The 144,179-nt window shown below is 40.1% G+C and overlaps 1 protein-coding gene and 1 long non-coding RNA gene across 3 annotated transcripts; one reads left to right on the top strand and one right to left on the bottom strand.

Moving 5' to 3' along the window:
* Positions 1 to 80,735: 80,735 nt before the first annotated feature.
* On the bottom strand, positions 80,736 to 88,965 carry LOC111098821. Of its 2 annotated transcripts, none has more exons than XR_005369227.1 (3): positions 88,626 to 88,965; positions 81,934 to 82,032; positions 80,736 to 80,834 (listed from the first exon to the last, which is right to left on the bottom strand). It is a non-coding gene; the product is annotated as an uncharacterized LOC111098821 (long non-coding RNA). The 2 variants fall into 2 exon arrangements; XR_005369226.1 differs by lacking the exon at positions 80,736 to 80,834 and adding an exon at positions 81,257 to 81,425.
* Positions 88,966 to 92,699: 3,734 nt separating this feature from the next.
* On the top strand, positions 92,700 to 143,414 carry TBX20 (T-box transcription factor 20). Its single transcript, XM_038557325.1, is given in 9 exon segments — positions 92,700 to 92,904; positions 96,276 to 96,531; positions 97,542 to 97,706; positions 101,933 to 102,041; positions 104,282 to 104,440; positions 113,411 to 113,487; positions 140,769 to 140,881; positions 143,073 to 143,353; positions 143,355 to 143,414. Coding segments are annotated over 9 exon segments (1,347 nt in total). The 5' UTR covers positions 92,700 to 92,777.
* The last annotated feature ends 765 nt before the right edge of the window (positions 143,415 to 144,179 follow it).

Below are 144,179 nucleotides of genomic sequence, written 5' to 3'. Positions count from 1 at the left end.
ACTCATCAGAGACAAATGTTTTCCCTGAAAATTAACTAATTGAGTTAATGATCACCAACCTAGGCCAAACTGGGTCTGGACTTCCCTGCAGTCAATTATTCCAATAGCACTTACTGCTTATAAATAGGCAACTTGGCTGGTGGGATCCCCTTCCCTGCCCCCCATCTCTCTCTATTCTTGGATCAATAATCTACTTTACTTGGTTCAGGTGGGAGTGGCTGGCTGCCACAGCTCGTCTCTGTTAACCTGGGGGTTGGGGATGGTGAGACACAGGATATAAATTGTCCCGTCAGACGTGTGAGGTCCCAGGCCCCAGAGCAGTCCCCGTGGGAGCAGAGGCAACACAGGAAGCTGGTGCTGAGCCTGTCAATCACCAGGGGACTGAGAATCTGGAGCAACAGGTCCCAGATGCTCCAGCCCCCCGTACCCTTCCCTCAGGACTGCAGGCTGAGATCAGTCTCTTGGGGGACCAGGCCTCCCACCATGTTTTCCGTGCAAAGCCATGTACAAGTTAAAGAGCCTGGCTTGAGTCATCAGCTGTGGTTTTGTATTCCTGCTTATTTGCTCTGTGACCCTTAACAAATGACCCGGGCCTCAGTTTCTCCATCTGTATAATGGGAATACTGATGCCTGTCTCCTAGGTGTGTTGTAGAAATTCAGTGAGATCACATACAGGCTAGGCCTTGGTCCCATTGCATGGTGCTTCACATTGTATGGAAGGCTACGAGGTGGAGAACAGCAGTCATCTAATGAGACAGATGTCTATGCTCCCACCCATGTTCCTCTTGGTCAAGCATACCTGCCCCCCTCAAACTGCCACCCATTTTCTCACCGGTCGCTTGGTTTCTTTTAGCTGAGCCCTTTCTTTTTTCTGTTTCCCAATATTAGTGCCCTGACAATGCCAGTGCTCTCTGTCACCTGAGCAGATTGATGAATGATTATTTACCAGATCAATCTGTGCTGCATCTCTTCAAGCTATTCTAAGTACGCACAAGCACTTCTGGCTTTATCTAGCCATATTCTGTGGTGCATGTCTCAAAATATTCTGGTCTGGGGGCTCAGGTCTATGTTCTGGGACCAAAGGGTCACTTTATTCTAGGGGTGCCCCAGCAGGTTCCCCTAAGCCTCAGGTTTTTCTTAATCTCACTGGTGCCTGATTGCCCCCAAACTGGCCTTGTCTCTTGTCAGTCCACTTCAAACATGGGTAAAGCCATAAATGCCGTGCTTGACGCTGTCAATCCCCAGCGGTTACTCCTCCAGCCCATGTCACTCTATATTCAGAATGTTCCTGTTTCAGTAGGTGTGGGAGCCCTAACCTCCCATCTAAGGAACTGGTGCTAACCTGTCCTCAATCTCCAGATCAGGAGTTTCGTTGTCATCACTGACCGACCTTCTCCCTTGCTAACTCACCCCTGGCCAGGCCACGTTCAGTGGCACCAAGTTTTGAGAGGATGGATGTCCACTAGGCTAACGTTCCTCACAGTCCCCTGTCCCGGAACCACAGAAGGGGACCCGGGGTACACGGACCTCCAACACTTCCCTCCATAACTGACTGGCTCAGCCAGGCCAGAGTCCCTTCCATGGGGATTTAGAAGAAGGAAAAGAGAGGGCCAGGTAAACACAGAAGGCTTCAACGGTCTTGTTTTCCTCCCTGGCACATGAGAATGCAGAGGAAGCCAGTCTGTAGATACGAAAGGAGGATGAAGAAGAGGAGGGGAAGACGAGAAGAGGAGGGACAAAGAGGACTGGCTCTAATCTCTTTGGAGTCCTAGCTCCCCTGCCCTGGATCCTGTCAGACACCACCGTACCCTGATAATAAAGCCCTCATTTTGCTTAAATCAATACCTCAGTATTTCTAATATAATTATAAGAATCCTAAGAATTAAACACATTCTAACCACAGGGTCCTACCAATCCCAATCAAGTAACATGTCTCGAATCTGAGGGTTTATTTCCACCTTAATTAGCTACCCATTCGGGTGAGCGCCTCTCCACACAGGTGTTTGCAATAATCGATGAACTGGGCTTCGTCTAGATCATCACTTTTATAAGATTATTGTTTTTGCAAAATAAATATAAAGGCAACAACATAAGACATTACTATTCTCCTACTTAAAGAGAGTCCTAATTCCTCATAGTTAAGGTCTGAGCTCCTTTGTCCAATATTGAAGGCTAAGGTTTCCCAAAAAAATGATCAACATTCCCTACTCGATGCCTAAGTTTCAAGTAACAGGAAACCCAATACAAACTGGCTTAAATGATATAGCAGAGGTTGCAAACTGGCTCACTCCATCCTTCTAATCCTCTTCTTGGGTCTTCCAATATCGAAGAGGCTGGAAAGTCAAAGACCACACTTTCCAGTCCTTCCAAGGAAGGAAATGCCTGGCCTTTCTGAAAGCACCTCAGGCCTCAGTCCTTCCTACCTCGAGACTCCCATCCTCGGCCCGGCCTCCCCCCTCGCACAACTCCACCTTGGGCATCATTGCTAAGGCCGCATGGCCAAAGCCATAAATCTGTGCCCTTGTTTCGCGTGGCATGTCCTCTCCCTCTAATCCAATCTCCCTTCCGTGTGTTCTCGGCGCTTGCTCATTCGGCTTGACAGCTATTTAATAAACCTATTTGCTTTCCTTTGACATGAGGCAGAAGTGGTGGGTGTTGAAGAGCCGTGAGGCCCTCGTGGACAATGAAACCCTTTCCCACTCAACACTCTTCCAGCTCAGCACAGATAAATTGTGGAGAACTTGAAATTAACCCAAGCTATCTTCTTTTCTTGAGGAAAAAAAAAATCACTGGAGACCCAAGAAGCAGAGCAAATGCAGTGAGTGAAAGGGATGGCAGGAGAAATCACATTTCCTGGCTCCAGGGGCAGGGGTGAGCCCAGATCAGGGGCCTGTGCGCCTTCCCTCAATCTAGCTTTTATCACTTCAAAGCAGAAGGTCTTCAAGGAATGCCCTTTATGACTGATTCTGTCTTCAAAAGCATGAAAGAAGCAGCATATTTTCTTAAGCCCACTTGCTGGAAGCCAAGCGATTTATCCAGGGTGCTTGAAACACAAACCTCTGCAACCGGGATGCAATTTGGTGTGACAGGAACCAGACTGGAGTCACCATCAGCTGCCCGGACTGGGATTCTCACTCCACTGCCTCGGAGATTTATGACTTTGGGCCATTTATCTCCATTCTCTGAGCCTCAGTTTCCTTCTTTATAAAATGGGCATGCTATTCCCCTCACAGGGTTGTCATTAGGGTCAAATAAAAGAGCAAATGTGAACATTCTTGGTACGTGGTAGTCGCTAAATGAATTGTAGCTAGTATTACTTATTGCTGTTTGTAATAATGAGTGAATATGCTTTCCATCTCTTCTCCAAATTACTGTGTATCTGTGCTTTTTATTGGTATTATCTAGAATGTGTTTATTTGGTTTTCACTTGCATTGGTGGGGCCCAGAAACTGTTTCCTCTATATTGTCAGCCTTGATCTCAGGTGCCATATCATCTCTTACATTCCAAGATCTCTTTAAGCAAAGCTAGAAGATGTCCATGCCAGGTCTGGGTTGTTTTTGCATAGGAATGTTGGACTCTTGACTGAAAGGCGTGGAGTCTCTCCTGGAGCAAGTGAGGCCAGTTGGGTGGGCCAGAGTCAGGGTAGGGTCTCAGCTCCACAGCCAGATAGATTGAGCATTACTTAAAACAGCTAAGACTGGGAAGACGCTATGGGCTTGAGTCCAAGCTGGTCTTCATGGAACAGCAAAGATCCAGGCTCAGAAGTTGAAGTTTGCATGGTAACACCCAGGAACAGGGGTTATGTCAACTACCAAGAATGATAGTTCCAACTATACATTTGGGTTCTTGGGCATCAGTGTCAACTCCCTAGGCCGAGACCCTAGAAAGTTCAACAATTTCTGAAAAATTTATATATATTCCCCTTTCCTCAATGTCTGAATAAACAGCCATAGGGAAGGACTGGGAAAATAACTACTAAGTATGCATGCTGTAGACTTGCAAAATTGTTCCTCCTGGGGACTTGACCCATACTTGAGTGAATGGGTTCCAGGTCTGAGAACAGCAGGAATCTTGAATTTTTCTGGAGCTCCTGTCCACAGGCTCTGATCATTCACCCTGGATTTCTTTCGATGTACGTATTAACAGTGCTTTTGTTGGTTGCCCCAGCTATCTCTGCCTGAGGAACAATGTGTTCTATCAACCATCTCCATCTCTCTGTTGGCCCATCTGCTTGATCAAGTCTCTGCTCTGACCTTGCTGCTTACTGCAATAATTGTGCCACCAGGCTTCTATTATTTGGGATCCTATTATCCCCATTGCTCTCAGAAGCCCAATTCTGTTGCTCGAAGCCCTGGTCTATGAAGACAGCCACCACCGAGCCAATTAACAACTCTAGTGCACCCTCATCAACCAGTGCATTCTCCAGGCCCTCCTGCAAAACTTGTCAGTTGATGGATTTTCTGGCCTTATGAAATATCCACTCTAGCATGCCCATTTCTCAGTCTTTGGATGCTTTTCTCACTGTCTGTTATGGTGGTTCCACCATTTCTATTTCATTTAGTTGTGGCCATAATTTTTCTCAAGCATCCAATAGCTATGCCAGGAGCGTATTAGCCTCATCCCCAAGATTCTTGCCATGAGGTTAATTCCCAATCACTGGAGAGTTGCTCATATTAATAGACTCTACTTTATCCAACTTTTTGTTCCTCTCTCTTGATTCTGCATGCTCAGGGCCCAGACCCAGGCAGATGTTTCAAGATCTTCTAGTACTTATTAGCTAGATCCTGCAGCTCCTTGATGTAGTAGATAATTGGCAAATAGCCCCTCTCAGACATTAGTGGGCCTAGCATCTCTGTGATCAGCCTGCTATGGGCTTTGACCCTTGTTATTGGTCTTGTTGACAGTAAGGGGGATGATAAGGGAGACTTGGGTGCGGACAAACATTGTCTTGTAAGATATTTATTTCACTTATTATTTCTGTATAAGTTTCAAGCAAGTTGGGAGAGTGCTATTATTTAATAAACAGGAGTGGGCCCCTTACAGCCCATTAGGTTGAGGGTTATTTAGGAGTTAAATTCTCAGTAGTGTCTATTCTCAGAGTTCCCTTCCTTCTAAACTAGATTTCTGGACTCTGTGAAGTCAGCCCTTGTTGAATCTCCACTACTCTTACAATTAAGCTCTGTTTCACATTGCTCTCTTTCCTTTGGCTACAGGTTAGAGTTTCCTTCAGTGCTGCCTAGGAGGTCCTTGGACCTTCATATTTTGCCTTGAATTGGTGGTTAATCACCATAAGCCAATCATTACCTTTCTCTAATGAATTCATGTGTATGGCAACAGCCACTCAATGACACAATCTTTGTGGTTACTGCTTCCTGCATTCCACTCAAGCTTCCCACCTAACACATCCTCTTCCATTGATCCCAACCATGCCCACCACCAGGACAGTTTTAACAATCCCACCACGCAGCGTGCTCTTTACACTCCACCTACCACTAGTAGGTTGTCATTGCAGTCAAGCTCCACCCCTCCGCCTTGCTCCTACCTCCACCAAGAGAAAAACATTGTTCTGTTTCTCTCACCACAGATTACTTTCAGCAATCTGACGAGTTTTACCAGTTCACATAAACGGAATCACGAAGAAGATAGTCTGCAGTGTCTGGCATCCATAATGGTTTTTGGATACAAAAATCACAATTTTGTATACATCAGAATTTTAGTGATTGTTAGTAGTATTCCATCGTATGACTGCAAAGGGCACTGGGAACTTTCTAGGGTGACGGAAATGTTTTATATCTTAAGTGGGATGTTAGTTGCCTGATGTAGTAAAGACTACGGTGCTTCTGCCCAGATGCCCTGTTTGGAACAGGCATGTCCCAACTGCTGGGAACATCAGCCAGAATAACCTGCATTTGCATTTCTTACTGGGCGCTGCCCTCAGGGAGCTGCCTTGCCCAGTTATCTCCCTTGCAGGAGGTTGCTGTAACTAATATTGATACATTAACCAACTGATAGACATTTTTTTTTCAGTTTCTTGCTACTAAGAATAAAACTGTTATGAACATTCTTGAGCAAGTCTGTGTGGACATAGGCTTTCGTTTTCCAGATAAATACTTAGAGATGAAATGACGGATCACGGGGTAGATATATTAACAATTAAAGAATAAGTGCTAAACAGTTGCCCAAAGTGCTGTAAGATTTTGATCTTCTACCAACAATATATGAGGATTCCATTGTTCCATCTCCACCTGATATTCTTTTGGTATCGTCAGTTTTTTAAAATTATAGCCATTCAAGTGGCTGCGAAGTGGTAAGTACCTTTTAGTTTCTAATTTGCATTTTCCTAATAAATAGTGATACTAAGCACACTATATGTTTATAGACCATTTTTTTATATTTGTAAAGTGTCTGTTCAAGTCTTTATTTCTGATTGGGTTATCTTTTCATTACTGATTTGGAAGTGGGCTTTATATATTCTAGATGCAAGTTAGATATACACATTGTGAATATTTCTCTCGGTCCTTGGCTTTTTATTTTCTTGGTGGTATCTTTTGATGAGCAGACATTTTTAATTTTGATGAAGTCCAATTTGCTTTTTAACTTTTTTATGGTTAGTGCTTTTTGTATCTTGTCTAAGAAATCTTTTACCTATCCCCAGGTATGAAGGTATGAAGATAGTCTTTATTCTCTTCCAGGAACTTTATTGCATTATTTTAAAAGTAAGGTCACTTTTGATGCCATCTTGTGCCATTAAGACATAAGAAATCATTAGCGAACGTGAATAGTACAGAAAATGGGAAGGAGGTGGCAATGGAGTGGGAGCTGAGGCCAGCAGAAGCAAAGTGGATGCCCAACCCAGACAAAGTCTCCAGAGTGCTGGGGGCACCTCCTCCTCTCTAGCTGTAATCTTGGAGCTGTTCCCCTCCATTAGAGCCAGGGAGGCCAGCTCTGCCTTTTAAAAAGGGGACCTGCAAATGGAATTCACACAGTGCCATGACCCTTGATGTGCAGTGTGGTGGGCTGCAACCTGATTCACATCCAAGTGCACACGACACATTCACAGCTGAGAGCTTGCTTCTCCTGCCCTGTCACACCTACCACTTCCCCACAGTTTGCAGCTGGCTCCCCCCAACAATGTTTTGCTACATTGGGCTGCCTCTATGAGGGCACTAGCTAACTTTTGGTTCCTGCCCATACTTATTTGGTGTTTTCAAGGAGATCGGTTTCAGTTCTCTCTGACTTTGGCTTCACCCCTTCTCACCTTTGAGAACTGAAGACAGGAGGGGGTTGGTACCTATTGTACAGTTCCTCTGACCCCCCCAGCCCCTCAAATCTTCACCCTGGCCTTTTATCTAAAACCCTTTCAAAATAAGATGAGGGAAGTATGTGTTTTGGAAAGCCCTGTCCAAACCCTCCTCACAGTGAACCTACCCAACCCCTAGCCCTTTGCTGCCTGGGCCATGGTTTGTGTCCTGTGATAACTAAACCACAGCTGATTGGATCAAGGCAAGTCCTATGACCCAGGGTCACATGATCCAGGAGCACCAGGGCTGGCCAGGAATCTTCTAGTGAGTGATCCTCTGAAAAGATAAGATCCTCCCGTGATCTGATTCTTTCTCTTGAGACTTTGAACTGAAACACATGCAAGAATTTGCAAATGTGCAGTCAGAGAGTAAAGCACCATATAGCAAGAAAAAGATCAGGGGGTTTGAAAAGAGCCATGTACAAGCCTAAATGACGGAGAAGCCAAAACCTTGAGTCAAGGAAGCTGCTGGGAGAGAACTGAGCACACAGCAGTTGTTCAGACAGAACCAGAAACACCAGGAGGGAACGCCAGCCCTAGATGTGTCTCTGTTCCGGATTCCACAAACAGATGCCTGCTCAGGAATCTATCAGCCTACTATCATCCCCCATAGCTATGAGGGATCTTGTGAGAGTCTCTATTCTCATCTCTAAACAAGTGAGAGGAAGGGGGGAAAGCTGAGTGAGTGAGTTAAGAAAATGAATCCAAGTAAGGAATCTGGTCACATTCCACTCTCCAGTATAAATATTTCCTACATTTGTTGTTTAAGGACATGTTAACGTTCCCTCACTCCATTTCCTGTGACACTTTCTCATCCCATTTGCCTGTAAAATTCAGTGAGGGGATATAAAGTAGATCTGTGAGGAAGATAAATGCATTTTTGATGAGCTGGAGAATCTGTGCCATTGAACAGCAACTTCCACATTATCAATTGTGTGTGTGTGTGTGTGTGTGTGTGTGTGTGTGTGTTTTAAGCCTAATCTTTAAAGTGCTTATTTGTAGAAGTATGGTTGGGCAATGGGAACTCAGAGGAATTGAAACGTGAGTCTAGAAAATGGCTGTCCTGCTGGGATTATGGACCGTCCTATAGCATCTTTGCAAAATTCTACAGGGTCAATCCTGGCAGTAAAGTGCTTTTTGTAAATACCTACTTATTAAGGGAGTAACATTCTGATAAAGGTAGTGGTTATTTTTGCCCTCAGAGCAACAACTGCAGAGGATGGGTATTAAGGGAACACATGCATGCTCTGGATAGTCAGACTTCACACTCAGTTTTGTATATAAGATAGGTCGGTAGGGTTTACACACACATAGATACACACACACCTGAAAGTGGAGGACATCAGAGAGGCTCACTAAAAATTGGTTCATGGGAATTAGATCTTCGGAAGAAAGCTCACAATTTACAGGGAAGAGGGCGGGTATCTCAGGTGATCAGTGGAAAACCTACAACAGCAATAAGCAGAGGAGTATTTTATCACTTTCCTTTATGTTGCACGGAGTCAGACCATTTTTCTGCCCTTGGTTTAGGGCAAAATGAGGAGAAAGGCCTCAAGCTGAGAGCAAAAGTGGATACTAAGACTCCATAGTCTTATGTCTGTGTCTGGGGAAAGCATCCCATTCTCCAAGAAAGTTCAAGCTGGAGGAAATTTGAGCAACCCTAGCCTAAGTCCCTGGTTTAACAGGTGAGAAAGATATAGCACAGAGATCTTTATGCAAAACAGATTATTGGTTCTAAGTTTATGGGGCAGAGATCATGGATAATGGCATTCTATCTACAGCATCAAACAGATCAGGTCAAATATTGTGATGAAAATCACAAATGTGGGTAAAAATCATGAAGAGACCCAGATAAAGACTGGGTGCTGCCCAGTGGCCCCCTAGCAGAACACAGTTAACATGTCTATTTATTATGCTTCTGTTTGGAAGTCTGTATCTCAAACTAGTTTTTGTGGGTTCAAAGTGTTATACACCGGCAGCAACATCTGCATCACAGGAAGCATCTCAAAAAAAAAAAAGCAGTCTTGGACCCCAGCCTGGCAGCCCTCTCACAGACTGACCTGCAACAGGGTCCCTGGGTGGCACCTGTGAACAGGACGGTGCAAGAACACTGCTCCTACATGCCACCAGCATGGCTCATTTTCAAGAAAAAAAGAAGTGTGAGTTCTAGCAGCTATAATTCAGCAGCAAAGGGGACTCTCATGCTGGTTTTAAGTATTGGCATGTATTTGTAGGGCTGCTGTAACAAATTACCATAAGTTTAATGGCTTAAACCAACAGGAATTTATTCTCTCATGGTCCTGGAGACCAAAAGCTTGGAACCAAGGAGCCAGGAGGCCTGCATTCCCTCTAAAGACTGAGAGAGAGAGAGAGAGAGAGAGAGACCTTCCTTGCCTCTTCCAGATCCTGGTGGCTTAGGAGTTCCTTGTGTCTGCATCCCTCCAATCTCTGTCTCTGCCTTCACAAAGCCTATTCCTCTGTGTCCAAATCTCCCTCTGCCTTTCTTTATTTTTTAAAAGATTTATTTATTTATTTATGATAGACACAGAGAGAGAAAGAGAGAGAGAGAGAGAGAGAGAGAGGCAGAGACACAGGAGGAGGGAGAAGGAGGCTCCATGCTGGGAGCCCGACGTGGGACTCGATCCCAGGACTCCAGGATCGCGCCCTGGGCCAAAGGCAGGTGCTAAACTGCTGAGCCACCCGGGGATCCCCTCCCTCTGCCTTTCTTTAATGTGGACACTGTCATTGGATTTGGGACCCATTTGTATAATACAGGATGGCCTTATCTCAAGATCCTTAATTACATCTGCAAAGACCTTTTTTCCAAATAAAGTGGCATTCACAGGTTCTGGGTGGACAAATATTTTGGAGGGCCACCATTCAACATAGTACTGTATTTTGGGGAGTCAATGAGGGGGATGATCCCCAGGTCTTGAGAGCCTATTACAGGGTGAGAGGGAGGGCTGGGTGCCACACTGTTGGAGATGGCCTTCTGCTGCTGGGGTCCCAATTTGTGTTAAATCATTCAGCAAGGGTCCTCATAGGCTTTGATTAGGAGAGAGAAGCAGAAATAGAGGAGAGAGAAAGGCATTCTTTTGTAGCCCCCTGGGTCCTCACTGGAAGAAGAACACCGAGGACACTAAATTAATTCAGGTTATCCTGAGAGCAGTGTAGGTTGGGAATGAGATTTAGACATTACTTGCATCAGAAGTTGGTCTAAAATATATCTCCTTTGTCTCAGCAAAACATTCCCCTCTTGCCCTTTCTATCTAGAGCCTCCCTTCCAGCCTCTGCCTCTAACTGCGGGGTGCCCAGCCACTCTCCTGGTCCTGCAGACAGCCCTCCTCCGGCTCCCTCCCCATCTGAGCCTCTGGAGCTATAGGAGTGGGGCCTCAGTGCTAATTAGGAGCATTATCACTTTGCCAAGGAAGAAAAAAAAGCCTCAGTTAAATGTCCTGGACATCTGGGATCCTGACCGTAGGCGGCTGAACTCTGGCATCTGCTTACCAGAACTCATAGCTATAGGAGCTGCCCCCAGTGTTGTGGAGAGAAAGCTTGTCTCTGTTCTCTCTTCAGAATCCCCCAACACCATGGTCAAGGGATGGCACACACCCATAGGACAAAGTTTTTTTTTTTTTTTTTTCCAAATTGTTTTTAATTTTTAAAACTTTTTTAAAAAATTAAAAATGTTTAGCATATGCATAATGTAAAATATACCATTTTTAACCATTTTCTGAAATGTCCGTTTCTGCAGCATGAATACGAGCACACCGCTGTGCAGTCGTCACCAACATCCACCTCTGCTGAAACTCAAGTTCTGTGTCCACTAACAACTCCCTGTCCCCTTCCTTCCACGCCTGATCACCACCTACTTCCTGTCTCCATGGATCTGACCACCCTGGGGACCTTGGCTAAATGGAATCATGCAGTACCTGTCTTTTTCTATCCAGCATGTTTCACGGAGCATAATATTCTCAAGATTCATTCATGTTGTGGCATGTATCGGAATCTCTTTTTTTTTAAAGGCCAAAGATTATTCCATTGTGCGTAAACACCATATTTTACTTATCCATTCATCGATCGATGGACGTTCGTGTTGCTCAGGACCCAGATTTTTTTTTTAAGTACATATTTACTTTAAATTCTGAAACAATGTCAGCAAGAGGAAGGAAAATTCTGAATGGCCTAAAACTGAGTAGTGAACAACATTAAGGCCATCTTTGACACCCACTGACAGTCACTCAGCAAATTTACTAAAGGAAAGAAATCACCTTCCTTTCTTGATACATGCAAAAAGCCCCCAGCTTTTCCAGAATGGGGCAAGTAGGAGTGTTCAGGGAACTTACTGGTAATGCTAACAGTTGGCTGACTTATACCATTTGCACCAAAGAGCTAATTAATTCTCAGAGCTGCAGGGCAATAAAACTATAGTTGCCATTTGAATGAGAGTGAAGGATTTGGAAGGAACTTTGAGAATTAAGAATTATGCCTCAAGGTTATGGTATAGGCCTGTGGATATGAGAGGGGCAGGCTTTTTTCAGAATTTCAGAGTTTCTGGGATTTCAGGGAAGTAGAGTCCTTTCTGCAGAGGCCTCCGATATCTGATTGTCCCAGGGCACATACTTTTAACACTGATTTGGGTATTGGGTGGAAGGCTTACCCTTCTTACTATTGCATTCTCTGAAAATTGCTTTAAAAAATATCCTCATGGAGGCACTTTTATTATTTGTCTTACTTTTACTAAGACAACAAATATTCTTTGAAAACCTTGGGTTACTGAATTTCTAGTTGAGTAGAAGATGGGTAAATAGAAGGATAAAAGAGATGTCTTTCATTTCCACAAAAATAAAATTATACGTTGTATTTCATTTTCCAATGGATACTTTCTATTTTTCAATTTTACCAGTAAAAAATATGTGAAAAGGAAGACTCATAAATGCTGGGACGTGTAATAACTCAAGTAATGAGGATTCCCCAAGGGGCAATTTGCTACATTCCATCTTGGTGAGAGAGAGACCACTGGGGTAATGTTGCACTGTAAGCAAGGGAGGTGTGACATTCACGTGGCCAGTGTTAGTGGTCAAGAGAGGGTATTGAGTCACAGACTGCTGGGCCCTGGGAATGCTAAAACAGCTCCTTAGTGTCCCCATGAGGCATACTACCCCGACTAGTGCACAATGCTGGGAAATACAGCCCCTCCTGCTAGTCTATCATGCTGCGTTAAATGCACAACCAGACAAACCCAGGCAGTGGACTCTCCAGGATGCAGCATTTTCCAAGATTTAGATTCCCAGAGCTCAGTGTAAGCTTCTTCCTTCTATTTCCTCACCTAAAAAAAGAAAACATACATCTGCCACCCTATCCTGGCCTTGTTATCAATCTAAATACATCCAGACTTGCCAAGGTCCTGGCACCAAAGTTCCTAATAATAATTCTCCCAGCACTATATTGAAAAGAAAAATAATTTATGCTGTGAAATGGTTCTTTAGGCATCTTTAGAGGCAGAGTGTTTCCCCAGGGTTCAAAGGGTAGAGAGCCACATGGGGTCCCTAAGCAACATTGTAACCCTTTGGGCTGGGCCTAAACTGTCCCCGAAGAAGACAGCTGCCCTATCCAGTCGCCAACAGCACTAAGACCATAAGCCATGGCTGTTGTTACCCCTTTTGCTCCTTGAAGTAAACCCCCAAATCCGAGTTCCCATGTGGAATTCTATCTAGAGGGTGAATAGTTGGTGGTCTTTGCTGGTCATTGCCTTGAGTTATCAAGTTCCAAAATAAAGGAAGCTGGGCAGGAAAGTCAGTGTTAGGTTTGGGGGTCTCCTCTGCAGATCACTATTTAGATCCTTCTTCCAGGGGAGACGAGAAAGGCCATTTCCATCTATGTCTGTCTCCCTAAGGCTCAAGTTTCTTAGGACATGCAGAAACCAGAAAGAAGAGTGTCCAAGCTTTTGCCAGAGAGGAATGGGACAGCTGCCCTGCCACCATAACTACAAAGGGGTCCCACAGGCTATGAGCACTTTCTCTCTGTGACTGGTTGGGAGCCTGAAATGAAGTCCCATCATCTTGTACTTTCCATTTGTACTTTGCTGACACTTTTCTCTTTGTAGCAAAGGACTCGGTCCGTTCTTACACCACTGCTGGACCCGGAAACAGTGGCAGTTATGGCTACCACTTATTGGCCGCTCCTACGTGCCCATCACCGTTCTGTGGACAGTAGAGGCATCACCTCTCCCAAGAGCAGAGGCTAGACCCAAACTGCCTGCTGTGCACCATGGTACCTGAGACACGATAGTGAGATTAGGATGTGAGTTGACGGTGGGAGTAAAACAGTGTGTTTAAAAGTGTTAAAAAATAAAAATAAAAAAATAAAAATAAAAGTGTTGCTAGTAGTCTGGGTGTTATCACGAGGAAAACCTGAACTGAGGAAGGAAGGAATCTTTCTGATGGCAAACCGTAAAAGAGCCGTCCTCCCCATCACCCAAGCTTACATTACTGCCACTGTCCCTCACCCCCACCCACCAACACACACACTGTCATGTTATTACCAAACCTCACGTTTTACTCCTAAATTGACCCTACATTCTCTCTGGGTCTGCTCTTTGGGAGCACAACCCAAACAAAACTAACAGTTAAAAAAACTAAAGCAGCATGAAATGCAGGAGAGATAACTCGCTCCAACTCCACTCCGTCCCTCCTAGCCAGTGACATGGGCATTGGCTTCCCTCCCTGCATCTCAGCTCTGCTTTGGAAAAGGATGATAAGAACGATCCTACCAGACAAGGCAATGGATAGGCACTTAACAAATAAAACACTGCATTTGAAAAATGGATGGTACTTCGGCTTTCTGTAAAGCCTGGACCAGTTATTTCCTTGCCCAAACAAGAAACCAAGGTAACGCGTTTTCTAAGCACCATTTGAAGCCCTCATTTAACTTTTTATGAATGCCGTAAATCCTTAGTATGCTCTCTGTATCATGCATTTCCCTGCTCTTAGAAAGTGTCCAAAGAGAAGGTGGATTTTCTGGGTCCCAGGAATATGGACCTGCCTTTTGCTTTCCAGTCAAGCATTGGCCAGTCCCATTGTGCTTCTTTCTGGCCTTGTCTGAACACTTGGCAAGGAGACTCTGTCAAGGGGTTGGTCTCTGAGAGATTCTATAAACATATTTCCTGTAACCTGACTAGTCTGAGACACCGGGCTTCACCCTGGGCTTTTCTGTGGCCGCCCCGCAGCCCCTATCACCACAGCCTTCCTGCCTGGCAGCTGCAGGCAGAACAGTCCCCATAGTTAAGGCCCAGTCAAACTCCGCTCTTTCACCAGGAGGCTCTGGGCCTACCCCATTTGATTGCTTTGGAGCCAGCCACAGAGGGTTTGCTTGGCCGGCTGGCGAGGGATTTTTACAATTGAGAAGAAAAAAAAAAAAACTCAAGTTGTCAAAGACGAAGCCTGTAGAGTCCTGGGGGATTCCCAAGGGTAGTTAATTGGAAAAACCATTTGCCCCCTTTAACGGCCCTCCACCCGCGGCCGCCCCCAGCCTTATCCGGGAGCAGTCACCCTATCTGTAGATGGCGACCATGGAAAATGTACCCTGGCGACTTGGTGTGAAAGATAGGCAAGGCTCCTAAAAAATCTTCTCGGAGGCTTATCACCTTCTTCTGGCTCCACAGCGGGCTCGGGCTCCGGGGCTGGAGGAAACTGCCTGTCTGTGAGCCTAGACAGGGTCTCATCAACAACTGATAAGGCCTCTGTGAACAAGCAGGCGCTGTGGGGCTTACTCGCCTCTCAGATGCCAGAGACATTTGTAGCAAAATACACAGGGTCCAATGACCTCCGTGAAGGAGGCTGGGCAAGCCCACAGCGTCAGCCATGAAGCAGGGTGGCCCTCCCCCAGCCCGGGAAAGGAGGAAACCTGGGGGTCCCTTCACAGGTGTAGGGACAAGTATCTGATGGTCAGCTGGGACATCCACGTCCCAGCAATGCTGCTATGCTGGATGCATTCATCCCAAATACATCCAGCCTCTTCATCTTCTAAACAACCAAAAAGCTCCTGTAATCCCCAATTCTGTAACCCCCTATCAAGGCAACAGACCTTAAAATGATGCCCTCTCTTATTGTAAGATCTTGAGGTTCCCTCCACATTGAACCATTTGGTTCTACAAAAGGCACAGCATTAGGAAAGAAGAAATCAGATTTTACGTCCCAACGCTGCCATCTATCCAGGTGACATTAGATAAATCACTTTCCCCAGGAAGATGCAAGTATTTGCTCAGACCGGCTCCCATCGTGTGAAAAGAGATGTACACAGAAATGACAGGATGCTATATAAATAAAGTATTATTAATCAAAGATGCAATACTTAAACTACCTCCAGGGGTGAGCGTACTGACACACTTAATCCTTTGAAAGTTGCTAACTCGCACCTAGCCTGCTGAATGTAGTGGAGCAAATGCATACAGAGTTCCCACCACTGAGGGAGATCACCAAGAGAAGACGCAGCTCATTTAAAGAACTGTCATGGCAGGCCCGGGCTGGGGTACGCAAACAGACCCTCTGCAATGGGGAAATCTGGTAGAAAGATCATGAAGTCTCATGGAGAAAGTATCATCTGAGCCCTGAGGTTTGGATGATGGAATGGCTTTGGCCCAGCAGACGGTGAGGGAGAAAGCAACGGTGGGAGCCAGACCCCAGGAGGACCGACCAGGGAGGAAGCAGTCTGCAGGGGCTGCAGCAAAGGGTGAGGAAGGTGATTAGGAGCACGGGGACCAGATAAGAGACCTCGAAGGCCAGGCTGAGGTGCTCATGCATGCATGCTCATGCAGCATGCAGGCTTCGAAAGCTGCTGAAGGTGTGTGAGGGGGAGAGCTGTGCTGAGGCAGCTCCCCCAGTAGCAAAAGGCACAGAAGAACCACAGGGAGCTGGGTTCCTCCGGGTGGAAAGGGAGTGGCTGCTCAAAGGGGTTCGCTGTGTGTCTGTGTGTCCAGTCTCTGAGAATGCAGATAGGCACCATTCCATTCTCCTTCCTTTCTGGATAAATGGTGGGTGGTGGGTTGAGGCGGGGGGTGTCACTCTACTCAGTAGACGTTTTTTGCCTGTGCACTTCCTCAGCCACAGGGTATGGTCCCTCAGCTATTCCAGGGGAAACTGATTTCCTGTCCTCTGATGCTTCGCCAGAGCTTCACACTGGACAGAGCGGGGAAACAGGTCAAAGACCATAAAAGGAAAGGAAGAATGAAACGAGGGAATGACCAACAGCTTGTTATCAAGCAAAAGGAAACGATTTACTCACTGTGCAAAATTTAGAAAACAAAACCCAGCCAAGTAGAAAAATGAAAATCACAGGTATCTACCAAAGTGGATATCCTTCTGGTATTTTCTATGTGTGTATATGGCTGTGCATGTTATGTAATATGTTTCTACGTGTATGTTAAAGTAGGACAGGCACGGTTAAAGCACTACTTATGTCCCATTTAGTTCTATTACTAATACTAATACGATTATACTGTACTGTCTAGTGCATGGCACATACTGAGACTTAATAAATATTTATTAAACTAATAAATGACCATATGTGACGGATGACATTGTTTCATAAACTGATTTTCCATTAATTACACTGTATATTGTGGGCAACTTCCCATGTATTAAAGGAATCTTTTAATGATTACATAGCATGATCAATATATGTATCATGCGTCACCAAACCTCCTGTGATTGGTCGTTATTTTAAACAAAGCTGTGATGCACATTCTTGTAGTTAAAGATGCACATTCATGATAATGTCCTTAGGAAAAAAAAAATACCAGAAGGAGGTGTGCTGAGTCAGGAGGGTGTGCTCATTTTTAAGACTTTTGATACCTACCACTGGCTTTTCATATCCCCTGCTGACACATCCTCCAAACACCTGACAACTCACGCTCCTCCTGTGTGCAGTAGATGAAGGACTCATCTGCCCAATAGGACAGTCTGGCATTGGATGCTGTCTTTCCCTTTGCTCATTTGATGGGGGAAAAGTTATACCATTTTAATTCTCATTTCCTTGACTACTTTATGACTATGAATTTATCTTTTTTTTTTTTTTTTTTGCTTTTAGTTTGTGGGGAGGGGATTTCTTGGCATAGCTTTTAATTGTTTTTCTATATTCTTATTTGTTAAAAAATGATATACATTAGGAATATTAACCAGTTGTCAAGAATATCATAAATGCAATTTGTAGTTTGTCACTTTGTGGGTTTTATTTTGGGAGGAGGGCTCATGCTGTTTAGAATTTTTATACGGTGAATCCAGTGTTCTTTCCTTTATGATTTCTGCCTATGGCATCACTCTTTAAAAGGCCTTTACTACCTCCAAGATTAAACATAATTGTATGCATGGTAGCTATATATATTTTTCTGGTGTTTTACATCTGAGAGTTATCTGAAAATTGTTTTGGTTCAATTTTTTTCCAACTAGCTAGCCATTTGCCCTAACATCACTTACTGAATATTCTTTATCTAGTGATTTGAAATGCCATCTTTATCAAATCTCAGTAATTCATTCTGGTGATTGGCAGGTCTGTCTCTTTAGGTGCCAGTGTTATGTTGCTGTGCTTATTGTAACTTTACAACGTGTCTTAACATCTGGTAAGCAAGTCCTCCTTCATTATTCTTCCTTTTCTAAACGTTCTTTGTTATCCTCCCCATATCTATTCTTCCAAATAAATTTTATATAATTTTATATGTTCCAAACATAGTGCTATTGGAATTTTTATTGGAATTATATCACATTTGTAATTTTTAAATAATCAATAGTTCTGCAATACTGAGTTTCTTTTTTTTTAATAAATTTTTATTTATTTATGATAGTCACAGAGAGAGAGAGAGAGAGAGAGAGGCAGAGGGAGAAGCAGGCTCCATGCACCGGGAGCCCGACGTGGGATTCGATCCTGGGTCTTCAGGATCGCGCCCTGGGCCAAAGGCAGGCGCCAAACTGCTGCGCCACCCAGGGATCCCCAATACTGAGTTTCTATGCAAGAATATGGCTTATATTTCCATTTATACAAATTTGCTTTTATGTTCCTGAGTAATGTTATGAAGTTTATTACACATAGGTACCACTCAGTTCTCATTCTTGTTATTCCTGAGTGTTTTAAATTTGGGGGTTGCCAAATGAGATTTTTCCTACTGTATTTTCTAACTCATTATCACTGCTATATCAGACAGTTATTATCTCCTTTCCCTGTTACCTACTAAATTTTGTTATTCATTCAAATAACTTTTCAATAGATCCCTCCAGATTTTCTGAGTGTGGTGGTTTATACTGTGTCAAGTTGATGAAGTGGGAACTATGTTTTCCAGAATTCTCTTCCCTGTATTGTTCTGAGTTAGGGTTAACCAAAGGGGCATAGACACAATATTTGAAATTAGAAGTGAAGCAGCAGCCGTTCTTCTCTGAAGGTTTTCATGGTGAGGTGTGGTGCCAGATGCAGGGTCACCATGAGCCCCCAAATCCCACAGCAGGAGATGCTGAGAAGTGGTAGCTATGTGGAGACCCAGCTTTCCACAGACTTCCCTGTGTTCGCTTTGGTGCCTGGATGTGCTCAGCCTCTAAGACTGACAGGCTAGTTGGTGGCTCTTTCTTGGATTCTTCAACTTCCCTCTTGAATTTTCTTTTCCACAATTGTGTAGGGCCTAATGACTGTAATAAATCTCTTCTATAACTCAGTGGATCTGCTTTCCCGAATTGGGTCCTGACTGATTCATCAAAATAATCTTGGAGTTTTGGTGCTAATGGGGATCTTATAGCCAAACTATAGGCCAGACTACAGGACAACCAATTACATGTGAATTTCAGAGAGAAGCCTGTTTCTCTGTGCCTCACTCGGTGCTTGAGCCATGCTCTGTGGGCTCTTCCTACAACAAAATGGCCCATCAAGGCATTTCACAAAACAAAGGCAGATTTCCCTGACAAGTTCTTCTTTCAATTCTGAACTTAACCTTTCTTTCCAATCACATACATGCGCCTGTACATTTCCTGATACTTAACTCGATGAGACAGTTGTAAGCACAATAGCACCTTGGGTTTAGTCTGGAAATAAATTTTCAAGAAACATATTTGGCCAACTTTGTACTCTTGCCAGTGAGCAGGGTAAGGGCAGTGCTGGCGGTAAGGACTAGAGAGTTCTAATTTTCACATCAACACCTATTCGTAAAGGCGGCCGACAGATGTGACTTAGACAAGCCTCAACTCCACTTCTTCCCTGGGAAAGCCAGGGGAGGAGCTGCGTGGATACTTTTTTTGTTTTTCTGAACTAGTCTTGTCACCTAAGAAAAAGTTAACAGTCCCCTGTTAGGGCCCCTTTATGTCATCACCAAATCACTCCTGCCTCCATAAGAAAAACTTAAGCAGGACTCCAATCTGCTATACAGACATGACCTCACACGGTCTCAGATACAGGGCCTCATTTAATGTTAAATGATTTTTCCCCCTTTTTTTGTCTTGCCACACGAGAAATCTGCTTTTAGAATGCATGGAGAGGCCTGTCTGCTACTTCTTATTAGTGTAACTTCTGAAAGACCTGAGAAAACATGATTACAGCCATTGTTCAAACAAAGACAAACATCAGATCTAAAAACAGTAGATGCAATGGTTGAAACCATGTTAGCTGCTTTAAAAATTTTCAAAAGATGGTGAAGAGAATTCATTAGTAAGATGGCTGCTAAAATATTTTAAATAAAAAATGAATCAATACATATAGCCTATGGCTTCCTACTTGTCTAATTCAGCATTTCCCTGCCTTTAGTTCTGTAGCTGATAGAGTTTCCCCAACTATGTGTTCTCTGTTCTGAAGGGAAGAGGTTCAGGAGTGGTGGAGGTCAATGTATAAAACAGGATTACTGTAGATGGTAAATCAGAAGTCGATGAGTTTTTCTAACATTTTGCAGTAATCTTTCTTGGGAGGAAAATACACATTTTCCTACAAGTTGTTTATCAGTTTTTATTTTGAAAATAAATTCTTTGACATTAAAAAATTGCAAAAGATTCCTGTGAGAAGAGCCACAGGCTGGAAATAGCTTGTGCTAGACTTGGAACTAAGTAATGCACTGCGAAAGATAGTGTAATAGGATACATAAGGGTTTGCTAATTGGACTGGAAATTCATGAGGGAGAGGAGCTGATAACTCTGAAGTGATCTGGGAGAGAGGAACATGTCAGCATCAGAATAAAATGAAAATATGAGTCAGCATAAAATGATTTTGGAAATCATTAGTTGTGAATATACTTGGATAGGATGCTATTTTTGGCAACAGAGCTATTATTTTACTTTAATAAATACTTAGAAATTGTTTTAAAAATCCTTTGTCAATTGTCTGGGGTGAGAATACACTGTGGATATTTAGTTTGGGCATATTTATGTATAAGAATGCATAGGAGGAGGTATATATATGTGATAAGAAAAACCAGCCATGTGTCTTCATTCAAAATAAATGCCCTAGATTTTGGCTGGGTTTTAATGTAAATTCTAATACTTTAAAATATACTGGAAATGGAGTTCTAGCTTAAAAGGGTATTAACTAGTAGCTCTGTGTATAATATCATCTAACTTCTCAATACACTAAACAGGAATTTCATTTAAATTAAAATTTATATCAAGGGGCACCTGGGTGGCTCAGTGGTTGAGCATCTGCTTTTGGCTCAGGTTGTGATCCTGGAGTTCCAGGGTCAAGTCCCGCATCGGGCTCCCAAAGAGGAGATTGACTCTCTCTCTGCCTCTCTCTCTGTCTCTTGTGAATAAATAAATAAAATCTTTAAAATATTTATGTCAAAATTAAAATTTTAGTTTTAATTTAAATTTAAAAAGATATGAACTATAGAATGAGACTGCATTTTCTACCACCAGTGATTCAGAGACTCTACCTATACCACCCAGAGAATGAAGCATAAGTCTTTCCTTCAATGACTGAACACAGCTGGACTACTGTTTCCATCTGCTTATAAACCTCTCTGCTCTGTCTGACATCTTTCTACATCAAAGAATAAATGTCAGATGATATTTGGGTAGAAAGTATAGGTACGAAACTTTCATTTTGTTGTCTATGAGATAGGTAGCCACCACAAGAAATCAATATAGGTATGGACAGACATAGGAAAAGAGTTGATAGCCATGGGAATTATGCTGGTTCATGCATTTCATCATCGACAGGTGGACATCAGACACAGAGATATCAACTTAACTGAAGAGAGAAATATTATTTGAAAGCCTGGGAATTAGACTGGAAGCTGTGTACATCAATTAGCCTGAAGCTGTAGATATGAAATTAGACCATTTCATAAGCAGGGTAAAAGCAGAGCCAAGGGGAATTCACACACTCAGTGTCTAAAAGGATTTCACTGTACTTTGTTCATGAAACAAATGTCCATCGAACCTCTATTATATGCCAGGCCCTGTTCTAGGCAATGACTGAGTAAAGAGAAAAAACAAAACAAAACAAAACAAAAAACACAATACTTTTTTTTAAAGTACTGCAATGCAAATGAAGTACTTTAAATACTTAAGTATTTCCATGTAATGAAGACTCAGAAGAAAAGTTTATAAACCTATGAAATATCTACTACAAGATTCAAAATAAAATTTTGGAAAAGTAATTCAGAGGAGTGCAAGGGGGAATAATCACAATAAATAGGAGCAAAAAAACACCCTGGAATCAGGAGAATAAGATGAGATTAAAAAGTACCAAAATAAGAAGGTATTATAGACTGCAGGAGAAAAAGGAAAAAAAGGATGAAAACCATTGAAAGTCAGTAGATATATAGAATAGGTAATTGCAAATCACCATTTGGATAATAGTATTTATAAGAAAGATGCTAGAACACTTAGATAACTAGAAATATTACATAAAGCAATAATCTAATACATTATCTACTATAACTTTTATGAGCTGAAGAAAGACCTGAAGATTAAATGTACGTGCTGAGTTCCAGGGAAGCATAATTGAAAATATGCCTATACTTCTTGGCAAAAGCTTTGAATCACAAAAATAAATTACAAAACTTCTATTAGCAATTGGAAAAATCAGTTTCCTATGATAGAACACAAACCAGGGTAGCTTCAAATATCTCTTTATATAAATTCTAGATAATAATGAAGACACATCTATAGATTTTTGAAGGAAAGAAAATATGTTATAACCTAAGAATTTTATACCTAGCTAAGTTGGCTTTCATGTATGACCAACAGAAAGAAGTTTTCAGGGAAGCAAAAGCTTCAAAAACTATATCATATGTATGATTTTTCTTGAAAATAACTGATTGAAGACTTATTTTTAAAAAGATTTTATTTATTCATGAGAGACACACACACAGAGAGGCAGAGATACAGGCAGAGGGAGAAGTAGGTTCCATGCAGAAAGCCTGATGTGGGATTTGATCCCGGGACTCCAGGATCACACCCTGGGCTGAAGGCAGACTCCAAACTGCTGAGCCACCTGGGCATCCCCTGATTGAAGACTTATTGCATCATTTAAGAATTGCAAAAAAATTAAGTGATTAAGTTTTGAGATGTGATAGTTAGCAATTAAAATAGAGATGCCAAGTAGAGAAAACAATAAAGACAAGAGCAGAAATAAATGAAATTGAGAAGAGAAAAATAAAAGAGAACATCAATAAAACTAAAAGCTGATCCTCTGAAACATTATATTGGCAAACCTACACACAGATGGACAAGGGGAAAAAATAGAGAAGTCACTAATAACCAATGTTAGAAATAAAAAGGGGGATATCAATATAGACACCCATTGACATTAAAAGGACAATATGGTAATACTATAACAAGCCTATTAATAAAAATTCAACAACTTAGATGAAATGGATCAACTCCTTGAAAGCCATGAAGACTCACGCACAGGAAATAATCTAACTTGTCTGATATCTCTTAAAGAAATTAAAAATTTAGTTTAATCTCTCCTCAAGAAGAAAGCTCCAGACCTACATCATTTCATTGCTAAATTCTAACCAACAGTTAAAGAAGCAAAAGCAGAAACTTTACAACATGTCTTCCAGAAGATAGAAAGGAAGAAAACACTTCCCAAGTCTCTTCCCAAGCATTAACCTGGTACCAAACCAGACAAAGATAGTATAAGGAAAAAAAACGCTAAGAACATCCTTTGTGAATACAGACATGAAAATTCTTAAGGCATTATCAAATCAATTCTAGCTATCTGTAAAAGGACTTACACATCACAAGAAGTGGGCTCTATTGAAGAAACATAAGGCTGGTTCAATGTTCAAAAGTCAATCAATGAAATCTATCATATTAACTGATTAAGGAACAAAAACTACATGACTATATATTAACCGCTACAGAAAAAACATTTGACAAAATTCAACCAGAACAAAGATCCTAGAACTAATACATGATTTATCAAGATCACAGGATATAAGGTCAACATACAAAAATCAATTGTGTTTCTACACATTAGCAATCAACAACTGGAAAATGAAAAAAGTTTTAAATACCATTTAAATAGTTCAAAAAGAGAGAGAAATATAAAACTAACAAAACATATATACAATCCACACATAAAGAACTACAAAATCCTGATGAAATATCAAGGAAGACCTAAATAATTGAAAAAACTTATTGTGTTTATGAATTGGAATGCTCAACAGAGTTAAGGTATAAGTCCTCCCCAAATTGATCAGCAAGTTTAACTCAACTGGATTCAAAATCTTCACTGGATTTTTGTAAATTTAGAGATTCAGGCTGACTCTAAAATTTACACGGGAAGGTAAATAAACTAGAATAGCCAAAACAATTTTTAAAAGAAAAAAAATTAAAGGACTCAAACAGAAGTAGATCCACATAAATGTAGTCAATTTTTGATAACAATTTTTTCATAACTAATTTGATAACTAATTTTGATAACTAATGTCTTTCCAACAAATGTTGTTGGAACAATGGAACATCTATATGCAAAAAATGAACCTCAAATTTTACCTCATACCTTACACAAACACTAATGCAATCAATCACAGACCTAATTGCAAAATACAAAACCATAAAACTTTTAGAAGAAAACACGGGAAAAAAGTCTTTGTGACCTGGAATTAATCTAAGAGTACTTGGATATAACGCCAACATGATATGGACTTTTCTTTTTTTTAAGATTTTATTTATTTATTCATGAGAGACACAGAGAGAAAGAGAGAAAGAGAGGCAGAGACACAGGCAGAGGGAGAAGCAGGCTCCACGCAGGGAGCCTGATGTGGGACTAGATCCCGGGCCTCCAGGATCACGCCCTGGGCTGAAGGTGGCGCTAAACTGCTGAGCCACCAGGGCTGCCCAATATGGACATTTTTTAAAATGATAAACTTCATTAAAATTAAAAGCTTTTCCTCTGAATAAAACACCATTAGTGGTATTAAAATATTTCCAAATTATATTTCTGATAAGGCAATTACCCAGAATATATAAAGAACTCTCAAAACTACACAATAAGAAAACAATTCATTTTTTTAAGATGATCAAAGATTTGAAGAAGTCACACCGAGGGCAAATAAACACTTTAAAATGCTTAATTAATATAACTATCCATTAATAAAATGAAAATTAAAGCCACAATGGGATACTTATACACACTTATCAGAATGGCTAAATTAAAAAAAAAATCAGACAATAACAAATGCTGACAGGCATGTGAAGTAACAGAAACTCTCATTCATTGCTGGGGAGAATGAAAATGGTACAGCCTCTTTAGAAGTCAGATTAGCCATTTTTTAAATAGAGTTAAACATACAGTAACTATATGAGTCAGCAACTGTATTCTTAACTATTTACCCAAGAGAAATGAAAACTCTGCTCACACAAAAATCCAATTATAAACATTGATAACAGCTTTATTTATAACAGATAAAAACTGGAAAAAAAATCCAAATGTCCTGAGAGAATAAATGAATAAACAAGCTGGAATACTCATAAATTTGAACCCTACTCAGCAATGGAAAGGAATGAGGTATGGATGCATGCAACAGCTTGGAAAAATCTCAAAGGAATAACACTAAGTTAAAGAAACCAGTCTCTAGAGGTTATATACTGAATGATTCCATTTATATGACAGCTGGAAAAGGCAAAGTTATAGGAATGGAGAAAAGTCAGTGATTGCCAAGGTATTAGGAATATGGATAGAGTTGAACTACAAAGGAAAACATGAAGTCATTTATTTAGATGATATAAATATTTTGTATCCTGATAGTGATGATGGTTACACAAATCTATACGTATATTAAAATCTAGAGCACTGTACTCCAAAAAATAGTTTTATAATATTATTAAGTTTTTTAAAGGTTAATTAAAAGTCCAGCAAGTATTATGCGAATAAATAAAATTTACATATTATTACCGAAGTTTAGTCTAGAATGCAAAAATGTTTTAGTGTTAAAATATCTCTAAATGTAGTCCGTTATATTAATAGGAAAAGCTGGGTGGAAAATACCCAAAACATGATAAAATTGAAAACTTATTCCTAATAAAATTCATAATAGATACAATTCTTAAAACTAGTAATAGACTTCCTTAAAGCGATAATTGCTGAAACCTATACCACCCATTTTATATAATAAACAAGAGACGTGTCTCTCAAAGTTAGACATCAGACAGCAGTGCTCACTATTGCCAGCATCACTAATGTTGTATGCAAAAAGTATCGTCCGTCATAGGTTGAGTCCTCTGGAGGCAAATGCTCAAGGAGCACAGGTCCAAGGTATTTACAGGGATCAATCCTGTGAAGGGAGGGGGAGGAAGCAGGATTGTGCAGAGGAAGAAGTATAAGGCCACACAGTCCAACAAAGTCAGGCTGGCCTGGAGGTAGCTCCCGAGCAAGTAGTGCCCACAGTGTTCCTCGAGGGCTGAAATGGACCCTTATACCCCATCTCACCTGGGTACCTATCGTGAGCTATCCCAGAAGGGTTTATCTCCTTGGAAGCTGGTTCCCTGCAGCTGAGACCGGCCTTGGAAGAAGCTGCCAGCCGGAGGCCGTTTGCTGCCCACCCTGTGTAGCTGGGCAGGTTCTCCTTCCTTGCACTGGGGTCTGTCTGAAAGGTGCATTTCAGAGTCTACAGCAGGGGTCATCAAACTGTTTCAGGAGAGGGCCAAATAGTAAATATTTGTGGTTACAATTGTGAATGGTGGGGGGTGGTTTTTGGAGAAAGGTGGAAAAAGCTGCCTCCTGAGGACCCAAAAGGGTCTACACAAAAGACTTTACCACAAAATTTCTCCTAATTATCTTCAAAATTTCTCCTAATTGTCTTTCAGCTGTAAACAAATGTAACCCAGTATTTTAGCTCAAGTCTCCTAGTGAAGCCCTACTAAACCCATTCTTTAAAGATTCCATTGCAGTGAGAGGCTTTTCACTCCCTTTGTATGCATGTGGATTGGGTAAGGGAGTGCCCACAATTTCATGTAATTCTCACAGGTATTTAAAACACCCCCAAAGATAAAGAAACATTACATTAGAAGAGATTAATATGAAAGATTAAAACAGAATTTCTTAAATTACGGTCTGCAGACCACTTATGTTTGGATCAACAGGGGGCTTGTTTTTGACACAGATTCTTGGATCACAACCCAGAGCTGCAATTATCTCCCCAAGCTTTATGTTCCTAGAGGTACATTTAGCATGTCAGCAGAAAGCCCAGGAGGAGGAGGAAGTGACAAATACAAAGGAAATCTTAGTTGGGGGACAGAAAGTCAGGGGGAAAACTTAGAACTTTATCCTAATAATAATGGGCCACATGTAAATGATGGGGGAGTTTGGGGAGAGTAAAATGACAAAAGGAGTTTTCATGTCACTATAATGTTTTTTTAAATGAGTGAAGGGACATTTGCATGTTTTTATGATTATTGCTTGGGACTTCCTTCACATAATCTCACAGTTGACTGAACACTCCCCTCTGACCTCTCCCTCCTTGGGGACCAACTCAGGTTTAATTTAAGCTTTTGTTTCTATCTCTGCCTTTGACAGCTGAGAGATTAGCAGGGACTTGGCTAATTAGTATTTAACTGTTCGCTAATGTTCCAGTGGGTTTGTCAATCACAATCTAGTTTAAAATGGATTCAAAGTTTTCAAAATCTTGAGAAAGGATGCTGTGTCCGAACTGATTCAATTTAAGGATTAAAGGATTAAAGCAAGAATCAGATCTACCTTTACCATCTTTTCAGTCACATTCCCGCACAAAATGATATTTTGAGTTGGAAATATGCCCCAGTCCTCCTTAAATTCAGGGCTATGGAATGGGAATAAAGAATGACTTGAAGGGTCTTCATGGAGATATGCCTCTGAGGGGTCTCTGTTTATAGTTAGGCTCCTGTGACGTGCTCCCTTAGGCTTCCCAGGTAGCTTCAGAGACACACCAGCAGATAAGCCTCATTATGTGATGTTTAGCCCCTGAAGTTCACTAAGAGATACCATTAAATTGGATTGCCTTTTATTCATTCAGGCAGTTAGTCATTCAATAAATACTTCCTTTTCTTGTGCCTGGCAGTGAACTGGTGCTGAGAATAGAGATGGAAGGATTTGGCCCCTAAAGAAGCTGACATTCTAGAAGGGAGTCAGGCACATAAACAATTACCATGCTAAGCACCATACACAAAAATAAACTCAAAATGGATTAAAGACCTCAGTGTGAGACCTGAAACAAGAAAAATCCTAGAAGAGAACATAGGTGGTAATTTCTCTGACCTTAGCCATAGCAACATTTTTCTAGATTTATCTCCTCAGGCAAGGGAAACAAAGCAAACATAAACTATGAGGACTACATCAAAACGGAAGGCTTTTTTGCACAACAAGGGAAATCATCAACAAAACAAAAAGGCAACCTATTGAATAGGAGAAGATATATGCAAATGATACATCTGACAAGGGATTAAGATCTAAAATAGATAATGAACAGATAGAACTCAACACACACACATACACAAATCCAATTAAAGAATGGGTGGAGAATCTGAATAGACATTTTTCCGCAGAAGACATACAAGCAGCCAACAGATGCATGAAAAGATGTTCAACATCACTGATCTTCAGGGAAATGCAAATCAAAACCACAATGAGATATCACCTTACACTTGTCAGAATGGCTAAAATCAAAAAGACAAAAAACAGTAAGTGTTGGTGAGGTATAGAAAAAGGACACTCATGCATGTTGGTGGGAACATAAATGCTACAGCCACTCTGGAAAACAGTGTGGAGGGTCCTCAAAAAATTAAAAATAGAAATACCATCTGATCCAGTGATTTCACCAGTGACTATCCAAAGAAAACAAAAACACTAACTCAAAGAAACATACGCACCCCTATGTATACTGCAGCATTATTTATAATAGCCAAGATACGGAAGCAACCTAAGAGTCCACTGATAGATGAATGAATAAGGAAAGATGTGATACATGCACTCACATGCACACATACACGTGTGTACATACACACACACACACAGGAATATTATGAAGTCATTAAAAAGGTTGACATAATGCCATTTGTGACCACATGGACAAATCTAGAGTATATTAGGCTAAGCGAAGGCTGAGAAAGACAAATACCATATAATCCACAAATAGCATATGTGGAATCTAAAAAAAAAAATTAACAAACACACAAAAAGCAGAATGAAGCCTATAAATACAAGGAACAAACTGATGGTTGCCAGAGGGCAGTGGGGGTGGGGGTTGGGCAATAAAAGTCACTGGAAAGGGAATATAGTCAATAGTATTGTAGAGTAGTGTCATATGATGACAGATGATAGCTACCCTTGTGGTGAGCAGAGCCTAAGTACAGAGAAGTTAAAACACTGTGTTGTTAACCTGAAACTAATGTAACATTGTAACATTGTGTGTCAGCTTTACTCAAAAAAGTTTTTTTAAACCAATTACCATGTTATATGTGACACAATGTCTTAATAAGACACAGCCTAGAGAAATAGGAGCAGGGAAGGAAGACCTATTTTTTTTTAAGATTTTATTTATTTATTCATGAGAGACACACACAGAGAGAGAGGGGAGGGGGCACAGAGACCCAGGCAGAGGGAGAAGCAGGCTCCATGCAGGGAGCCCGACTTGGGACTTGATCCTGGGTCTCCAGGATCCCACCCTGGGCTGAAGGCAGGCTCTAAACCGCTGAGCCACCGGGACTGCCCTGGAAGACCTATTTCATGAGACAGCTGTTTAGCAAAACTTCAGAGAAGAAAATACTTCCACTGGGTCTTAAAAGATAAGTGGGAATTTTCCAGAGGAAAAGTAGGGGCAGAGAATTTCAGGCAGAGGGAATAAATGGTTTCAAAAGTGTAAAACAAAATATAAGACTCAAGAGATAAGCAATAGATAGATCGTGGGTGTTTTGTATGCCATACTAAGGAATTTAGATTTTTATTCTGATAAGGCAATATGCTCTAAAGTCAAGCCATGCTACTTAAGGGGCTGTGTGATCTTAATTAACTAAGTTTTCTGAAACTTAAGGCTTCCAAATATCCAAGTTCCACACATATGGAAGGTGCTTGAATCCTATTACATATAGAAGTAGCTCAAATAAAATAGATGTTTATAGCGCTTCCACATAAAAGTCCAGAGGCAGGCACCTGAGAACTGATACTGCAGATTTTGGGGGTGCAGGCTCCACTACCCTAGGATATGGATTCTGTCTTCAGGACGTCCTTATGTCCAAGGTCACTATCAGAGCTCGATTCATGTCTGAGCAGCAAGTGGAAGGAAGAGCAAAAGGAAGAACCTCCCAGTGAGGTCAACTTTAGGTAGTCTTTCTAGAAGCCCCATATGACCCTTCCACCTTCAGCATACAGCTTTCACGTGGCCATACCTTGCTTCAGGAAGCTTGCAATATGGAGACTTTAGGGGGAGGGGGACACATTTTCATACCAAAAAAACCTAGGGTTTGCTATTTAGAAGGGGAGGATGGATGTTGGGTGGCCCCTAAAGTTCACTGCCATGATGTGAAACACGTCTTCATTTGAGCAAAAGATTAGCACAATTTAAAAGGAAAAAGTAAGTTTTGAAGTCAAACACACTTGGTTCATTCTCTAGATCTGTCACTCATTCACTGTATAGGCTTGGGTAGTGATACTCTGGGCTTTAGGTTTATCACCTACGGAATGAAGGCAGTAATGCTGACCTTCCAGGTCGTCGAATACTGGACACACGCAGGGCACTCTGCAGATCAAGATTCTTTTCCTCCATTCCTCTCTTATAACCCCAGCAGAAACATGGGGCATCAGGCCTAAGTACAGCGTGTCAGTCGGCTGTGCGCTTTCCTCCTTGGGAGAGGGACACGGGAGCCAGGATCTTATGAGTGAGCCAAAACCAATGCCAAATTGCAGACTCCAGATTCAGGGTCTGAAAAGGAAGGCAGAGGAGGAGGCTCAAGGTGAAAGGCAAGAGAATGCAAACCAGAGAAACAAGAGCATAGTGAGAAAGTGTGGCAGACAGACTCTAGAGACATTCCCGCCAATGGAGAAGCAGGATGTGATATCCCACAGGGTGAAGAAACTCTAATTTGAAAAGATTAAGGGGCACTATTAAGGACTAGGTTATATTAACTAAGGCCTGGACCCCTTGTGAAATGGACCCGATATTAAATGTAATTCTTACGTTCACGATCTGTCCCTGGTAAGCTTCTGGGAGAGGGCTGAGTGGCCCCAACACGAAAGCATCTGGTAGTGGCATCCAGCGCCCAGTGACCTTGAAGAAGTCTGTAAACTTGTGTAAACACGGAAAATAAGCAATACACTTCATGAATCTCTTAGTCTCTGTTATTTGGTTGTAAGAAACAGAAGCCCACACAAAGTAATTCCAATGAAAGGAAAGTTTGTGGAACCAGCAATTTCATGGTCACCTAAGATCAGGATGGACTCGGATGGTCTCTTTGGGAATCCCCGAGGCCTGGGCCTTATCAGCTAGGAAGGAGGCCGCTGCTCTGTCTCTCATTTCCTGCCTTTCTCGGCAGATTGCTCTTTTCTGCTTATTCATAACCTGTGAACTCTTTCTTAACCCTAACCGTGTGCAGCATTTCATCGCCATGGTGATGCCTCAGGCTCTGGCTCCACAAGTCTTTTCAGTTCAAGTATCCACATCTCACAGCTACAATTGCCAAGTCTGTTAAATTCTAGAGGTTGCAGGTCTTCTTAGCCCAAGGATTGTGCTCCTAAGGCTGACATCCACTTTGAGCATAATCAACTGTGCCACAGAGTAGGGCAGGGTTGCATAGCTCTGTGGACAGCCAAACCTTCTTCTGTTCTCCTAAATTCATGATATGTGTAAAGAAGAGTAAGCTCAAGACTTAAAGTCATAGTTGCATAGGTAAGATGTGCCTCCCACTAGCACACCCTACCACAACCCCCAGTATTGCCATCACACCATTGCTGCTAATCTCACCACCATGACTCCCTCCAACAGTACAATCATCCACCATGATCATCACCATAGCCACTGCTACCATCACCAACACCTCCATTCTCATCCTCACCATTATCAGTACCACCCTTGCCACCATAGTCCCCACCACAATCATTTGCCACAGTTACCATCAGAACCACCACTACAACCCCCCACTACTATTTCCTCCATAGCTAAAACTATCTGTAGCTTCACCACCCTCATCACACAACTGCTACCACCACCACCAGCCCCCTCCATAATTACTACCACCACTATTCCATTACCACCATGACAACTGCCACTAACACCACCTCTGTCACTACCACCGGTATTACCACCACCACAAGCACCTCCACTATTTTACCCCAACCCCTACCACAATTATCATTACTATCACCATTAGTACCACTACTACCACCACCTTCAATATTACCATCACCACCATCACTACCACCACCATCATTATTATCCCTGCCACTACCTCCACCACTACCACCACCACCATCACTATCTCTATCGTTATCACTATGCTACCACCACTGCTACCAATATCTGTAAAAAACCTAGGCTGGGAAACAAGGATTCTACTGTGAGTAACATACTCTCAGCAGAGTGAAGAAGTAGAAGCGTGATGGGTGCATATGAATTTTCCAATTATATCAATGCCAATAATTCTCTATAATTATCTAGTCCTGAAAACTTATTGATCTTCTACATCAAATGATCCAAAACTTATCTGATCCTCTATATTCAATCAGTCACTAAGTATTATAGGTTCTTATTCCTAATTCGCCTACATCTCTTCCTACTTTTACATTCCTGCTGCCATCATCCTTCATTTCAAAAATGGGTGATTACTGCTATTTCTTAACTGGCCCTTTGCCTTCCATATATCTCCCTTCCAGAGCATATTTCATGTCCTGCCAAATGAATCTTTCTAAAATATTGATTTCATTGCTTTTTTTACTCTTTCAAAAGAGCCAAACTTTTCCATATAGAACCGAAAGCTCTCAATCCAGATTGTTCTTCACATCTTATATTCTGTGACTCTCCCCCTAAAACTCTGGGATTGTTAGGCTGAGTAACTCATTATTCTTTATTTTTTTTCTCATTATTCCTTAAACCTAACATAGTCATACCCATCTCCACTCTGCCACTCAAATGTGTTCTCTACATGGTCTGCTACAATCTTCTGTGTCTATACAAATTCTACTTTATATAATTCTTTATACAAATTTTCAAAACGGGCCTTAAATCAAATATCTTCCATGGAGTTTAAGAGATTCTTCTAACATTACGGGACTTGGCTTCAAGATGATAGACTAAATCCCCATGTTAGAAAGTAGTTTGGGAAATTGGAAATATGATTGGCGAAATACAAATTCAATAGGATCAATGAGGCAGAAGTCTAGAAAACCTGTCAGAGAATAAAAAGGGATGAAAAATATGAGCAGGATTGCTTTGACTATTCAAGATCTTTTGTGGTTCCATACATATTTTAGGATTGCTTGTTCTAGCTCTGTGAAAAATGCTGGTGGTATTTTAATAGGGATTGCATTATATGTGTAGATTGCTTTGGGTAGTATAGACATTTTAACAATATTTGTTTTTCCAATCCATGGCATGGAATTTTTTCTCATTCCTTTGTTTCCTCTTCAATTTCTTTCATAAGTGTCCTATAGTTTTCAGAGTACAAATCTTTTTTTTTTTTTTCTCAGAGTACAAATCTTTTACTTCTTTGGTTAGGTTTATTCCTTGGTATTTTGTTTTTGGTACAATTGCAAATGGGCCCAATTCCTTGACTTCTTTTTCTGCTGCTTCATTATTGGTGTATAGAAATGCAACAGAATTCTGTATGTTGAATTTGTATCTTGCGACTTTGCTGAATCCATGTATTAGTTCTGGCAAATTTTTGGGAGAGTCTTTTGGGTTTCCTACATAGAGTATCACGTCATCTGCAAATAGTGAAAGTTTGACTTCTTCCTTGCTGATTTGATGCCTTTTATTTCTTTTTGTTGTCTGATTGCTGAGGCTAAGACTTCGAGGACTATGTTAAATAGTAATGGTGAGAGTGGACATCCCTGTTTTGTTCCTGAACATAGAGGAACTTTGAGGGGAAAAAGGTGTGGATCTTTGGTATATGGCTTTTATGATGTTGAGGTATGTTCTATCCCTACTTTGTTGAGGGTTTTTTGTGAGGAATGGATTCTATATTTTGTCAAATGCTTTTTCTGCATCTATTGAGAATCATATGGCTCTTATTCTTTTTTATGTTAATGTGGTATATCACATTGATTGATTTGTGAACATTGACCCACCCCTGCAGCCCAGGAATAAATCTCACTTGATTGTGGGGAAAAATTCTTTTAATGTACTGTTGGAATCAATTTGATAGGTATCTGGTTGAGAATTTTTACATCTATGTTCTTCAGAGATATTCTGTAATCCTCCTTTTCAGTAGGATATTTGTCTGGTTTTGGAATCAAGGCAATGCTGGCCTCATGGAATGAGTTTGGAAGTTTTTCCTTCCATTTATTTTTTAGAAAAGTTTGACAAGAATAGCTATTAACTCTTCTTTAAATGTTTGGTAGAGTTCCCCTGGGAAGCCATTGGGCCCTGGACTTTTGTTGGGAAATCTTTTTTTAAAAAAGATTTATTTATTTATTCATGAGAGACACACACACACACAGAGAGGCAGAGACATAGGCAGAGGGAGAAGCAGGCTCCTTGCAGGAACCCAATGCGGGACTCGATCCTGGAACCCAGGACCACTACTTAAGCTGAAGGCAGTCACCCAACTGCTGAGCCACCCAAGCATCCCTGTTGGGAGATTTTTGATTACTGATTCAATTTCTTTGCTGGTTATGGGTCTGTTCACATTTTCTATTTCTTCCTGTTTCAGTTGTAGTAGTTCGTATGTTTCTAGGAATTTGTCCATTTCTTCCAGATTGCCCAATTTACTGGCATATAATTTTTCATAATATTCTCTTACAATTGTTTGTATTTCTGTGGTATTGTTTGTGATCTCTCCTCTTTCATTCATGATTTTATTTATTTGGGTACTTTCTCTTTTCTTTGTGGTAAGTCTAGCTAGGGGCTTATCAATTTTGTTAATTTTTTCACAGAACCAGCACTTAGTTTTGTTGATCTACTGTTTTTGTTTGCTTGTTTGTTTCTATATTATTTCTCCTCTAATCTTTATTATTTCCTTTCTTCTACTGGCTTTAGGCTTTACTTGTTGTTCCTTTTCTAGGTCCTTAAGGCATAAGGTTAGGTTGTGTATTGAGGTTTTTCTTGCTTCTTGAGGTAAGCCTGTAATGCAATATACTTCCCCCTTAAGACTGATTTTTGCTGCATCCTAAGGGTGTTGGACTGTTGTCTTTTCATTTTCATTTGCTTCCATGTATTTTTTTTAATTTCTTCTTTAATTTCCTGATTAACCCATTCATTCTTTAATAGGATGTTTTTTAACTTCCATGTATTTGTGGTCTTTCCAAATTTTTTCTTGTGGTTGACTTCAAGTTTCAGAGTATTGTGGTCTAAAAATATGCATGGTTGGATCTCAGTCTTTATACTTATTGAGGGCTGATTTGTGACCCAGTATGTGATCTATTCCAGAGAATGTTCCATGTACGCTTGAAAAGAATGTGTATTCTGCTGCTTTAGGATGATGAAATGTTCTGAATATATGTGTTAAGTGCACCTGGTCAGTGTGTCATTCAAAGCCACTGCTTCCTTGTTGATTTTCTGCTTAGATTATCTGTCTGTTGCTGTAAGTGGGGTGTTGAAGTCCTCTACTATTATTGTGTTATTATCAATGAGTTTCTTTATGTTTATTATTAACTGATTTGTATATTTGGGTGCTCCCAAGTTGGGGACATAAATATTTACAATGTTAGATCTTTTTGAAAGATAGATCCCTTAATTATGATATATTGCCCTTCTTCATCTCTTGTCACAGTCTTTGGTTTAAAACATAGTTTGTCTGATAGAAGTATGGCTACTCTGGCTTTCTTTTGGTGTACATTAGCACAATAGATGGTTCTCCATCCCCTCACTTTCAATCTGCAGATGTCTTTTGGTCTAAAATGAGTCTCTTGTGACTAGCATTTGAATGGGTCTTGTTTTTTCATCCATTCTGATACCCCATGCCTTTCCATAGGAGATTTTAGTCATTTACAATCAGAATGATTATTGATAGATATGAATTTAATGCCATTGTGTTACCTGTGAAGTTGGTGTTTCTGGTGATGTTCACTCCTCCTTTCTACTCTTGGTTGCTTTTGGTCTTTTTTTTTTCCCCACTCAAATATCCCCTTTAATATTTCTTGCGGGACAGGCTTAGTGATCATGAACTCCTTTAGTTTTTTGTTTGTCTGGGAAACTCTTTATCTCTCCTTCTATTCTGAACGACAGCTTTACTGGATAAAGTATTCTTGGCTGCATATTTTCTCATTCAGCATGTTGATTATATCATGCCACTTTCTTCTTGCCTGCCAAGTTTCTGTGGATACTTCTATTGCAAACTTGATCTGTCTTCCCCTGTAAGTTAAGGATGTTTTTTCCTTTACTGCTTTCAGGATTCTTTCCTTGTCTGTGTGTTTTGTGAATTTAACTATAATATGTCTTGGTGATGGCCAGCTTTTGTTGAACTTAATGGGAGTTTTCTGTGTTTCTTGGATTTCGGTGTTTGTTCACTTCCCAGATTAGGGAAATTTTCAGCTGTAATCTCCTTAACTAATAACCTTCTGCTTCTTTTTTCTTCTGCTTCTTGTTCCAGGATGCCTATGTTATGAATGTTATTATTCTTTAAGGAGTCACTGAGGTCTCTAAGCCTACATTTGTGATCCAATGCCTTTCCCTATTTTTTCAGCTTCATTATTTTCCATAATTTTATCTTCTATATCACTGATTCATTCCTCTGCTTCATCCATCCTCTGCAGTATATCTACAGTAAGGGATTCTCTAGTGCCTTCTATGCTATTCTCAAGCCCAGTTAGTATCCTTATAATTATTGTTTTATATTCTGGTTCAGATATCTTACTTGTATCTGGATTGATTAAATCCCTGGCCCATGACTTCTTCCTATTCTCTATTCTTTCTTTTGGGGTGAATTCCTCCATCTTTTTATTTTGCCTGGGCCACTGTTTGTGTGTGTGTGTGTGTGTGTGTGTGTGTGTGTGTGTGTGTTATTGTTAGGAAAACCTGTTGTATTCCTGTTCCTGAGTGTAATGACTACATTAATAAGTTCCCTCTCCCCACTCCCCAAAAAGGAAGCTAGGTCCTACGTGTGTGTTTTGGTCTGCGTTTTTAAAGAAGCTAGGTCCAGAAACAAACAAATGAAAACAAAAAAACCCCACAAAAACCCTAGATTCTATTTCCCCTAAAGCTAAAGCTTTATAGCACTCTATAATCAGTAGGCTTGGTGGGCCAGGGGTTTGTGCTGGTCTTCTGGGAGTGAGACCTGTTGTGCTGCTTCTTTGGAGGACTTGCCCTGCAGGGTGCAGGGGAGTGAGACTTGGTGTAAGCAGCCTCCACTGGGTGGTGATGTGTTGCTCACTGAAGGCAGTCAGTGCTGACGTGGGAGAAAATAGCGGTGCCACTCTTCAGGAAGCCCTCACAGAAAAGCAAACAATCACCTGTTTTGTGTCCTCAGCTCTGCCAAATCCCTGCTTTTACTCTGCCTGCATCTGAGCTGTCCACCTGCTAGGTGGCACAGCACTCCTGTGTATCATCTTAGGCATGGGGCTGGGTTTCAAACCCTAAATTTTAGAAATTCCCACAGCGTGGACACCTATACTGGTCCCCATGGAGAATTTCTTGCTGTGCTCTGGGCAGTGCTGATTTGTCCTAGAATTTGGTTGCATGACCATGCAGTGGTTCAGAGTTTATGGTAAGGTGCAGCAGCTGAAAGCCTACATGGAGGTTTGCTGCCCATAGCCAGTGTCTCTGTTTCTATGCCAGTGAATAGGGCAGCACGTTGGTGCCACCAGTTCTTTTGTCCCCACAGAGGTCATGCTGCCATTCCCTTATGCTCTCCAACCAGGGCAACTGTTTCTACCTGTAAGACCCAGAGGATTCTCAGACTGCTGCCTACTTCCAGGTCTTTGCCCTTCTTCTCCACTGGAGCACCACCAAGCCTGCCACGGTTGATACTGGCAATGGCTTGGATCTCCAAAACTGCAAACTGTGCTCTGGTGCTTATAAAAACTTGTGGTAGTCAATCCTTCTCCTTTTTCCCAGTCAATGGTTTTAGGGGAGAGTTTTTATTGAGCAATCCACTGTGAGTGCTTTTGCTCTCTCTCTTTCTTTCTTTCTCTTCTCTTTCTCATTCCTCTTTCCATAATCAGGGCTCCCTCCCCTTCTTAGCACCTGCAGTTCTTCCTTTCCCCAGATCAACTCTCCACAGCTTCTACTTCCCATAAGGTGGTCGTTTTTCTACCTGTCAATATGCAGTTTTGTTATCTCAGTCCTCAGATCAATTTCTTGGGTGTTTAAAATGACTTGATATTTGTCTAGCTGTGTTTGAAGAACAAAGCAAGCTTAGGGTCCCCCTACTCCTCCACCATCTTATCTCTTCCTCAGTAATGGCAGTTTTAAATAATTTTACCTTTTCTTTTCTTTTCTTGCTATTACACTGGCTTGAACCTTTAGACCAATGTTGAATAGAGGTGAGAATAGTAGCATTTTGGTCTCCTTTCCAGTCTCAAAGGAGAAAATTTCAACATCTTCCTATTAAGTATGATTTTGCTGCAATGTTTAGATATCATTTATCACATTAAGGAAGAGTCCCTCCATTCTTAGGTTGCTAAGAGGATTTACATGTATTTTGTTGTTTATTATGAAATGATAGTGAACTTGTAAAATACTTTTTTCCCTATGCTTGTTGAAATAATTATATGGCTTTTCTCTTTTATTCTATTAATTGATTTTGGAATGATAAAATTAATTTTGGCATTCCTGGAACAAATCCAATTTTACTGGAATGTATTATCCTTTATTTATTGCTGGGTTCAGTTTGCTAATACTTAGTTAGCATCTATTTTTAAATTTTGCATCTATTTTCTAGAGTGAGATTGATCTATAGTTTTTCTTTTTGTGCTGTTTTGTCTGATTTTGGTATTGAGGTAATGCTAGCCTCATAAAGTAACTTGGAAAGTGTTGACTCTTTTTCTCTTCACTGGAAATGTCTGGGTTGATTGTTCTTATGTTAAATGTATCATAAAATTCTTCAATTTTATTTTTGGAATATTTTAAATCATGGATTCAATTTCTTTAATAGTTACCAGACCCCTCAGGACTATTTAGGTTGTCTTTAAAATTTTTAATCTTGTCTTTTACTTCCTTAAATATATTAGCTTATGAGTCTTACATATAAATTCTGTATCTGATAATTTAATCTGGATATCATGTGACTTTATTTCTATTATAATTTCTCTTAGTTTTTATTTGTATTGTTCAGATATGTCTGTTTTTTTTCTATTGCATAATGGACATTGTATATGAAAACATAAAGGCAATTTAGTCTAAAATGATCCTATTTTCCTCCAGAAAGGATGTTTTGTTTGCCTCTTGTACTTGGCTGTGCTAGGGAAATCTATCCATTTCTAGCACCCACCCCAATGCAATCATTTCATCTAAGCAAGGATTGAAGTTGTTTGAACTCTGTTCAAACAACTGTTATGCTCCTATGTATACCCATCCCAAGGAGAGGAATGTTATGCTCCTATGTATACCCCTTTTAGCTCACATGTTAAAGGCTTTTTGGTAGGTGCTAAACTCGAATTTTGTTCCCCTAGCCCTATGACTCTGTCAAAAGTTCTACTAAGTTTGACAACTTTTAGCTACCTCTGAATTTCCAAAATACTTCTAGGGACTGGTCACCTCTCTGAGTTTCTTTCCTCCAGTATCTAGCTCTGTAATCCTCCACTGAAGCCTTCAAACTTTTTTTTTTTTTTTTTTTTACATTTTGCCCAGTTTTTTCAAGTCATTCTCAGCGATAGGGTCATTCTAAATCTAGACTAGTATTATTGCAGTGAGAACACTTCCATATTATTCAATTTTTAAACTGTGTTATTTTGATTTAAATCAGCAATGAACACAATGAGGAATCGATTTACAGAATCAGAATCTCTGTGGACAAAAGCCTAGAAATTTATCCTTTAAAAAAAAACCTAACTGATCTTTGTATATAATAAAATTTAAGAAGCATGTTTTTAAACCATCATTATCCACTGGTAGCTAAACACTGTGTTTGTTTCTCAGGTAAATTATTTGGAAGTAAAGCTCCAAAAGTGGTTTGGGTCACAAGAGACAGCTTGGCAATGTAGTCAGGATTCTTTTCAGGAAAAATGGGGATGAGGTGGGGCCGAAGGGTCATGATGAAAGGCCCTAGTGGAGGAAAGACCTGAGTGTCCAGCAAGTGTATTGATGTGTACTTGTATGTAGAGAGATAGAAAGGGCTGTGCTTGTGGTAAAATGCCCCAAAAGACCTAAGTCATGGAATGAGGTCCTGTTCCTAGGGAAATGAAATCTGCTCCCTGTTACACTTGATACAAAAGTCTGTACGGTGGTAGTTGGTAAAGCATTCTACACTGATAGGACAGATTAGTTCTCTCCAGTTAACCATGATTCCTTATGTATATATTTATTCAGTGGCTCCAATAAAAGGTCCATGACTAGTTAACAGAAACTAGGTCCCAGTTAATGACAGTAACTCATACCTCACAGATGGGACACTACAATAATGAGGTTTGGCAGGGAGTGAGAACCACACCAAAACAAGACAAAAATAAGCCTACACCCAAAATAAATATTGGACACCTTAATAAACAGAACAGAAGGCATTTTTGCGGACAGCCCCCAGAACAAAGCTCAGGGCTACTGAGATAGAAATGACTACTTATTCACTGCTCCCTGGGCCATGTGCCATATTTGGAGCTAGCCCATTAGATCTGCTTTTTTCTTCAAGAGTCCTGCTCTCTCCTGAATATTTGATTTTGCTATGACTCTCTTGGAAACTGGCATTTTGTACTCTCACTTAGAAGCACACCATTGCTCTAACTTGGTTCATTCCTCTCCTTGGGATGGGGGAGAAGAGGGATGAACCAGTTTTGATGTTACATATAGCAGGAATTAGGTGTAATCACACTTGGTGTTTTTTTCCCTTTTCTTGCCAGGATTACATACAGGGAAGAGGTATGGAGATAGAATAAATATCTATCATAAAAATCTTATTGAATTTTTTAAGCTGTATCTTTCATTCATAAGCAAATACATCCTCATGCCCAGAGACTGAGAGAGAAGAAAATTGCTCTGTGTGCCACACAGCTACTGGCCTGCTTTAGCAGCTTACTTGCAGACTTATAGAACCCTCGTGGGATATAGAAGGTAATAGACACAAGATGCTACCTGATTTCACTAATACTTTTGGGTGCAAAATTTTGGCTAAGGCTGGGAACATCTGAACTGCTGTGTCCCTTTATTTCCCTTCTTTAGTTAGCTAACATACCTATTTTGCATACCTACAGAGAATTGTGGAAATAAACAGGATTACTATACTAAAGCAATGTCTTAAGCTCTATCAAAAAGCTGGCTGAGAGAAACAGTATTAGTGACTACTGCATGAAGAATATGCTCTATATTTATTCTTCTGGATATTCTTTAAGTTATCCTTGAATTAAGTTATCTCACAAAAGAGAGCATTTGAGCATTACTATATAGCTCCCTTGTCCCCACCTACCCTTATGGAACCACTCTTGCTGAAGGATCCCTTTGTTGTGCAATGTGATTAGCCTATAATGAGGGAAGAGTATCCAAAATGGCATCAAGAGTAATGTGGTCTCTCCTTCAAGGATGATGTTCATTAAGCAACACTGCATTCTATTTCAGAAGAAGTTCTTTTCTGGTTTTAGTATCAGGAATAGTTTATACTAAATTGTTTTATTGTCCTGTTACTAACATTGAATTAACTAATCTGGTTTCCGTTTTCATTTTGGTTACCAGAAAGCTTAGGTATAAATTGGAGGTCCCAAGGCACAGAGGATAAAAGCAGAGACTTCTGGAATTGGGATGCTAAATGAGAAGTGAGTCTCCACCACTTATTGGCTGTGTGATTTGGGGTCAGCTACCTAACCTCTCTGTGCTATTCCATCAACAATAAATGGGAATGATTATAGATCAAACCTTAGAGGGTTATTACAAAGAGCAGTGACTGGTATATACTATAGTTTGTTAACAAAATAATTCTTCACTATGCACCTCTATATTAACCTCACTCATAGCTTCATTGTATGTCCTTATCTTTGTTTTTTTTAAACAGATTATTTATTTATTATTTATTTATTTATTTATTTATTTATTTATTTATTTATTTATTTATGGGAGAGAGCACACAAGCACGGAGGGGGTGGAGGCAGAGGGAGAAGCAGGCTTCCCACTGAGCAGGGAGCCCAGTGTGGGGCTCGAGCCCAAGATCCTGAGATCATGACTTGAGTCAAAGGCAGATGCTTAACTGACTGAGCCACCCAGGTGCCCCTGTCCTTATCTTTGTTTTACCCTTTTGTTTTGTCACCTAACTCCACCACTTCAATACCCAATATGCCATTATGAAAACAGTGATTTATAAAAATAATTTCTCTATTATTGGATCTTTAAGTTGTTAATAATGCTTCTCTATATTTCATTGCAAGTGGCACCTTTGGACATAACACTTTTGTATTTCTGGTAATTTCCTTGGAGTAGAACGCTCAGAACTGAGATCACTGTGTCAAAGCATACGAATGCGTTTAAGGTCTTTGATTAGTATTCCCAAAATGACCCCCCCCAAAAAAATTGTATCATTTATTTTTCTTCTATCAACAACAAATAAAAGTGCTGATTTCATCATATTCCCATCAATATTGAGAATTATCTTTAAAAATAATATAAGATCAGAAGCTATATTAAAATGAGATTTTCTTCTAGTATGGTCAGTGTTAGTCCTCAACTTTGGAAATTCCAAGGTCCAAAGGATTTGGAACTTTTTTCCCTCACCAAAGAAGATATGTATAATGCAAGAACACTTACAAGGGGCTAGAAACTCAAAGGTGATGTTATCAATTGCTATTTATGTTACAGTTTATATAACTTTCATGTTCCTGCTATTTTCTAATAACAGTAGATTAGCATTTTCCCAGGTTAATATAAGGATTTGGGGGAAAAACTCATTGATATAAATGATATAATATCTTACCTTAGTCCTTAGTCATTGCCATATTGCTAGTTATTAAAGCTTGTCCAATGTTTTGCTGTCATAAGTAATGCTGCAGCAGATGTCTTTGTGCATAAAGCTCCTCCATAATCTAGGTACTTTTCCTTAGACCAGATTGCCAAAAGTAGAATTAGTAGGATAAAACATGAATGCTTTTGGGCTCTTGATTCACTGTCAAGTTGTACAAAGATCATTTGAAAAACATTCTTGGAAACAAAATAATTTGGAATGGAAAAGTTGTGTTTTCATGTTTTTAAGAGGAAAACATTCCTACAGAGGTAGATTTACAGTGAAACTAATGAAGCATGTCCTGCAGAGCTCCTCATTTACACAGGCTCCCTCCCAGGCCTTGGACAATTACCAATAATGTGCTTATATGGTCATATGTTGCTTGATTGTTTTTAAGTTGTTAAAGTAAGACATCTTAACCCAATTTTCAAGATTGTTGTCTTTCTCCACTCCATCTTCTACTTTATTACACCTCCCACCAGGTTGGTGGTTTGGAAATGTCATTTTGGGAATATGCCCAAGGGGAAGTTGAATACCTAATTTTATTTTTATATTATATAATTTTTTTCCTAAAGAGAGCCCTTAAAAATTGTACCAGATTTCAAGCCTCAAAAAACCTGCTTCTGACCCTGGATTTCTACTTAACATAGGCAAGTTGAAAAATGCCAGTATCCATATACTAACCCCTATGGAGTTCATATCAAGCAGAGTTGGTTTTGAGAAAAGCCAAGAGCTGTGCTCTGGGCCAACTCTTGGATGCAAGAGCAGGATAAAAGCTCTGAAAGCTGTATTTGTTGAAAGCTGACTTTCCTGGACAGATGGAAAAGAAGTCTGCCAGTGGCTGGGCCTTTGAGAGGAAGAAAAGACTCCATCAGGATCCTTGCTCTGGATTCCAGGAACAGGATCTGAATTCCTTTCATCTGGGTGGTTGTGTTCATAGTCCTCGGCACCATTCCAACTATCAGCCTGCAAGCATGGCTCACTATGGCACTATGCCGGGGCTAGAACTCAGTGGCACCAAGAATGCCAAACAGAGATCAGGAACTACCCTAGAAGTGACAGGGATGGTTAAGACCCAAGAAATGGTCTACTGCCACCCACCAACTCCATCCTTTAGGCCTTGATTAGGGAAAGCGAGTAAAGAAAACTTGTATCTGCACATGTAACTCTATCCCTTATACAAAGTCATTTGTTTTCCCTTTGCTTTTACAGGATCGTAGTTATAGGGATAAAGATAGATTAAGGAAGAAAAATGATGATGGGAGGGATATCTGAGGTCTCTTAGAAGTGGAATACAGGGAAGAGGTATCTAAAGATAGCCAAAAGGCAAACATATGCCCTTGATTTGGGGTGAACATTCTCAATTCTTAATATTTCCTACTATTGTCTTGATTTAGAGTTCTGAACTGATGGAACAGGTCTCTCTGCCTCTTAGAGCCCCATCTTTGCTACAAAAAATAAAGGGGGTCATAAAGAAGAGAAGATAGGATCTGAGTTTGAACAGAAAAGGTAGTGAGAGAACTAAGGGGGCTGAGGGCTTAAGAAAGAGATTACAATCTTCACAGAGTGCAATGACAAAGCCAAACCTTCTGGTTCTTGAATTTCGATTCACACATTGAAGCAAAGAGATACTTCAAGTCTTTTAAGTCCGAACTTTGCACATACCATAATAATCAATAAACAAAGCTTTCCAGGGACTGATTTCAAAACTCTATTGGAGAGCAGCCTCCCTTGTCTCCTGTAGCCTGCTCTGCCCATGCGCCCCAGAAGCTGGACTACAACACTACACTGCCACATGTGAGGAAGAATCTAACCCAGACTTGAAGGACGCTAAATCTCTTCTAGTCCATGGAATGTAATTATCATTAAAGTTGAAAAACGAGGGCGATGAACAGTAGTGGCAGGTTTTTTCAAGTTTATATAAACACTGGCTGCAGGGAGATGGCTGGAACATTGGAATCAAAGCATCCTTGTCACATCAGTGCTTTAAATCTCTAAGCAACTCCTTGAAGATCATTCGGCCTCTGTGAACATAGCAGCTGATAAAAGGCCCCTCTAAGCTCACTTCTTATCTTCTCCCATAAGCACAGACTGCCCTAAAGTAGCATCCTAGGGAACCCAGCCACCCAATGTTGCCTGGGAAGTGCCTTCAAGCTACAAGACTGGGGCAGTTCCAGAAGCATGTAGGTGTACTGGGCTCGGGAAGGCTTCCAGACTGTGAAGTTGTCCCACAGTAAATCATGCTTCAACCTTCTTCTAGGCCACATTTATTACATTTGACCAAATGAATTCCTAGGCTACCAACAAGAAGCAAGAGGGCTACATCCTACTTGAGGAAAGTGAGGAGGAATGTGTCTGTGTCCTTTGTCTTAAAGATCAGGAAATCTGTGACTTGAACAAAAGCAAAAACTGGGCCCATGAGACTTCTCCAGGTCTTGTCCACCAGGGAGTTCTCTGAAATCCTTTCATCTTTAAACAATAAATATTGATGTGAGCCCAGCATTCTCTCTGTCCCTTATGCAAGGGCCCTCTGTAGGCCTTGTTTGGTGGCTAAGCTCCCTGACACTGCTCTTGAGTATGACGTTAAATCATGAAGATAAATGTGAAAGGGGAGGAGAGGTTTCTTAGCCTCAAATCAGCAAGGATCCAATAACCAGTAGCCCTGTAGATAGTTCAACTGAGTAATTTCAGCCAGCTAATCTAATTTTCCCTCAATTAAAGGCCGTTTCAAAAAAACAAAACCATTATAAATTGCCTATATAGTGCCAAGCATGTCATGGTCCATCAATAAATGTTGGTTTCCATTTAACACCTGCCCTGCATTTCTTCACTGTGGATGGTTCCTGAATCATCTATGCTCAAAGGAAGATATGGTATACAGAAAAGCCGTGCCAGGATGCGAAGTTTTACTCCAGCTGTTAAGATTGGTATTATTAGATCGGTTACTAAAATTAATCTTGGGAAATTTTCTAAAAAATGAAAATAAGTGAAAATCAGAAGTAATTTCTTCACAATGGTATGGTGTCTGTTATTCCTAATAAAAGAATGCGAAAAATTTCTGATGACACGAGCAAAGCAGAATATAGATGGCATAGATTTGTCCATGAATCTGAGACAACTTGACAGATTCTATTTTTGCTCTATGACACCCATCCTTGACTTTGAGATATTAAATTTGGGATTGTATAAGGAGCCTTACTTGGACCATCTTCTTATCTTCTTTACCTTCTTTAAGAACTACACCAAAGCCATACCAAACACTCTTAAGCAAACTACCATTGTAATTTAACCTACTAAATAATAAAAAAGCAATGATCATAAAAAAAATTTGAACTGATTTGTTTAGTCAAAGCAGGCAACATTGATTCATTTGTTCATCTACTGCTTTATTGATTTAATATGTTCTAGGAACAATTTTAGCTTTTGGGCATAGAAATAAATAAGACACAGTCTCTAACCTACTGTCTCCCACAGACACACAAACACAGACACATACATCTAGAGGACACTACAGTCAAAAGGGGACACATTCCTATAAAGAATGAATCACAGTACCAATCTGTTAAATAGCTTAGCAGAGATTTATCTGCCCAAAGTACTCTAAGATCACAGGAGAAAGGATTGTCAACCCATCCAGTCAAGAAAACTTTACTGAAGAAGTGAGCTTCCTGATGGTCCTTAAAGCAATCAGTCTGGTTTGCATGTCTAAACACCTATTCAATTACCCAACAAAACTGACCAACACCTGATGTCCAGAGGGAAGCTCACTTCTTTTTTTAAAATTTAATTTAATTATTTTTTGGGGGGAGAGCTCACTTCTTTGTGTCATGTGAATATGGTGACAAAAAGAAAGAAAAGAAGAGGAAGGCAAGTCAGAGAAAATGTATTGTCATTTTAAAAGTACCTTCTAAGGTACACTGCTGACTGTACCTTCTTTGGAGATACATCAAGAAGAAAAGAAAAATTTATTGATGAATAAAGGAATGGATAGATACAAAATAAAGCAAACAGAGTTAAATATAATTGTCAAAACTAAGTGAGTATATGGGTGTTCACTATTCAATTCTTTCAACTTCTCTCTGTGTTAAAATTTGTCATGGGTGCCTGGGTGGCTCAGTCCATTAAACATCTGCTTTCAACACACGTTCCTGGGATCGAGCCCACATGGGACACCCCGCTCACCCAGAGTCTGCTCTTCTTCTCCCTCTGCCCTCCCTCCTGCATGTGCTCTCGCTCTCTGTCAAATAAATAAATAAAATTGTTTGAAAAGATTTGTCATATTTTAATGCTAGGGAAAAGTCACATTGTGTAAAATTTTCCTGAATGATCTGTGCAGTTTTAGATTTTATTGTCCACTGCTATTTTAATTAGTCCGTGAAAATATTTTTTTATTTTTTATTTTTTATTGGTGTTCAATTTGCTAACATATAGAATAACACCCAGTGCTCATCCCATCAAGTGTCCCCCCTCAGTGCCCGTCACCCACTCACCCTCACCCCCCACCCACCTCCCTTTCTACCATCCCTTGTTCATTTCCCAGAGTTAGGAGTCTCTCATGTTCTGTCTCCCTTTCTGATATTTCCCATTCATTTTTTCTCCTTTCCCCTTTATTCCCTTTCACTATTTTTTAGATTCCCCAAATGAATGAGACCATATAATGTTTGTCCTTCTCTGATTGACTTATTTCACTCAGCATAATACCCTCCAGTTCCATCCATGTCGAAGCAAATGAAAATATTTTTTTTTGAAAATATTTTTAAAAGGGCTTTATTCTAGTTCTTTCTCCTGAAATCCCCTAGAGAGTGGATTAGAGATTTCATTTAGAAACTAAAAGATAATTTAAACTAGAATCTACATAGTGGTGGCAGCTTCCATTTGATTAGCCTATAGAAACCTTAACTGTGAATGAAAAATAGGTGAAGACTTTTATTTTAATATGGCAAGCTAAGCATACCTGTTTATCTCCACTCTCTGTCAAAATCTATTTTAGATGACAAAAAGTATATAATATGAAAATGAATTTATAACAATGTGGAAAACAGGAAAGGACACCACCAGTAGACCATATAGTTTAGAAGATTTCTAAAAGTTTAAAAACTAGTAAGATCAGAGTGATAGAGAAACCAGAATAAACTATAACAAAAACAGAAGGAAAAAGCCTGCTGCAGAGCTGTTCTTCCCCCAAAATAGCTCTTCAATTTTCAAACTGAAAGATTATAAATACAAAACTACAGGACACCCTGGCCATGGGGCAGTTCTCAAGACAATTAAGTAAGGGATTGCCTGCTGAGCCCCGGGGTCTGTAGTCTCCATTCACCCCTACATATGAACAGGGAGGCTGGTCATAGTGTTTGCTTCCAGGACAAAGCCTTGAGAACACTTACCCTGGTTGCAAATCTTCCTTTGGGGGCTGAGAGGACAAGATGTCCTAACATTTTTGACCTGAAAATAGAGAAAAGTTGAACAGAACTTAAAGAAATTCTAGTCCTACATAATGGCCATGCAGAAAAAAGTGGGTAGGGAAGAAAGGCAGCTCTTCCAGAAATGAAAACACTAAAGTATTCTAGTAGCAGGGTAAAGTCTTCCTCACCTTGGCAAGGTTTTAGGACCCCACACTGCCTCCATCCTCCATTCTATAGAGAAACATGCATGCCAGCAGGCCCTTCTAGTTGGGGAGAAACCTGTTATGGACATGGATACACATAAAAAAGGAAATCTATACCAACTTCAAACACTCCTCATCAGTATTTCATTTATAAAAACAAATAAGTGTTAAAAGATCACCAAACGTTTGAGAAAACCAAGAGTGACAAAGAGCAAAGATAACGAGGCAGAATGATCAATTTTGAAGAAAACAAAAGGTAGGAAAAACGGAAGAGAAGTTTTAAAATATGAATTAGCATCCTCTAAAACTTTTAAGAGGATTCATGAAACAAGAACTAGAACTAGGTGTTATTTGCAAAGTAGAAGTAAAAAATAAGGAGCAATTGCTCAAAAGAAATGTTAAAATTGGAAACAATTAAAATTTGGCCCCCTTTAAAAGCCAAATTAGAGACCTGGAATATAAAGCAAAGAAATGTCCCATATAACAGAACAATAAACAAAGAAATGAAAAATATGACACAAAAGACTTAGGGCATATATTTAGAAGATCCAACACCCACTTAGTACAAAAAAAGAAAAACAGACTGGAGAAGTGAGAAGCAATAAATGAAATAATAGAAGATAATTTTGTTGAGATGAACAAAGATTTGGGATAGACCACTGGCCAAAAATAATGAATAAAGATGTTTATTTAGAAATCCCAGAAAATCTGTTAACTCATTCTAAAATGAAAGGAAGAAATTATTTACAAAGAAACTAGCATTTGAGCAATTTCCAACTTTATTTTACAACACAGAATGTGAGAAGACAATGACAGTATCACTAATGTGTAAGGTAAAACAAAACAAATGTATCATCAATTTTCAAAAAAATTATGCAAGGAAATTCTTGAGAAAGATTAAAGAAAAATGAATAAAGAGGAAGGCTTGAAATAAAACCTTGGCGATAAGTAAAAATAGTTTAAAATACAAGGCTAGGGGTATCTGGGTGGCTCAGTGGTTGAGCATCTGCATTTGGCTCAGGTTGTGATCCTGGGGTCCTGGGATGGAGTCCTGCATCAGGCTCCCTTCAAGGAGGCCTCTGCTCCCTGGCCTATGTCTCTGCCTCTTGTGTCTCTTATAAATAAATAAGTAAAATCTTTAAAAAATAATGAAGTGCATGGCTAAAGGATTTTACTATCGTCATGATCTTGATGCAATTATTATGTAATACTGAGGCAAAATATGAAATAAAATTGAGCAATCTTGAACTACAATTAGATATAATTTCAACTAAAAGAAATTTGTGGTTACAGGGAAAGTAAAATAATCATATTTTTGTAGAAAACCATGTATTTATTTATTCATCAATACATCTGAAAGTGTAATATTTATTAATAACTTTTCCAGAGATATGAATGGACTTTCACTTTTAATGTTTACACTTCCATGCTAATGGAATTTTTATAGTAATTTTGTGTTGCTTTTATAATTTAAGAAAGTAATAAATACATTTCCAAAGATGTTTATTAAAAATTTAGGAACAGTCACTGGAATAATAAGATAATGCTCACCAAAAAAGATCTATAGATAACAAGCATTCGAAAAGACATTCTATATCATATATCATTAGGGAAATGCATATTAAAACAATAATAAGATACCACCACACAACTATGTTAATGGCCAAAATTCAAAACACTGACATAACCAAATGCTGACAAGGATGTTGAACATCAGGAACTCTCATTCACTGCTGATGGGAATGCAAAATAGTACAGGCACTTTGGAAAACTGTTCTGCAGTGTCTTACAAAACTAAATATACTCCTACTGTACGATGCGGCAGTCATGCTCCCTGGCATTTAGCAAAATGAGATAAAGACTGTGTTCACACAAAAACCCACATATGAATATTTATAGCAGCTTTACTCATAACTGCCAAAACTCAGAAGCAACCAATATGTCTTTCAGTAGGTTAACGGGTAAATAAGCTGTGGTACATCCAGACAATAGAACACTATTCAGTGCTAAAAAGAAATGAGCTACTAAATCATAAACAGACATTGAAGAAGCCTAAATGTATACTACTAGGTAAAAGAAGTCAATCTGAAATGGCTACATACTGTATGATTCCAACTACATAACATTCTGGAAAAGGTTAAAGCATGAACACAGAAAAAAAGATCGGTGTTTGCCAGGAAAGAAAAAGGAAGAAGAAAACAAAACTGAAATTATAAACTAGCAATAAGTGATTGTGTTGAATGTATAGGTTGTTCTGGGTAGCATAGACATTTTAACAATATTTATTCTTCCAAACCATGAGCATGGAATGTTTTCCCATTTCTTTGTGTCTTCCTCAATTTCTTTCATAAGTGTTCTGTAGTTTTTAGAGTATAGTTCTTTTACCTCTTTGGTTAGGTTTATTCCTATGTATCTTGTGGTTTTGGTACACTTGTAAATGGGATTGATTCCTTAATTTCTCAACATTCTTCACAGAGCTGGAACAAATAATTCTAAAATTTGTATGGAATCAGAACCCCAAATAGCCAGAGGAATGTTGAAAAAGAAAATCAATCAATCAATCAATGTTGAAAAGTTGGTAGCATCACAAAGCTGGACTACAAAGCTGTGATCATCAAGACTGTATGGTATTGGCACAAAAACATACACACAGGTCAATGGAACAGAATAGAGAACACAAAAATGGACCCTCAACTCTATGGTCAACTAGTCTTTGACAAAGCAGGAAAGAATATCCAATGGAAAAATGACAGTCTCTTCAACAAATGGTTTTGTGAAAATTGGACAGCCACATGTAGAAGAATGAAACTGGATTATTTTCTTACACCATACACAAAGATAAACTCAAAATGGATGAAAGACCTAAATATGAGACAGGAACCCATCAAAATCCTAGAGGGGAACACAGGCAGCAACCTCTTTGACTTTGGCCACAGCAACTTGCTTGACACATCTCCAAAGGCAAGGGAAACAAAGGCAAAAATGAACTGTTGCGACTTCAAGATAAAAAGCTCCTGGATGGTAAAGTCAACAAAACTAAAAGACAACCAACAGAATGGGAGAAGATATTTGCAAATGACATATAGATAAAGGGTTAGTATCCAAGATCTATAAAGAACTTATTAAACTCAACACCCAAAGAACAAATAATCCAGTCAAGAAATGGCAGAAGTCAGGAACAGACATTTCTCCAAAGAAGACATATAAATGGCCAGCAGACACATGAAAAAATGCTTCACATCATTTGGAATCAGGGAAATACAAGTCAAAACCACAATGAGATACCACCTCATACCAGTCCAAATGGCTAAAATTAACAAGTCAACAAACAGTAAATATTGGTGAGGATGCAGAGAAAAGGGCACCCTCTTACACTGTTGATGGGAGTGCAAATTTATACAGCCACTCTGAAAAACAGTATGAAGGTTCCTCAAGAAGTTAAAAATAGAGATCCTACAACTCAGCAATTGTGCCATTAGGTATTTATCCCAAAGATACAAATATAATGACCCAAAGGGGCAACTGCACCCCAATGTTTATAGCAGCAATGTCCACAATAGCCAAAATGTGGAATGAGCTGAGATGCTATCAGCAGATGAATGGATAAAGAAGATGTAGTGTGTATATATATATATATATATATATATATACACACACACATATATATAATTGAATATTACTCCACCATCAGAAAGGATGAATGCTTGCCATTTACGTGAAAGTGGATGGAATTGGAAGATATTATGCTGAGTGAAATAAATTAGAGAAAGATAATTATCATATGGTTTCATTTATATGTGGAACATATGAAACAATGCAGAGGGGAAACAATCATAGGGGAGGGAAAGGGGAATGGAGAGTCAGAGAGAGAGAGAAAAAAACCATGACTCTTAAATATAGGAAACAAATTGAGGGTTATGGAGTGGAGGTGGGTGGGGAGATGGGGTAACTGGGTGATAGGCATAGGGAAGACATGTGATGTGATGAGAACTGGGTGTTATATACAACTGACGAATTATTGAACTCTACGTACTAATGAGGTACTATATGTTGGTTAATTGAATTTAAATTAAAAAAATTAACTAGCGATAAGTGATAATGAAAACACTACAGTTTGATATCTTTAAAATGTGACCAAGAGTACTCAGAGAAAAATTAACAGCCTGAAAAATAAATAAACTAAGCATTCAATGAATGAAGCTTAAAAAAAACTAAATAAGGAAGAGATCAATTAAAAATAAGAACATAAATTAATAAAATATAAAACAAACTATCCATGAGTAGTTTATTATAAAATCAAAGGCTGTTATTTTTTTAAAGGTCAATTTGAAAGTTAAAGTTCTCAGAGAAAGACAAAAACTGATTTCACTTACATATGGAATCCAAAAAAAAAAAAAAAAAAACCCCAAACTAAAGATACTGAGAACAAATTCGTGTTACCAGAAGCATGGGGTGTAGGAATATATGAAATGAGTAAAGGTGATCAAAAAGTACGAATTTTCAGTTATAAAATAAATAAGGCCTGGGGATCCAATGTACAGCATGGTGACTGTAGTAATAATACAGTATTCTATGTTACAAAGTTGTTAAGAGAGTAAATTTTAAAAGTTCTTGTCACAAGAAAAAAGTTATGATTATGTATGATGATGGATGTCAACTAAACTTGTGGTAATCATTTTGCAATATATACACATATCAAATTATTATATACCTAAAACTAATACAATGTTACATGTCAATTATATCTGATTTTTAAAAAATTAACTTTAAAAAGTTAAAATTCTGATATATCTAATCAGCAAGGAGAAAATATGCAAAATTTAGAAATTAATAGGAAGGTGGTTAAATTTATTAGTGAATACCATATGTGAATTTATAAAAATATAAATTACTAAAATTGTTGCAGGGTTTGAAACTAGATAATGCACAGGTATAAGAACAATTAAAAAGTGTATTGATTTGAGACAGGGGAGAGACCAAAGTGTTTTTTTAAGCAGACGTTACAATTCTCTAACTATAATATACAAAAAAAAAAAAAAATCAGTAAAAAAGTTATTAGAATTAAAACAAAAATGTAAGTAAGTGACTGGATATAAGAACAAAGTGGAAAAGTTAATAGCTTTTCAATATACTTAACAATTTAATATTTTAAAAATGTTATTTCAATACCAGAATCACATGAAGATATTATTACCAATATCTCCCCTGAATATGATGCAAAAATTTTCAAGAAAACATTAACAAATCAAATCTACAATCAAATATACAAACAAGATATACACCATGACCAAGTGGGGTTCTTCCCAGGAATAGCAAGTCTGGGAAAAAATCAACTTTGGAAACTATTCAGTGTGATTCATTACATTAACAGATTAAATAAGAAAAAACATACAATTATATTGATAGAGGCCAAAAAAAGGCATTGGACAAAATTCAGCATTCATTATTATAAAAGTCTCTCAGCAAACTAGAAACAGAAGAGAATTTCCTCAACTTGATAGTCTACAAAAATCTTACAACTAACAGTATAATGATGAAAACTTGAGTGTTTTCTCACAAATATATTAAACAAAGCAGAATATCAGCTTTCATTATTCCTTTTCAACATAATACTGGAATGCTTAGCCAGTTTCATAAGGCAAGAAAAGTAAATCAAAGGCATACAGTTTGGAAAGGAAGAAATAAAATTTTCTCTCCTTATAACATGACTATTTATGTAGAAAATCCCAAGGATTCTCTAAAAAAAAAAAAAAAAAAAAACACTAGAACTAATTGATTTAGCAAGATTGGAGAATACAAGATCAAAAAACAAAAATCAATCATATTTCTATAGCAGGTGAATGAATAAAAACTGAAATTAAAAGCACAATACCATATACAATCACTCCAAAAATAACATACTTACACATAAATCTTTTTAAAAATGTGTGCTGAAAATTACAAAAAGTTGATGAAAGAAGTCAAAGATCTAAATAAGTAGATATACCATTTTCATGGATTGGAAGACAATACAGTAAAGAGGTCATTTCTCCCCAGATTGATTCATAGATTTAATGCAATTCCTACCAAAAATCCCAGCAAGATTTTTGTAGGTATAGACAAGCTTATTCTAAAATTTATGTGAAAATACAAAGGAACTAAAACAATCTTGAAAAAGAAAAAATAAAGTAGGAGAAATTCTACTTTATAGATTTACTACGTAGCTACAGTAACCAATAGTATCTCCCTATTAAGAATATTTTGAGGGTTATAAAAGATAATATATGTTAAGAATTAAGGTAAGTATCTTGCACAGAGTAAGTACTTAACATACGTGAGCTATTACTCAAACATTTGACATCTCAGGAAATGACATTTAAATTAAATAAAATGCCCACATTCATACAGATAATAAGTGTTGGAACAAGAATTTGAGCAAAGTTCCACTGACTCCAAGTCCCAGGTGACTTACCACTGAACTATAAACATCACCAAAAAGAAACTACCTTGCTATAGGACACTCCAAACTTCCTACTCAATTCCTATTTGCCTATGGAGGATAACACTCTGAGAGCTCTTCAGACTATCCCAATCTGCAAATATGAGAATCATTTGTGGTGCCAACTGGTCTGCCTATTCAAGTCATTTTTTTATATTAGTTTTCTTCCTTGTGGGGAAGTCAATCCCATGCTTATCCTTGACTCCTTCAGGAATGGGACTTTGATAGATATTTAAGGACCCAAAGTCCCATTTTGTAAAACATAAAATGCCTTGTCCCCTTCCTATAAATTATTCATCACAAGTATTATCCCAACATGCCTATGATCGATAGGAACATCTTCATTTGTGTGTAAATGACACCCGTCTTCTTGGACCAGTGCTTTCTCTCACTCCTACACCTGCAGAAACTAAAGAGATTAAGTGGGTCTTCTCAATACAACCCATGAAATATTGATTAAAGGTCTAGTTGAAATAAGTGTATTAATGTAGACTTAAAGCACTCAAGTGAGTAAGAACACCCCAGGGGGAAACATTTTTACAGAGCAAGTGAGACAAAAATTGGATACTTTGGAAATGGTGAGAATGTTCCTGGGTATACAGATCCTTTTTGCAATGTCACACAACAAAGTAGGACTTTTATCAAATGATCCCAGTGATAAAAGCCTGGCCCTTGGAGAAGAGCTAAGATGAGAGAGAGGAGGGGAAGTTAAAAATGAAACAAACAGGCAAGAAATGACATTATAAATTATTTCTCAGCAAATTCACTTAAAATCAGGAAACTTTTTACTCTCTTTCTGTTTAATCTCCTTCGCATCCCTGTCTCCCCACCCCCCTCCCAAATGCCTATGTTTAGTTTCTTTGGAGAAAATCATTCAAGACTTAGCTTTCTCCTGTGATTTGGGGGTACATTTCATCTCTTTTTTAGAATCCAGGGAAACCATTCATATTTTTTTTCCTTAGAAATTATAGATTCAGTGGATGTAAGAGCTGAGAGAGGTCTTACAGAACTTCTAATCCTTTAAATTTTCAAACGAGGAAAGTAAGGTCTATACAGTAAAAACTTATCTAGAGACTCACAGTTTGGTAGCACTGGAATCGTGCCATCAGATTTTCCAATCTGGGATAGAGGAGGGGAAAATGTTGTCATCCTTCAGAAGGAAAATCTCCTTAGATAAATACCAAAAGTAGAAATACCCCTCTCCCACATCACAGCTCCTCCTCTGCACAGAAGGTTGAGAATCTGCACATGGCCACTTTGCTCCCAGTTACCAGGGATCAGAGAAGGAACGGAACACCCCTCAGGGCATCCTGGATGTCAGGGCAATCAGCCCTGGCATTTGTTGTGTGTAAGGAGCCAGGGTAGATGGCGCTGAGCTGGCTGGCCAGGCATGTTGCCTCTGCCTCCCACCCCTTGTGCTCCCTCAGATAACAGGACTCTGAGAAACAAAAAGGAATGCCTCAGAAGACCGTTTCTTATGACTTGTTTGGGTACTATCCAGAGACACAGAAAGGAGTTTCTCATACAGTGGTTACAAACAAGTCGTACTGTCTACAACCTCAAAGCCAAGCTGCTAAATTGGGTCTGATTTTTTTTTTTTTTTTTTTTACAAATTTAGCCCTATTAATTTTATTATAATGAATGGATGAAATAGGTTTAAGAAGAAAAAAAACTCAGACTGGGTTTAAGAAAAAACAACAAAAACAACTATATATGGCTTGTAAGATGAACACCTAAGATATAAGGAACAAAAAAAGGTAGAAAGTAAAAAATAATTACATGTATAACATAAGTAATATTTTTATATAGTCTATGAAAGCAACAACCACATGAAAGCTGGGGTGGCCATATTAATATTAACCTAGGTACACTTCAGGTCAAAAAAGTTATTACAGACTAAAAATATGCTATATAATGATAAAGATTTGGTTCACCAATATATATACACCTAAAAATCTAAAGAGAAATTTTGACAGAGCTAAAAGGAGAAACAGACAAATCTACAAGACTCTTCTGTATCCTTAGTGACAAAGGTCAGGAACCTGGAAGAAAAGACAGTAACAACATGATTATGTAATCTAACTGACTGACATATATAGAACATGGCCAAATGCACAACTTGAAATCTAAAAAGAAAAGGGGAGGCAACATGTTTGTGATTCTAAGTCATAAAGAAAGTCATATCAAATTTCAAGTGATTGAAATGTGGAGAATGATCTCTGACGACAATGAAATAAACCTAAAAATGAGAAAATAGCCATATTTTTGGAAATTAGAAAATACACTCCTCAATAACTGTGTGTCAAAGAATAAATTGTACTGGAATGAGACATCAAGTTTGAATATAATGATAAAAAATCTACATTTAAAAAGGCTGTAGGGTGCAACCAAAAATGTTTTTAGGGAGGAAAATTATAGCCTTAAAATGCCTATATTGGAAAATAAGAGAGGCCGCTCTTGTTTTTCTTGATCAGTTCTGCTAATTGATTTCTTAAAAAAAAAAAAAAAAAAAAAAAAAAAAAGGTTTATTTATTTAAATAATCTCTACACCCAACATGGGACTTGAAGTCACAAACCCGAGATCAAGAGTTACATCTCTACCAACTAAGCCAGCCAGAAGTCTCCGATTTCTTGATCAATTTTAATAGTCTTTTCCAAAAAACCAAACTTTTGGTTTTGTTGATACGCTCTATTGAATCTGTGTTTTCTATTTTATCAATTTCTGTTCTCAACTGTATTTCTTCTACCTTTTTTTTTTTTTTTTAGTTTATTTTGCTCTTCTTTTTCTAACTTCTTCAAATAGATATTTGTTTAGGTCAAATTGGTTCCTTATCCTCCCCTGAAAATTAAACTGTAGTCTCCAAAGGAAGCCAATTTGAGAACTAGACAACATGTCAACTGGCCAAGTCAAATTAAAAGTGTTCATAAAGAATGTTATTCTTTCCAAAAATTTCTATTTTTCTAAGTTAAAAATAAGTGATATGAAAAGACTAAAAGTAAAGTACCTTCATCAGTCTGAAAAATTTTTAAGTCCATCAGAAAAATAACAGGGACCAAAAAGCCCTAAATCACTAAAAAGTTGAATATCCCAGGGGTGGCTAAGTGGTTCAATCGGTTAAGCGTGTGACTCTTGATTTCAGCTCAGGCCATGATCTCAGGGTTCTGGGATGGAGTCCAGCATCAGTTTCCATGGTCCACAGGAAGTCTGCTTCAGATTCTCCCTCCCCCTCTGCCCCTACCTGTGCTCATGCTCTCTCTCTCTCTCTAAGCAAATAAATAAATCTTAAAAAAAAAAAAAAAGGAAAAAACTTTGAGTATTCACAAATAGGAAATAGGAAACAGAATTCACCCTTTCTGGCACAGTGGAGTATACCCATGAGTCTACTACAGTGGCTGGAAGTAGCTACCACATTCTCCCCACCTCCCAATAAATGTGAAAGTAAGACGATTCTGGGGCTCATTTGTGAATTTACGGAGACAGGCCATCCACAGCTTATTACGACTTCAACTTTCAATCAACAAACCAGAGAATCAAGTGGAAAATTCCCCACCTATGCTCCTTTTAGTCATTTTCTAAGCTAATGATAAGAATAAAAGGAATCCCTAAAAACAGATGAGACCATTTTCCCCAAACAGATTGAGTCATATCCCTTGACTCCTGAGAAGTTTCCAGAGGTTGCTAAGTTCTTCCATATCTTCTAAGCAATCAAAAACACAGCTCATTGTACTTTGGACAATGGCTCAGCCATCCATCAGCTGCATCTAAAAGAACAAAAATATACTCTACTGGGAGACAAATTGAGAACTCTTAAGTGTGATCACATCCACATCTGTCAGCTCAGCTTTACAAAAGTTAAGCTTCTCTTCTCTTATTCAATAAGAAAAACATTCCTTGTAGCCTGGAGATAATTTCTGCCTACAGGAGGATATGTAACTGAGAGCACAGACAGGGTATTAGAAATCCTGTTTTCAGCTTTGTCACCACCAAATTATACCAGAAATGTATCAGTCAGGATAATTTCACTAGCTTCTGTAACAAACAACAAGATATTAGTAGTCTAATGCTATAATTTAGCCCATGTCATACTCCACTCAGGTGTCAGCCTTTAATGTAGTATTTTAGGGATGCCACTTCTTTTCATCTTGTGCTTCTATTTTCTAGGATTTCCTAAGTCCCGCATGAGATCCTTTGCCTTCATCTAGTGAAAGAGAGAAAAGGATTGTACCTGGCTCAAAATAGCACACCTCACTTGGGCCCACATCTCAAGGGTACTAACATAACTCTAATCTAACCACAAGTTTAGTATATGCAGTTGAAGTAATGAGACAGATGAGCATCTAAGCAGTCTGTCCTAATGAGGAGTCACATCATTCGAATACTCTGGTACTCACTTTATAATGATACATAAAATGAGGTAGTAAAACAATAGAATCTCTAAGTTCACCCCCAGTTTTGGCATTCTGTGATTCTCAAATAGGCGAATATCCCTAGCTTGTGTTCACAGACATGGTCTACACATAAGAGAAGGTGTTTTACCACTCTGCTATTATCTGAGACTTTCCTTCCACTTCTTGATATGACATTTGTCTTTAGCACTTTCAGTAATGTCCAAAAAAGTAAGGGAATGCATGCGATAAAGCTGACCAAGCTATCAACAGCAAATTAGGAGGCCTTCTAGCCCTAACATTCTATAATCCATTATGTCGTGCTCCTCATTTAGGAAAAAGTTGTCCAAGAATCCCTGGGACTGGAACAACCATATGGCTTCAGTAGCAGTTCTTTTATACAGGCCTAGCTCCATGGTTATTGCTATGGTTGTAAGAGAGATTAAGAAGTTAATGATGTTAGTGGATTTAATATGTGTGTATTTTTCTGAAGATCTCCATGGTTGGGAAAGATTGCTGACATGAGCATAAATTAATAATCTGTCATTGACGTGAATCTGATTATTGCTGTCGAGAATTGAATAAGCATTTAAATCAATAATATATTTGAAACAAACTGGGGCACCTGGTGGGTCAGTGGTTGAACGTCTGCCTTTGGCTTAGGTCATGATCCTGGGGTCCTGGGATTGAGTCCCACATCAGGCTCTCTGTGTTTCTCCCTCTGCCTATGTCTCTGCCTCCCCCTCTGTGTCTCTCATGAATAAATAAATTAAAAATCTTTTTAAAAATTTGAAACAAATTGGTTAACTACCAAATAAACCAGCCAGATGTCATTTGCTTTGATGTCTTATATTCTTTGTTTTGCTTTACATTATCCAGATGAGATAGAGAATATTAGTCCTGATGATGTTTTCTACTTTATCATGACAATTAGTCCAGCTTTGTTGTTTAAATATTCTAAATATTTAGAATTCTAAATATTCTAAATATTCTAATATTCTTTGTTGTTTTAATATTCTTAAATATTCAATTTGAAGAAAGGTATAGATAAAATACCACATTTTTCAACTCAGATCTTATGACAAAAACAGGTAAGTGTATTTGTTAACAGAGATCAGATGTGGTGTTTCCACAGCTAGAACTATAACTGAGTATCAGAAAAAAAATATATATATATCAGTATTTCATTAAGTGGGTTTATTTAAGGAGAATTTGCAAAAATAATTGCTAAAATTATGTTTTTAAAAAATACTATTTTTATTATTTTATAATTTGACCTTAAACAACTTTTTCTATAATCTTTGTTTTTTGTACAATTAATATTTATAAAGTGAGATTTACATGACAGAATTTTCTTCATCAGATCCTCAATGCAGATCGCCTATGTTTTATCAGATTCTATGCATGCATGGCTGAATATTCTAATAGATTAACAGTTGCCTGATATCACCTTGAATCAGAGTTGGGCAATTCAGTTATGTAAGGGAACTAAAGCACCCTGGTATAATTTGGTGAAATTTCCAATAGTACAAATCTATATTGTTTTAAGTGTTTTTGTTAATATATGCATCTAATTAGTCAGCTGAAAGTCAGTAATTATATTCAGCTGAAATTCTCAAATCAATCAAAGCATCATATTATATCATGACCAAGTTACCATTATCCTAAGAATGTAAGGGTAATATTATCATTGAACAGCATTTATTAGTAATTCAAAGACGAAAAGATCATGTGATTATCCTCATAGAAGTCAAAAAGGATCTTCAGAGTCAATAGCACTATCTATAAAAAAAAAATCTTTAAAAACTGTAAGTGAAAATAAGACATTTTCTTAACAGAGTAAAGGACAGCTTACATAGATTAATAGCCAACATCAAATTAATAGTAAAACACTACAGTGTTTGCATTAAAGTCAAAAGCAAGCCAAGGAGTCCTACTATCACTGCAATTATGCAACATTGTACAGTGACTTTTTGCTAGACAGGACAAGAAAAAAAAGAACTAAGTTTAAATATTAGAAATGAAGAGAAAAATATCAAGTAGGAGAACATCAACACAGTTAATGCCATCTCCTTTTCATTTATCCCCGGTGTTAGAACTGCCTCTTTGGATCACTGATTCATTTAAGTCATAGGTCTAACCCCTCATCTCTGAAGATTTTATACTTGGGATTTTAACTTTTTTTTTAAGTCACTAAGTATTGAAGTTGGAAAATAAAGAGATGAAGTACACGGGCCTGAGTTACCCAAGGTGATCCTTTGGAGTACTGGCATTAATGAGTGTGATGTGGAAATGGAGTTTGGGCTAAATAAAGTGAGCAAATTCTATATAAAATGGGATTTTTTTCCCCTGCAGGACTCTTCAGAACTGCCATGTGCAGCTCTGTGTTATGAATATACAGCAAAGCATACAGCATAGAATGTTCCCAAAGTACCTGGCCGTGGAGGCTCTCCCTGCCCTTTTCCTGAGAAGTGTCTCAGGGGTTCAGGATTCCATGAAACACATTTTGAGAAACAGTCTTCTAAGCTTATCCTCTCATTTCACAGATAAGAAATCTGATGTCCAGAAAAGGAAGTGACTTGTGGAAGGTTATTCAGGGACTCCATAGCCAGTCAGGGACTACCAGCCGTGTTTCCTCCCCTCACTCTCACTCTCCTAACTCCTACTCTCTGTTTGAGATGCTCCTGTAACTACTCTCTCTCCTCACCCTGCCCAGTACAGTTAGGTGCTATATTAGTTTTCTAGGGCTACTATAACAAAATACCACAGGTTGAGTGGCTTAAATAACAGAGATTTGTCTTCTCACAACTCTGAGGCTAGAAAGTGAGATCAAGGCGTCAGCAGGTTTGGTCTCTTCAGAGGCCTTTCCCCTTCTCTCTAGTTTCATCCAGGTCACAAACCTAAGCCACTTGACATGTGTGCACATGTCCATGGCCAATCTCCTCTTCTTAGAAGACACCAGTCATATTGGATTAGGACCCAATTCTATGACCGTATTTTACCTTAGTTACCTCTTTAAGGCCCCATCTCCAAATGCAGTCACATCTGAGTCCTGAGTTAGGACTTCAACATATGACCTTGGGGAGGACACAGTTCAGCCATGACAGGTGCCATTTCTCATGTCTGTAGTGCCCTGTGCTTCCCAGTCACAGCTGCATCTCACTGAGTATAGACAAATATGGTATGTGTCTTCCCTACTCATCTGTGGACAATTTGACAGGAAGTATGTTTGTATTACTGTTAAATGTTACAGCTCCTAGAATACTCTAGATGCTTGGTGAATGTTTGTTGTCGAGTTCATGAATTATGGAGTCAGAGGATCCTGACTCCAAGCCTGTGCTCTACCACTTACCAGCAGTACAACTGCTGAGACAAATGGTGATAATAAGCACCTCCCATGGTTTTGGTGAGAATTCAATAAAGTATGTCCCTGGCAAAGTGCATATGGAAGGAGCCCCATAAATGTTCATTGAATCTGAGGTTGTATCTTCTTCCCAGATCTCTATAAAAAACTAATTAATAACAGTGATTGCAAATGCTTAGTAATTAAATTTCTCAGTAAAAACAATAATAATCAGGTGTGCCAATCTGGGCCACATAGACACATAAAGAATGTGCCATTGACAACAATATTCCATAAATTTTGTCTCAAGGGTTAAAGCCAATTTCAAATCTAGGTAATTAAAGCCTTTTAGCCAAGGACTCTGTTTCCTCCTGGCATGGTACAGAAGACACCATGTGACACCTTCTTGGGCAAAGTAATGAACAAAAAAATACTCTCTGGGGGTGGAATATTGGGTCTCTTGCATTTTTGTCAGAACATTCTAGGTCTAGGTGCTACAGTTGGCCAAGAACATTTTAAAACTTTGATGTTATTCAAGGAAAAGTTTCTGTTCTAGTTTTAGTCAGAGACATTTTTAGGATAAAGATAGGTAGAGCTCAGGCCACAACACAATTCTCCAGAGGCATGGAAACCTATTTGCCCCCTGTATGAGTAAGCTATTGTCCCAGTAACGCTGCATAACAAACTGATCCAAGCTGCTCAGACCTCCTACTCAGGGAGTATAACTGAGTAATAGCCCCAGCTGCTGCCCTTCTGGATCCACCCCCAAGTCAGTGAGGCCACACTTCCGATGACAAGCACAGTAGTGGCACTAATGCAGACTCACTCCTTTCATAGTGGACTCAAGGGCTCCCCATGAGGCTGGTCAGAACTTCCGTAGCCCTGTGCTGTAGCCTGGGACTCCACCTACTTACGCCCCCCCTTCCCTCTTTCTTATACACAGGCCAGACCCGTGTCTCAATCTGAAGGATCTCCCTACCTTCTCCATCTCTCTCCTCTTTATCCTTCAACAGCATTTCCTCCAATATATCTCCTGTACATCTACTTGCATCTTGGCATCTGCTTCTCAGAGGATGCAGCCTAACACACACCCCAAAGTTTAATCACTTAAAACAATAAGCATTTGTATTTGCTCGTAAGTTCACAGGTTGGTTGAGTGGTATTTCTGGACCGAGTCATGCTGGGTCGACCTCGGCTTGGCTTGCTCATGCATCACAGTCAGGCGGTGAGTCAGCTGGGCATGGAATGATCTAGGATCACCTCCACTGGGATGCTTTAGCCTTGTTTCACGTGAGCTCCCATCCTTGCACTTGTGCAAATGGCATTCTCTCAAGAGAAGAGTGTAAGTGCTCATGTCTCTTAAGTTCTGGGGTTGGAACTAACATCAACTTATTTCCACTGCATTCAATCGGTCAACACAAGTCAAAAGGCTGGCCCAGATTGGAGGGTGGAGCAGCAGACCCCACCTCTTGATAGAAGGAACTTTCTAAAGGGCATGGCCATACAGGAGGGGTAAAGAATTGCAGCCGTTCTTGCACTCAATCTCTCACACCCCATTTACCAGCATTATCCCCAAACACATTGCCATGTTTGTGCCAATAACCGCCTTGGCTTTGGAGAACTATCCAAGCAAACCTGGCGGATAAGTACCGCTGATCTCTTCACTTGGGCTTGGCTGCCCATCACAGAGGCTGGCACTGTCCTGGGAAGAACTCCCCGCTGGAGTGAGCCATGTTAATTGATAAATGCAGCTTCTGGAAGCTGCTTCTAGTGGTCTAGTCTTCCTAGTGGGGAATTTGAAAAGGTTTACTCTGAGTGCAACAAGGAGTCTCTTTCCCGTCTGTTCCCTGTCACCCCGCATCAGTTTCAGGTCAGGAATGCTAAAAGAAAACAGGGCACATAAGCATTTGAACTCAACCTTACTTTCCTGAGGAGCAAACTGACAATTAGGACCAGGACCTGCATCAAAAAAGAGCAACCCAGCATGAAGTCCGTCTAATTAGTCATATGAACGGAGAGCTTCCCCTCCGCTTCCTCTAGAACATACGCTTGTCAGATCTTATAAGGGAGCCTTTGCTTCCTGACAGGCTATTGAAAGCGGGTTGGGTACAGGTAGCTTCACATGAAAACCATGAGTGCCCCCCTCTCCGGGCCACAAAATGTTCTTTTCAAAATTACTTTTACATTTCTTTTTGGCCTCGTGAGCTGCAAATTAATTTGTGACGTGAGGCTTTTAATTATGTCTTGAAGATAGACCTATAAAGAAAACCAAGCCCACAGTCTCTGGTTCAAAACCCCGACCTTTTTAATACCTTGTCTCGTGTTAATGGGAAACTGAGCAAGATGAAGAATTCAAGGTGAAGGCTGGACATGGTCTGCTAATCCTGGGAACTGGATTGTTTAGACTTCTGTACTTTATACTTCTTTTGCCCCTAAAAAGTTTGTGTGCCGCTGAAGGTCACCAGGCCTGTCATCAGAAAAGATTAGAGAAGACATCCACATTGCACCTTGATCCAGGCATTGCAGAAATGACTTTCCTCTTTTGAGAGTCTGGCCAGACCCAGACCTCGAGGAAGACGAGCCCTGCCAGGGTGTGATATCTTGTTGCTGCCTGGATTCGCACAGTGGGTTGGCCTGGCTTTCTGCCGTGTGTCTGCATTTTATGCAAGTGTTAGCTTTTGGGGCAAGTCACATCTCTTCTCTGCATGCCGCTCCTGGCCCAAACACATTGTGACCACATGACTGTTAATGTGATTTGAGTCCACTACTTTCCGTTTGGAGTTTGTCCCCATATGTATAAAACTATTCTCTCTACTGTAGCCATTTGCATATAATCACACTTTTATTTTCTCTTTAAACCATTGGACAGAGATGCATATGGCATGTCTAATAGTGTGGAGAATGAGAAGTGGAACATAAGCTCTGCTGCTTCTGGCCTCCCTTCACGTGCCCAGCTCTTTCCCATCTGGGGAAAAAAAAACAAAAGCAAAAACCTCTTGTTTTATCAATTCTAGTGGCCTCTGTTATTTAGCTGGGTCGTAAACTCCTAGCTGCCCTTCAAGATCTTCTTTAAGAAGCCTTCCTAGGCAACATTCCAACACTTGCCCCATGTTTCTGGTGCTGATGACCTTGCTGTGACTATTCCCTTTCATGCCTGACTCACCTCTGTGTCCTGGAAGACAGAGCCTCTATTGAGCCAGCGCTTCAGCCCAGACACCTGGAAGCTCTCTGTACCTTTGCCCAAGGAAGGAAGAGAGGGGAAACCACTACACATAGATGAGACTTTATCGTTGCAGAACAGAAATCATTTAGCCTGAAGCCTTTCCATAGCACTGCCCAATATTTGGTAAAAGGTAAGCTGCATAGACCTCCCCAAAGAAGGTGAGTTACTTCTGTCTGAAAGGATCTCATGAGAAAGTAGCCTGGTGCTGCGACCCCTTGGATAATAATAAAATGGAGCTCTCGGGCATCAGCATGGCTTTCTACATTCTAAGCATGATGCCTCAGCTGTCCCAGAAGAATGATCCACCTTAGGGAGGGAACTTCTAAAGAGGCAGTTCATACCTGCTGCTCTCATTTGCTGGACACCCAGCCTCACACTCACCCCTGTGATCTGGCCTCAGCCCCAGCTACTTGCACAGACAATTCTCCCAAAGGTCACCAATCACCAAGCTCATCACCAAATCCAACGACCCTTTTCTTTGATGCATTTGCTGTTATCAGACCCTCTTTACTCTCTTGAAATGCTCTGGTCTTGTGAATGTGTCCTTCCTCTCATAGCCCCCTCCCTCAGAGGGCGCTGCTCTGTGGTTTCAGCTTTTACTTCTTTGGGACTGCCTCCTGTGCAGTCATTTTCTTTAAAATACTTCTGTGTATGATGTGCATGTGAGTTAAGCTTAGTCTATACCCTAGGCACTGGTTAGCTAGCAAGTGAAGAGCCCCAATGGGGAATCCACATCCCTCTGTGTGCCTGTGTGACAAGCACTTTTAACATGATTTAAACCTACATTAGAAGGAGTGTTATTTTGTATGAGGACTGTTAAAAATCATTTTAAATCAGTGCAGAGGGTGGCATATATGATATGTAGTTGGCTAGAGGGATTTTATGAACTCTGCCCATACAGAAAGAGGTACAGTAAACTCTCTGGCTGACCCTCCGTTTACCATTGGGCTCACCCTATGCCTATTCCTCCACCCCACACGCACTTAACAGGTGACTCTGTTGCCTGAAATGACAAAAAGATTGTTTGCTCCTGGAGCCAGAATATCCTTGCGTCTATCACATGGAGACTCTATCAGGCAGGGTGCTTGTCGGAGGGCCTAAGGACAGACAGAGCCAGGCTTCTCCAAGCTTGCAGGAACAGGTTGCATATCTGTTCAATATAAATGTTCATAAGTCAAAAGTTCATAACGCAAGTTTCACTTGTGTATAGAAAGCCGTGGGAAGGGGAGAAGGGAGCCCTTTACCTGCCACTAATTCCTAGAAGTTACTCCAAAATACTAACAACTCTTATCACTAGTCCTATTTATGTGGCTTTGCTCTATTCCAGCTCTGGCTGTGGGTCATTTGCACACAGATATTCTGATATTCACAAACTCACAAACCCTGGAATCAAACTCATCGTCTCTTCCCTGACTTTCATGTCTCTATACATAGTAAAGTCATTTTTCTATCTAAGGAAATATAAACATTGAGAATTTTCTGGGACTTCTATCTTTCCACCCTCCCTCTTCCTTCAAACTTCACCCACGCTCCACAAAGACATGTTTGTAGCCAATGGTTATCAAGATCTGTTGGCCCTTCTTTAGAAACTTCCCTCTCATCTATCCCTTGTGTGGCTCCAGGGCCTTGTGTCTAGACCATCAATGGCTACTGTGTGTCCATCCACTATGTCTCCTTTGTCTCTCCCTCCTTTCACCACCACTGGATTGTCATAAAGCCTGCAAGCTTCCCAACTATCCTTTCCTACAGAATAAATCTCTATATGAAAGACCCTCCCTCCTCAATTTGTCCTCAACAATTTGTCCTTTAGCCTTGTAGTGCTTCTGTGATTCTTCTCTGGAATTTCCTTTCCCCCCATATAAATCCTGTTCATCCATCATTTCCAACTGGATCCTCATTTAGGACCTCTCAGCCTCCTCCTCTGAACTCCTATAATTTGGTCACATTCTAATGGGATACTGCTAGGTGTTCAATCATACATCCCCCAAGGGCAGAAGCCAAGTCCTACCCCTTCTTTGCAACCTCAGGTGCCCAGTACATTTGCAATTTATCAATTATTTACCCAGAAAACATGCTGGTACTTGAGATTTGGTTTTATATAATTCATATAATTCCAGATTCATATAATTCATATTCATATTCATATAATTCTTCAAAAATTGACACTGCCCAGTTCTGAATTATCTGGCGGGCATGTCTTAAAGAGTAACAATTTCCATACACTAAGGCTGCTATCATTTTCCTTTCATTAATAAGTCACTGCTATTCATTTGACAGAAGGGGATGGGATGGATCCATCTCATTGTGAGACAAACATTTGCAAGAGAACTTTCTTAGCACTAATTAGCAGCATTCGTGGTATTGCACTGACTGTTCTAAGAGAGCATTTTCCTAGGGAATGTTCAATAAAGGGAAAGGAAAAATCATAATGTCAGAAATTCATTCTGCACAGCTAGCCTGCTTCAGTCTAGATACTGTTGGTAGTATCTATGAAACCAAAATGGATAATAACCTATCTCTTTAGATAGTGGGAAATATTATACATGTAAAAATATTATACATGTAATAAATAGCATAATCCAAAATTATCTTATAAATGGTATTATAGTAATTCTTGTCATCATTAATAGTTACCATATATTGAGCATCTATTGGGTGTCAAGTACTTTATGTATTTATATAATTTTGCTCATCACCACAACTCTATGAGATGTGTTTTATTATCCTCCTTGTATAGATAAGATAATTGAAGTTCAGAGAGGTTAAGTAACTTAGTTGACTAGCAAGAAATGGAACCAGGTTCAAACTCCATTGTATCTGACATCATATTCTTTTGAATGTGTTATTTATCATTGCTAATGATTGTATTTTTTCATTACAGTGTGAAGGCATATTGAATGTGAGAATGGCCTGGCTGGAGTAATTTTTGCCCTGTTGATTGATAAGGTTGTTTCATACAGCCAATTACATTATCATTCAAGATCTGTTGGCGTATAAAACAAGCTTGTTTTACAAAATACCTTTCTTGGGATGCCTGGGTGGCTCAGCAGTTGAGTGTCTGCCTTTGGCTCAGGGCATGATCCAGGGTCCTGAGATCGAGTGCTGCTTTGGGCTCCCCACAGGGAGCCTGCTTCTCCCTCTGCCTGTGTCTCTGCCTCTCTGTATCTCTCATGAGTAAATAAAATCTTCTTAAAAAGCAAAAAACCAAAACAACCTCCCCCCAAAAAAACTCAAAATACCTTTCTTGATCACAAGAGTTGATTTAAAGTACTTATTTACCATGACCCTGTATATTATTTATTTTTCATGACTATGATATTCAATAAAACATATGAGTCTGTCTTAGGTCATATAAAAATAATAATTCCTTTATTTTTAAAAAATTTTTAAAGATTTTATTTGCTTATTCATTCATTACAGACACACACAGAGAGAGAGAGAGAGAGAGAGGGGGAGAGAGAGAGAGAGAGAGAGAGAGAGGCAGAGACACAGGCAGAGGGAGAAGCAGGCTCCATACAGGGAGCCTGATGCGAGACTTGATCCCGGGTCACCAGGATCACATCCTGGGCTGAAGGCGGCGCTAAACCTCTGAGCTACCTGGGCTGCCCAATAATTCCTTTAAGTGATATCTTTCTCAATTTATTCATACTATTGGTTATAGAGAGAGGTCTGGAACTAAGTCAGTAGACTCATTATATTAGCAAGATTTGTTTTTGAATGATATTTGTAATTCTTTTTTGGAAATATACATAGAGTGCATAAATCATATATGTATAGCTCCATTAACTCTACATGATTATACTCCCATGTAATTGTTATCTAAGTCAACACACAGAACATTTCTAGTACTTCAGAAGCATTTCTTATGTCCTTTCCCAGTCAACATACCTCCCCTGCCATCCCCTTTTCCACCTAAGGAACTGCTATATAGACTACTTATTACCACAAGAAGAGACTTCTGCCTAACTTTTCATAAAAAAACTATAGATGCCAGAAGATAAGGAAATAACATCTTGAAAGTTATAAATGAAAAAACTAGTGAAAATCACATTCAAAAAAACCAATGAAACTGTCAGAGCCAGGGAGAGGTTAACTGTGACTATGTGGAATGGAAGATTCTGGATGGGGTCCTGAAAAGAAAAGGGGTGTGAGGTAAAACTACAGGAATCTGGATAAAATTTCAGTTTATAATAACATACTAATAATAATGGTGGTTATATATCAATGTGCGTTAATTATTTATAACAAATGTACCGTACTAACATAAGATGTCAATGATATGGGAAACTATGGTGTATTTGGAAACTCCATACTATCCATGCAATATTTCTGTAAGTGTAAAAACTGTTTGAAAACTAAAGTTCAGAAAATTAAATAAAGATGAAGTAAAGACATTTTGGACACAAATAAAAGCGAGGAAAATTTATTGTTAGCGTACCTGAGCTACAAAAAATGCCAAAGCAAGTTATTCAACTAGAGGAAAGTAACCTCAGATGAAAGTGTAGAACTTCAGGGACGAATGAAAAGCACTGAAAATACAAATGGGTGGGTTAGTTGTTTAAAATGATAACAATAGTTATGTATTATGGAGTCTATGAAATATGTAAAGTAAAATATGGTAACAATGGCATAAAAGGTTGGGAAAGGATAAATGGAGTGAGATAGTTATGAAGTTTTTGCATTGTTCAGAAAGATACCATAGCCACTAGGAAATGGAGTATTGATCACATGTGGCATGTGGTGACATTCAGATTACTTTAGTTATTATATGTGGTTGCTGGTTGAAGGCAAGTCTTTAAGAGATCAAATGGCCACTACATCTAGCCTTTATGGTATTAGTAAGTATAGCAAAGACTGTGGAATGGGCTATATATTTCTAATAGCCCTGGAGAAATAACAGAAACAAAAGTATAAGCACGGTGATTTAACTCTCAACTCAAGGCATGTTCAGAGAATCAGAGAGATTCTATAGCAGCCTTAAAAGATAAAATTTCTTATAGCCACAGGGAAAACATAGTTAATTATCAGATTTGAACCTGTGCTAAGTTACTGAAAGATGAATATATAGCATCAGCAAATCTCTTCTATTAAGGTTAAGATCATAATTTCTCTGTTTGGGGTTGTTTTGCAAGGAGATACCTTTTCCTTGCAAGACCACTCCCCAGTTGCCTCATTGCCTCCAGATCTAGAGATAAAGTCAGATCCCAGCATATCTAAGGAGGAGAATTGTAAAGTTTATTCTGGAAAGATATGGCTTATATACCAAAACATTTTTAAGTTATTGATAGATAATTTATATTGGTAAGAACCTGGAGAGCATATGGGGAATGAATAATTATTAGACCAATTTCATATAGGCTAATTTATCAAGAAGGATATTTACCCAACTTTCTGAATTTAATATGCTGGCCCACCTGGGCTGCAAATAGATCTAATATTGTCTAATATTGATTGTTTAGATCGATGAACGTATAGGTTGATGATCTATATCTAATGAGATCATGATGCCAGAACTTCTCTGGTACAACATGGAAGAAGGAATCAAAAAGCTTAGGGAGATGTAAATATTGCAGTAAATTTATTGTAGGCAATTACTCCTGTGTATCCTGGGAAGTGTCAGGACATAGTCCATTATAGAACTTAAAATGCACTGGGGAGGGAAAAACGAGCATCCTTAAAAAGCTCTATGGTAGCCATAGATAGCTGAAGATACTGCAACTAAAAGGTGTGCTGTTTCAGTGGAAATGATGGCGTTTCAGAGAAAGAGTAGTCAAATGGCAGCATGAGGGGTGCAACTGCCATAATGGGTAGCAGGGTTGGTTGAGTGGCAATCAGAGTGTTTAGGCACATAAAGATCTATGATGGTGATTAACTGATCATGGTGCTTCTAGAAATGAAATAGACTGCCTAGCAAAATATTACTTGATTTATCGTATAAGAAAAATTGTAGCTTTAGGAGCATAATCCTAACTTGTGTTCCTACAACAAGAGATAAGGAAAGGCCATTCACCCGCTTCATAAACCTAAGCCACTTGACAGACCCAGAGCCTTTGCTTTGAGAGAAAAACAGGTCCCATTGCCATAGCATGTACTGTAAACCTTTCTCTACACTTTCCCCAAAGGGACCTACGACCACTTAATGAAGTGACAGTACATCAGTATTTACTATTTACAATAGTAAAACTACTATTTTACCAAAATAGTAAACCAAAAATAACATCACATACCTGGAGGCATTGCAAAAGTTAATGCTAGCATATAAAACTTGAAAGATGCAGAGGTGGTGATTCCTACCCTTCTCCATTTTAACCTACCTTTGTTTGGCCAGATAGAGAATTATTCTATTTACAGAATGATAGGAATTATTGTTAAGTTAATGAAGTGGATACTAATTGCAATTGATACTTCAGATGTGTGTATATATATAAATGTAACAGAGTGCCTAGCACTTATTATGCAACTAATGATTTGACAAATGCTTTTTCTTCTTTATCAATTAGCAAATGCAATCAGAAGCAGCAGCTGGTAGGAAGAGCAGCATACCTTCACTGTCTTGCCTCAGGGTTATGGTACCTCTCTTGCTCTTTGCCAAGTATTGTCCATGTTCCTGATCATTTGGACATTCCAGAGAACATTCCATGGTGGCCCACCCATTGATAGCATCATGTTGACTGAACTTGGTGAGTGGTAAGAGCAGGTATCTTAGATGTCTTGGTAAGACACATGTATTTTAGCAGGTAGAAGGTAAATCCCACAAAAATTCATAAGCCTGCTGCTTGGTGAAAGACAAGTAGAAACGTTTGGTGAAAATGAAAGACAAAGTGTTCAATTTTTTTATCCTTTGGGTAAATACCTAGTAGTGCAATTGCACTATGATTCAGCAGTTGCACAGAAGATACAAAAATAGAGATTCAAAGGGGGTACATGCACCCCAATGTTTATAGCAGCATTATCAACAATAGCCAAACTATAGACAGAGCCCAAATGTCTATCAACTGATGAATAGATAAAGAAGATGTAGTATATATATACAACAGAATATTACTCAGCCATCAAAAAAATGAAATCTTGACATTTGCAACAACATGGATGGAGCTAGAGAGTATTATGCTAAGCAACATAAATCAGTCAAAGACAAATACCATATGATTTCATTCATATGTAGAATTTAGGAAACAAAACAGGTGAACATATGGGAAGGAGGAAAATAAAAGAGAGGGACTCAAATCATAAGAGACTCTTATTCACAGAGAACAAATTGAAGGTTAATGGAGGGTGCTGGGTGGGGGATGGGCTAGATGGGTGATGGGGATTAAGCAGAGTATTTGTTATGATGAGCACTGGGTGTTGTATGTTAGTGATAAATCACTGAATCCTGCTCCTGAAACCAATATTGCACTGTATGTCAACTAACTAGAATTTAAATTAAAAAAAAGAAAATGAAATATAAGTTGTTTCATGTTGCTTGGTGATAGAATGCTTAGTGGGCCTCTTTATATTTTGAAAGCAATAGGCTCCTCATTGGAATTTGCTACTTCAAGTCTTTTATGGAATTACCTGGAAGACTGCTAGTTTTTAGAGACCTTTTAATTTCTCCAGGCTGTGATACAAGCAACTCTGCAACTTTCAGATATTCTGACCTTACAGATATAAAAGTGTTTGAAGTGTCTATTGCAAATTGGGATGCTGTATGGGCCCCATGGCAAGGCACAATTGAAAGATTCTACACAGACTCCTAAATTTTGGAACATACCATATCTTATTCTGCTGATAATTTTTTTCCCCTTTTGAGAACAGCCTCTGGCTTACTACTGGGCCCTAAACTCACCAAGTGGCTATGCTACAGAATCACCCATATGAAACTTGAGTGTTATTTGAGCCATGAAGCCATAAATTAGGGTGTTCACAAAAATACTCCATCATCAAGTAGGAATTACATACATAAATTTGCACCTGTGCAGATCTTGAAAGCTCAAGGAAAATGCTTGAATATGTAGTTGATTTAGACTATCCGGGACTATCTTCCATGCATCACCACCTCTCCTTCAATCTATTCCTACAGTCATATGAGGCGTTCCCTATGACCTGTTCTTGAAGGAAGGAAATACTTGGGCTTATTTTACATATAAATCTACATGATAAGTTGGTTCCAACTGGAAATTTTAGCTCATAAAATTCTAATCTGGGGAGGCCTTATACAAAATGGAGAAGGAAGGCCTTAGAAAGAAAGTGAAAAAAATCTTTAAGTGCAACATCTGGTTGTCCATTTTGCCTGAAAGGAGAGAAGTCCTAACATATGGATCTACTCTTATTTATAGGCAGTGTTTAAGGTTGCCAGGTGATCAAAGGCTTGGAAAAAATGAAGCTGACTCTAAGAAAGTACAGGGAATAGGTGGCTGCATTACCTAGAATGGCCAGAGTGAAGATATTTGAGTCCCATGTGAATGCTCTGTAAAGGGTCTCCACTACAGAGAAGACTGAATATTCAGGTGGACAAGGTGGCCTGTTCTGTGACTGACCTCTTTCTATAGCTACCCTGGTGCTTGCTTGCTCGTTCAGTGGGCCTATATGCAAAACTGCCATGGGCCCATGTACAGAATGGCCACAGTGGTATAGGAAGAGGCGGTTCATGGCACTTACCTTCATCCAGTGTGATAGGGATACTCCATGGATTGATTCACCTTCTCTGCTTACAATGTTTCTGTCAACAACACCACCTGTGGAATTATGAAATGCTTAATTCATCATTACATGTCTAACCAAGGAACTCATTTCATGGTGAGAAAAATCCAGTAATCGAATCACTTTCATAGAACTTACTGATCTTACAATATAGCCAGAACTCAAAAGTATCTGGCCAGATAAAATGGGAAATAAATATAAGTAGGAAAGTGAGAACAGATATTGAGTACCCAAAAAGGTAGACTGTGCCAGCTGTTTACTTGCTCTCAGGTCCATTCCCCACATTTCCCCTGCTGTGATTCACAAGGCGATGTCCCCAGCAAACTATATTTCCAAGATTCTGTTTCTAAATGGATTCTGGTTAGGTTAGCCTTGGGGGACTAACAGACAATGAAGGCCAGTGGAGGGGACGGAACCACAGCATCCCTCCCAGTTACTCTCCACTGAGGGTAACAACTCTGGAAATAGCTGCTGCTTCTCCAGCCATGTTGCTTTCCTTGTTGTTCTAGTCCCTGGTACAGGACCCTGGTTTCTCCAGTCATAGAGGCAATAGCAGCTTCTCAATATTGCTCGTCTGAGTTGTCTCCCCATTTCCTTTGGCTTTTTAGCTCCCTCTCTGTGACTGGATCCCCAGCTTCAATTCTCTCTACTGAGCTATCCAGCAGGGGCTGTTGTCCTGAGGAGAGCCCAACTCAACCATGTTGCTTCTCAAAGGCTCCTTTTCTCCTCATGCCGCATAGTTGCTTCAACTGTGTGCTACGATTTGTCAAAGGCAACATCAAGACCAAAACATTCATCACTGGATTAAATTGCTGTATATGGACATTTTGCCTCTCAAATCCTTATTAAAGTGACAAGTAAGGAAATGTGTGTCCAATAGGCTTTCTTGGTCAAGTTCTCTGAATTTAAGTAATTCCTCATCAGCAGCTCTGCCTCTTTCTCTCCCTATTAAAACTTGTATCTTGTATAGGTTATCTATCGCTGCCTAACAAATTACCCCAAAACATAGCATCTTAAAATAATGAACATTTATTATTTCACACTGTGCCCATAGGAAGAGAATTTGAGAACAGCTTGCCTGAATGGTTCTAACTCAGGATCTTTCACCAAGTTGCAATCAAACTGTTTGGAAAATAAAAATAAAAACATCTAGAAGTCTGGCTTGGATTGGAGAATCTGCTTCCAATTTTGGTTATTTGTGGGAGGCACATGGGCTTCTGCGCAGGGCTACTCCTAACATGTCAGCTTACTTATCCCAGAAAGAGATTGAGAATGAGAGAGGAAAGCTTCATTATCTTATTACCTGATCTTAGAAGTGACAAATACTGTTGGTCACACAGGCCAACCCTAGTACAATATAGGAGGGAACTATACAAGGATGTGATTCCAGGATATGGGTTCATTGAGAGCCAACTTGGAGGTTGGCTACCACAGGACCTACGATCAGTCATTAAGAAAGATCAGCTTCCTTCTCTTTTGGGTATTTTATATTTAATTTTTACTTCAAGAAAGCTGAGGCTAGCAGGGGAAAAGAGGAACATGGAACATGATTTAATGTTAAAATGGTCATGACAATGTTGTTATAGTGTCACTACACCTATCTCAACCATCTGAAATATCTTTTGTTAGGATTTAGAATTTTCAAAGGAGAACTTTATATCCTTTATTTCATTTGTGCCTCACAAAAGTGCCATGAACTTTACCACAAGAAACTAAAAGAAAGAAACATACTGTGAGGAATGTAGGGTAGACATTTTTCTCTACCTTTCATAGATGAAAAAGTCTGAGCCTCGTGAGCTTGCTGAGGTTTACTCAGAAGGAGTCAGGAAAATTCAGTTTTCTGACTTTTAGTCTGGCAGGCTCTTTACTACATTGCTGCTTTATCTTTGAAATGTAAACAGATTCCAAATTCATTTGGGTTTTGTTTTAAAACAACACCTTGTGAAGGACCCAAGGTGGTTGTTTTTACTGGTGTAAAATCACTAATGTAAAATAAGACTCCTAATCGCCCTCATGGATTCTCTTTCCAAAGCAATAGTTAAAAGTGGTTATCTCCCTTTTAAGAGAGCTAGTCTGTGTACTTAGCAAATCCACATAATTTATTCTAAGAGGTCTGAGGGGATTTTCATTTTCAGGTTTCTTTTACTCTGTAGACTTTTAAGCTAGAAGACTAATCATCCTGCATTACAGTGAGCATCAGGTCAAGAATGGAAGGCTCTCTGTCCCCTCAGGCCGCAACTCTGACAAGTTATATGGGATTCGAAGTTACTGTTATTGTTATTATTTTCTGGTAAGCGAATATTGCTCTTTCTCTATCATCATGGCTTAGTTAAGTAAGAGTTTAACTATTTAAGAACATTCAACATAGCCCTTTCAAAAATCATGAACTTTTTTTATCTACTTGATTTTCTCTTAAGAAATTCTCCTAATTTAAATAAAAATCAAAACACCCATCAGGATCCAAAGTGAAGCAACCAAAACTTCAATCAGTAATAGATTAGTAGTTCCTCAAGATGCCCTAGGCTTCTCTGAAGCCTCCAAATGCAATGTTCACTTTCACCTATCTCCTCCTTTCCCACTGTCCTATCCTTTCCCCATAAGAAGCAGACAGTACTGACAGGCCTGGCTTGTATGACCACATGCACAGATTGAATTATAAAACTGGCTTTGAATCATTAGTAAGTATAAAACAGAAGAAAACAAGTAGTGCTTTTCCATTCATGTGACCCACAATGTCATAAACGCTGTTTGAACAGTGTATTTGACACATCACATATCACAACGCAGATCCCCTACTCAATTTGGGGCCAGAGTGTTCTATTTCCACAGCTGCTCCATCTCCATCCCTCAGAGTCCTCAGGCTGGCTGCTTTTAGCTGTCTAGGACCAGAGTTTGATCCACATTCTGTAAACCCCAAATCCCACGTCTAGTAAAGTCCTCCATTCCTCTTTTCTTTCTTCATTCTAATATAATAGCTGCATGGTGTGGGAAGTTTAATTCTTCAGAAGTTAGTGAAGTTGGAAATAAAACTAAAAATTCAGGATGCCTGGGTGGCTCAGCGGTTAAACGTCCGCCTTCAGCCCAGGGTGTGATCCTGGGGACCTGAGATTGAGTCCTGCATCGGGCTCCCTGTGTGGAGCCTGCTTCGCCCTCTGCCTGTGTCTCTGCCTCTCTCTCTGTGTATGTCTCTCATGAATAAATAAATAAAATCTTAAAAAAAAAACCTAAAAATTCATGATGGATGGAAACCAGGCAAGGAAAGAATAGGGGGAAGATTAAAGAGGTCAATGAAGAAAGGACTTAATGGGGTTTTATAGAAATTTTGCCTTACTACTACATGAAGAATAGAGAAAAACCCAATCCTTGCTCTTTATACCTGTCTAAACATTAATAGATCTGACAGGTCATAAATGCATAACTGAAATGGGAAAAATGGAAGGGGTTTGCTAACGATCAATATGCCTAAATCACTGCCTTCATGTGAAATCAAGATGTGCTAAGCAGTGTTCACTCCCTGGAAATTAACCAACAAAGATACAATCCTTATGCCAAAATAACTAAATAATTAATGACATTTAAAAAATATAATATTAATCCTTTGTTGAACAAAAAACCACCAAAATCCCACCTGAGCTCTGAGGCCAATTATTCGACTAATACCCAGCCCTCAATGAATTTGTTATTGAATCTCTTTAAAGCATCTACATCAATGGTTCTCAAAAAGAATCACAGATTATGTATCTGTTTATCTAATATGCAGATTCCCACCCCCTGCAAAGAAGCTTCTCATTCAACAAGCAGGGGTAGGTGAGAGAGGTCAGAAACCTCTCAGGTTTCTGATACAGGGTATTGGTAGAATAATGAATGAAAAATCCTCTGAATGTGGTCCACTCCTGAACTTGTTGAAATGCAGACTCTCTGGACTAACCCAGACTTACAGAATCATAATTTGCATTTTCCTAAGATCCCCAGGTGCTTTGCATGCAAATTAAAGCTTGAGAAGTACCACTCCAGAGTAAGGGTAAGCAAATTTTTTTCTGTGAAGGACCAACTAGTAAATATTTTAGGCTTTGTAGGCCATGTGGTCTCTGTCACAGCTACTCAGCTCTGCTGCTGCACTGCAAAAACAGCCAATAAAAGACGGGGTCTGCAAATTGGGCCGAATCTAGCCAGTTACCTGTTTTTACACAGCCTGCTAGCCAAGAACAGTCTTTACATTTTAAGTGGTTGGGAAAAAAAAAATCAAAGGAAGAGTAATATTTTTTGACATGTAAAAATTATATGAAATTCAAATTTCAGTGTCTATAAATAAATTTTTAATCAGAACACAGCTACATTCATACTTTTACATATTGCCTATGCTGCTATTATGTTACAATGACAGAGTTGAATAATTGTGACAGAGACCACATGGCCTGCAAGCCTAACTGTTTACTATCAGGCCCTTTACAGAAGAAAGTTTGCCAAAGCCAGAAATAAAACTTTATTTGTGGACACTGAAATTTGAATTCATAAAATTTTCACATGTCACAAAATCTTATTTTTCCTTTGATTTTTTTCCCTAACCATTTGAAAATGTGAAAGCCATTCTTAGTTCTGGGGATGTGCAAAAACAGGCAACATCTGAAGCCACCTGTATTCTACAAAGCTTCATGTGGGAAACATAAGCCAGGTTTCCTGAAAAGAACAAAAATCTTCTCAAGCAAAGTTTCTGAAGCTCCAGGATGCCAATGGTAATCCCATTTCTCCTTAATGAAGTCACCCCTTTGCTGGTCTTTGAGCAGCCATGTTTCTAGAGGACTTCTTTCTACTATCCCCAAACTCCATGGGTGGATGGATCCCTGATTTGGTTAAGCCATTCCTTTGATCATGGTCAAGACACATGATCCTAAACCAGTTCCAATGAATGTAAAGATACTTCCTGGACTCATTTCTCTATAGATGCTACCGAAGGAGAGAGACCCTAATGGGTGCAAACAAGTCAGAATGTAGCCATGATAGCCATCTTGTGACCCCAAGAGAAAGAAAGCCTGCCTGAAAATAGAACTAACAGTATGAAGCCTAGAGATGAGAAATGGAGACTTCCTTTGAGCCTTGGATGGCACTTCACCAGAAGCTATATCTAAGCTATTTAAATGGGTGGGGTAACAAATTTCTTTTATTGTTTAAACTAGATGGATAAGGTTTTCCCACTGTTTGAAACATAAAATCTTAATTGATGCACACATTGTTTCAACCCCCTTTTCTTAAAAATTTGTTTCAAATACTTTTATTCTATCTGGTCATATGTAAATCTGTCCCTGCCCCCCTAAAAATCAAAAGAGCACATGGATCCTGCAGGTCAGTCAACCTTAAAATCCAAAGATGACTGTTGTGTAACCCAGATAACAAAGAACTCTTCTGAGGTGAAATCCTTGGTGCCAAGGGCAAAACTCTTCCCTGCTCATGGCCAAATGAAGCCATGCTGTAGAATTCAGTTTCAATTCTTAGAGAAGTTGTGTGGTCTTCACCATCATCCCCCAAAAGCCAGATATGCATGGGCCACAACTCAGAAAGTGTAGTTACATCAATCAGGAAACCAATAATAGATAATGAGAAGGCCTTTCTTCTCCAAAAGAGAGCTCCTGTCAAAGGGGTCATCATTAATTCAAAGTCAGCCAACCTGGGTTCAAAGATATATGGCCAGCAGTGTGATTTTGGGCATGTCACTTTGTGACTCAAGTTTCTTTCTTTCTTTTTAAAGATTTTATTTATTTATTCATGAGAGACACACAGAGAGAGAGGCAGAGGGAGAAGCAGGCTACATGCAGGGAGCCTGACATTGGACTCGATCCTGGGTCTCCAGGATCACGCCCTAGGCTGAAGGGGGCACTAAACCGCTGAGCCACCAGGGCTGCCCCATGACTCAAGTTTCAATTTTCAATTTCCTCATCCACAAATAGGGAAAGAGGGGGATTTTAGTGACTCTGCTTGTCTTTTCAAACATTCTGAAATGACCTGGTCCCTGTCATTCAGCAATCCAAACTAAAGACCTCACCTCCAGCTTGGCCCTCTCTGTAATGTATTTGTGTGTGGTAAGGATGGGACTTGCTGATGACTTTTCCTTTTCCAAGTTGCACAGAATCAGTCATGTTTTTCCAGTGTTCACCTCTGAAAAAAACAACAGACGTATCAGAACCAGAAGCCACCCTTTCTGATTAACAGTGTGGTGGGAAATCATAAAAGCTATAGGTTTCAATGTAAGCCTTTTTGATTATTCTAAGAAGAGATGAGAAGTCCTTGTTTCTCTTTCACTCTGGTCAAATCTAAATAAAGCTAGATGTGGCCAATAGGAAGACTGGAGTGCCATTAAGACATAAAGAGCACTAGTTGTTCAAAATCTTGTTGGGGTGCTTGATTTAGAAACATATTCAACTCCACCCTTCTACCTCACCCCACCTCACGCTGATAGGCACCAGGGGTTCTGAGTCTAGTCACTCTGGATGAAGCCAAGAAATACACAAAATTCTTTTATTTTATTTTATTTATTTATGAGAGGCACAGAGAGAGAAGTAGAGACATAGGCAGAGAGAAGCAGGCTTCCTGCTGGGAGCCCCATGCAGGACTTGATCCCAGGACCCCAGCCAGGATCAGGACCCGAGCCAAAGGCAGACGCTCAACCACTGAGCCATCCAGGCGTCCCCAAAATTCTTAAGTGCTTCAGATTCAGGTAGACTTTGAACCACAGATTGAAGAAGATCACTGTCCAAAGAAATGTATTTTTTTTCAAAATGCTTAAAATAAATAATAGTTCTAATAAGCTCTTATTTTTTAATATTTCCAAATGATTTGGCTCATTGGATCATCACAAAAGCCCTGCGAAGTAGGCAGTATTTATTATAAAATAAAATTTATGAAATTTATTTTACCACAAAACTATGTACCTAAAAGCATCTACCACAGGCTTTGGTACACTAGGTCTCACTACAGTCATACACACTGTAAGAAGCATGCAATCATTTAATAAAAGAATAATCATGGCTCAAAGGATAAGAGACTGATAAGAAGTCATTCTGACTAGTAAAGGCTCTCAACCCCCTATCAGATATTGTGGCCTGTACTCCTGGGTGCTTCCTTAGAAGCAGAGAACATCCTGAGGTTGGTTGGTTTGTTCGTTTTCCTCTAGACTCACTGAGTTGTCATCTTCTTTGAAGGGCTTTTGGAACTGGAGAAGAGTAGAGACCAAAAGAGCTGGGAGATGGAGACATACCTTTAGGAAAAGTTAGACGAGAATTCCAACTTATCACCACCTCTCAGCAGTGTGATTGATAGTAAGTTTCAGAACCTCATTTTGCCTTAGTTTCCTTATCTGCAAAATGGGGAAGATCAAATGAGATAGTACAGGTAAGGTAGCTAGGACATTGCCAGGCACATACAAGCACTTGAAATGAGTTAATCATTATTATGAGTCATTTGTTTACACACCAGAGGAAGAAAGTCAATCCAAAAGCAGGACTAGGCTTTGGGGGAAGCAAGAGAGCTGGGGCCAGCACTGGCTGAAGCTGAGTACAAGTCCTTAAGCATTGGGCTCTGTGCCCAAGCACATCCCACTTAAGAACCATTTACAAACATTCACTACTTGGCTGGTCACTTTAATAATTAGTCTTGCATTGCTAATTACACTTTACTGATTAGAAACGACCTGATGACACTGGGTTTGCTGCAAGTGCTAATTTTTTAGCAGCCATCTGAAAATAGTAGTGACTGATTTTGCTGTCTGCCTTTTATCTTAAATGGACAGTGTCAATAGGGCATTGTGATGGGACTGCAAAGAGGAAACTCTGGAGGCTAGAAGACACTGTGCAGTGATTCACAGTCCCTTTCCCTGGCGTTTCCAGCCTGATATTCAGCTCTGAACCTGAGCCTGCCACCTCTTCCCCTCCCCAGAAATATCCCTTAGGATCAGAAGACAGTTTTACCTGTTATAGGGAGAGAGAGAGAGAGGGAGGGAGGGAGGGAGGGAAGAAGGAAGGAAGGAAGGAAGGAAGGAAGGAAGGAAGGAAGGAAGGAAGGAAGGAAGGAAGGAAGGGAGGAAGGAAGGAAAATTGGTTTATAAAAATATTTTGCTAATAACAAGTAACACCCTGGGATGCCTGTGTGGCTCAGCATTTGAGCGTCTCTGCCTCCTTCTCAGGGCTTGATCCTAAGGAGAGTCCCAGTCCCCTACAGAGCTCCCTGCGTGGAGCCTGCCTCTCCCTCTGCCTATGTCTCTCCCTGTCTCTGCATCTCTCATGAATAAATAAATAAAATCTTAAAAACCAAAAACCAAAACAAAACAAAAGACAAGTAACAACCTGTGCCGGAGGAGCCTACTCCCCGCTCAGCATTCTACAGGCCTGAACTCATTTGTGTGCACAACAGTGCAATAGTGCAAGTGTTAGTACTTCTTCCATTTCACAGCTAAGGCAAGCGAGGCACAGAGAGATGAAATAGAATGCCCAAAGTCATATCCGTTATCCAGTGATACAGGTGAAAGCTGGAACCCGGTCAGTCGTGAATAAAACCAGCAAGTCAGGGACACCTGGGTGGCTTAAGTGGTTTGGTGCCTGCCCTCTGCCCAGGTGTGATCCCAGGGTCCTGGGATCGAGTCCCACATTGGGCTCCCTGCATGGAGCCTGCTTCTCCCTCTGCCTGTCTCTCTCTCTCTCTCTCATGAATAAATAAATAAAATCTTTTTTAAAAACCCAGCAAGTCTGTAAGCAATCTTGGACTTCTTTGACACTTTATTCAACCTTGGTCTCTCTCTTCCCCTCCTTTTTAATGAAAAAAGAGAAAAGGGGCTTAAAAAAAAAAAAAAAGAAAGAAAGAAAGGCAGGCACATATCTAGTGTAACAACAGTAGTCACACCGTTCCCGCGGGCCAGGTCGTCCACATAACACTTAAAGAGGTGTATCATCCTAGTTACTCTTGACACAGTGAATCTTCACCACGACCTGGAGACAAGGATCTTTCCGGACCCATTTTACAGATGAGAGACCGAGGTTCGGGGAAGTGCGGTGCTTTTGCCCCCACGTCCCAGAGCCAGGAAGGGTGAAGTTGGGCGCTGGGAGCTGGGAGCTGGGTTGAGACGGCCTGAGCCAGACCCTGGCCGCGGCCTGACTCCTGACTCCCAGCGCCCCAGATGCCCTGCAGCTGCGGCCCGACAGGCTGCGATCTGGGGGCCCAGCCCCCACCCCGCCCTGCGCTAATGGGGGTAAAGCTCCGCCGGCGCCATCCTGCAAGCCGAGTCTGATAATGACCCTGATTACAGGGGGAGCCCCCGCCGCCGCCGCCAGCGCCCCTCGCCGCGCCGACCGAGCGGGACCGGCGGTGGCGGGGCTCTCACTCGGACGTCTGGGTCCCGGCCCCGGGCGGCGGCGGAGCCCCGGGGCGCCGTCTGCGGCCTCGCGCCCGGGCTGGGAACCGCGTGCGTGGGAGCAGGGCCCCGGCGGAGAAGCGGGTCGGCGGGTCCGGGTCAGCTGTTCGCAGGGACCCCACAGCCTGGCCCTGGGGGGAAGGGCCTAGGAGGGGCTGGGATCCGCCGCTAGGTCCCCAAGTGGTGGGGCCGAGGGGACCCGGCCGTGCAGCGCCGCCGTCCCCTCCGCTCGGGTCTGGCCTGGCCCCTCCGAGGTCTGGGAGGGGAGGGGAGGGGCTGGGCTGGAGGGGGAAACCCGCAGAGCGCAGCCTCGGGGGAGCGGGTGTGCGCCCCGCAAGCCCCTTGGCTGGGTGCGCGTCGGCGCTGCTGGGGCGCGGAGAGTCCCCGCTCCCCCCGTCTCGCCCCCTAACCCGGGGCGCGGCCCCCGGGGCGCTCGGCCAGCGCCCGGCACGTGCGAACCCCTCCCTCCCCTGCGGCGGACACTGAGGCTCAGCGCAATCCACGCAGCCCAGAGCGCACGCACCGCAGGCGAATGACAAACCCGGCCTCGAACCTCCAAACCTTGGCAGTCTGCCTCCAAAAGCTGGGGGTTGGGGGTTGGGGTTGGGGTGCGGGTTAGCAGAACCTGCTCAGGCTCGGGCCCAGCAGAGCGCGGCCTCCCCGCCCGCCCCGCCTCCCTCGCGACCCCCGCGACCCCGCCCACCGCCACCGCTGCCGCCCAACCTACAGATTACTCGGTAATTACCCCCAGAAAAAGAAAATTACCGAGGCCGCCTGGTCCCGCGGTCCACGCGAGACCCCGAAAGCCCTTTTATGTGGCCCGCTTTCCGCTTTGCGCGCCTTGGGGGCGGGCCGTGGGCATGCGGGGCACCGCGGCCCACGCGTGCAGGACCCACGATCCCGGGCGCGTCGGGCGGAGAACAAAGACATGCACGTGTTTCCGGGCCCTGGGGCTGCTATTTACAAACAGCCCAAGAAAATTGAGCCCTTTCCTCCGAACTGCCTCGGCCTCCAGAACAGGAAACCAACCAAGTTAGTGGTAGAAGTCGATACGGGGTAAAGGTGAAGATTGAGGAGAAATCGGGTCACACAGCCCGGGGTCGCCTCCTGCTCCACCATGAAATTATCCGTGTGCCCTTGAACAAGTGAGCTAGTCTTCCGAGACTCATTTTCTGCAACTTCAAAATGCACACGATAATGCTACCGATTGATAGTATCCACAGTCCACGTTTCTTGGGAAGCCTAGTGCCACTCCTGGCACATACTAAGCGCACAACAGAAGCTCTTTGTAATGCATTGGAAAACTGGCTTCCAGGACTTGAAATGTATGCAAAACGCCTTAAAATAGGTGAGTTAATGGAAGAAAATGCAGCAGAGAGGCCGACTGTGGGCCTCCAGCCTTTCTAGAAAGGGCGTTCACAGTAGTGAGGCTGCGTGTCTGAGCATCTGCCAAGATGCTTTCCTCCTGGTTGGCACATGGGCTTTTCTCCCACAACGGAACTGGGACCCAGAGCCTCTACAGACCTCAGAGACAAAGCTGTTTCTTACATTATTTGAGTGGAGGGTGGAAATTGGGGCTTTTGAACACATTTCTTGATCACATTTAATCTGTATCATCCCTAAATCGGCGTGGAGGTTTTTCCCAAGATCCAGAGTTGACCAGTAGGAATGCCTATGAAGTCCTTTGTCCTCACACCAAACCAATATTACACCATTTAATCTTCACATCCAACTCTCGATGTAGATGTTACCATCAGTAACCACGTTTCACAAGAGTGGAAAAGGAGTCAGCACAGCTTGCTCCAAACCAGCGTTTCTGTTGCCAGACCTCAACACTTTTCTTCTGCCAGGATTTTTTATTAGAGTTGTTTATTCTGCTTTATTTTATTAACATTAAGCCATTATGCCTCTTCATTCTAAGAGCTCAGGGTTGAGGAGAATGTAATATATATTCTTCATGTTGGTGCTTTTTAAAAATACATCTCTAGCTGGGCTTTGAAACCTGGAGGGACGAGGACGGTATTCGAATTGTCCAATGCTAACCTCACCCCAACAAGCCAGTGTCTGGTCCAGGATAAATGAATGCCCACAAGTAGATTGGATTAGTGACTTGTTTCCTCAAGTCTTTGTCACAATTTCTATTTCTTATGGCTTTTATATGCTTATTATTGATGTCTCCCACCAGACTGTGAGTTGCATGAGGCAGTAATATTAGGGTTCTGATTACTGGTCACTTCCTAGAACCCAGCACATTATCCAGCCCAGAGTAAGTACTAGGCAATATTGGATGACTGAACAAATATTCTGCATTCCTTATCTTGTGTTAGATGCATACATCTTTGCTCCCTGGCATAGCATAGACTTCAAGGCTTCTGGGGCATGCTCGCATGGAAAAGGAACCGAGATGCTACTGGGTATATTTTGCCCTTTACAAAGAATAGGATGAGTTACCGTCGATGGCTTTTGGGGTGACTTGCAGTGGGAGCTGGTGGCAGAGACCTTGGAGGACTACTTCCTGCCTGTGTCTTCCCCCACCTCGGTCTCCCAAACCTCCCGACAAAGACACTGATAGATTGTCACCAAACAGACAGCTCTGGTTCCTGAAGAGGGAAGACAGGGCGTGCTCTAGCAATCACCAGAGGGGTCTGGGAGCACTTGGTTGCTGGAAGGTTGGATCATCTGAAATGTGGCAATTGCTTTAAGTGTAATTAGGTGACATCTTCAAAACTGACGCTGCTTTGTGAGAGGAAGTGCTCTGGCAAGCTGTGGTTGCTCTTCTGCGGAAGTTGTCTCATTTAGTTTTGAGTTTGTCTTCAAACACCTAAGAAACGGAAGCCCAGGAAGCTCATTGGGGCCACCTGTCTGGCTGTCCCCACAGGGTTCATGAGTCTTCACGGGCCGACGAGGACACTCAGTCACCAGGACCTTCACCCGCAAGCGAGGGACTGTCCTCTGTTCGCTTTCCTCCTCCTCCTAGGAGTTCCCGCTTAATCAGTCCCGAGTGCACCGTAGTGGTAGTGGCGGGAGCAATGCTTTCCAAGCTAGAGATTTGCCTTGGAATCCCCGGTCTATCGCTGAAATCAGTGTAATTTGGCTCAGATTCTTAACCTTCTTGACAGGGCTGGGAGTAGGGTGAAAACCCCAAATGTAAGGGTCGACCAAAAAATACCCCTCAGTAATCGAGAAATGATTTTAATGCAATAATTTAAGACATCAGAATCCACACACAAATTCATGTACAAAATTTCTTAGCTTTATATAACGACAGGATCAGTCTGCAGCCAGGCGGTTGGGTGCGACCTGCCCAGGAGGAGCATTGGCGCGCAGGAAGGCGCGAGCACTCGTGGAGGAGGAGAAAGGAAGGTGGTGGGGGTGGGGGGGGAGAGTCTGGATTCCTCACCCCCGCCGCCAGGAGAAATCTGTGTTGGTCTTAGGATCACGCTGCGAGTTTTGCGCCCAGCTCTAGTGCACGGGTTCTCCTCTGGTCGGAGGGAGACCTGGTGGGGAGGGGGTGCCGAGGCCCGGGCCCTGCAACTGCGAGCTCATGGGGGACCACCGGGAAGCGAGCGGTCCCTGGGAGGGTCCGGAGGGTCGAGGCCCTGAGGGAGCACCCTGTGTGGAGTCCTTGAGGCCCCACGCCCGACCTCTGGCCCGAGCCTGGGGTAGGGGGAGCCGCTTGGTGAAAACCGAAGTTGGGGGAGGCCCGGGGTGGGCAAGAGCGGCGGGCACCCACAGCTGCAGGCCTCTGCTAGCCTGGGTGCGGCCGGGTGACGTCCAGTACCACGGGCCCCGCCGCAAAGGTCCTTTCCTTTCGCCACCCTAGGACGCCACCCGCGATGGGCACGTCCGGCCGTAGCCCACGAGGCATCTCTTTTCTGGGTCCCACGCGCGGATGCAAGTGTGAAGTCCCGAACCAAAGCGCGCACACGCACAGCACCCAGGACCTCGGGCCGCACCCCTGGGGGAGCTGATCTCTGCCCAGAACTGGGTGAGGGCGCCTGGAGCGCGGGGCCCAGGGGCCTCCCGGGGGGGCCCCCCCCCCCCGAAGGCCTGGACGCCCCAGGCCCATCCCTGGGGCCAGGGCCGGAGGGGGCGCTTCAAGGAGATCCTTTGGGTTCCAGAAGACGTAAACCCGCCGGGACTCGCGTCTGAGCCAAGGCCCGCGCTTCTCCCAGGAAAGGCTCGGGCTCGCAGCCCTGCAACCCCGCGGTCCAAGTCCGAGGCCTCGCCGCGCGCTCCCTAACCCGCGCGGGGACGCGCGCTGCTCCCCCTTCCCGGGACGTGGCGGCGGCCCCCCGAGAGGCTGCGCTCCCCGCCCTGCTTCTGCACTTTGCTGTTATGCAAACCGACTTTAGAAATCCAAAGGCAAAAAAAAAAAAAAAGAAAGAAAGAAAGAAAAAAAGGAAAGAAAAAAGAAATCCAAAGGCACCGTTACTGTCGCTTTTAAAGCATTTACCAGAAAAATTGGAAAGGAGGATGGGCACGCGATCTCGGGCCAAGCTGGCGAGTCGCTGCCCGCTTGCCCAGAAACAGGTCTCTCTCCTCACCTTCTCTCCTGCTGTCACCCTCGGGTGCCCGGCGGCGCTCTGGGTCTGGCACTGGGTCCCGAAGCCCTGGCGCAGCGCCCGCCCCCGGGGTTGGCGGCGGGCGACTAGACCAGCGGGGGACGGGACGCAGCGGCTGTCGGCGGAGGTTCTGCGTTAGCATTCGTTACGCCGGGAGCTTGGGCCAAAAGCGGGAAACCAATGACTCCTGGGCTCTTCTGTGAGACCACTGACTTTTGAGGTCTGGAGACTACAAACGGGAATTTCAAAGTGGGGACTGTATAGGGAGACCTCTTCTTGTCTTCCAAACTCCGTACAACCAAACTCAGACGTATAACCAAACTATTGACTTCTTAGGCTCCAAAGTTTAAAGGGATGTAAGGAATGGCTCATAATCACCATGTGACTCCACTCCTCTGCGCACATTCCAGAACTGTCTAACCCCACAAGCGTAGGCGAGAGATAGATGCAGCTCTACCACCGCGAAGTTGCAGTTCAAAATTTAAATAAAATTCTGTACTTATGTTTGACATACACTGGTGTGTGTTAGTTACGGTTTAGGGGCTTTCCACATGGCACCCCATGAATCCACAGAGCCATCTTCCAGGTAGGAATAAATTATTGGTCCCATTTTATTTAAAATTTTTTTTTAAATTTTTATTTATTTATGATAGAGAGAGAGAGAGAGAGAGAGGCAGAGACATAGGCAGAGGGAGAAGCAGGCTCCATGCAGGGAGCCTGATGTGGGACTCGATTCTGGGTCTCCAGGATCACGCCCCGGGCCAAAGGCAGGCGCCAAACCGCTGTGCCACCCAGGGATCCCATGTTGGTCCCATTTTAATGGAGATGGTGAAACTGAGGCTTTGAGAGGTTTAGAAAACCTACACACAGTCTCAGGGCTAAAGCGGTCTCAAGTCCAGATTCAAAGCCTTCCCCAAATCCCGTCGCACGTTCCCGCATCGCAAAGCAGCCCCCGCCCGCCTGTCCTCAGCCTCAGCAAGGCCTGGAGGGAAGTGTTAATGGGATTGCTTTGTCCCAACCTCTGTGACAGTGGCTTTACCTGTTAACCCGCGCTAACCCTGAGGTTTGAAGGGACCTCAGAACTTCAGCGCTCTCCGCTTCCGGAGGGCTTTGAATCACCCTTTGACAGCACCTCTCTGCCAAGCACCGGTTCCCCGTTTTTATAGCACCGTATTGATTTGCAAAGGCAATAAATCTAAGAGGAGGGACGGGGTGCCCCCCGATAATTATGTTGTAGTATACATTTTACTGCCACGGTTTCAACACCCACAAGATGCATAGCTTGTTAGGGAGCCCCATAGCTTGTTAGGGAGCTCACCTCTCCCGCCCGAATTTGTTTCAAGTGGCTTTTTCAATTCTTCTGGTTTGCCGCCTGCCTCGGCGCACTCATTTAGCTTTCTGTGCTTTCTGTTTTACCTTTAAGAGGATGAATAGTCGGAGTTCCTGCCCACAAGAGACCCAGAGCTGGGCTACCACCGTGGCAATTGGAAAAGGAAGTGGAAGCTGATTGGGGGCAAGTCAGCTTTCCCCTCGCTGGGCCCTTTTACCCAAAAATATCCCTGTCATGAAATCATTCAAATTCCATTCTAAACCATTAGGATAATTACAAAAAGAAACGATATTTCTTCTGTGCAGAAATGTAATGGCCAGTTTTACAAATTGAGGAATAATTCCATAAACTGTTGAAAACTAACACCAGTAAAAAAAGATCTTCACCACCCATTGGAAGCATGTATTAAACTCTAGACTAACCATGACATCACCCTGTCTCCGATAAAAAGTTAAAAGCAAACAAAAAAGCCCCTTGTCAGAAATCTTCCTTTCTGAGATAGGAGAGGAACCAGCATGCGCCTTACATTGAAGAGAGAAATGTCACTGCTGCATTGAGATGGGTATGTGCTGGGTTGGGGATGAGGTGTGTGCTGGGGGGCAAAGTGGTCTCAACAAAACACGTAGGGTCTGTGTTGTCCCCAAACAGCAAAAGACTAAAGGCTCAAGAATGGAAACTGATCCTTAGGCACATCCGGTGGTTTTGCCTCTATTCACATGGAGGTTTAATCCGAGAGCCCTCTGCTTTCAGCGGGAGGGGGGGTGGGGAGTAGCTCTACTCTCATCTGGGGCTGAACAGCCCAGGTGCAGCTGCGGTAGGGTCAAGGTGTGACCAGCTGGTGGCCTGGAGTGCGGGTCTGGCGCTGGGGTCTCCCTCTAGCTGCCTGAGCCGACTGGAGAGAAGATGTGCCCCTGCAAGCCGTGCCTGGGGTTTCCCTCTCAAAAGCAAAAGGAGATAGACTAAGGACAATGTTAAACCCCTTCCAGCAATAGAGCCTATGATTTTACGAATTTCCCCAAATATTCGCACATACACACTTTGTACCTGGAGGCTGATAGCAGAATGCATTTTTTTTTTTTTTTTTTTTTTTGTCACCTGCATGCAGCACCTTGTTAGAAACTATTGATTGGCAGGAGTGGCTTAAATCGCGACTCTCCCAGACGTCACCATTCCACTTTCCTAAAAGTTCTCAACTTTTGGCTTTTAGCTTTGCCCTCGTACATTTATTTCAGGAGGCTGGGGCGGCAGGGGGTGCAGGGAAGGGAGAAAGGGGCTGGTGGGAAACGGAAGCAGTTTTCTTTTTCTTTAAAGTTCTCAGACCCACCAAGAGGCTCCTAATCGCCAGAACGACTGGCTGGAAAGGAGCGCAAATATTTACATGTATAGCTTGAGTGTGTGTGTCAGCCTGAGTTTACACGGCTCCGACTGAAGCGGATTACCCTGCGAATTCGGAGAATTTGAGTTATTCAAGCAGAACAAGGCCAACAGGACGACCCCCCGTAAGGCCGTGGGAAGTCCTGGGGGCAGCTCAGTTTGCGAAGGCACGAGAATCCCAGTCTCCGGAGCTGCGGCGCTGCAGACCTCGCGCTCTCCCACTGAGTGTCGCGTGGTCCCCGCAGGGTGCCGCGCCCCCCGGGCTCCGCGCCCGCCCCCCGGGCTCCGTTCGGTGGAGGCCCCACCGTCCGGAGTCCCTTTCGGGAACGGGAACCCCGCATAAGTGGCGCGCTGGCTGGGGCGCAGCAGAAGCGCGGTCGCCCTGAGAACAGCATCCTTCGCCAGATGCTCGGAGGCCTCCCTTAGCACACCCGGTTCAGGGCCGCGTCTGTCCAGTCCCGCTGTCAGGCAGGCAGGTTTGGAGCCCAACCGGGCAGGGACCAGCCCTGGAGCTGCCCCGCGAATAGGCTGTGGCCGGTGCGCGCTGCCCCCGCGGCGCCCCTTTCCGCTCCCGACTTTCTTTTGGAACTTGGAGCGGCGGCAAGACAAAGGATGGAAGGAGCAGGGACTTCCCCGGGGCGCCTCGGGTCTGGGTCCCCGCACTGGGCCCCTCCCAGAGGCCCGCGTCCCACCCGCTCGCGACCGTGCGCGCGTCCCTTCCGCGCCGGGACCGCGAGGCCGGGCGGGGGGTGCAGCGGGGGCTGGGCTGGGGGGCGGCGTGCGCGGCCCGGACTCTCGCCGGAGCGGCGCCAGGTTCGCGGCCCGCCGCGGCGGAGGCCGGCGGTGCGGGCACGGCGCCCGGGGCGCGCCCTCCCGGCCCGGCCCGTCCCGGCCCGCGCGGCCCCGCCCCCGGCGGCGGAATCAGGAAGCGGTGACGTGGGGCGGCGCTGACTGGCTGCGGGCCTCCGGGCTCGCCGCCGCCAGCAAATTAAGGCGCGGGGCTGCGAGCGCCCGGGCGCAGAGTCGTCCGCGCCGCGCGGGGCTTCGCACGCCTGCGCTCCCCTCCCGGCGGCCGCCCCCTGTCGGCGGCGCTGCCCCGGCCGTCGGCCCGCGCGGAGGGGGAGCGGCGGGACCCCTGCGCGGGGCGCGGCCGGTGCTCGGCGCCCCCTCCCCGCGGCGCAGCCCGAGCTCCCGCGGAGCGCCCCGGCGTTCGCGCGCGCGGTGGAGCCCGCTGCTGGGCGCCTGCAGCCCCGCCCGGCTCGGCGGCAGCGTCGGCGGCGGGAGGGCCCCGCGGTGAGGGGCCGAGGCCGGGGCGCAGCTGCGGGGAGGTTGCCCTTGGCGGCCTCGCGCCGTGCGCGTCTCGGCTGCGGAAGCTGGACGGCGGCGGCTCGGCGGGCGCGGTCGGTGGCCCGGGGCGCGCGCTGGGGGCCATGGAGTTCACGGCGTCGGCCAAGCCGCAGCTCTCCTCCCGGGCCAACGCCTTCTCCATCGCCGCGCTCATGTCGAGCGGCGGCTCCAAGGAGAAGGAGGCCGCCGAGAACACCATCAAACCCCTGGGTAAGTCCGGCCGCCGGGGCCGCCGTGGGCAGGGCCGGGGCTGCTGCGCCCCGGTCGGTGCCCCCGGGCCCTGGGCGCGGAGGCTCGGGGTGGGGGGCGCCTCTCCCTGCTCCCGCAGCGTCCGGCGGCGTCTGCCGCTCAGGCCGGGCCCGACGCCCGCCCGGGGTGGGAGCCCGAGTTTTCTTTGCAGGCTCCGCGGACTGGCGGGTTCCGTGTTGTCCGTGCGCTAGCCGCTGTCCCTACCTGTTGGTCCGGAAGCCCCGGATCAGGTCGTACGTCCGAGAGCCTGTGACTTGTCGGGATACGCGCAGTCAGGGACTAGTGATAGGTAACCCCTTTTAAGGCTCAGCGGAATTTAGCAGGCGTGTTACACCTGCGTGTGCGTAGGATGCCAAAGGGACTCTAAGCGCCTCCACAAGAAACTAGTTGCATCTCGTTTTTTTTTTTTTTTCCTTTGACTTCAATCGGTTAAATAGGATCGGCTCCTTAAAAACCACTGTCAGGGGCTGTAGACCTAGACTTAAGCCAGCTCCCCCCCCCCCCATTTCTTTCACAGAAGCTCCAGACTTATCAGCGAGACATCGTTTTATAGCTGCCATCGTTTTCAGTGGAGGTTGGCAAAAACATTAGCCAGTGACCATTTTCCAAATTCCTCAACTTTTAGCTATACTGTTTATTCAACAACCTTTACCATTTATAGAAGACACTAGGCTCAGAGTAAAGGGAAAAATAAGGATTATGTTCCCCTTAGCACAAGTGAACTGTGTGGGAAAGAAACTGCTGGACTTGAGTGTTTCGAGGTCCCTTTCTAATTGACAGGGAATGAAGTGTTATCCATCCCCTCTTGGGTTCCCTGGGAAATAGTTATTCCACATCCTGATGGTCTGATGGCCCTAAAATGGTGAGAAACATCAAATAGCGAACTTAGGGTACTATTTCTTTCTTTCTTTTTTTTTTTAAAAAAAAAAAAAAAAAACAAAAAAACCTCTCCCCTGTGTTTTCTTTCCTTCTCCCCGTCCTTTCCAGTACTTCTCACATCCGAAATAACAACCGTAGTAGGAAAGACAAAGTGTTAAAGAGGACAACTAAGAGGACCGGGCAGAGAGAAAAGAAAGAGAATCCCCAGAGCAGCTTAGAGCCAAGGAAAAGGAAACCAGAAGGTCTCCAGAAAATAGAATATCAAGAATACTCCCCTCGAAGGTTTTCACTCCCTTTTCCTGGTTCTTCCCACCTGCCCTCCTATGGAAATCTAAGCTTGCTTCGCCCCAAAATGGAAACAACCAATGAAACAAACCCCAACTGTTTACAAAAATGTTAGCCACCAATTTCAAAGTTACATTTGTGGGACTGCCCAACGTGATCCACTCCTATTTAGAGGGCCTCTGAATTCTTTATAAACACCCCCATCACAGTTTGGTAGCTAGCAGGAAAAGAGCACTTGGGGTTAAAATTCCTGTCAGAATTACAGACAGCAGACTGGGAAACATGCCATTTTCAGCTCATTTCAGTATCACTTTCTTTTCTGTTTCTTTTCCTGAGAATGCTCACCTTCTATCTAAATTCTAAGCTATAAAGCCAGCCCCTCTTCCCCACTGCAAACACACACAGTCTGTAAAATGAGCATCCCTCCTTTGGGCTTTTGAGACAAGCTCTGAAAGAACCAGAAGGCACTCTTGTCTTTTCCCCAGGCCAGTTCAACAGAGCACAATAAGCCGAAGATTGCCGCAAGAGAAACACCTAGAGGTTCTGCTAGGAGAGAATGTGGTACTTTGAAACAGCAGAGAGACGTGGAAGCAGCTATGGGGTGGGAACTCGAAAGTGTCTCATGCTTGCCCATTTGAACATACTAAATCTATTTAAAAGAACTGCCTTAGGCCACTAGAATATTTCTTAATTTTTTTTTTTTTTTTTTTTTTTTTTTTTTTAGTGAGATACAATTGACATAAAACGTTGTATTAGAGCGATTCTGTATGATTTTCTTCCTTGCCTGGGGCTTAGGGACTTTTGCCTTTTTCAATTGATAGAAAATAAAATTTCTTTTTTTTTTTAAATAAAATTTCTGAAGTTACTTGTTGATTCCCTGTAAAGACATTATGTGAACGTATTTCTGAAAATGTTCGTTACAAGTACGATTGTGCTGTGGCATCCTTCACTTCTTTGCTGAGGCTAAAATAATTAATTTGGTTCTTCTTAATTTAAAAATGTTACAATGAGTTGGATTGTTATTTTAAGAGAAAGAAAGATCAAAGTTGCCCTTTTCCTGCTTGTCTGCCCCAAGTCCAAGAGAAATATGGGAAATAAAATACTTTATATGATATAAAGCATATATATGTATATATCTACATTTAGAGCTTGTTTCAATTCCTTGAGGGCACTCAGAACAGAGTTGTTTAGAGATCAGTTTCACATTGCAGATTCAAGTAGTTTCTTTTTTAAGGGATGCAAGATAATTGGGACAATTACAGAAGTCCCCCTGTATTCCATCAAAGTGACTGGTGTAGTCCTAGGCCCTTATCAGCTGTGGGGGAGAATGTTTGGTTCGTAGGCAGTGGTATTCCAGCCTGATGGTGGATGACGTTCTTCCCACTTTAATACTCTGCTAGCCTGGGGTCGGGGTTGTTTTCCTTACCTCCAGGACCTTTTTGAGAGAAAGATATGCACACTGCCCTCAAGCAATTGTTTCATGCGGGTTCCCAAAATGACCTAGAGAGTGTACTTCTGTGATATGTTGGAGTCTTTCATAAGGTCTCAGGCTGGGAGGGATGTTGTAAAAATGTCCTTGTATCGAAGCCTAGAAAACTGAGAGCCAGGCAGAGAAGTGAAGTGACTTAATTTTTTTGTTTTAACCACATCCCCTCTTTTCTCCACATCGCCTCCACTTTCCATTTTTTCTTATGGAGAGAAGGCTCAGGTTGGAAGGGACAGTTTCTGTCAAAGTAAGGGAAGGTGCTGATTTCTTCATTCCCTTGGTCTCCCTGGAGCAAAATCTTTCCTCGTCGTCAAAAAGGCAGCAATGGCAGCAAATCCCACAAGCTGCCAAGTCTGGAACTTGGGAGGGATAGCGACAGAAATAATTGCTTTTCATTCTTTCACGATCACTCCCTTTCCCATTATCCACTCCTTATATTTTTAGTACCTAAAGTAGCTTTCATAATGGTATTAATATTAGTTCTAGAACTCAGTTGGTTCAGGAAGGAAGCATTGGGTATGCCGCTCCAGGGAATTTATATAGTGATGGGTTACCACTGCCTTCCTGGAGTTTCTGAACTTAACTTTTCCAAAGTCCAGAACCTGTTTTAGTTCTGTTGTTCTCCTTCCTGTATCTTTGCTTGACAGCGTTAGCTGTCATTCTCTGTTCTCTTTGCTTGCAGAACAATTTGTTGAGAAGTCATCCTGTGCCCAGCCCCTGGGCGAACTGACCAGCCTGGATGCTCACGGGGAGTTTGGTGGTGGGGGCAGCAGTAGCAGCCCTTCCTCCTCCTCTCTGTGTACTGAGCCGCTCATCCCCACCACCCCGATCATCCCCAGTGAGGAAATGGCCAAAATTGCCTGCAGCCTGGAGACTAAGGAGCTCTGGGACAAATTCCACGAGCTAGGAACAGAGATGATCATCACCAAATCGGGCAGGTAGCGATGGGCCTTGGCGTGTGAGGAGTGGGGTGGTGAGAATGGGGCCCCGGGTGGCCTAGGGTGTTCCCAGGAAATGGGTGAAACCCTACTAATCCAGAGCAAAGACAGGAAGGTTTGATTAATGATAACTTCTTTCCACTGACTTGCTTTGGGAAAGAGCTGCTGAGATAGACGTCCAAGCATTTGCTGTCTGGAGATCTGGCCAAGGAGAACGCCGCCATGGCCTTGATGAGAGGGCACAGGGACTGGTGATCTTGGGACCCTGCAGTCTGGGAAGGCTTTGGGCTTCAGGTTTGGCAGCTGGAAGGAAGTGGGAACTCATGCTGGGAGTGCAGGCCGGCTGCTGGGTGTTTGGAGGGAAGCAGGTAACTTCCCTTTTATTGGCCTCAATTTGCAAAAGCCACCAGCTCCCGTTAAAAACTTAAAATTAAAGCCGGTGCAGAAGAATGAAATTTGAAACGACCACACTCTGTGCTGGTGCTGCGGGCCTCCTGGTGCTGTAGCTGGGCAGGCAAGGAGTGTCCGGAAGCCACAGGGTGCAGGCAGCTCCCCAGGCCTGGGACAAAGACTCTAAAGGTCCATGGCCCCTGCCAGGCCTGGTCATCCCAGCTCTCTGGACTCTGGGAAATACCCCCAGGGTCTCTGGAAACACCACCCCACTCTAGATTTCTCTGGCGGGAGTGAATTCTCTCCCTGCAACCCTAGAGGGTTGGGCTACCCGGGTCTGCTCCGTGACTTGGGAAAGTAACATAAGATATCCCTAATCACGGATCTTTGGGTATCAGAAAACAAAACAAAACTTTTCACATGGCAATGAGGACTCCTATAAAGGTGACACCTGAAATTATCTATGCTTGGGAGAAGGAAGGTCTCCGAATTCACATCTCTGTGGAAACAAAAAGGGTTTCGGGGCTGGGGAGGGAGGGGAGTAGGACCTCCCTCCGGAATTCACTTGGCTCCTTAGGCTGTTTGAGCTCCTGCAGATTCTCTTTGTTTCCCTGTGTCAGGAGGATGTTTCCCACCATCCGAGTATCATTTTCCGGCGTGGATCCTGATGCCAAATACATAGTCCTGATGGACATCGTCCCCGTGGACAACAAGAGGTACCGCTACGCCTACCACCGGTCCTCCTGGCTGGTGGCTGGCAAAGCAGACCCGCCGCTGCCAGCCAGGTTTGTGCCTCCAGATTTTCTGGCAAAGCAAAATGCTCATTAACCCTGGGAGCAGAATGTCTCTGGTTGGTTGACTTTCAAGCAGGTCTGCGTTCACAGTGGTGAGCTCTGGTAGGGAGCATTCCAAGCCCAGATGCTCGGAGATTGACTATACAAAATCTCTGAGAAAGGCAGAGTTTGCAGAAACAGAATGTTGTCTTTAATTTTTCTCATCATTCATTTCCACGCTTTCCTAATTTCGGTTAGAATATTCATTAGAAATCCAGACTCGTTGCAGAAGGCAACTGTCAATTCTCGTTGGTTACTTAACACCAGACTAAATACACCTACTGCTGAAGTGGTTGCCCTAAAATCCTTTTTAGAAGAGTGTATTTTAGTAAAGTGGTTGTTTATAGTAAATATTTTAAAATAATATGGTTATGCCTGCACACAAAAAGGTCATTTTAGTGAAATGTTGTTTTTGCCAATAAAGGACTCAGACCTTTTAAGTAAGAATAGCTAACCCTTTTTTCCCTTTCTGTATAGTGAGTTCAGTAGATGCATATAATTCAACATCAGATGAATATTCTCTTACGTGAAACATTATTATGTTAGGGATCACATATATTTATTTTTGTGCTAATTGGTAATAATGTTTTTCAAGGAGAACCCTGTTTAAAAAATCACAGGCTGTTTTTTTTTTTTTTTTTAAATTGTTGCTGCTTTACCCAAATTAGCTTTCTAGGGGGAAAAAAAGAACATGTATTAGTTTACGCAAAAAGTAGTGGCTGAAGTTATAGGAACCTAACTGCATACTTTAATACAAACAAAGGATATTAGGAGATTTTACATTTAAGATTCTAAAACCAAGCCTCCTTACTGTTTTTTTTAAGTTGTTTTATGACTATCTAATTTTTGTAATTGGTTAGAAGTTCATATCAGAATTAAGAATTAATTTATGTGTACAAGTTTAGGGACCTTAAAGTTACGGCTCATCCTTTGCAAGTATCTAGTCTGGAGTTTTCGTCAAGGCACAGAACCAACATAGACAATTTACACATACTAGTTCAGATCGAATAGTAAGCTTACTTAGTCCTTAATCACATTACTGAGCTTACAGTATGCTACATACACTGGAGAAGAAATTAAAAGAAGCCTCTCCAAGTTTTCCATTCCCACAGGAGACTAGGAAGGACATCTTCCCAACCCTTCCAAATCAGCATATTAAATAACAAATAACAGGACTAAGGACTTTTTAAAAAATATACACTTTTTAAAAAAAATTGAGCAAGATTCACCAATTTATAGTAGTTTAATTATTCTTTACTATTTTTTGTTAAATAGCTGATTCACACTACTCTCAAGCTTCCTTCCAAACTTTGCAAAATCTTTTTAAACCAGAGAGAGAGAGACAGAGAGAAGTATTTTAGCAGATTTCTAATCATTTTTACAAGCAAATCCTCTCCCCACCCCCCAAAGTCTTTTCCTTTAAGGAGTTAATCGCTCTTATTTAGCATACGTTTTCTTCCTATCTGAAGGTATGGGGAACTGGTGCAGGCCAGCAGGACTTTGGAAATATGACATGCCTTGTTTATGTTACTAATCTGTTCTGGTTGGAGAAGGAAAGCACGTACCAATACGCTATCTTAACTGAAGCATGTTTAAGCTATTGCTGGAATTTTAAGTCCGGGGGACTTGAGAGAGGAGGGGCTTCCTGTATGCTTTTTCATTCATCTTACTTCAGTTTATTTATATTGATATTAGATAAAAACGTTTAGTGTATTATAGGATAGAAATATGCTCGATAATTTAAGCAAATATTCTTTATTAGTATTAAGAAGGCAGTGCTATATTTCATAGCCCCATACGGGAAAGGTGAGGAATATGGGAGGTGATCATTTTTGTACTGATGATGGAAATTCCTTGTGGTTCTCCTTGAAACGTTTTAGTTTAGACAGAAATTCAACAGTTTTTCCTAATCAGAAGAAATAATACTTGACAATATCATTTGATCTCAACAATGGGCAAGACGTGATACATTATTTAAAATAATGTTGTGTTTTCATATAGAACATTTTGTTGTCTTTCAAGTAACTGATATTAATGTATTATTAATACATAATTATTAATATTAATGTGATATTCATATCAAGTAACTGATATTAATATTAATTAGACTTTATTAATGTGATTACACATGTTGAATTGATGAAGAGGGAACATTTCATGAGCTTCTAGGAGTTGAAATATTTTTGAAACTTTTTTTGGCTCGGTGGGTATGAAGTGGTGCTAGTCAGTAAAACAACTGCACCTGTAAAGTTAGAGCCCTGGAGGGGTATACTTGAAACGCTATTGTGGTTGTGTCATCAAAGAATACTTCCAACTGAACGGCATTTTTAAAAAAGATTTTATTTATTTATTCATGAGAGACACACGGGGCAGAGGGAGAAGTAGGCTCCCTGCAGGGAGCCCGATGTGTGACTGGATCCTGGGATTTCAGGACCGTGCGCCCTGAGCTGAAAGCAGACGCCCAACCACTGAACCACCCAGGCAGGGATCCCCCCTGAACAGCATTTTTGAACACTCCTCCAAAACAAGCAGGCAGACACACACACACCTAAAATTCCTCTGTTGGTTTAGTAAGAATTTCTAGTGGTGTTAGCCTTTTTTGTGCTTTGCTTCTGGTGGGCTTTAGTGTGTCAGCATGTGCACCCAATTCTTCTTAGTCCTCTGTGTGACAAAGCATGGCACAGACTTCTTGGGTTTTCTTCCATAAAAACTGCAGGGGAAGGTTTTGTGACTTTTTCCCCTTGACTTGGCCCCAACCATAATATTTATGTTTTATTAAAATTATAAGGATCCTATATAAAATTGAGATACAAATAACCTGTCAAATGGATAAAGGGATTTGTCCTATTAAATCAGGGGTATTTCCTTCTCTTTCACGAGTTCTATCGTCTCTCCTGACTTCAGAAAAGCTTATGTCTAGTGGATACCAGGATTAGAATTTACAAAGAGTTGTACTTTGTATGATGCTTGTTGGTAGAACAGATGGCCTGCATTTAACTATGAGTGGGTAGAAGATCACCTTGCACGTAGCAGGTGATCAGTAAATGATGAATACTTGATAAATATATTTTTTTCCCGTCAAAGCTTTTTTACCCCCCATAAGCTATTTATGAACAAATACACTGAATAATTCGAGGTTTACCCAGCTTATTTTCACTCTGATTTAGTGGGCATCTAACTAGATGAAAGTAGTGGTATTTAAAGTAGTGGGAGGAGCAACAGACTATGATCTGTGGACTATTGAATTAGGTTGCTGTATTAAATTTACTTTGTCTTGGGACGCCTGGGTGGTTCAGCGATTGAGGGTCCGCCTTTGGCCCAGGCGGTGATCCTGGGGTCCTGAGATTGAGTCCTACATCCCTACATCGGGCTCCCTACATGGAGCCTGCTTCTCCCTCTGACTGTCTGATTCTCTCTCGGTGTGTGTCTCTCATGAATAAATAAAGAAAAATCTTTAAAAAAATTACTTTGTCTTGCATCTATAAATTTCAAACTGAATAATCTTTAAGTGTAAATGAATGGATTCTCTAGAATTGTTTCCTCTTAAATTCTTTATGCCTTCATTGCTTTTTAGCAGTATTTATACTAGGAACTTATTATACAGTTAGTATAAACTAGTCTCTCTTTTGAAAATACCTGCAACAGTAATAAAATTTCATATTTTACAGAAATAGACCAATAGTTGATTAGATAGATGGAAAAATATGCACCTTTTTAAAAATGGCTTGCTGAGCAGACAGTAGAAAATTTATTAGGTATTGCACCTTTTATTTTGTTTTTAAAGATTTTCTTTATTCATGAGAGAGACACACACACAGAGAGAGAGAGAGGCAGAGACACAGGCAGAGGGAGAAGCAGGCTCCCTAAAGGGAACCCGATGTGGGACTCGATCCCAAGACCCTGGGATCACACTCTGAGCCAAAGGCAGATGCTCAACTCCTGAGCCACCCAGGCATCCTGGTATTATTCCTTTTAGATCTTTGGTACATGAAGAAACATATTTAGATGTTTTAGACTTATTTTGATACTGTTATAATAGTAAATTTGAGATTATCTGAGGCAAATATAATTCACCATTTATGAGAAGTTTTTGTGTTTCTTCGGAATCAGAATATTTTATGACCCTCAGAGAACAGATTTGTAAAAAATGTCTCAACATTCTCTCATAATTTTCTTAGGCTGTATGTACACCCAGACTCTCCTTTTACTGGTGAGCAGCTACTCAAGCAGATGGTGTCTTTTGAAAAGGTGAAACTCACCAACAATGAACTGGATCAGCATGGCCATGTAAGTATAGTGCCTTGGATTAATTGGATTCCCTGGGATGGAATGGAGAAGTCACTCAGAACTTCTTCCCTCTCAATCTCTTCTTCCTCTGCCTTTCCCCATCCTGTCCTCCATCGCTCAGTCATTCTATGAGAACATTCATGCACTGTTCAGGGAACCTTGACTCCTGTTCTCCAAGGGGTCACTTACAGGGATGCTGCTGTATGCCATTTCTGTGCAAGAGAGTCTGGGACCTTCTGCACTAGGAATTTCCTAAGATTGCAACTACTTTATTACCTGCACCAACTAAACAAAGGGAATGTGCATTTTGTCACCATAATAGTTTGTTCTGAAAACTACAAGAAAAGATTTTTAGATTCCATGTCAGTCAGCCAAGTTCTTTGAATTAGTTCTGAAGAAGCCCTTCTTATAGGTGGAGTTTTCATTTTATAACAGGAAAATTTTTCACTTCAGGGAATTTATTTCTACAGTGAAACAAAGTTGACATTTGTATTAGTGTTCCTTAGCCCCATGAAGTCTTGAGCAGAGAGTCAAGGAGCCCTGGGGGCTGAGATTCAGTCTGAGGTTTGAGTCTCTCTGGTACCCCTTTCTGAAAGAAATTGACCTTGGGATGGTGTAAGTAGGGGAGAGGGGACATTATTTAAAGCTTAGAGCTTTTTCCTCTGTGTGTGTGTGAGAGAGAGAGACAGAGAGAGAGAGAGAGAGAGAGAGAGAGGGAGGGAGGGAGAATGTGTGAGGTTGCAACTTGTTAGTATAACATATCATAAATGCCCATGTTTTTCTTATATCTGTATTAGAAATTTACTTTCATCACTTTGAGCTTATTCCAGTTTTATGAATAAGCATAAATATCTTGAACTCCCTGGAATAAACACATTATATAAAGAGATGACTTTTTTTTTTTAAAGTCTATTTCAATTCATTTGAAGCTCTCATTTGTTTTAGTTATTCTTATTCAGGTTTGGGACCATAAAAGGATGGCATGTTCAAAATTCAGTGCCAGATGCCAACTTTAAGCTGGCTTATATCTCAGCACAGAGAGAGACTAATTCTACGTTAATCATCCCACAGTGACTAGTATTTACCTCTCTTAAAGTTACTAGCCTAAAACGCTCATCCACCACACCCTTGTTAGCCAAGAAAAGAGGGGAGCCATTAGTGCAACAATGCTGCATGCCATTGACCTTGCTCCTGCCACAGTATGTATCGCATGCCCCCCTGAGAGCCAGACTCTGCTAGGCCCTTGAGACAAAAGGCATATGGTATAAGCACTATTATAACAGGAGGGACATACCCCACTCTGCAGATTTAGGTAGCTGAGTGGCAGGGGTGGGGAAGATGTGGAAAAACTTTTATATCTGAAAGTGAATTTTGTTGCTCAGATTTCATAATGGCAAATCACTATATTTTATTTAAAAGATTCATGAAAAATACTGCTTGTTAACCAGGGTAGGTTAGGTGCATGATGTCTAAGTACTGGGCAACTTTTACTAGCTATAGGATGGAAACCAAACTGTCCTTCACGTTTGGTTTGTAACTGGAAGCCAGGAATCAATGAAGCTGTCAGAAATACAATTGACAATAATGAAAATGTTCATGTTTCCTGAGCACTTCCTATTTGCTATGTAATTCATAGATTCATACATCTAATCCTCTCCACAACGCTGTGAGATTAGTATATTTTTGTATTTGAGAAAACAAGGCTGAAAAGGTGAGACCAGTTGGCTCAAGACAAAGGAACTAGTGAAAGTAACAGATTTAACACTCTAACCAAGGTCTGTCTCATACCACATAGCCTTTCTTAATTCTTTATAACCCCCCTCCCAACCATAAGTAACAATCCATCTTCCTAGAATTTGGAAGTTCTTACCTTAGAAAATTTAGACATACATCCTTTGGTCTAACCAGACTAACAAAAAATATTTTAAAAACTTGATTAAAACAACAACAACAAATCAACATCCTTCAAATGACTGTCCCCCTCTCATTTTAGAAAAGGACCCTTGAAACAACCTGTATTGTTTACAGTGGTTTTGATAAAATGTGATTTCACAACTGTGACTCCGCATCAACTTGTGAAAATGATTTATTTGCTTTACAAATGGAAAGGGTCTATGATAATCTTACAACTGGAATTCGAAGCTGTGGATTTTATGGTTCTTTCCTTGCTTCGTTGCAAATTTGGCCTGTGTAGTAATATAAATATTTAAAATTCAGTATTTCCCATCTCTTCATTGTAGATAATTTTGAACTCAATGCACAAGTACCAGCCACGGGTGCACATCATTAAGAAGAAAGACCACACAGCCTCATTGCTCAATCTGAAGTCTGAAGAATTCAGAACATTCATCTTCCCAGAGACCGTTTTCACAGCAGTCACTGCCTACCAGAATCAGCTGGTGAGTTCAGCATTCACCATTCATTTCCTACATAAGGGAAAGATTTAGCAGCTTCTTTCATTTTCTTGGACAGAAGGGGGCTATCCCAGTACTCAAAATCAAGGTTCACTCTGGCGAGTGATACTGAGTATCAGCCCCACCAGGCCCTCAACTGTGTTGAGTGGCCATGGCTCACAGTTACGAAGTTCTGTATTACACCATCTTTTCTAGAATCTTTATACTCTTGGTCAGGTTGTCCATTGCCCACTCTTCTACCCAGACCTCCCCCTTCTGTCTTCTTGAGAAAATCACCTGTTTCCTTTTTCTCCTTCTGGCAGAGCCTCATGATGTATATAACCATATACTCACAGATTCACAAAATTTAGAGGTTCAGTTTTTCTGCTAAATTAACACATCTATTCCAGCCAACTACCCAAACTACTGATACTTCAGAAATTTTGTGAAGCTTATTCAGCTGTAATTTAAGGTAATTTCTGTAGGATTTTAAATGTCTCTTTAAATAATAAACTGTAGCATGTAAGGAGCGTATATTTAATTAACTTCAAGGTATCTAATGTATAACATTAACATTGGGTTTTATACTTTCTACTCTTTGTTATATGTTGGATTTCAAGTTTACACACTTCTTCACCCATAAGGTTTAATCTGACTCAGTAAATAACTATCAAAGTCTTACTGAGGGCTGGGTGCTGCTAAATACTTTCCCGTATATTTTCTTCTTTCCTGGTCCGCATAATCTTGAAAGCTGGGGGTTATAGGAACATTCTGGGGTGAGGATGCTGAAGCAAAGAGAGGATAACCAACTTTTTGCGGTCAAGAGGACCAGAAATAGAATTCCTTTGATAAACTTCAGCGAAAGGAACTCATTCAGTTTACTTGACAGATTTGGTTGTTTGTAGCCTCTCTTCGTCTTTGTACCTTGCTTTTTTATTTGGTTGGTTTTAAGGTAGCCAGGGCTATTACTCTCTTCTTGTTTTGACATTGTTATATTTTGAGTTCTGAGTGAGTAACTGGAAAGTCCTGCCTGAGAGATGGCTCAGAGACCAGAGTGGGATGAGTCAGCCAGAGGAGATACTGTGTGTTTTGTCTCTCGAGCAAAGTAAGAAAGTGAAGCTGAGAGCCCAGCCCTGTGCACTTGAGGAACTGGGAGCCCAGGGAAGGGATATGAGCAAAAGGCACGAGTAGATGTGTGTCTGTAAGGCATAAGCACCTCTAATTTCCATCTGCCTTGGAGTAGATTTTTCTTCACCACTGTGCCTGCCATTTTCTTTACCTGTTAACTGGAGCTAAGAACTGCCCAGAACATCTTGGGAATTCCTGTGAGGATCACATGAAGTGCTGTGTATAAACACGCCTTTGTAAACTGTCAGGCACCCTATAAATAAGGCATGTGGCTACTATTGGACTGTCTCTGGAGTGTTCAAAGAGGATCTGTCACTTTTTTGGATTCTAAAATGTTAGTGGCACATTTTTAAAATGAGATAACTGAGATAACAAATGTTATCATACTTACCATCTTAAAGTAAAAGCCAACTATTAAAACTTTTCAGTTATCTCTAAGGTAACAACACAAGAGTAGAAACTTTCAGAGAATGCCCAAGCTAAAAAGTTGGGTATAGATTGAAGCCTACAGGGCTGTAAAACACTAACACTGTTTCACTGAGAATCTGAAACATTGACACTAACTCTCCCAGTTTTTAATCTGAGGACGTAGGTAATACGGTTATCATAGATTCAGAGAACATTCCTGAAACCTTCATTTTACACAAATTGGATTTACGGCTTTTATACTATAAGGTGTTAGGTTTGTACTTCCACAAGAAATCTGTTGATGTTTGAAAATAAAACAGAAACCTGTCATGTGAAAATTTTATTGCTTTCATCAGAATTCTCTATGCAGAAAACCAAAGTGAGCATAGGTGAATTGTTTTTGTTTGTTTTTAGTGAAAATAACAGACTGAAGAAAATTGAAGGAAAGTTTCTCAGGATAACACCTTAGATTTAGTTTAATAAGTGAAGGAGCAATCCTGATTAAATGTTGGCACAACCTCTCGGATCATGAGAGGAATAGGAGGTTTTATCTACATAATTGTAATAACAGCTGATATTTAGGTACTTACTATGTGCCGGGCACCATTTAAAGCACATTGTCTGATTTCATTTTCACAAGGATATTATGAAATAGGAACAAACAGTATTTGTATGTAGCATTTATAGCTGGGAAAATTGAGGCATGAGGTTAAGCTCCCATCACAGATTTAAATCCAATGGGTTAAATTCAAAAGTCAGTGTTCCTAACCTATAAGCTTGAGGTACTTGGTTCCCAAGAAAACAACTTTACCTCCTCTCAGCTTCTGACGCTGATGGACTTGGAGACATCCTTTTTAGAGGATTTCAACTATTTATTTTCTTTTTTTTTAATTTCAGGAAGTACGCATTACTTACCTGCTGTGTGCAGAGCACTGTTCACGCTGCACAGCCTCCAGTGTAATGAGATAGTAATCATCCTAAACTAGCAGCTAATAGGAACCATACATTTTAATGTCATTATCTCATTTAATTTTTTTCACTGAACTTTTTATTTAGAAAAATTTTCAAATACCTGAAAGTTATATGTACCCAAAGAATACAGAAATACTAATTCACAGGAATACATGCACCCTGATGTTTATAGCAGCATTATCGATGATATCCAAATTAATGGAAGCAGCCCTAGTGTCCATCGACTGATAGATGGATTAAAAAGATGCAGTATATATACACAATGGAATATTACTTAGCCATAAAAAGAATAAAGTCTTGCCATTTGCAATAACATGGATGGAACTAAGTATTATGCTAAGCTAAATTAAGTCAGAGAAAGACAAAATTGTATGATTTCACTCACATATGGAATTTAAGAAACAAAACAAATGAGCAAAGGGAGAGAAAAGAGAAGCCAAAAACCAGACTCAAACTGGTGGTTAGAGAACAAACTGATGGTTACCAGAGAGGAGGTGTGGTTGGGTGAGTCTGGGTTAAATAGGTGTTGGGGATTAAGGAGGGCACCTGCTGTCATGAGCACCAGGTGATCTATGGAAGTGTTGAATCACTATATTGTAAACCTGAAACTAGTAGTGCACTATGTATTAACTAACTAGAACTTAAATAAAAACTTAACCAAATATCCAAAAGTTAAATAAATGGTAAAATGAACTCCATGTACTCTGTACCCAGATTCAATAATTAACATTTTGCTGGACCTTGTCTGCCCTATTTCTCTGTATCATTTCTCTCTTTCCCTGTATCATTTGAAACTAAGTTGCAGACATCATGATACTTTACCTGTCAATAATTCTACAAATATATACTGACAATAAGAATATTATTTTAGTAAGTACAATATCTTTATCACAGTTAAGAAAACTAATAAGTGATTCCTTAATATCTTCTAAAATTCAGTTTGTATTAAAATTTCCAGGATGGACCAACAGATGTTTTTTTATAATCTTTCATTTTCTCCCTCTGAACTAGAATTCAACTAATGTTCCCTGCTTGGGTTTATTACTTTTAATTTAGAAAAAAATCTCTACATTTCTTTTCAATATTTCATTTAATTCTGACACTAGTCTGCTGAAGAAGGCTCCAGGAGCCCCATTTTGTAGAGAGAAAAAAAAAAAAAAGGCTCAGAGTAGTTAATACATTTGCCAAGGCCATGAATCTGGTAAGTGATAGAACAATTTTCTGAGTCTCAAAGCCTCCCTTGGTGGCATCATGCTAACTAGGCTGCAGGCCCAAAGAAGTGTGACCACTGACCGTGTCAAGGTTTGAAAAAAGAATTTGAAAATGTTGCTAAATAAAAATAGAGTCAGGTACTAATAAATACACATCCTAACATTAATTGTTCTTCTGGCAAACATTTATTTCTAATTGAGATTTTAAATGAGCTCAAAATCTAGTTACCAGTTTCTAGCTATCATTCACTGCATCATTAAGTGTAAAGATTAATATGATTAGTGTATCATTTCATTGCTAAACAACCTACAATAGAAGTAATTAAATTTGGAACTAATTTTCTCAATAGATCCTGCTGTATCTGAGTTTATTTCTTTACATCCACCTTTAAACAATAGTTCCCATGTTATACATATATTTGAAATTCAGATAATAGTCAAAGATTTCATAAGCCAGTTTTCTAAATGGTTTCTAAACCTCATAAGACCAATCAAAATTCATGTTCAATAAACATATGTGGGATGAATAAATCAATTTGGGGATTAGTATTTTCATTAGTCTTAAGCAAGTTTCTAAATTTATCCTTGACTCCTTCTGAAGCCTCCCTGCATCTGCCACTTTTTCACAGCTGTACCTGTGCTTATGTACTATTTTCCTAAAACAGACATATAATAAAATAAACATACAGATAAAAAGCATGTACTTAGCATAAGTATTAGAATTCTTGCATGCACAAAGAACAGAAAGAAAAAAAGGAAGATTTAAAAGTTCACATTTAGGATCACCTTCATATCTCTTAAGCTTTGGATAGGACTGTTATCTTTTATCTATTTTAAAAAAGTGAAATCAGTTTCCAACAGAATTTGTGAAAAAGCTGCTCATTTATTGTGGCTGGTAGTTTTATTTGTAAGTAGTGAAAATGGGACATTTTTGGCTATTTTCTCTCTCTCTCTCTTTTTTTTTCAAGGAAATGATTGCATTTCTTTACATTATTAGATAAAACCTAAATACATTACACTTTCAACAAACTATTTTATAATTTAAGATTTAAAGGTCATACATTGTTTTTGAGCAGGCTGTAGAGTTGAAGCGTAGGTCAGGTTTCATTTTTAAATGCCTTTGGACAGATCTTTCCCTGATAATTGGAGAAATGGTCTCTGAGGACCAATTTCCCCTTGTGGCAGGGAACCCCAGATGGATTCAGAGTCCAGTGATACCACATGTCATAATAAGCACTGGGAAAGGTCTCCTCCTCCTCGGCCTAGCTAGCAGTGTCAAAATCTGCTCTCCAGTTTTGCATACATTTATTATCTATAGATAAAGGAGACATTAAGACTGAATTTCTTTGGCTAAGAAATGCATTATGTTCCATATTATGGAGATAACAGGTGAAAAAACGGGTGTGTTTTTGCCTGAATTAGTCCGTGATTTGCATGTATGCAGCACACACCAAACTGCAGGATTTCATTCAAACATGCAGAGCTGCTGTTTACTGATTTTTCCTCACCAAAATGACAAACATTGTCGCTTTTAAATTTTGTTTTTTGAATTATAGGCTGTTCCTATAGTTTCATATGTTTGATTTTTTTTTTTTAACATACTGTTTGTAGTTGGCTATTTTGGGATCCTTTTGCAGTATCACCATTGACATGGATGATATTGTTCAACAGTGTTACAGGTAGTGGCAGGGATTCTATATTAGGAAACTAATGAAATGATGTCCACCTGAGATCACTTTCTGTAACGTGGGTCCTTTCTCTCATCAGTTCACAGATGCATAACTTTCTGAGTTATCCCAAATAGCATAAAGGTATATAAAACTGTATCTTCAGAAATGAATTTTTTTCAATGTAACTACTAGTTTTTATTGAAATATCCAGGGAATAAAATGTATTCCTGACCTTTTAAAAATACATGATTACCTAGAATGTTAAAATCTTGCTATTTAAAAATTATTTTAAAATTAGAAAACAAAATGAGATGCTGTTTATGTAGGCTCAAGAAGAGTTTTGCTAGTCCATAACTGGTAAAAAGATGAGCTCATATTTCTGATTGCTTGTCCTTGAAGCAAACTTCAACAGACATTTCTGGAGTGCTTATTATTGACACCCCAGTAAACTCAGAGACTAGAGATATCACAGTAAGCACAGTGGGTGTATTAGGAAGTTTAACTCATAGTCATTGTGCTGCTAATCACTACTCCATAAAACCTGTTCAAAATTGTACTGTTAATCCAGGGTCCCCATACAATTTTAGTAATTAGACATTTATTCAGCTTTGTTTCTCCCCTTTAAATTCCAAGAACAATTATTTTCCCTGGAATTAGACAAAATGGTCTATAGAGAAAGCAAATAGCTGGTTACTGTCTTAAGCTCCATTTCTAATTAGCACACTAAAGTCAAATCATTGCTGTAACTAGTTGGTAAATCTAGGTGTATGAGAGTACCTCATTCTATTCTCAAAACTTCCCTATAGTCTGAAATTATATTGAAATGTGAAGAAAAAGAAAAAAAGTTACCAGTGATCTGCTGGATATTATGAAAGAAAGTCTAGAAAGATATTGGAAATAGAAAATTCTGATAGTGAAAGAAAATTCCAAAGAAATCTGAAAACTCATTGAATGTAATTCACTTCTTCAGAGTTATGGCAGTAATAGATATGGTGACATCCTGCTTGAACAAACACACACATATTGAGACTATTCTCTGTGACAATTATGACATTCTGAACCATTAGTCTTTACTTTTTGGAAATAATGCAGAAAAGCAAATATAATTTTCAAAATCCTTTACAGGGACAAAGCAGATCAAAAGTCCTTTAATCATTACAACAGACAGATAATATTTTCTATTCTTTTAGTTTGTAAAGACTCAAACAAAGCTTGATATGGTTACATTTTAGAGGAATCGTTATAAAAGACTCCTTTTAAAATTACTTTTTCTATCAGATATCGGCCACTGTCTCCATAAAATTTTATCTATTCACTTTTAAATTTTATTAATTAGCTTATAGGAATTGAGCTTGAAAAGCTCAATTGAGCTTGAAAGAAGACTTAGCTTTATTGTTCTCCCTCCCAGTTTTACTTTGAAATTTTCATCTGGATTTGGTTCACTCTTTCCATCACTAACACTGCATTGGATGTGGTGCCACCCTCTTTAGTGGCATGTAAATCACTTTCAGTCCTAGTAAGCTATGTATCCCTCTGCTTATACCTTGCAATTTTAAGCTCCATTAGGGCAGGGACCATGTGTTCTTTATCTTTGCACACCCAACACTTAGCATAGTACATGATAAGTAATCCTCATTTAAATATTTGCTGATGAATTACTTTGAAAGCATTTTCATGAACTATAAAGCACATTGTAATATTTATATCATGAAATATAAGGCATATTAATTTATAATTATTCAATAGAAAGAGACACAGCTCCTATCTGAGGATTTAAAAGTCTTATTGGTGTTTTATAATCTTAGAACATGCTAATTGCGTGTTAGAAGAGGTTTACAGTTTATTTGAAACAAATAAACATTTTCTCCTGCATCTGGAAAATGGATCTTCAGAACTCAATCCTAGTTTGAAAGATGACTGAAACAGACTTCACCCTTTAGAAACCGATGGCTATAAAAGTGGTGGCAGTGTGCTAGAGACGGTTCTCTACAAACTGGATGGCTACGTGTTAGAGGCAACCTCAGAGGTTCCTGCATATCTCTTTATATGCAAGCTTAAATTAGCTGTTGTTTTTCACTAAGAACAGTTTTCTTCCTTCCTTCCTTGTTTACCATGTCCATAAGCTGAAAAGGAAATCAGTCTTTTTTTTTTTTTTTTTTTGCTGCACTAGAGTGAAAAGGTTTGCAGTGAGCATTTGTGAGACACTGTCATATACTCTTATAAATTAATACTGTCAAATAATCGATCTTCTTCTAACTTGCTAGTGTTCATGACAGAGAAGGGGAATCTCTGTTAGGACAGAGATCTGGGAAGATATATTTTAAGTGATAGCTTCTTTGCAGTTTGTATATTGGTTAGCTCATATTTAGAAAATTCAAAAAAGGGAAATAATGCCTTTATTTTGTAATGAAAAAGGCAGTTCTTTAGGTGTTAATGATTTATAATGAATAGCAGATACACTCTGATCAGAGAAGAAGTTGCATTTTGGTGAAAGAGTATTTCAGGCTATTTTGGTTGTGTTTAGAGCTTATGAGGAGGACATGCCTCAACCTATTAGTTTTTCTCCAGGTTAAGACTATTTTGTGCATCTCTCTCTAAAGATAATGTGGGTTCTTGTTCTGGTACCAGTGAGCTAGGACTCTCTTTAAAGGTGTCTATTGTTCTAATTCAGATAGTGACCAGCTGTGTCTTGATCCTTCTGGCTTCCTTTTCAGGAATTTTACAAGTTGAGTATCTTTTAATCAGTGTTTATTTTGTGGCTTTGTAACCTGATGTCTGTTTCTTTGGAGGTGCAGTGCATATGATTTCATGGATCTTTTTCCAGTAATATTAATACTGTGAAAATTATGCACATTTAGATATTAATACTGTGAAATTAGCACATTTTAGATACTTAACACTTCAGACTATGATTCTTATTAGGGAGTATTTTTTCCACTATAAGCACAGAGTCTATAAATAGCATTGTATGAAGGATAACAAAAGACTGATTGATTCTAATTTAGTCAGATGGAAAGGGGAGCAGGGATAAATTTATACTCTGAAAGCTTTATAACATGTATCTATGTCATGTATTTCAATCCAGTATTGAATATGAAGCTATTATTGGCCATTTTATCTTTTTCTCTATTATGTTATATGATGTGTGCCCATAGGATTCACAAATAATGCTGCCAAGTCAGCAGGAGGCAACATTTTTGTTTTTATTCCCCATTCATTACCCACCAATGCCCGCCTTCTAGACACCTCTCCCATTACCCAGGCAAGCTGTAGCCTTTCACTGCTCTCTTCACAGTGTAGCCATATCGAGAAAGGCTCCTCTGCCCTTGACCTTCAGGCTGTTCTCTAGGACCAGCCGGTTCTCGAATCCCTCCTCTATGAGGGCCTCCATGACCAATGGTTCCACTGGGCTGTGAAGCTGTGATCCATCCCTCCCGTGAACTTCTCTATCACTTTCTACCCTTCTCACGATCCAGAGAGACCTTAAGTATTCTTGGGGTGGCATGGAAAACAAGCTCTCTATTTCAGATTTTACTTCCTTGACCTCAGAAATGATATCGTTCTGTTACCCATTCATTCCTTTCCAGATAACCAAGCTGAAAATAGATAGCAACCCTTTCGCCAAAGGATTCCGGGACTCCTCCAGGCTCACTGACATTGAGAGGTAATGAGAATTTTCTGTTTACCTTTTTGTCCAGATAAGATAAAGAGAAGAGGGAGTTTGTAAGAACTATTCCTTTCAACACCAGAGCACCATAACCTTCCTGTAGATAGTCTCCGATCCCCTACCCCACCTTCCCTTCCACTAGAAGCCTTGTAGACCTGCAGCTGCTTAAGCTCTGACAGCTGCTGCACCTGCATCTGTTCTGTGCTGTCTCCCAGGAAGTGGTTTCTTTGGTCAGGACATTGACTCAACTGTAAAAAAATAGAGTTTCTTCGTTATCAAAGACTCAATCCTTTTGATGATAGTAAGCTTCATGTCTCAAGTGGCAATTTGCAGAGAAATGAAATCTTGATAGCCTTTGCCTTCTGGAGTGGACATACTTGCTAGCATGAAGAATTTGAGTAGTTTGGAATTTTGAAGTCAGGAGATGTAATTTAATTCGAGGCACATATTTAACATACTGTGTAGACTGCTTATGTTTCACAGGAGAGAGATCAGGTCTCAGGACCTTTAAGAAAACAAGTGGCAATCATGTGCTTACAACTTCATTTTTTTGCTTAATTAAAATGATTTACATGCTGTGAGACCATCTATACGATGAGTGATGACTGTTGAGATCCATAGCTTGCCCATAGGAATGTAAAAAAAAATGTGTTTTTTTAGGGAGAAGATTTTTCAACCTAACCGATTATTTGTATCCCTCATGTAAACATACTATATAACTTTCTGTACTTTTTTGTGTGAGAACATTTAAGTTCTACTCTCTTTGCAGATTTCAATGATACAGTATAGTGTTACCAACTCTAGTCACCATGTTGTACATTAGATCTTTAGACTTTATTCATCTTCTGTACTTACCCTTTTATGTGGTTCAAAGTCTTTATTTGACAGGTAGGTGTACTCTAGCCACCAGCTCTCTGGTGTATTTTACCTCCAAATCTTTGTGTGATTTCCTCCTTACCAACTGCTCTACATTTCTGTCACACTCTTTGTTACCTAACACGTGGTCACATCTCCTGACCTCAACACTTCTCTCCAAATTGTCCTGGAAATGCAGATGAAGGGGGCATTCCATATTTTATTTAGCAACATCTCTCTGATTCTTCCCTCAGGCCTCCTAAGTAGCAGAGCATGGCAGGGTGGTTTTGATTTGGAGGAAAAGATAAAGCGGCTCAGTGGGGAGGCAGACAAAGCCAGCAGGAGAGGCTGAAAGTGGAGCGAGTGCTGTGGGATTTGAGTAGAAGAGAGAAATTAAGTAGTTGGAGAGCTTGATAAGTGGTCGAGGCTGCTGAGAGGGAAGGAAACTTAGAGCTTGTGATTGAAAGTCCACTGCAAACTGCAGAGGGACACCAAGTGGCTAGCTCTCTAGTGAGGCGGGATAGAGGCATGCAGATAGGCCTTGAGACCCAAGGCAGTGAGACTGTAGTGCCAGCAGTGTGGGTGACAAATAAGTCCAGTTACAAAGGCTGCTCTCATTCAGGCATGATCTTTTTCATCTTTTATTTCTGGAGTGGCAGGAGCAATGATTCTGAGCGGATGTAAACAGGTGGGATGATAAGTGAACTCTGTTTCAGTCAGGTAGCAGGTAAGAATGAGGACAGTGGGTGGCGCAGCGGTTTGGCGCCTGCCTTTGGCCCAGGGTGTGATCCTGGAGACCCGGGATCGAGTCCCATGTCGGGCTCCCGGTGCATGGAGCCTGCTTCTCTCTCTGCCTGTGTCTCTGCCTCTCTCTCTCTCTCTCTCTGTGTGACTATCATGAATAAATAAATAAAATCTTTAAAAAAAAAAAAAAAAGAATGAGGACAGTGGCTCAGTGGGGGCAGTGGTGGTATGTTTCTGTACTGGGCACTCTATCTTCTGTCTCAGATCAGAGGGTGAGCATGATATCCTGGGAGACAAATGCATGAGGTAGAGTCCTAGCTTTGCCTTCCACTGACTGAGTGATCCTGGAAAAGTCTCCTAGCCTCTGTTCCCGCATCTAGAAGATGGGAAAAATAACCTTGCTCCTTCAAAGGTTTATTAGGAGAAGCAAAAAAGAGGACATTTATAAAACACCTTATAAATCTAAAAATGTGAAATAATTATAATTTTTTTGCCCCATCTGAGTGTACTTCTAATAGTCTTAATAAACTACTCCTAGAGTAAAAATAGCCCCTTATTTGCATGTGTGCTCACGAGGTACAAGTCCTCAGACTAACTGCCCTTTAGAACAGCAGATTTGATAATGCATGCAGGCACATTTTTCACTTATTGAATAAGCATCCTGATGTGGGGAGCGCTCACATGTGCATGGAGCTGAGTAGCTTTCAATGGTCTGAGGGCAAAGAGAGCATCTTCTGTGACCAGCTGAAAGTTTGCAGGATGACCTAACTAGTGTGAAATTGGCCAAGGTTTTGGATTTCATTTCCAGGTATTTAAGTCTGAATTTTCCCTAAACAGCCTTTGGGGATGGGTCAAATCAGATCAATTGATCTTTAGAGACCTAAAGAAATTAAATTAGTCTGGAGTCAGTTACTGCACTAAACCATCTAGTAATTGAATTGCTCCTTGTAACTGATTGAAAACAGCCCTATCTGTAACAATATAAGGGACTTTTCCTTATAAGAGATCTGAGACAAAAACACATCTTTTTATGACATGATGACAGAAATTGCACTTTTCTAACCTAATTGAATATGATGTTATAAATATGTGGCCTTAATGATTTCAAGTTTCCTGTTCCAGATTTACAACTTCTATGTGGGACACCAAAACAAAAATGCCTTTGGGACTGGATCTGTTGTTAGCCTTACACCTCCAAACTCATTGTATTATTTCTTTGACAATTGCACAAGCTTTTGGGATACTGTATAAGGCATTACAGTTTTCCTGTGCTCATTTTAGTAGGTTCCATTCAGACACTTGAATGTCTCTCCTGCTCCATGTGTATGTAGCCTTACTTTTTAGCGACATTTCCTTCATTTGTAGAAGGAAACCCATCTCAATACAAAAGTACAAAGCACTTTCATTATACTTTGCACTTATACCTATAACGGACAGCTTAGAAGCAAACCCAAAGCCCAAAAGGATTTCTTAATATAACTGAATTTAGTTATTTAGTTCAGGGAAAGAATTATCTACTGGTCTGTCAGATAATAAATAATAAACAGACTGTCAGTTGGTAGGGTTTTTTTTTTTGTGGGGGGCAGAGGGGCACTTTGTACAGTAAGTAAAAGCATATTGTTACTTTTGAGAAAGGAAAAATAACTAGTTTTTTTTATGATTTCTTCAAAATTAAGTTTCTTTTGTTAGTTTTTTTTTTTCCAAAGCAAGTTCATCCTCATTGCAGAAAAAATACTAACAAGTAAGAAAAAGAGCATAAATAAGTAACAAATCCCATTCATTTAGAGATAACCACTGGCAAAAACTTGTATATTCCTCTAGATTCCTCTAGGTGTTTCCTATGCATGTACATTTACTTCCTTTAAAGTTTACGCACATACTATTTTTAACCATTTCCCCTAAATGTCAGTAGACATATGTCTGTAGTATACTTTTTAATGGCTGCCTAATTTTCCCCTGTGTATGATCATTTATTTGACCAATCCCATAAATTAGTTATTTATGTTTCCTACTTTTTATTATTATACACAATAGTAGGAGGAAAATATATATCTTTATCCATATTGTTTATTATTGCCATAGGATAAATGCTAGCAAATAAAAATACTGGGTCTAGGGATATATTTTTCTTTTATTGTTAAAAATTTGGGAAGGACCTAAATATTCACTAATAGGAAAATGGTTTAATAAATGTTAATAGTCATACAATGGAATTTTTAAAAATCATGGTAACATATGTAACATAAAGTTTACCATTTTAATTATTTTAAAGTAAACTGAAAATTCTGTGGCATTAAGTATATTCACGGTGCTATATTCATATTCATGCATATTCTATGCAGCCATCACCATGTTCCATTTCCAGAATGTTTCTATCATCTTAAATAGAAAATCTGTATTCATTGAACAGTAACTCCCCATTCCTCCTCCTCCAGCCCCTGGTAATGTCTATTCTGCTTTCTGTTTCCATGAATTTGCCTAGTTTAGGAATCTCATATAAAAGGGAAAGATATGGGCAGCCTGGGTGGCTCAGTGGTTTAGCGCTGCCTTCAGCCCAGGGTGTGATCCTGGAGACCTAGGATCGAGTCCCATGTCAAGCTTCTGGGACTGCATGGAACCTGCATGGAACCTGCTTCTCCCTCTGCCTGTGTCTGTGCCCCCCTGCCCCCCTCTTTGGGTCTCTCATGAATAAATAAATAAAATCTTAAAAAAATAAATAAAAGGGAAATATATACATGTTTTTAAGGCTTTTTATACAAACTGCCAGGTTTTTTTCAAGAATGATTATCCATGTCATGTACCCTTCCCTGTCCAACATAATCACCATCTTTTCATCTTTGCCAATTTGATAGGTGAAAATGTGTACTTTCTTTTGTAAATTGGCCTGTTTAAGTCATTATCTCTTTTTTTTTCTCTTTTGAGTTTGTTCATCTTTTCTTTTATTGATCTATAAAAGCTACTTATGTATTGTTAGTATTTTTTATTGTTTGTATGTATTGGAACCATTTTACCAATTTGAAATTAGTTTTTTTATGTATGTTTTTGTTAAATAGAATATTTTATCATTAAATCTGTTTTTCTCTTACCTTATGATTTCTATCTTAAGATGTTTTGTACTCCTAAATTCTATGAATATGTAAATATTCAACTACAGATTTCTGTCACTTTATTACTTTTTAGTTTTTTATTTAAAAACTCATGCAGTATTTATTTTGGTGTAAGATATAAAAAGACATGTCACTGTATATTTTTTACAAGTGGTTCCGATGCCATGTATTTACTAACATACTCCTTTCTCAGTTATTTATTTATTTATTTATTTATTTATTTATTTATTTATTTATCTTTCTCAGTTATTTATAATTCCCTCTATCATATACTAAATTTTTGTCTGTAGTAGTGTTTGTAGTCTCTTTATTGATCTTCTGGTATTGTACTATTATAATTTTTGTAAATTGATAAAATACATAAATATTTGATGATACTTAGATATCTGATAGCGCAAGCTCCAAACTTTTTTACTTGTTATTTTCAAATTTTCTTGATATTCTTTGACATTTATGCTCTCAGTCTTTGGAATCATTTTGTCAAGTCTTTCCCAAAAAAGTCATTGGAATATTGACTGGGCTTATGTTCAATTTATAGTAATTTGAGGGAGAAAACTCGTATCTTTACAATATTGGAACTTCCTTCTAGGAATATGTCATATGTTTGTCTTTTTACTGAAAGGTCTTCTTATTTTCTGTAGAAATTTTGATATTTGCTTTTCTTTTTTTAAAGAATATTTTATCTATATTTATATGAAAGATGCACAGAGAGAGGCAGAGACATAGGCAGAGGGAGAAGCAGGCTCCCCAGGGGGAGCCTGATGTGGGACTCGATCCCAGGACCCCGGGATCACGACCTGAACCAAAGGCAAACACTCAACCACTGAACCACCCAGCTGCCCCTTAAGAAGTTTTGATATTTTCAAGTTTATAAGCCCTACCCATATTTTCTTAGGCTCATAGCTAAGTCTACTGGAGCTACACTCCAATTTAATCAGTAGGCATTGGCCACAGATGGCTAGTTAAGGACTTGAAATGTGACTTTTTCACATTGAGATGTGCTATTAAGTACAAAAAACAAACCCCATGATTTTGAAGGCTCCTTGAAAAAAGAATGACAATATCTCAAGAATAGCTTTAGAATACTGTTAGATGTTAAAATAATATTTTGAACATATGTTGGGTTAAATAAAATATATTAAAGTTTTACCTATTTTTTTAAAATGTGACACCTGGATTATTTAAAATTACATAAATTGCTCACCCTACATTTCTACTGGATGGTAGTATACAAGAGTTTTTTTGGGAGGAGGGAGCTTCCTTCTGAAAGTAGAATTTTAAATTAGAAATCTACCTACTATAGTCTGTAAAAAAGCAATTGATTCCTATATGTCTTTGGCATCCTGCCATTTTATTGAACTTCAAAAAAGGTAGTTTTAATAATTTTCCTTTTAGTCTCTTGGGTTTTCCAGTTAGATTGCTATGTAATTTGCAAAAATGATAATTTTATCTTTTTCTTTCTAATAGCTATGCTTTTAAAAATGTCTTTTCCTTGTTTTATTACACTACTAAAATTTTCAGGACCCTATTGAGAAGTAATGATGATAGTTGGCATTTTTCTCTTGTTCTTGTCTTGTTTAACAACGCCTCTGTTTAGTCATTATATAGGATTTTCATTGGCTGTGGGTTTCAGGAGGATATTCTTTATCATATTGAGGCAATACCCATCTATGCCCAAGGAATTTTTTGTTACCCTGTTAGTTCAATTATATTTAATGCTCCTTTAACATCTGAGAGAATTTTAATTATTTGCCTACTTTTAAAAAATATTAATTATAGTGTCTATGTTGAACTGTGCATTTATTCCTGGAATAAATCCTGTCTGGATTTTATCTGGGTTTCTTATAATAGATTGCTGGATTGAATTCCCCTGTATTTTTATCAACCTTGGTAACAGATTTGACTTTGTTTTTTCTTTCCTTTTCTGTCAATTTTTGGTATCAGGTTTCTGCTAGTTTGTTCAAATGTTGAAATATGTTCCTTCTTTTTATTGCCTGGATCATTTTAAATAGCAAGGAAGTGATTTTACAGTCTTGCCCATAAATTCATCTGGATGGAGTACTCTTATGGGGAAGACTTATTTAACTACTTAAGTTCCATAGTTTATCAGGAAATATATAATTAGCTTTTATCCCATTTAATGCTTTTTGTCTTTTTTTTTAATTTTTATTTATTTATTTATTTATGATAGTCACACACACACAGAGAGAGAGAGAGAGAGAGAGAGAGAGGCAGAGACATAGGCAGAGGGAGAAGCAGGCTCCATGCACTGGGAGCCCGATGTGGGATTCGATCCCAGGTCTCCAGGATCACGCCCTGGGCCAAAGGCAGGCGCCAAACCGCTGCGCCACCCAGGGATCCCTGCTTTTTGTCTTGAATTCCACTTTGCCTAGTCTTCTATTGTTATGCCTTTCAGATTTTTGCTTTCTTTTATTTGCCTATTAATTTTTAAAAATCTTTGTCACTACAGCAATATACCCCCCTCTCTCTTGCATCATCAAACAAATATCCTGACATTTCTTTCATTAAGGAAAAAAACAACCTTCTGTGGATCCCACTGTATCTTCAATTACTGACTCTCCCAGTTTTCTGCTCCTTCTCATAGTTAATCTCCTTAAGAGTTGTGTGTATTTTCTTCCCTTTGTCTTTCCTACTCTGCCTTTCAGAATTTCACCCCCTTCACCATTATTTTACCCATGTCAAGGTCACTGATGACCTCCTCATTGCAAAATCCAATGGTCAGTCGCAGCCCTTATCCTCCCTGGCTCGTCAGTCAGGTTTGACACTGTTGTTCATTTTCTCCTTTCCTCCTGGCTTCCAAGTCCTCTCACTCTTCCAGTGTTTATGCTACTCCATTGGCTGTTCTTTCCTCCCCGATCCCAGTTCATTCTTCCTCTTGTCCTCCATCTTTAGACAGTGATGTGTTCTGGGCCTTCATCCTGGGACTTCTTTTTTTCTGTCTGTACCTACTTCCTGGATAATTTGGCCCAGTTTCATGACATGACAGTGCTGATCACTATCAAATTTACATACTTGCTTCTGGTCTCTCAGAGTCAAAGATCTGACCAGCTACTTCATTTACTTTTCCTTCTACGCCTTGCACACATATCTGAAATAGGGATGCCCAGTTATCCTCTTCCACACCTGCTCTTCCCTTATTCTTAGCATCTCTGCCGTTGACAGCTGAGCTGCATCCTTCCCGTCGCTCTGGCCAGAAGGCTGGCAGTCAACCTTGGCTCTTCTTTTTCTTTCACTTCCTACATCCAAACAGTCAGCTAATCCTTCAAACTGTTCATAGGAATCCAACTGCTACTTCTTATCCTCTGCACTGCTACCACCCTTATCTGCGATACTGTCATCTCTTTCCTAGATTGTTAAATTAATTTTCTGATGGATCTTTCTACCTCTGCTCTTACTGCCCTCAAGTCCATTTCTAGTACACCAGTCAGAATGATCTTGTCAAAGAAAGGAAGTTGAACCACATCAGTCTTGCTCAGAGCTCTGTAATGAATGACTCACCTTCTCAATGATAGTAAAATCCCAGTTCAGATGTGGCTTGAAAGGTCCTATGGAATCTGACCCCCAACTTCTAGGTTCTGTCTCTGAATTCATGTACCTTTCTTTCTCTTGCTCACTTTTCTCTCAGCATACCCAGGCCCATGCTCACTGTAGGACCTTTATATACTTTTACCCTCTGCCTGGATTGTGCTGCCCCCAAAACTGAATGGATCTGAGGCTTTATCTTTTTTTTTTTTTAAGATTTTATTTGTTTATTTGAGAGAGAGAGAGAGAGAGAGAGAGTCAGTGCATAAGCAGGGAGAGGGGCAGAGGGAGAAGCAGACTCCCTGCTGAGCAAGGAGCCCGGTGCAGGACTTGATCCCAGGACCCTATGATCATGACCTAAGCCAAAGGCAGATGCTTAGTTCACTGAGTCACCCAGGCATCCTGAGGTTTTGGCTTTTGATTCCTATTATATCCCTAAGTTCTAGAATAGCAGCTTGTGCATAAACTCTTACAGTTTTGTTGAGTAAATAATAATGTGTGTCTTTTTTAAAAATAACATACAGAATACCTGTATTTTTAAAACTTTTGTCTGAAAGTCTTAGTGTTTTCATAGAAAAATATAATTCATCTTCCAATATTATAATAACTGGTATGTTTGCCATTTCTGCTCTCTGTTTAATTCAGCTCTTTACATTTTATTTTCTCTTCTTGTCTTTTGTTATATTAAGTTTTTGTCAGGAAGTGGGCTATATGCTTTACACACTTGATTTTAGTCACTTGTCAAAATAATCCTACACTAAAGAACCATTATCATCCCTATTTGGTAGATGAGATAGCAGAGTTTAGGGGGACTGATATTTTACTCACACAGCTTGTGACAGCTCAGCCTCACACTCACTTTAGTTTGTCTGAAGCTAAAGTCCTTTCTCTAATGTCAGTTGTATTTTTAAAAAATAATTATGCTTTCAAATTCTAAAAGACATAATTATAAAACTGATATTTCTCTTATTGTCAGAAACTATACATTTTCTTTTCTTGTAAAGTGGGGGATATTTAGTATATGACACTTCTTTTTACTCCCCCTCCTTCAACCCATAATTTTGGTTTAGATAATCTGGGATTTTAAATCTAGATCTTTGTATCTTCTTTATCTTCTTCCAAAAAAATTTATAAGGAGCGCAGTGCATCAACTACGACCATTTAAATTGAATTCTACTGATTTCATTGTTTACTGCTCATTTCTCTATTTTCTCCAATGCTTGCAACTGTGTTCTGACCTTACCCTCAGTTGTTGGTAAATGTTAAGTAATTGGTTGGGAAAGGATATATGGCTCGTTTCCTTTATGAGTTGTTGCTTATCTGAGAGGATCTGCTGTCATTATGGTCACTGTGTTTTTCCTTGGAACTCCCTCAACTGCCCTTTGCCACCTGTCTTTTAAATACTGTGGAATAAAAGCTGGTGCCACTGCCTTCCCTCTGTGGGAAACTTACCTTTTTTTCTGTCTGGATAAAATCCTTTCAGAAAATTTTCTTTGAAATTAAGAAGTTGTGCCAATATTTGTCCAGTTGTAGATTTGTAAAAATGAAGATATGCTCTATAATTAAACACTTTAAATTGAAAACTCAAGTTGTTTTTCAGCTCAAGCAGATCTTCTTGTTCTTCTTTATTGCTTTCTCTTTTTGCTTCTAAGCGGTCTGCTCTAGTCAGACCTTCTAAAACTCCTGGCATATCTGCATTACATCTCCCAAATCTATTCCCCCTTTTCTCTCCTCTGTTTAATAGTTTCATCTCCTTGCCTTTTTACTCTGGTGTTGGGAGAATTTCTTATATAAGACTTTAACTTGTGTATTTTGTTTCCTGTGGCATCCAGTGTTCTGGGTACTGCGTTTTTTTAGGATGTGATGATTATTACTTTGCCATTTCTGAGTATACATTCCCATCCAGATGGCTTCCTTTTCATGCCCCTTAGTGCCTAATTTGTTAATATATGGCATTAAACCTTGCTGAAAATTTGAAAATATAAATTAGAGGCTTAAAATATCTCTCCTTGTTTCTTAAAGCAACTCAGTTTCAAAAGGGAGCACTTGTTCTGCTTTTTAAAATTAGTTTTCTTCTTTCAAATTGCTGAATGTTGGGCAGCTCAGGTGGCTCAGCGGTTTACTGCTGCCTTCTGTCCAGGGCGTGCGTGATCCTGGAGACCAGGGATCGAGTCCCATGTCAGGCTCCCTGCATGGAGCCTGCTTCCCCCTCTGCCTATCTCTCTCTCTCTGTCTCTTCTCTCATGAATAAATAAATAGAATCTTAAAAAAAAAAACAAATTGCTGAATGTTTTGTTAATGTCCAGTTACTTTCCCCTAGGTCATCTATAGAATGGGGTATCTGTTTCCTTAGTATTAGAAGCTGAGATTTATTATTATTATTATTATTAAGATTTTATTTATTTATTCCTGAGAGACAGAGAGACAGAGACACAGGCAGAGGGAGAAGCAGGCTCCCTGCGAAGAGCCTGATGTGGAACTTGATCCCAGCACCCTGGGATCACAATCTGTGCCGAAGGCAGGCGCTCAACCACTGAGCCACCCAGGTGCCCTGAGATTAATTTTAAATAAAAGCACATGGATCTTTGTTAAATCTTTTAGGTGCAGACCCAAGAATGGGGTGGCGATTTAAATTTGTTATAATTTGCCACTGCAGAAGTATAATTCTGCTCAGGGTAGGGAGTGGTGGCAGGTGGGTGGATGAAGCCTTGGAAAGAGAGTTTTCACTGTGCAGTGACCCCCCTCCCTTTTCAGTTTGCTTAAGCAGCTAGAAATCAACCGCACCACACCTCCCTCCAGCCAGGCAGACAGCCTGCAGCCCTCCTCCAGGGCTACCATGGTCACAGACCCACAGCCTCCAGTACACCCTAACCACTCTGTGCTAGCTGAGAGCACTGCTGTGGGATTCCCTAGGCCTATCCTCCAGCAGCCTGAGAATCTGCTCCCGAAGACCTGCCTTGATTGTTGATCTCTGTTGCACCAAGGTGGCGTTTAAGTAAAGCTGGGCCAGAGGCCTTTTCATTTGTTCCCTCCCCAGCTGGCTTTCCCCGTGTGCAGTGCTGACCGGCACACTGCTTGATTCTTTCCTCACTCCTCTCTTCTCCTGTGGTAAGCGTGCAGTTGGCTTTCTACATGATTTTCTGAGTTCCTCTCGTTTTCTCAGTCATGTCACTGAGGCAGAGAATTAAATACATAGGCTTATCTCACCTTATTCATTCAGGATTCGTACCGAAAGGCTCTATAAAATAAGTATAAGATCCCCTGGCATCGAATAAAACTTTCAGACACTTGAAATTTGGACAGGAGCCCAGTAGGAATCGGGTCTTTTTGCTCAGAGCTCAAAGCCACTCTCTTCATTTAGATGAGGAAGGAAACTCCAGGAACGTTCGAATCTAATATTCTGGGAATTGATAGAAGTTTTATCTGCATCAAGCCATGGAACAGCAAATGTTTTGGCAACTTTGCTAAAGAGGTTCCTAGTGTATGGATAATTTCTAGACCTTTCATAATGACTTACAGGCTGAACAGGAGTGTTTGGTTCTCGCACAACTTTTTGCTTGCTTGTGGAGTTTCTGAGGCAGTAAGGTGTGCGGGGCCTACGTCTAATCAGGTAAATAGCTTAGAGCAGGGGTTGGCAAATGCTGTCTGCCACCTGTTTGGTAGAGTCCACCATGTAAAAATGGTCTTTTACATTTTTAAATGGTAAAAAGATAATTCTTTGTGACATGCAAAAATAATATGAAACTAAATTTTATTGTCCCTAAGTAACATTTTATTGGAGGACAGTCACATTTTTTCAGTTCATGTGTTACAAGTGACTGCTTTCATGTGCTACAGTGACAGTGTGAAGTGTATCCCACAGAGACCATGAAACATGTGAAACTTTGAACTTTTACTGTCTGGCCTTTTTAGAAACAGTTTGCTGATTCCTGGCATAGAGCTTCAAGTGGCCATGGAGATACTGACAGCAAGGAGAACTCCTACCCAGCAATTTTACGTCCATAGGATGATTCTTCCTCTTTCTGGGTTAAAATGAAGAAACTCAAAATTTCATTTTGAGCTTGTTGACAAAGCTGGCAAGATCTGATCTTTGCTAACACTTATTCTTCTTGTCTTTATAGTGGCGGTTGAGGCATGCTCGTAGGGTCATGTTAGCACTGTAGCTGGAGCCCTACACATTTTCTACCTTATTTTTTTCACATGACAAGTATATACCACATAAGTATAAAATATATATGTAATATACAGCTTAAAATTTGAATTCAATTGTTTTATTTGTTTTATTTATTATTTAAATAGATGAATAAGTCTTTTATGTAAATAATCTCTTACTGTGTAGTCTATCTTATTAGCAACCTTTTTTTTTTAATACTATCATTTTTTGGTATCTAGCAAGGTTTGTACTCTTACTCTCTTTTCCTTTACAGTAATATCTTTTTAAAACTCCTAGTTCCCTTTTCTGATTTTCTTTAAGTTCCCTCCTACTAGCAGAATTGAAATTAATTAATAACTTCTTTTTTTTCATCCTCTCACTTTCCTTGCTTTTAAGCATTTTAAGCATTTGAAGTCATAACCCTATAATCTCAGTAACTAAATACAGATACTCGACAATCTTGTTCTAACCATCTTCCCTCCTCCCACTAACCTATCCTCCTCCCACTCTTAAGAATTGTGTTTGATTTACCTTGTCAGAGTATAAACTCATCACACACATACTCTTTCTTATCACTATGGTTTAATCTTAGTTCTTAAAGTAAATATAGATTTAATGCCCACTGATGCAACTTATGTCATCTGTCTCCTCACTTTGGTTATCTGAAGCTCATTTTCTACTGGATGTCTCAAGAAACATGGGGCATTATTCCTTGCCTTTTGCATGACTATGACAGTTTGTGGCTTTTATTTGCAAAAGTCAGTTTGACCTGATTGATAATCCTTGCCTCACATTTTCTTTCCTTCTTTCCTGCCATATCTTAACTATGTTGTTATTGTCTCCTGATATAAAGTGTGGCTGTCACACTCGGATGACAATCTAATATTCTTTCCCATTTAAGTGACTTAATCTTTTTTCTGGAATGGCCAAAAGATTTCTTTCTTTTTCCTTTGTTCTTCTTGTCCTTGTTCAAAGGACAGAGGGGGAATCCCCGGTTCCCAGAAGATTACCTGGACTTGTTATGTCCCTGTTTACTTCACTCATGAGTATTGTTGAGGGATACAAAGAAGGTGGCCTCTAAAATGTTACTCATTTGCTCCCTTTGTACCTCAAGCTTCCTTATACTTCCTTATACTCAGTCCTGGGAGTAAAATCCAAGACTCTCCCTACACTAAGCTTCCCAGTGAAATCATTTTTGAATTGTCAAAACCTCTGGTGATAACTTTAGAGGCAGAGGGATAGAAACTCATGGGTGAAGTGAAATGTGAGGATTATGTGGATTTCCTTTCTCTATGTCATGGGTCCTCTCTAGACACCTGGCACTTGCACCATTTTCATGGACTTCATGGTAGAATGGAATGGATGGCATGCTCAATACGCTCTCCAGATATCTGATAGTAGAGGTATTTCTTTAAAAATCCTCCTCTGCCTTTGAATTTTGGACATAATAGTTATCTTTTTCTTGAGGTTTGATCTGCAGCGAGGCTTCTGCAGTATACTTTTGTGCACTTAGTTCATCTTTCCTTTCCAACTTCACTTCCCCTTCTCAGGATACCTGCTGATGTGTGGGCTTTTTTCTAAGCATTTGGGCTAGCTTTGGAAAAAGAAAACCCTGACCTTCAGGGCTCCTGACGTCACACATTTCATGAGGTGTTTAGTCACACTTAATAGTTGTTACCCAGTTAGCTAACAACATAAGTTCTCATATTACTCTTATATCCTATCTTTGGAGAAAAACCAGCAGAATAGATTTAAGCAAAGAGAGAAGTATACATATTGGGAGGAGGGGACTATACAAGCTGAAAAAATAAGTGGATTACAGTTCACCCAAGTGAATAGAGAAATAGTTATGGCTCCTAAAGTTTGCTAATTCCCTTAATCTTTCATGACTACAGTGATACTTGAGTGTCACAGAGACTCTTACAAAGTAGATTATGCAGTGTCTGTAATGAAGTAAAACTGAAATATAATTTCAGTGAAATCTGCTAAAACCAAGCTGAAAAACCTTCCTTGGTTATTAAAGGCAGTGACTATATGAGAGGCAAGCTACTTGAAAATACATGTGCTAAAGATAGCAAATGGCAAAAGCTAATAATGACAGTCTGTGCCCTTTGCATCTGCCCCTGCTCCCTGTGACCCACAGTGTTCCCCTGGGACCCACTTTCTTTGACAGGGGCCACAGAGCAGGACAGGGCTTCTGCAGTAGGGGAGGACAGAAGACCTCTGTATCACCTCTGCTTGGAGTGACATACCTACTGTGAAGTTGCTCAGAATGAAGAGACAGAAATCAAAGAGCTAAAAATGGAATTTTCTGCAGATTATTGAGCAACATATGATACTCTAATCTTGTATAAATGAAAATTATTTTTTAAATTATTGGTATATAGTTCTTTAAGTACAAATTAAAACATAAGAAAATATTTTATTTTTTTAAGAAAATATTTTAAATGATACTGTGCATACTTAATGTGCCCTGACATTTTGTGGTTAATTTTCCCCAAAATACCCACTGATGCCAAGCTTTCTAGGGAGCATGTATTTTGAGGCTGGAATGACTTGGGGGAGCCATCCAATGTATCTATAGTCATACCAATGAAGCAGCAAGGGCCTAGAGGCTACAAGTGATTTGCTCAGGTGACACAGTTAGTAGAAGTTATACAGCTGAGAACCCAGGGTTCTTTACAACTAGTACTGGACTTTTTCCAAAATAGCGTTTTTTAATTTTTCCTTTTTATTTGTTTAAGGATTCATAAATCATGAGCACCATATGAATCTTAGACATGATATAATCCAGCCCACCAATTGCCTACCATACCTTCATTTTATTTTATTTTATTTATTTTATTTTATTTTATTTTATTTTATTTTATTTTATTTTATTTTATTTTATTTTATTTTTATTAAGATTTTATTTATTCATGAGAGAGACAGAGAGAGAGGCAGAGACATAGGCAGAGGGAGAAGCAGGCTCCCTGCAGGGAGCCCAGTGTGGGACTTGATCCCAGGACCCTGGGATCACGCCCTGATCTAAGGCAGACGCTCAGCTGCTGAGCCACCCAGACATCCCCACACCCTCATTTTATAGAAGAAATCAAAACCCAGATACAGATAAGGAATCCGATCACACAGCTTCTTAGGAAAGAAGCATTTTTAAAAATCATCTTCAATGAAGAGACTTAGTATAAGAGCCTGCATGCATAAAAGGAAAGCAATTTGGTTTGGTAACTGGATTAAAATCTGCTTTTAAATATAATCTATAGTTGAATACAGTAAAATAATCTGTGGACAACACTCTCCTAAAGGAAGGGATGGCTTTTAACAGAATTACAGTTGCCATAATATTCCTTTAACTAGCAAGCTGTGTTTCTGTACTAAAAATGTTAACTCATTTATCCACAGCTTATAAGAGGAACCATTTATTTTACAAAGTGGTGTTAAACCGGTAAGTCAGTCTGGTAGTTAGAGTAGCAGCAAAGTTATTCACAATTGGCTTATACTTGTAAATTGTCCTCCATTTTTTTCTGCTTATGTCGTTCTATCTGTGTGTGAAGGACGTTTGTTCCCTACCTCACAGTTTACTAACGTTTATTTAGAAGCTGAGTGATCTGTACCTTGCTTAAGAACTTTCTTCTAGTTGCCACAGCTGTAAGACTTAGAAACTAAACATACCAGTTTTTTTTTTCTCAGTGATACAGTTTATTTATTTAAGTTGCTAGTGATAATAGAAAACCAGAAATATATATTACCACTGAAAGGAAAAACCAGTAGGATTAAGTGAAATAAATAATAAACTGAAGTCTAAAAGCTTTTAAAAAAATTAGAGTTATTTTGCTTTTCCAAAATGGATTGTATTATGTATTTTAGTTCTCAAATTAAAATTAATGATTTATAATACATCTCAAAGTGTATTATCTAAACTTTTCATTTATTAAGTACTTTGTGGAAGCTACACATATTGATGTATTGTCTTCTTGTAATTTATAACATTATCTGCATAAATCTTTGGGAAAATATTGTGACAAGGAGTTATTTACAAAAGCTCAGGAAAATGATGTAAACTTGAACAAATTGATGAGCAGGAACAACTTTAAATAATTTTTTTCTTATAAATTAGAATTGGTTCTAATGGGTTTGACATTTTCTCCCTAAACAGTTTTTTTCCAGGCCTGTATTTAGGAGAGAAAGTTAGAATATAAATTGAAATCATATTTAATTTTCTCCCCAATATGTATAGTGTATGATGGTTTAAATGAATCCAGTTATAGCGACTGGAAGTCCCTAGTTTCATCTAAAATGGTCATGATTCTGTAACTAGCTTTAGGAACCATGATCTTGATACTGAATAATAACAGCAAGAATTTAATTTTATCAAGAAACATTTGGTGAATGCTTATTATATCCCAGGTACCAATATAAGCTCTCTATGTGTTAATTCACTGAATCTTAATAATAACCATAAGAGATAAACCATATTAATCATTAATTAATGAGAATATTAATATTCTCATTTTACAGATGAGGAAACAGGCCTGGCAGAGTGAAGTAATTTGCCCACAAGCATGTAAGTGGCAGAGCTAGGATTCAAGCTAAGCAAGTGCCAGCAAACATACTTGTAACCATGACACTAGGGCAGTGATTCTCCACATGTGGTCTCTGTGTCAGCAGCATCAGCATTGCCTGGAAACACACAGGAAATCACATTCTCAGGCCATACCTCAGACCTACTGAATCAGGGTGGGGCTCAACAGTCTTAGTGTTTGACAAGTCCTCCAGGTAATTCAGATGCACACTTTCTTAGTCTGTTTGGGCTGCTATAACAGTAATGCCACAGACTGAGTGGCTTAACCATTTGACCTTTATTTCTCACGGTTCTGGAAGCTGGCAGATTCAATGTGTGATAAGGGCCTGCTTCCTGGTTCATAGTGGGCACCTTCTCAGTGTGTCCTCACATGGCTGAAAAGCAAAAAGCTAAAGCAAGCTCTCCTGTCTCTTCTTATAAGGGTGCTAATACCATTTATTTGGGTTCTACCCTCAAGACCTAATTGTCTACCCCACCTCCTAATTCCATCACATTGGGAGTTAAAATGTCAATATGTAAATTTTGTGGGAGACACAGACATTCAGTCCATAACACACACTAAAGTTTGAGAACCACTGCCCAGATTAAGTAGTATTCTCTCCTTGTTCATAGGTCAACAGTATAGTAGTAGAGAGAGTCATGCAAACACATGATTGTGATCAATCTAAGTACAATACAAGAGGCATATATTAAGTACAGTGGTGATACAAAGGAAAAAGTGAGGGAAGAAGGAAGGTTTTGCATTCTGCATGCTGAGAGATTTGCACTAGTTTCAGAGATGATGGGCAGTCAGTTCCAATACTGATAGAGAGTGTTGGTTTTGCTTATCTAGAGTTTGAAAGTCACTTCAAACAGGTGTGAACATTTTAGCAAGATCAACGTAATTATTGTAGCTACCCTTTATCTTGCCCACCTTCTGGCTATGATAGTGTCTCTCGCATGTATATTATTCTTGGAATTGATTTACATAGTATTCAAAAGAAATCCTTTAAAGATACCTAAGGTAATAATGTACTCTTTTGCCTAGAAAAATAATTTAGTGTTAGATATTTAGAAAGGCCATTAATGGTACTTAAGTAACGGTACCCATTTTATTGATCTACTAAATCCAAAAGAAGCCTACTAAAAAGCTACAGTCTCTTGCTATAGGATATAAGAGAATTGAGCATCACAAGACACTGTCATGGCTTGTGATACCTAAATCACTTAACCCATTAGGTGAGTCATCCCTTATTTTTCAGGGTACAATATTTTAGAAGTCCTTGCAATAGGACTTCTAGGCTAAACAAATTCTTTGCACTTTTCCTTCTGCTAGAAATAGGGATCAGACACAAAGTAAACAATGTGGGCTGTCTACTCTTCGCAACATCTTCAAAGAGATGGCCCTGATATTGCACCACTGTTTTCAATCACTTAAAAGGCAATAATTTGATTATGCCATCCTTTATATAAGAACTGCCATTGCTTTCAGTTCACTTCCAAGCCTGACACAAGTAAATCACTTCGATAAAATCCTTTTTTTCTCCCTCCTAGAGACGAGAATAAGTAATGATACCAGTGATCTACCAAGGACAAAATGGATATAATGTATTTCTTATAGAAAAACAAGATATTCCATAAGCCAGTGACTCATTATGTTATTTGGGAAATGATTTATCTGGGTGTGTATGTGAAAGATGTTTAAGTGATTTTCTATAAGGGTACTTTTAGAGAGGCAAATGCTACATTTTGTTTTTGAACTTAAGTTTGGTTTGAGTAGTTTATGTGCATAGGATGGGAAGAGGAATATACCTCAGAAATAGACCATCCATAATGGGCTCATTGATGACCATTCCTTTATAATTATACAAAAAGAAAATGATTCCTAGGGTAATTGAAGCAAGTTCCTTTCTCATGTGAAAATAACCATCTAAGTTTATTTTAAATTTTAACAGTATGACACACGCTCAGACTAAAAGGACATCAGCTTGAATGTATGTTATAGTTTTTATTTTAGTAAGGGTTGCTAAGCTTACTTGACTGTTTTCCTAATAATCTGAGTTACCCAAAGACAGTCACTCTCTAATATTGTAGTGAATTAAGTCCTTGTGTTAGTGACATCTGATGTTAAGGCTGTGGGAGTCCAACGTTACCAGAATGTGGGCATATAAAGGTTAAAATACAGGGCAGTGGGCAAATTGATTTTTTTAATTTATTTTTTATTTTTTATTGGTGTTCAATTTACTAACATACAGAATAACCCCCAGTGCCCGTCACCCATTCACTCCCACCCCCCGCCCTCCTCCCCTTCTACCACCCCTAGTTCGTTTCCCAGAGTTAGCAGTCTTTACGTTCTGTCTCCCTTTCTGATATTTCCCACACATTTCTTCTCCCTTCCCTTATATTCCCTTTCACTATTATTTATATTCCCCAAATGAATGAGAACATATAATGTTTGTCCTTCTCCGACTGACTTACTTCACTCAGCATAATACCCTCCAGTTCCATCCACGTTGAAGCAAATGGTTTAGCATCCATGTTATGCCGAATTATCCTTTCCATTAATTTCTCCATTTAATATATTTACTGATGCTTCTTAGTAAATGATAAACTATTTTCATTTCAACAAATCTAACGCAGAGGATTCAACAAGTCTGTTCGAGAGATTTTTAAGAATAGGTTACACTTTTAAACAAGTGATATGGATTTGGCTTAATCTTAATATTTTCTCTTTTATGATAGATATAATTTTATTTTATTTTTAAAGATTTTATTTATTCATGAGAGAGAGAGAGAGAGAGAGAGAGAGAGAGGAGGCAGAGACACAGGCAGAGGGAGACCAGGCTCCATGCAGAGAGCCCCATGTGGGACTCGATCCTGGGACTCCAGGATCACACCCTGGGCTGAAGGCGGCGCTATACCGCTGAGCCACCGGGGCTGTAAATCTTATAGTAATCTTATAGTAAAACTGTAAATAACACTGTAGTCAAGTTCTCTGCTGACTTTAATATTCTGTCACCAAGTAAAATCCTCTTGTTTGGATCTCATTATTCTGAATTAGGATTATTCAGATGGGTAGAATAAATTGGAGACAAATATAATCTAAGAGAATAAAATATGTTTATCTGCTTTAGACACACTTTTATAGGTTACTAAGTACCTCCTATGTGCCGGACACTGTTTTGGCCAGTTCAAATGCCTTATCATAGTTAATCCTCACAGTTACAGTTCTTATCATTAGTCCCTGCTATATTTTTGTTTTTTTTTTTCACAGCACTATTATCATCATCTAATATGCATCATATTTTTCATTTTTTTTCAATCTCTCTCTCTTTTCCCTCTAGCCTCCTCCCCTGTTGGACCAGGATTTTTGTGTTTTACTTATTATTATACTTACAATTCCTAGAATAGTGCCTTATTCATAATAGGTACTCAATAAATATTTTTTGGATGAATTAATGACCCTGTAAGGCTGGTATTATGCTCCTCAATTTACAGATGAAGAGATATTAAGGAAGCAACAAAACTAGATGTGAAAATGGCTCTGGGTGGTCCATCTACTCATCCATACATTCATCCATTTGATAAATGACTTTGAAGCCCATGATTTTTCCAATATACCATTCTACTTCCAATACATTTACTATATAAAAAATCAGCATGATATTGACAGTTTTTTTATCAATTCATTATAAGAAATTTACCAAATATTGGTGTTAGTTCAGCAGTTCTTTTTTGTTCATTGGTAGGATATTATTTTCATGACATTTTTATAATTTCTAATTAATTTTGAATAAATAATACATATGTCTAAAGTTCAAATGGTACAGGGGAGTATATGGTGAAGAACATTCATCATATATTTCTCCTCTTTTCCTAAACTTGCATGCCCATTGGAATCACTTGGGGAGCTTTAATGATTACTGAAGCCTGTGTATCACCCCCAGAGATTGTGGTTTCCTTGGTCTCTTGGTGTGGCCTCTATTTTCAAATGTTTAGAAGATCCCCAAGAGGGACTTTGCTTCAGGTAAAGGTAAAGTAGCAAGAACCAAGTATACTCTATTGCCTTGAATAATTAAGAAACACATGAAAAACACAAAACATCTCTTTTATGATATTGGACATTAGGCAACAAGACAATAATCCCCATGGGATGGGAATCAAATGAGGTGAGCCCTATGATGGTGCCACCATGTAGTCTGAGAGTGTATCTAAGCCTTGGCACAAGGATAGAGAATACGGGTAGAGTTTGGCAGATCTCCTGAGTTTAGCAATCAGAGCTGGGAGTCTGATAAGACTAAAACAGAATCCACAGGACAGACTACAGGATAGGAGAACTCCAGAGATCTTTAGGGGATCCCTCTTGACTGTTCAGCAGAAATCTGATTAGTATATGCGTCCAAGAAAACTACCAGAACCTGGGGAGAGAAAACACCTGAAAACATTAGAGAAAACAGTGCCTAGTATTTAAACAGGAGTGGGAACAGTGCCTGTTCTGACATCTAACAGATGGACTGGAAAACCTTGTGATTTGCAGGGCATTTGATAGAAATCTCAGAAGGTTTTTGCTTCGGTAGTGAGGAGAAATTAATCCTAGACTAAACATTGTTCCAGTCTTCCCTCAGATATCTTGAAAGCAAGACCCAAAAGGATCAAGTTATTTCCAAGTAACTTAACTATATCCCAGAACAAAGCTCAAGAATATTTTAGGAATACAAAAACATCCAGCACCCAAGATATAAAATTCACAGTCTGGCATCTAATAAAAAATTATCAGAAGTACAAAGAAGTAGGATAATATGACCAATAATGTGATACATTTATCAACTGAAAATAAAACTGACACGAATATTACAATTACCAGACAAGGACAGTAAATTATCATATCTATATTATATATTCAGAAAATTAAACAGACACATGGAAGATATCCAAAAGATTCAAATCAAAATTCTAAAGATGAAAACTACAATGTTTAAAATGAGAGATACACTGAAAGGGCTTAATAGCAGAGTAGACATTGCAGGTGAAAAGACTGCTAAACTTGAAGACACACAATAGAAACTATCCCAAATGAAACACAGAGAGCAAAGAGAAATGTTTAAAAATGAAGAGTATCAGTGACTTGTGGGAAAACTTTAAGCAGTTTAATATATATGTAATTGGAGTCCCTGAAAAGTAGATGGGAAGTGTAGGAGGTGGGGTAAGAATTATATTTAAGTAATAATGGCCAAAATCTTTCTACATTTAATGACAACTGAAAACATACAACCCAAAGAGGCCCCAAAAAACTCAAGCTCAAGAAGCTTGAAGAAATAACACCAAGGCACATCATAATCACATTGCTCAAAAGTATGAAGAAGAGAAAATATTGAAAGCAACCAAGAAGTTCCCATAAAAGGAACAAAAGGATGACAGCAGATTTCTGGTCAGAAACAAGGTAAATGGGGGGGAAAAAAAAGAGAGAGAGTAAATGAAACAGTGAAGCACCATTTTTGAAGTACAGAAAGAAAGCATGTCTATCAACCCAGATAGACATTAAAAAAAAAAAGTAAAATGAAGACATTTTTCAGATATATGAAAGCTGAAAGAATTCACCTTCAGCAGACTGTACTACAGATATGTTAAAGGGAGTCCTTTGGTGGAAGGAAGATTAGATGTCGATCTGGATCTATACCAAGGAAAGAAGAGCAGTGGGAATGGTAATTCCAAGGATAAATAGATCAGATTTTTTTCGTATTATTTACATCTTTTAAAACATAATTATTTAAACAAAAATAACAATGTAATGTAGGATTTATGTAAAAGTAAAATGTTTGACAAGGATGGCACAAAGGATGGCAGGAAGAAATGGAAATGTATTCTTATAAGTCTTAGAGTATACCTGAAGTCATATCATAGCATTTGCCTAGTAGATTGTAGTAAGCTAAGAATATTTTCTATAATACTAAATCAACCACTAAAATAACAAAAGTCAGTTATAACTAATAAACCAACCAACAAAAGAGATAAAAATGAAATAAGAAACCTAAAAGAAGGCAAAAAAAGAGAAAAAGGTAAAATAGCAAATGAAAAGGTAAGAAGCAAACAGAAAATTCAACCTAGCCGTATTATTAGTCACTTTAAATAGAAATGCCCTAAGATCCCCAATCAAAAAGGAGAGATTGTCAGTTTGGATTAAAAAGCACAATATAAACTGCCTTATAAGAAATGCACTAAATATAAAGACAAGTTCAAAGTAAGGCCATGGAAAAAATATACCATATTAACACTAGTCAAAAGAAAAACTGGGATAACTACCTTAATATCACAGATTTCAGAGCAAAGAATTTGCCATGGATAAAGTAGATCATTTCATACTGATAGAGGCATGCCACATTTTATTGCACATCACTTTATTGTCATTTGTGGATACTGTATTTTTAATTAATCAATTTTTAAACTATTTATTTGAGAGAGTGAGAAAGCATGAATGGGGGGAACATCAGGGAGAGGGAGAAGCAGGCTCCCCGCTAAGCAGGGAGTCCCATGTGGGGCTCGATCCCAGGACCTCGGAATCATGATCTGAGCCAAAGGCAGATGCTAAACCACTGAGCCACCCAGGTGCCCCTTTAACAATGAAATATTTTTAAATTAAGGCATACACATTGTTTTCTTTAGATATAATACTATTTATTGTATGCTTTTTTAAAAAAGATTTTATTTATTTATTCATGAGAATACACAGAGAGGAGAAAGAGAGAGGGGCAGAGACACAGGTAGAGGGAGAAGCAGGCTCTATGCAGGGAGCCTGACGAGGGACTCGATCCTGGGTCTCCAGGACCACGCTCTGGGCTGTAGGTGGCGCTAAACCGCTGAGCCACCCAAGCTGCCCTATTTATTGTACACTTAATAGACTACAGTGTAGTGTGAACATAACTTAAATGCACCAGGAACCAAAAAATGCATTTGACTTGCTTTATTGCAATATATACATTATTGTGGAACTAAATCCACAGTATCTTTGATATATGCCTGTATAGGGTTTAATTCATCAGGAGAACATTCAATCCTACATATTTATGCACCTAATAGACCTTCAAAGTACAGTACATGAAGCAAAACTGACAACTGTAAGGAGAAATAGTAAAAGAAACAATTAGGGCACCTGGGTGGCTCAGTGGTTGAATGTCTGCCTTTGGGTCAGGTCATGATCCTAGGGTCCTGGGATCGAGTCCTGCATCAGGCACCTTGCTTCTCCCTCTGTCTATGTCTCTCCTCTCTCTCTGTTTCTCACGAATAAATAAATAAAATCTTTAAAAAGGAAAAAAGAAACAATTATAGTTGAAAAATTCACTGTCCCTCTCTCAAAATGATAGAACAAGTAGACAGAAAAATGAGTAAAGATCTAGAAGATTTGAGCAACTCTGTAAACCAGCTTGACCCAATTGACATTTATAAAATGCTCTGTCCTACATCAGCAGAGTATACTTTCTTTTCAAGTGCACACAGAACATTTACTAAGATAGACCATACCCTGTGCCAAAAAACAGGTCTCAGTAAATTTAAAGGCATTCAAGTCATACAAAGTATGTTCTCTGACCACAGTGGAATTATATTAGAAAGCAGTAATAGGAGGATAACTGGAAAACTCCCAAACATTTTGAAAACTAAATAACATATGTCTAAATAACCCAAGGGTCATGGGAGATATCAAAAAGGAAATTAGAAAATATCTTGAACTGAATGAAAATGAAAAAAGAGCCCATAAAGACTATAGGATGCTGCTAGGCTACATTCCCACTTTTTAAATTTTATTATTATTTTTAAAGATTTATTTCTTTCTTTGAGAGAGAACAAGAGTAAGCAGGAGGAGGGGGAGAGGGAGAGAAAGAATCTTAAGCAGACTCCACACTAAGTGTGGAATCCGACGCAGGACTCGATCCCTCGATCATGAGCTGAGCTGAAATCAAGAGTCGCTAAACTGACTGAGCCATTCGGGTGCCCCTACATTCTTATTTTAGAAATGAACAAAGATTTCAAATCAGTGACTTCATCTTCATCTCAAGAAACTAGGAAAGAAGAGCAAACTGAACTCAAAGTAGGTGGGAGGAAGGAATAATAAATATCAGAATGAAACTAAGTGGACTAGAAAACAGGAAGACAATAGAGAAAATCTGTAGGACCAAAAGCAAAGACGCTTAATAAGATTGACAGTCCTCTAGCCAAACCGATTAGGAAAAAAAAGGAAGAAGATAGAAATTATCACTGCCAGGAATGAGGGGAGAGAAATGCCACTGCAGATTGTATAGATACTGAGAGTAAGGATAATAAAGTAATATGATGAACACTTCAGTTTATCATTTCAGCAATTTAGATGAAATGGATAAATCCCTTGAAGACACAAAATACCAAAACTCATAAAAGAAGAAACAGGCAACCTGATAGTTTTGAATTTGTAACTAAAGACCTTTTTTTTTTTTTTTTTTTTTTTTTTTTTTTTTTTTTTTACTAAAGACCTTTCTGCAAAGAAAACGAGATGTCAAAGCATATGTCCATTAAAAAAAAGTATACATGAATATGGGTAGCAGCTTCCTGTGTAACAGTTAGAAACTAGGCAAATGTTGATCAACACAGGTAAACGACAGTATATCCTATAGTTCGCACAACAGAATGCTACAACTATTGATATATATTCAACATGATAGAGCTCAAAGTAATTATGTGGAGTAGAAAGAAGCCAGATTAAAAAAGAAAACATTAAAAAAAAAGAAAACATAAGATATGATTTCACTTTTATACAGTTTAAGAAAATGCAAACTAATCTGTAGGAATAGAAATCATTTCAGTGGTTTCCTTGTTAAAACTTGTTGAGACGGAGGCCAGGAAGCACGAGGTAACTTTGGTCAGCGTTAGGTGTGTTATCTTCCCTGTGGGGGTGGTGTCACTGGTCACAGAAGCTCAAACTGTACACTTCAAATATGTACCACTTATTGTATATTAATTATAACTCAATTTAGCTTTTCTTTTTTTAAGAGCCCTGGGTGACTCATGTGGATTTGGGACATCTGTGAGAGTCAAGACAAAGTGGGAAATCATTATTCCAGCTCCTCAAGTCCCTGGTTCCGTCATACAGAGATGACCTATTCTAGGCAATTTTCTGTTCTGAAACTGGAACATTCCAGAAATCTTATGCATATACAGACATACATAGTCCTTGTTTTAAATTCACAAATGGAAGCATACTATTTGTGTATGTATCTTCTGTACTTAACTTTTTTTCACTTCTTAAAGTTCGTTCCATATCAAATATGGAATGGTTTCACTTTTAGTTTTGTTTTGTTTTGTTTTGGAATGGTTTCACTTTTTAAGACAGCTGTATATTAATCTTTTAGATAAAGATCCCAATCCTTTTGACTACATGAAGTTGGTAGTCTTATTTTAAAACGTTTTGGGAACAGAGAGAGACGTAACTTGAATAGTTGCTACAATTAATTTTTCTTCTAGGCTTACCCTTAAGTCCTCATTTGCAAGCTGCATAATATGACAAAATGCTTTCATTTCTGTGAGTATACAAGTTTTCTAGAATGCCAAATTCACTATGTTAGTATTTTTTGGGCAGTAAAGTTTGTATATTTATGTGAAATGTTGACAAGTGTTACATTTTGAAAAGTTATGATGACATTTTATTTGCTTTCCTTGTCCCCTCAATGTGAAATTTGGTGTTTGATTTGTTCTTCATTCAACACAGGTTTCCTATAATTTTCAGTCTTAAAGCAACAGGAATCTCAAAGTGTACATTATCCAAACTACTCCTATTGTCATATGCTCTGTGCACTTGCTAGGTTTACTAGTGAACATGGAGTCTTTTTATGACTAACGATATTCTGAACTTCTGGCCAACATTTCATCTGATGTTGAGTAAGTGTAGTTTGTATCAGTCAAGTATTTGTTTTATGTTCGTTAGCCGATGAAGTCAGAAGAATCATTGTAGCTTCTCAGGACATTCATTCAGTCATTTTTTCAAATCATTAAACTCTACATTCTATAGTCTGCTCCATAGCTCCTTGTTCACCGCTTTGTCCTCCACGTTGCAGGGTTTCCAGGGATTGTCCCTATCCTATCCAGTTGTGTTTGCTTGTATTTCAATGCCTGAGGTCACGTTTCCAAGGAGTCTACGGTGGCAGAAATGTACATGTTTTGAAAGTCGTCTTTTCCTGAAGTGTGGGGCTCTTCGGGCTGAGAAAATGGTTTTACTGACTAGTAATTTATCTTTCAGGCCCATCTCCATCGCCAAGTACATTTTAGTTAATTTAGAATGTGTCATTCTCTGACCTAGGGAAAGTGTGGAGAGCCTGATCCAGAAGCATTCCTATGCCCGCTCACCCATCCGTACCTATGGAGGAGAAGAGGATGTGCTGGGGGAGGAGGTTCAGACAACACAGAATCGAGGTAAGACAGCTTCTGGGCTATATGAAGTGCTGGGAGCAAGAGCACCCTGAGCAAGAAAGAGGAAGGTAGGTGATGAAACTTCTAGTCCTCAGGGTGCAGTCTGCCCCAGAAGTATTTTAGGAGTCTCTTGAGGAAGGGACAGCCCCTGCGGCTGATTTTCATACAGCTCTTTTTTTTATTAATTATTTAATTTAATTTAATTTAATTTAATTTAATTTAATTTAACAATTCTTTAAAAGATTTTATTTATTTATTCATGAGACACACACACACACACACACACACACACACAGAGGCAGTGACATAGGCAGAGGAAGAAGCAGACTCCATGCAGGGAGCCCAATGTGGGCCTTGATCCCAGGACTCCAGGATCACGCCCTGGGTGGAAGGCAGACGCTTAAATGCTGAGCCACCTAGGCGTCCCTATTATTTTATTTTTTGAATTTTTTTGCCTCTGGGTCTTAAGTGATTATTCTGCGTGATGGCTTCCTGTGAATGGTTTTCTAGTGAAAGGACATCAAGCCTCTGAGTTAGGGCTCAGGAGTTACTTCTCCATGATCTACCACCAAAAAGCTGTTGGACTTTGGGGGCGGTCCTTTAAGTCTTTCTGAACCTCAATTTTGTAATCTGAAATCAGGGACTGTACTTATCCCCTTATAAGATAGTTCAGGAATATCTTATTAGGATCAATGGCTAAAATGGAAAACACTTTTAAAAAGAAGACTTTTTCCAGTGAAGGGTATTATATATAGGCAGGGGCCCCAGTGGTGACAGTAGGGGAGAACTGAAAAGTTCCTCTGTCCCAGAGGCTCACAGAGGAGCCCTCTGTACCTGGGAGTCCAGAGGGTGCCTAACCCTGGGCACAGGGATGTTTGTGTGGGGAGAGGGCCCTCTGTCATATTTTTATATCCTTTGTATAGAATAGCATAGCCTGTCAAATTATAGGACATTTCTTATAACTAAGTCCAAATGAGCTACTAGTAATTAATTATACAGTTGGAAAATTCAGTGTCAACTTCTGTTTAAACTCGTGGATATGTACGAAAAGCTTATTACTCTTGCAACTTGTCAAAAATTTAATAAAAGAATTATGGAAGCTAGAAAAAAAAAACACTCTTGTGGATTTCCACAGTGCCCTTAGAAACCAAGTAACTTTGTTGAGGCTTATATGTCCAGCCTTCCTTGCAGGGATGTTGTAGAGGTTAGGATAGATAGATACTAGCTATTTGGAGTTCCTTTAGTGGGAATCCAGTTTTTTTTTTTTTTAGGCAAATTTATAAACTATTGATTAAGCATAAAAAAATGCAAGAAAAGTAAATGATTAAATATTAATGCAGACCACACGTTCTTAATAGTGATATTAAATTTAATTTAAGCTATAAGGAATATAAATATTGTTAGAATAATTGAAAATAGGTTCCTGTTTTAGATGGTAAAATGTTGCAAAAATTTAGAGCAACCTTACCTACATATTTAAAATTACATTCTCCCAAAGCAACTTTATAAAAATAATTTACAACTTCTCTTTTTTCAATTTGCAGAACTAGGACACAATATTGATGATTTTATAATCAGTGAGAGTAAACTGTAAAACTGGAATCACCTATGAATCCATAAATTTTTGCCTGGAACCATGATTCCCTCAACTTTCTCTTTTTTAAGTTTATTTTTATTTTTTATATGTATATTTTTTATTGGAGTTTGATTTGCCAACATATAGTATAAAACCCAGTGCTCATCCCATCAGTGCCCCCTTCAGTGCCTATCACCCAGTCACTCCATCCCCCCACGCACCTCCCTTTCCACTACCCCTTGTTCGTTTCCCAGAGTTAGGAGTCTCTCATGTTTCATCACCCTCTCTGATTTTTCCCACTCATTTTCTCTCCTTTCCCCTATAATCCCTTTTGCTATTTTTTATAGGGAATCCAGTTATTACTCTCAGTCAGGGTACTAGTGTTTTGGCCATTCTCTGGGGGTATGTAGGCCATCGAATGAGCTAAGTCTTTTTCTATTTAGTAAATTCTCTCTTCCATATATGGTACAAATGATATCTGGAAAGGTTGACATGCTATCTTTTTAAATTGTCAATCTATTATATATTTTAAAAAATAAATCAGTCCTTACAGATAATGTAATTCTTGATTTGCACACTGAAATAGTTTCTAGTCTAATGAGTTGTTTTTCCTTTCAGGGTCAGCCTTTACAACGTCTGATAATTTGTCTCTCAGCTCCTGGGTATCATCTTCATCCAGTTTTCCTGGCTTTCAGCACCCCCAGTCCCTGACTGCTCTTGGCACCAGCACAGCATCCATAGCAACACCCATTCCTCACCCTATCCAGGGTTCATTGCCACCATATAGCCGACTTGGGATGCCTCTGACACCATCGGCCATTGCCAGCTCCATGCAGGGTAGTGGCCCGACGTTCCCCTCATTCCACATGCCCCGGTACCATCACTACTTCCAGCAGGGTCCCCTATGCTGCTATCCAAGGACTGCGCCATTCCTCTGCTGTGATGACACCATTTGTATGACTTCTAAACCTAGGAAAATCCAGATCCAGAATGTGCAAATGGGTATGGAAATATGGGACAGGGTTGGGTGGGTGGGATGTGGGATGTGTTGGAGCAGGAGCTCTCCAGGAGACATGGGACCTATTAAAGAGGAGAGCTGGACTCACAATAGAACCTACCGCTGAGGGAGTGCACCACAGACCAGGAGTCATGTCTAGTTTGGGGACAGCTCTTGGGTTCGAGAGAGAATCAGTATAAAGTTCTTAGCCAGCCTAAGTCCTGCAACCAATAGGATACTAACTTGCCCAGGAAATTGAATAACACAAAGCAGATGAATTTTAAGGTGCATTATACCTAGCGGTTAAAAATGCTGTGTCAATGCAGTAATGTATAAAATCAACATGTAGAGGTTTTCTTTCTGCTTTCCACAGGTTAAAAGAATCTTCAAAGAGGCAATATATATAACATACCAACTGTAATGCATAATGACTAACTTAAGTCCATTTCTCTCTGTAGAAAATGAGAGCCAATAGAGAAATATTTGTAGTGCTGTAGCTTAAGCATGTTTAGTTTTTCCTTTGTATTAGTTTGCTGAGGAAGGGGCTGAGATGATGCTAAAGCATCCTATTTTGTGGATGAATAGGCGGTAATGACTTTCCAAAGTTCTTTTTGTGATACTGAAGGGCCAGTACCTGACAAGCTCTGTTTCCCAGTCTTCTTCTTTCTTCCTAATTTTCTTTTTCACAATTACTTGCCATTTATGTAGGAAAAACTTTCTAGATACAG

The sequence above is a fragment of the Canis lupus genome, chromosome 14 (assembly GCF_011100685.1).
Source record: "Canis lupus familiaris isolate Mischka breed German Shepherd chromosome 14, alternate assembly UU_Cfam_GSD_1.0, whole genome shotgun sequence".
Classification (NCBI taxonomy): domain Eukaryota; kingdom Metazoa; phylum Chordata; class Mammalia; order Carnivora; family Canidae; genus Canis; species Canis lupus.
Note: the sequence above shows the minus strand (reverse complement) of the source record. Positions and strands in the feature narration are given on the sequence as shown.